General features: G+C 40.6%; 1 long non-coding RNA gene across 2 annotated transcripts; it reads right to left on the bottom strand.

Moving 5' to 3' along the window:
• Positions 1-48,847: 48,847 nt before the first annotated feature.
• LOC101723881 (uncharacterized) lies at positions 48,848-121,710 on the bottom strand. 2 transcript variants are annotated; one of them, XR_001183039.3, is made up of 3 exons: positions 121,120-121,710; positions 120,576-120,648; positions 48,848-52,751 (listed from the first exon to the last, which is right to left on the bottom strand). It is a non-coding gene; the product is annotated as an uncharacterized LOC101723881 (long non-coding RNA). The 2 variants fall into 2 exon arrangements; XR_204935.3 differs by lacking the exon at positions 48,848-52,751 and adding an exon at positions 118,756-120,223.
• Between the last annotated feature and the right edge of the window lie 22,469 nt (positions 121,711-144,179).

Genomic DNA, 144,179 nt, shown 5'->3' with positions numbered 1-144,179 from the left:
ATCATCAGGATGTTGGATGGGAAAATTGGCTATTTTCCCCACGTTCTCCTCCTTGGATGGGTCAGTAGACTGCCCCTGTGAGGGGAAACAGATGATCAGCCCAATTCTCATGGCTTCAGGGCCATGAGATTTAATAAATCCTGTCTACCCCAACCTAGGTGTCACATGATAGCTTTTGGGGGCCATGACATCTTTTGTTTAGAGGAATAATATGTCATTAAATATTTGTGCTCACCGATAGAACCAGGCCTCTCTATTTCAAATGTAATTGAGATTTTAAAGAAATATCTAAGAAAGCTGTTCCCTCATCTCGTTTCAGAAATACATTCGGGTAACACAGAAAGGCAAAACACAGTCCACAGACACAGGCATCCTTGATTTCTCATCCTCCTCAGCCTCAACCTGAAAGTAACCTCAACTTCATATTAGTGATTTGAGGGCCGGGGATTTCGCTCAGTGGTTTCGCCACCTGCTGCGCAAGCGCAAGGGCCCAAGTTCGATCCCTGGTACAAAAAAAAAAAAAAAAAAGTCTACATATTAGTGATATTAGTGATTTGACAATATCTGAGTCTTAACAATTTGTAGCCTACATGCCCCCAAGTTTTACAAGCATCTGAGAGCATTCTTTTTATTTATATTCAACTAAAATGATTCAACACTCCCCCATATTGCAGGCTCTTGGAAGTTAAGCATTCCTGTCCCAATGCTTCCATGCATCCACTCATTCACACATGCATTCATTCAACAAACATTTACTGAACATATTAGTACAACTACAGTGTACTAGATTTTCCTTCTCTATTCTCGCTCTCATAGAATTCCCACTTTGCTCCCTCTGCCTGCTAGCCTCTTTCTGTCTTGGCCTCACGTGTGATCCCTATATCTGCTCCTTTATTCTCCAAAGCACCACAAAGGAAAAGACAAACGATTGTATAAAACAGCTTAAAAGTGAGTCACAGTCAGCACTAGGAATGTCTCACACTGGCCTTGTTCCTGCTCAGGATCTGCTTGGCAGGATGCTGTGTTCCCAAAGTCAGTCTGTCTCTCTAACGGGCACTGTTCCCTCCCATCTCTTCCCATATCTCATTGCCTTTTCAATATGCCCTTACTTTCCAGCTGCTGGGGAACACCTTTTTCCTTTTTTTGTAATATGATTTGGGTCTTTTGTGTCAACCATTTTCTTCCAAACTTGTAACCACCAAAGAGATCCTGTAAAAATATTTTCCTATACAATTGGCCAATCCATCAACCTGCATAGGTAGAAGGAAGACAGCCCATAATTTATTCTTTCCTATACAGAACAAAGGCCCTGGGGTAGCATAAAAAAATAATTCCTATTACACCATTACCTGAGTGTACTTATTTCTTCCTCTGTCTCTGCCCCCAAATACAAACGAAGTACTAATTCTTATTAGTACCTATTATGAAAAGGAAATGAATGGAGTTACCTTAGGTTAAGTGGGTATTTCCTTTTGAGTAACATTAATATAATTTTTTGTGAAAGTGTTTATTGCAATGAATGGGTCAGAATGAGATTTGTTGGTTTATTTATTCTATTTCTGTCCAAGGACCATGGGAAAGTATGAATTTGCTCATACTTGGGAATGTACTTGTAGTTCTACCAGAAAAAAAAAAAAAAACTAACACTGCTGTATTAAACATTTGGGCTATCCTTCATAAAACTCAAACTCTGAAAAGAAAAGAACATATTTTCCTCTAAGATAATCTGAATTCTTTGTCAGGGTTTATAGTGAACAATTCAAGCTGCTTCCTCTTTGGGTGTAAGATGGAAAGATATCAGAGGAGGAGACTTTCTGCAATTTTAAGATTAATGTTAAGATGGGTTGGGTTGGAAGTAAAAAAGCTAATGGGAAATCCACTGTGGTGTGTGCATAAGCAAGAGTGGGCAGATCTATCTACAAAATGAATATGTGAATGAAACAAAGGAACAGTGAAAGAGCCCTCCAGCTGCCAACAATGTGCACTGCCTAATATAAATAAAGTCAACTATAGCATAAAGGATAAAGATAGATGACTTTTCCTATTTAGAAGTGAATATTGCTGAATCCACTCTGATACTAATTCTTATTTTCATAAATAGACAGCATTAATTAAGCACTTACTACATATCAGATACTTAGTGAGCCTGATTCTCAGCACTATTTTAATCATCAGAGCAACCCTATGGAGTGCTCGTACTAATCCCCATTTACTGATGAGGAAATTGGGGCTTAGGCAGAAGTAACTGATCCCCACTTTTATCATGGAGTGACAGAACAGATTCATTCCCCCAGTTTTGTCTGATTTCAAAGCTGCACTCTTAGGCTGAAGCATAGCTCGATGGTGGAGAGCTTGCCTAGTATTAGGTGAGGTCCTGGGTTCCATCCCCAGCACCACAAACAACAGTGCTTTTTGATGCTTTATATAACCTCCCACGATGTGAGTTCAATGATTTGTTTCTCATTTTGTTTGATTTTGATTTTCTTATCTCACTTTTAAAATCTTGTTATATTTATTTTTTACTATGTTAAATTATGCAAGCAGTCTTGAAGATTCTGATTTGATCCTTCAGCATTTTTTTTTTACTAAGTATGGAAAATAACTCTTGCCTTATCCCATTGTGGCAAAAACAGAAACAATGACTTCCATGGAAATTATGTGCTCCATGATATTGTTGAAGTTATTCTATCCTTAAATGGAACATCCAGATACATTTAGCATCCTCACTTATCTGGTCAAATACATCTTTGCCCTCAATACAATTTTAAACTTGGCACTTGAAACTCCCAGGCTAATTCCTTGCACATGCTAAGTGTTTTTAATGAAGTTTTGTTGAAATACATGAACATATTACAATTTTTTAAAAGAATAAATATGAACCAAGAGTCCTTAAGACCTATGAAGTTTGAGAATAATTTCAGTTCTAGAAATAGGCAAATTTTTATGATTTGGTAAAAAATAGAAAATCAAAATTGGTTTCTAAGTATTTTTTCAAGCCTGGCCCTAATGTTTTTCACACACTAACTTGTTTAGCACATGTCCACCCTCCCCGATAGCAATCTATGGATAATGATGATACTGTTGCCAATCAACAGTCTCTCTGCCAGCCGTTGTGTGTAGTACTCGATTCATATGTAACATTTGAATCTGTAGTGATCTATGTACTGTGTGATGAATATTTTTCTCCATTTTCAGATGGTGTGAATTACTTCTTTGGAGACCCATATCTGAAGCAGAAGAACTATAATTCAAACCTATGCTGGTTTATTTCTAGAGTCCCCACGAAGACAACACATTCTGCTACTCTGGACAATTTTTTTCTGCAAAATTTCTTCCCGTCATTCATAAACAACCACAGAATGGAATCCTTGGCCATTTTCTTTTATTGCTCACCGATGATGAAAGGATAGTAATGAATGAACTATCTCAGCCTTGCTCTGTCTCAAGTGCTTCCCTTTCGTAAGTTCTTCTGTCACCCACATAGACACAGTGCAGGAATACATTCTTTAAAATTAAATATACACAAGTATATTATTTCTCTTGGGATTATTCCATAACATGAAACTCGAGCTTCTGTACTGGATGCCTGAAGTCTGCCTCTGCTTCTGGCTCTGGCATTGCATAGCCTTTGATAAATTGCTAGACCTTCATGAGTTTGGGCTTCTCCATCTGCTTGCTCAGTGGTTCAACAGCTGTAGCATCAGAGGCCTTTAGCATAACATTGAGTATTCTATGATAGGACATCGAGAGATTTGCCTAGTGTAGTGGGCTGAATGGTGACCCCTCAAATCCCTGGAATTTGTAAATGTTGCTTTAGTGGTCAATGGAGTGAATATCTTCACAAATGGTAAAAAATTAATTAAAGATCTTGGAAGGAAAAATTCTAGATTATCTGGGTAGGCCCTAAATGCAACAAAGTTCATCCTTAGAAGAGAGAGACAAAAGGAGATTTTAGATAGAAGATGAAGAGGTACTGTGACCACAGAGGGAGAACTTGGAGTGATGTGACCACAAGCCAAGGAATGTCTGAAACCACCAGGAGGTGGAAGGCAATGAATACATTTTCCTCTAGAGCTTTCAGAGATGAGAGAGAGAGAGAGAGAGAGAGAGAGAGAGAGAGAGAGAGAATGGCTGAGTCAGCAAGCATCTGGATTTCAAACTTTTCACCTCCAAAACTGTAAGAGAATATATTTCTGTTGTCTTAGGCCACCCTTTTGTGATCAATAATTTGTAGCAGCCACAGAAAACTAATATACTCGGCCATGTCACAAAATGCTACTTCTGTTGCATTTTCCTATAAAACTTGTAGGGGAACATTTATAGAGGACTATGCTGACTTGATGTAACATATTTGACTACTAATTAATCATTCTCAACTCAACATCTATCCTGATGTAGCAATGGGAGATTGGAAGATGGGATATTTTTGAACTATCTTCTTAAAAGAGGTCTGGGGCTCTCTCTTGGCCTCCATGCTGAGAATAGGCTTAGGGGTGGTGTATTAGTCAGCCCAATAACCTACTTCTTCCAACTAGATGCACTTCCTGCAGCTTCCACCCCCTCCTAATAGCACCATTAGTGGGGACCAAACTTACAACACATGATCATTTTGGGGGGATGGCATTTAAGATCCAAAGTATAACAGGTGTGTGTGTGTGTGTGTGTGTGTGTGTGTATGGTGTGTGGTGTGTTTATGTGTGTGTGTTTAATTCTTGACTGGAAAGTACAGAGCAAAGAGGAGTGAAACAGTGTCCTGGCATCCCCTTGCATGATAAGCATCTACCCTCATGCCAAATCCAAATTGGAAGTGAAAACCATTTATGAAGTAAAAGCAGTGCAAGGTTGGTAGACTCAGGTCAGGCTCTGAATGGTCAGGAAAGCTCCCTTAGGTGCTAGCTCAGAATCCCCAGGGCTGAGGGCTGAGGGCTGAAAGTTAGAGTATATTCATGGCTTAGAAGGGTGCCAACTTCTATGGAAGAGATCTTAGAAACCTTATCATCCCACCACTGAGTTGCTGCTAGAATTTTCTCCCATCACAGCTATGTTATTATTCAACCTCTAAATTAGCATCATTCATTCAGTTCATTTATTTACTTGTGTACTCAGTAACTGTGTGCTTTTCATCTACCAGGTCATAATAATAGTCATTTGTAGGCATTCACAGTCTTTTGTAATCAATTGGAAGAAGAAGAGGTGGATATTACAATGGAAGAGTACACAAGGTGTTGAGGCAGCTAGGATGGAATGACAAACTCAGCTGGAGGACTCTGGACTGGCATTGTAAGGGGATATTTGAGCTGTGTGCTTACAATTGAAGAGCACTTGCCTTGGGGGAGCTCATTTCCTCTTTTAAAAGTCATTTCTTACACTGAAGTAAAATGTGTGCTTCATTAATTTTTACCTAAGCTCTGAATGGTCATTATAACCTAAGACAATGATGCTTGAGGACTTTGATCTATTGGGTGGAAACACATCAGGAAGGTATGAAGCTTGTATTTGGAGAGTCTCTGCCTTCTGGAGGAGAATTTGCTAAAAAAAAAAAAAACAATGTTCTCATTTCTTGGATAATAAATTCTTTAAAAAATTGTAGAGGTTGCCAGAGGAAACACTTTAGATAGTTAATACTATAGCAAGTGAATTCTTGGGCAAATGGCCCACCTTTTGCTCCATATATTTGGGTAACCTCCTCCCATGTGCAGTAGGAAGACAAAGATATAATGCAAAGCCTGAGCTCTGCAGAGTGTGATGGGTTGTTTGAGCCAGAAGCCTAGGAGACATCAGGGAGCATTCTCATTTGTGGTCTGTCCTCACTGGACCCTACCTGGCCTTGACTGTAGTCATTCTTCCCTGTCCCCTCTCCCCATGCATCTCTCCCATGAATGACTGCAACAGCTTCCTGCCTGACCTTTACAGCTCCATTTGTTCACAGCTTTCTCCAGTCCATTCTCTCTTCAGTAGTCAGGGATGCTCAGAAATGCAAATCTAATTGTGTTGGCCCCTCCTGAAGCTCTCTGGTACCTTCCCATTATCTGAGAACCAAATGCCAATTCTGTCAGGTGGTTTATAAGCAGTGTCGGTATTGACCTGCTCAGGCACTTCCCCACTGGAATTTCCTAAGTTCCTAACAGACTTTTTCCCTAGCCTGACACCTCCTCATCTTGCCTCCAAACTCCCAAACAATTGTCTCTTTTGTGGGTGCATACATGTATAGACACACACACACACACACACACACACACACACATTTAGTTAGCCTGCCTAACTCTAGATTCTTCTTATTTTGGTTCAAAGGCACTGCCTACAGGAAGCCAGTTCCATCCTAAATTTCTTGACCCCCTATGCACTGTCAGCTGCTCCAGAACCTTGAATTTCTCCTTCCGAACACTCTTCACTCTTGTTTTTAATTCCTTAGTTAATGCTTACATTCCCAGCTAGACAAAGAACTCTGCGGAAGCTGGTACTACATCATCACTTCTAAATTTTGTGTCCCTAGTATCAAGGATAGCACTGACACCTAGTAGTCCCTTAATATGTGCTTGTTGAGTGAATGTGTAACTCAAATGATTGATGCACACTTAGAAATTACTTGAGAAGAAAACTCTGAGGGTGATTATATTATTCCACAGGAGACATAGAAAAGTAAAAGAGTTTCTCACTCCTTCAAGAAATTGACTCTGTGATACCTACAAAGCCTGTTAACATCTGGAGATGGTGCCTGCCCAGGCTGTGAAATGCTTGGGAATGGGGAAAGGTCACCCATCCGAAGGAAATGTTATTATTTGCCCCGAGTAGATTTCTTGCTCTCTTCCCTTCGCGTAGAGGCAAAGAGCAGCCTTTGAGTGGGCAACAGCAGGGTGAAGCCAGGGCCTGGAAGGCAACTTATTATCCAAACCCAGAACTCAGAACTGCCTAGAACCACCCAGAACTGGTTCTCACTTTGCTCTCAAATACCCTTCACCTCAGCGAGTGAGTCAAAGACGGAAGCACACCGGACACCCAGGTGAACGAACAGCTCTAGGAGATGGGACGAATTACTTAGCCATGAGACAATGACCCCGGGACCTGACAGCTTGGGTTCAACAATGTGTTTTGTGTTTTTCTAGCCATGTAATTAGACAGCTGCCCTAACCTCTTACAACCTGGGTTCTGTAGGTATCCTCAGAAAGTTGTGAAGGTTACACGAGATACTACATGTGAGGTGCTCTGCCACGGCCCTGGCTGATATTAAGACCTCAGCAGGTATTGCCATCATCACCACCTGCATCGTGCACAATTCCTCCCCTCAGGGGGAGACCCATAGGCAGAGAAGAATAAGCAACACCACAAAGGATTATGTACTAAGCACCAATACCACGTGATTTCCTCTCCCCGCCTTCTCACTGTCCTCTCCAGTCTGTCCTTCTTGCTCTTGCCTTCCTAGCCAAGGAACACTTAGCCTGATCATCTTGCTTCTTTCCCAGGACTTTCCCAGCCATACACTGAGGCTGATCTTGCCCTCTCTCCTCTGAACACGTGGCCCGAGTCATTTATTTTTAATCATATATCTGTCACATTTTTTAATCTTCCTCCAACCATTTTCCCCTCCAAACATCAGCTCCTGGCAGGAAAGGCCACGTCTTGATTTCGTTTGCATCTTGCATAGATGGGAAGCCTGTGTTTCCTGAGCACTGGTGAGGCATGAGGACTGGTAGTGGAGGCCATGGGCTCACCAGTTCAGGGCACAGCTTACCAAGGTAGATGCTCAGCGAGTACTTGGTGAGAGATTGATCTACTATTGTTTTATATGAGAGAATAAAGCTCACACTTTTACAAGGAATTAAATTACTTAAGCGCCCAGACTGTATATAGCTTACAGCGAGTAGTCAATTAGGTTACTTAAATTAATTTTTGGCAGCAGCTAATGGGAGCCTGGAGTCTTTGTCTTTAATAAGCTAATCCAAAACAACAAAATAAAATGATTAAGTATTTCTTAAATAATATTACTCAGACTTAAAATATAGGATTTAATTAAATTTGTGCTGTTAATCTTTTCTTTTTTAAAAAGTAAAAGACGATTTATTAGAAGGTGGGGGAAGGGGGAAGAGAGAGACAGCAGACAGCTACTCTGGACAAGTAGGGAGTATTGGAAAGGGAAGTGCTCGGCTAATCTTTTCATACAGATTAATTTCAAGTTTATTCAGAAGAAAAGGGGCCACACGTACTGCAGGATTTTGACTTATGAACATATATCATTCTGGCCACCAATTTCTGCAGTATCTGGGGGTAAGAGTAAGGAGCATCCTTAGGTACTTCTAAATGGGGAAATTTGAGATTCAGTCTTCTAAAGTAGCCATGACTTTATTGTTCAGATATTTTAACTTTTCATGTATAAATAAAACCCAGCCTCTTTCTCAAGGTTGCTGAGTGGATCTAAAATTTGTAAATAATCAGTGATTTAAAGGAATAATGTTGACCTAATCATTTATTTTTAAAATAACATAAAATTTATAATTCTGAATTGAGTATGAACATAAAGGCTAAGTATAACTACAGATTTATACACAAACACACAAATACATACAAAAGACATACATACATACATCCACAATTCTCTCTAGGAGACCCTCCTTGTCTTCCAAGATGAACCAATCTCTGTAGTTGAAAGATTTCGGGCTTTTGAGACAGACAGACCTGCGAGAGAAGCTTTTTCTGGAATTGACCAGTTATGCCTAAATTACTTAACTCTGTGAGAGCTTTGTCTTCTTTTGCTGTTAAAATGGATTACAATCTTTGTTTCATAGGTTATATGATGATTAAATGTGATAACAAAACTTAAATGCCTACTTTAGTGTTTGGTACATCAGAAGTACACAAATGCCATTTTCTTCCCGTTCTCCGCTTTCTCCTCTCAAATTTTCCTTGATAACACCAGTCAAAATGATTCTGTCACTATTCTTTGGATGTACTTCCCCACAAAATTTGATATATTTAATTTGTGTGTGCGTGTGTGTGTGCATATACATTTTTCTCCAGCTATGTTTGGGCTTCATTCTTGTTATCCTCAATGTTTAAGCACAGTGTCTGGGCCTTATTGAATGAATAGATGGAAGAAAAGATGTGTGGGTAAAACTTCTTCTCTGATAACAAGCTGATTCAAGTTTCATAATCTTTTTTTTAACTTCTGTGTGGGACTAGGAATGGTTGAAAGATGGTAAATATATAGAAATTAAGATGAAGACAATGTCTAGGAAACATATTAACAGAATAATGAGCTTTGCTAGAATAACTACATTTAGTTTAAGTTTGTAGCAAACATATCAGATAATAGGATGTTTCCTAGACACTGCTATCAGAAGAGAGGTAATGTAGGCACAACTAATTGAGAGGTGTTCAGGGATTCCATAATCCAGGTTTTCGGTAATTGGCAATGCCTCCTTGTTTCCAGATACTTCTGATAACTGTGATCTTGGGTCTCTCTCTTGGAGTCCACTAACATTGCCCATCTTCATCTGGCATTGAATACTGCTGCAGCCAATTCTGAGACTGGATAGATTTCCCTGTGCCACCTTAGCTCTGTGGGAGAGTTCCCTTTTTTTTATTTTAGGACTGAAAATTCATGCAGGACAACAAGGACATTCAGTGAAGCTCAAAGGACTCCTGCCTTCAGAACGCTCTAGCTGCAAACAGTGCTCTGCCTCCCACAAAGAGCAGAGGTCAGCCGGGACAACTCTGGTTCTGCCTGCCTCGAGTCCAAAGCACACGAACCTCTAGTGACTCTAATGACGTTTTCCTCCCTCTGGGCCCTTCTGTCCTACACTTAGCAGAAAGTCCTTGGAAATTATAACGAATGGATTATACTTGTCCATATTCTCAGTGTGACCCACTAAAACAAGTTCATAAAAATATTGGTATGAATTACCTGGAATTAAGAGTAAATAACATTGTTAATATAGTCAGAAATAAAATGCAAATGTGATAAATAACTTGCAGAAGGTAACATATATACTGTAAACAATGGTCATCCAATAATAATAAATTTGGCTTTCAAATTCTATTATATTCTATCAAAAACATACAAGGGGTAATCAGAAAAGATGGTAAATGTTCAAATTAAAAACAACTTACTACAGTAAAAGACACATCGCTGTCAATCCCCCTCATGATATTCCCCTTTATTTCCAAAACATTTATACCCTTGTCACTTTCTGAAACAGTTCTGGAAGCCTTCTTTCATGGGTGTCTTTACAAGGCCTGATACAAAATATAATGAATGCTGCTGCCAAGTGCCATCTGGCAAAAAGATAGACTTGTAAAAGCACTGCTGTGTGTCCTCGTCTACTGCATTCACTGGCTCTGCACTGTGTCCGCTGGCTCTTCCCCAAAGTCAAAATGATCAGGAAAGGTAAATGTTTCAAATGGATTCGGGACATCAAGGCCATCACTGTGACAACACAACTAAAGACATGAAAGAGGACTTTCAGAACTGCTTCAAAAAGTGCCCCAGAGGATGTAATGTAGATGTAGGGAGTTAAGGGAGAAGAAAGAGGTAATGAAGGCCAATTCCCTCATAGTGCATAGAGGTGAGAAGCAGGGAGATCCACAGATAGTTTTTAACTTTTGAAATCCAGAGATAAAGGACTGGTCAAGATTTTAAATTTTAAAACAACTACTAATATCCTTTAAAATGTTATGTTTATATATATCTATCTCTATCCATAATCTATTCATATCTATTATTTTTCTATCTTCCTTTCAAATTGCTAGGAAAAAAAGAACAAAAGGAAAGAAACCATGGGTCATATAGACAATGACATCACAAATCAAATATCTCTGGGTTGGAGCTGTCCCTCTCTGCTGTCCCGCACCGCTGGGGTCATTTCAAGTTGGTCCCCTAGCCCCAAGACCCAAGTGCAGCTCCCTCTGCACACCCACACCTGACCCTGAGAAGCACTCAGAACGTCTGTACCTTGCCCAAATCTGGAGGTGCAATCTGTCCCCAAGTAGTGCTAACCCTTGGCTCGCCCTTCAGGGAGGGGTGGCCTCCGCCACTAGCTCTGAACTTCAGATTTTCCTGGGAGGAAGGATGTGAGCCCAATCATGTGACGACAGGGCAGCACTGAGGCAGGGACTGAAGGCAAACTGCCCCTCTCACACCCAGCAACTCTTGTCCAAAGTTTTAAAATTCCAAAGTCAGCGGACTAACATAAAAGGAAAGGCAAATAATAACTGAAGAGATATCCTCAATCTGTATGACAGCCAAATAGATGCCCGTCTAAAATGGAAACAAAATATTTACAATTGATGAGTTAAAAACAAAACAATAAAGGCCAGGGATTTAGCTCAGTGGTTCTGGCTCCTGTCTCAAAAACCCAAGGTCCTGAGTTCAATACCCAGTACCAAAAAAAAAAAAAAAAACCACACAAAAAAAACCACAAAACAAAACAACAGCGAACCAAAACAACTCCAGTAGATGAGACCAATTCTACTGACTGTCCCCTTAGAACAAGGAAAAATGGCTGGTGGCATATTTTAAAACTTTTTAACTTCACGAATAAGCCAAGAAATACAGTCAAAACACAGGAATTTCATTTTCTTTACTTTAATTGTAAAATTAAAAATTAATGTAAGGAACATCATTTAAAAAATGCTTGTGTAATTATCACCCCAAGATAACGTTTTATCATTTTGACTTTTTCTGATCATGTAGGTGTGTACTATGAAAATGACTAGAGATCCAGCTCAGTGCGAAGGCCCTGGGTTCAACTCTCTGTACCAAAAAGCAAAGGAAAGGAGAAGAGGAAGAAAAGAAAGGAGGAGGGAGGGATGGAGTTAGGAGAGAGAAAGGAAAGTAGGGAGGAAGGAAGGAAGAAAGAAAGGAAGAGAGAAAGCTCTAGGGTTGCTAGGACTTAGGAAATTAACTTCTTTGGTTTTTACCTGATACTAACAAACCTCTCTCAAGTAATTTTTAACAATTTACCTTTCCATTAATCTTTAAAGTTTTTACTAACCTGAATTGGTATCCAATTCTTATTTTAATTAGCATTTCCATAATTATGAGAAAGTTTATAGACATTTTACATGCTTATTAGCCATTTAAAATTCCTCTTTATGACTTCTTTTTCATATCATTAACCATTTTTTGTTAGGGTATTTCTTTTCTAGTTTGATCAGCAAGTATACATATTCAGAATATATATCTCCAGAACACTAAAATTTTTGTGAAAATATGGAAAAGATCTCACAGTCAAAAATTTGCCTCTTAACTTTATGATTTCTTTAATATTATAAATATTTTCCTTTTTTGATTTGGCCAAATTTATCATCTTTTCCTTGCTACATTTCACTTTTTGTAATCTTCAGTAAGATATCTTGAGATTATAAAGATATTTGGCTTATATATTAGTGGTTTATAGGGTTTTGTAATTTTATATTGATCTTTACTTTATGTGGAATTAACTTTTCTATATGGTATGAGATGAGGATCATTTGTTATAATAGACATGCAGTTATTCCTAACATTCCTAAGTGTATAGTCTGTCACCTTCCAACTAGTTTGTCATTGCTTTTATCATACACCAGTTCTTGTTTATGTTTTTAAAATTTAGTTAATTAACCAATTTGGGTGTGCTGGGGATCAAACTTAGGGCTTTGCTTATGCTAAGCAAGCACTTTATCATTGAGTCACATCCTGAAACCCTCTCATCGATGCTTTGCTTTCTGGGTTTTTTTTCAATATATTCTATCAATATTTTCAAGCCCTTCACCACCGCTGAACTCTTTTAATTATAACTTAAAATTAGACTTAATATTCAGTAGACCAAATCCTTTTCCTTGTTCTCATTCTCCTTCTTTGGCTTTTAGACGTTTCTTGGTTATTCTTAGATCTTTACTTTTTGTATGAATTTGAAGAGATTGCTCTAATGAGTTGAGATCTTATTGGAATTTTTATCAAAACTGCCTTAAATTTATACTTTTATTTTGTGAAATTGGTATCTTTATAATGTTGAATCTATTAACCCATTAACATGGATTTCATCTGATCACAACTTTTCTGATCTTCACTAACACTTTATATTTTCTCTATAATTCTTTGTACATCTTTGTTGCATTTACTCCAAATTCCCTTGTAGATCTTACTGATATTGTGAATGCCATGATTTTGATTTTTTATGTATTCTAGTTGCTTTTGCTGCTGATGTGTGTGTGTCTATATATATATATATATGTATGTATTGATTTTATAGCCAGCAACCTTACTAAATTCTTATTTATTTTAATTGTCTATTGAAGTCCTTGGATTTTCTCTGTAGACTCTAATACTACTTTAAAATACTTTGTATTCTTATAGAAATGGCTTATTCTGTCTTTCAAACTTGTTGATATAAAGTCCTTCATATTATTTTTATATTATTTTAAGTAATTTTTTAAAATACTATTTTAAAAATAATTTATTTGTGCTTTCTTTTTTCCTTGAATAATCTTGAGAGATTTATTTTATAAAACTTTGAAGCATTTGTTTTGTTAATAATTTTTTTCTTCTATGTTTTATTTCATTGATTCTATGCTTATTTGTTAGCTCTTTAAAAGGAACAGCTACATTTTTCCCATTAATTTCTTGCTCTTAATGAGTATACTTAAATTTTTATATTTCAATGTAAGTACTTTAAGCTGTGTCCCCCATGTTTTTATATGGAGAATTCTACTTATTTAAATCTAAATATGCCATAATTTTCATTGCAATTTTTTCTGTAATCTATGAATGACTTTGGATTGGGTGTTCTTTTTCATCTCCAATTTTTAAAACCACCTTTTTTATACTTGATTTATGACAATTGTTTTGTGATCAGGTGAATGGTTTATAATACTATCCATTTTCTGGATTTTAGTCTTATATCTAATAAGCAATTTATTCTCTAAATGGGGTGCTTTTCCAGGTGCAACCATTTTCCTACAAATGTCTCAAATTTGTCCTTCTTTATAGTGGAATAATATTCCATTATGTATAGATACCAAATTTTCCTTATCCAATCTTCTATTGATGGGTATACAGGTAACTTCCAGGATTTCACTATTATGAATTATGCTGCTATAAACATTGGCATGCATGTATCTCTATAGTATGATGTCTTAAGCCCTTTGGGGAAGATACCCAGAAGAGGGATAGCTGGGTCATATGGAATTTTAGTTCTTTGGGAAATCTCCATACTCATTTCCATAATAGCTGTAATACTAGTTTATGATCCCAACAGTATAGGAGGGTTTCTTTTTCACAACAGCCTTGCCAGTGTTTGGTTTGTTGGTTTGTTTTTGACTTCTTGATAATAGCTATTCTTTCTGATGTAAGATGGAATCTTAGAATTATTTTAATTTGCATTTCTCTAATGGCCAGAGATGTTGACCATTTCTTCATATATTTGTTGGCGATTTGTATTTCTTCCTCCACAAAGTGTCTGTTAATTTCACTTGGCCATTTCTTGAGTGGATCTTTTATTTTAGGTCATCTAATTTTTTTAGTTCTTTATATATTCTAGATATTAGTCCTCTATCTGAGGAATACCTAGCAAATTCTTTTCCTATTCTTTAGGTTGTCTCTTCACTCTACTAATTGATTCTTTCAGTGTACAGAAGCATTTTAATTTGATGTAACCCGATCTGTTGATTCGTGTTCTTATTTCTTGTGCAATTGCAGTTTTGTTTAGAAAATCCTTTCTAATACCTATGACTTCAAGTATTTTTGATTTTGGAATTTCTATTTCAGTTAACTTTCAAGCCATTTCTCTCTCTCTCTCAAATAGTTTTCAGCTCCTATTTAATGAGATTTTTTACTTAACACTTTGAATATTCAAAGGATTATTTCAAATTATCCTCTATTGTTCTGAGTACCTAACTTCCATTATTATGTGTCTCAAGTTTCTCTTTTGAGTTCATCTTTAGCAGTGTTTATTTTCCCAAAGTCCCATTCCTAGTTTGTAAAAACATCCCTTCTATTTCTATGGATTACTATGGATTATATTGGTCCAGGATCACTTTTTGAAGTTAAATTTTCAGTTTTATATTCATTTTCTAAATAGGTACTCAGAGTATGACCCCACAGTACTGTCAGGCTTCTTCGCTGTGTTCATGAGGGCCTGGTATGGTACATATTTTTCTCGTCTCTAAAGAAAGTAGCTGCTCTTTATTTCTTCTTGCTTTCTGCACATAGCATCATTGCATGCTGGATGTGGGGCCTCTACCCTGCACAGTACTTGCCTTCCCCTAGGAATGCTGAAGCCCTACCCCCTTCTCCTCACCCCATGCATATTTCCCATTCCATGAACTCCTCAGATTCTGCCTTCACTCACAGCTTTGATATCAAAAACATAACATCTATGTTCTTTCCTTTATTAGTTTCAGGCTCAGTATTTATGTTTTATTCATTCATTGTTTTATTATATTTTATCAACTTTTAAATAATGTCCTTGGTGGGAGTGAGGCTTTCTCTATATCAGCTGGGATATCTTAAAACTATTTTTCTGTTATTAAATTGGAATAAATTTTTTTAAAGAAAAGATAATTCTCATTACTGTCAGTTGGTCGAAGATAGAGTTTTCACATGTATCATTTGATAGGAATATAAATTGCAATGCAACTTGACTAATTTTAAAAGCCTTAGAAGAATGTTTATATTCTTAGGACAGTAGAATCTACCTTGTTAATTTATCACCAATTATTCAAGTAAGCAATTAAAGATATGGGCTAAGATGTAGCTACCATCATTGCAACAGTATTAAAAGGTGGTTATTGTATTAATATGAATTATTTTTAAATAAGTCATCTGTAGGGTTTGTGACAAGTGAAGTATTTAGGATACACTGTTTTCCCAACCAGAAGATATTTATCTAAGTCCTGCTTATTAAAATCCTCACTGGGAATATTGTTAATGGATTGATTTGTCTAAAAATGCAAGCAGATTCTTGGTCTTTATGCTATACATATTAGGCTTTTTCAGTGCACCTTATTTGAGAAGTGAAAAATCTATTTCTTATAAAAATGTATGGCACATAGTGAGCACATATCAAGTATTTATTTCTATTATTAAAGAGAAAACCAGCAAATGAAAAAGCAGATTCAAAGAAGATATGACTCAGACATGATGGCAAACACCTGTAATTCTAGCACTTGGAAGGCTGAGGCAGGATGGCTATGAGTTCAAGGCCAACCTGGGCTACATAGTGCTTTCAAAGCCAGGCTGAACTAGTGAGACCCTGTCTCAAAAAAACCCAAAAACATCCAAAAAAAAAAATATGAGAAAAGTATGTTGACATAGGCTGATAAAATGGATGCAAATAGGAATAGTGTACTACAGGTCATTACTTTTAGGTCTCTCTTTCCTTTTAAACAAAAAAAATATATATTTGCATCTCACCAAAAAAATTATTTTTTGGAACTTATAAAAATCTATGAGTTCATATACTTTTACTGACTCTGGGCTCTAGTCAATAATAAATAGTAGCCTGATGTGGTAGAGGATGCATATAATCCCAGCACTCAGGAGCGAGGCAGGAGGATTGCTGTGAGTTGGAGGCCAGCCTGAACTACACAAGGAGACCCTGTCTCATAAAACTATAAACAAATAAATTAGTAGTAAGTCAAATAAAACTACATTTTTTAGAGTCGGGTATTGTCAGACAACTCTCCCACCTATAGAACATTGAAAAGGCCTGAAGGCATTTTTAAAAAAACTGATTTCCAAGCTTCAGAAGCTCTTCCTTTGTAGCCTCAATTATTTCAATTATTACAATTGATGATAAAACCAACCATCTGGGTCCTAAGGTATGAAGGCTGAGGTCTTTGGCCATGCCCTCTCCAGTAGGTCTCTAAATTGTCTATCCATTTTCTTAAGGTCTCAACCATCCATCCTTCTATACCCTCTTAACTAAGGCTGCTTTTAAAGTTTCTTTGGGACCACTGCAATCTCCTCTTACCTGCTCTCCAGCACATTCTTCTTTGAAGTCTTCCACCACACTGCTGGCCACTCTGCACCCCAGAGTGCTCTTGGACTGCACTCTCAGTTTGCTTTGTAGGCATTTGAAGGCACTCAGCGATACTACTCTTATTAGATGAGTAATTGACATCTCCGTCTTCCTTAGCGGACCACGAGTTCCTTCTTGACTTATTAGCTGTGCCTTATTCCAGTCCGCACTGTCCCTAGATTACCTTGTACCCAGTGGCGGCTTGTGCGTGTTGGTTAAATGGTGCTGCTTCAGTAGATGGGCTTGAACCCACAGGGCCAAAGCAAACATTCAAAGAGGAGCTAAGGGAGGAAAGGGAATTTAGGGAAACCCAAACTGGTCTCCTTTTCTCCTCTTGTGAAAGAAGAGAGCAATTTTGTAGACAGAAAGAATGACCTCTCCTGGGAACAGGGTGCTGCTGCTCAGGGAATGATGTGGTGTGAGAGGACAGAGTTGTCAATTTGTATTTTTTAAAATGATTTATACATTCAATGTACTGGAACTTTAAAAATTTCTCAGACTCAAAAGATGGTCAAACTAAAATGATGCTGAGTTTCAAAAGGTTTAAACATTCTACAGAAGGTATTTTAACTAGTCAAATGAAAAGCAGATGCCCTAAATTAAAACACATAAATTATTTGAGCTTCAAAATTTCATGTATCTTTGCAATGAAAATCTGTCACTCAGGACTTAATAACATAGGTTTTGAGAACTTACATGTTTAGTTAATTGATGACATTCAATTGAATGTCTCTTTAAAAGACCTCTCAAAATTATATACAACAATAATTATGCTGTTATCACATTACTTCCACTTTGGAACTTTTGTTAAGATTCATTTAACTTTGGAAAATGTAGAAGTTATAGAACAGTGCACAGGATAAAATGAAAATCACCCATATTTCCAGTATTAAAATTAATTGTTATTAATATACAGGGATATTTGCTTTTCACGTGAGAAAAATTCTTTTTGTTAAAGTGACATGCATTTATCATAAATAAATTGCATAACTTAGAAAAGAACAAAGATGAAACCAAATTTTCCTCAATGTCAGTTCACAAATGCAAATATTGCCCTTAGCAAGGGCAAAGTGACTCTTCTAGGTTTAAGTTTCATGTCAGTTTTTACATTGCTCTATGGAGTATTTGTATCATCCTTCTGAGAAATGATAAATTTCTGTTTTAAGTTTAGTAATTAATATGAAGATTTTTCAAAAGCCTGTGGGATTGTTTCACTTCAAAAGAATGGATTCTTTTTTTATGGGTATAAATTGAACAAACAGAGTCTGTGATATAAACTGAGAAAGACCAACAGCTGCAAACTTCAACAATGAATAGTCCAACTTGGGTGACTGGTATTGGGGTAATGATAGCTGATTCAGAAATCCTTGAAAATGTTGAAACTGCATGTTTCCTTGCTATGTATGCCTAAACATATTGTCCCAACAGGATGACTTGTATGAATTATTTGCACTAACTTGGGCCCTTTTTTTTCCCCGGGTCCAACATCCACTGGGAGTGGTCAAGCCAGTGGGTCATTTCTAAGAAGATACCACTTCTCATGTGCATCTTTTCTAGATGAAGAGATTCCTTTAGGATATCTGAAGACTTTTGCACCTGATGAAAACCTTTGGTAATTAAGGCATTTTCTCTTAGGTGTCACCCAAGAAAGGACAACACAGCAATGTCAGGAAAAGATTTCCCACTTTCTCTTCAGTGTGCATGGAGGTGGATGGTAGCACCTTGCTCTGGTATTCCATGCTCTGACTTCAGGTGCCAGATTGGATGAATTATACAGTGGTCTTTATTAACAGTGTACTTCATATTCTGACACTGAATGTTCTTGTCTCCAAAGCAAGGAGCATACACTCACTGTTCCTGTGTGTCCCTTGTGGGGAATTGTGCTGGGAAGTGCATCATACTGCATTTACCTAAGTAGAGCACGCATAGGTCTCTAGCTGGCTCTAGGGCTGTGTTTCCCTTTGAGGATGTAATCACAGAAAGTACTATGAGAGTCATGTGCTCTACAAATCTCCAATGAGCACAGGAAATCATGCTCCATATACCTCTTTAAGACATGTCAAGAGTATTACTTTTAATTTACCTTAATAAAAAGTCCCTTGTATTTAACAGAATAACTCCCACTTTTCTATAAGATGCTGTAAAAATATAATTAATGCTTAAATTTTTAAAAAAGAATTTATTTCAATAAAAGACACATTGTATTAACTCCTTCAAAATATCCCCCCTAACTTCAAACACAATTATCGTATTGTTCTTGCCACTTGATGAAGCTGTTCTGGAAATCTTCTTTCATGAGTAGCTTTATTTGCCTCTGCAACCTGAATCAATTCAAAGTGTTTATGGCAATTTCTGCCAAGTAAAAACATTGTAGTGTATCCTCATCTACCTTATTCACTGGATCTGGCACCACAAGTCTTTTGGATCTTCTCCAAAGTCAAAATGCCCATGAAATGTAAACATTTGTGTGGGCACCACATGAGAAATATTAATTGCTCCTCAAATTTTATAACACCTCAACTTTGCTTGTAAGAAGGTCTCATTCTGTCTTTATCACTAGTTGAGGTCCGGTGGCTTGTCCCAGGTCATATGGCTAGGAAATGCCAAGGAAAAGACCTTAACTCTTTCTCTGCCTCAGCACTCCTTCTCTGACATCTCCAAGCTTGCCAGCTTCAAAAATACTAAGTTCTTCACCTGACAGAAAAAGACATGGCAGGGGGTCATGTTACAAAACCCAATTTCATGAAAAATCTGCCTTAGGAGTTGGGTTTAATAAATTCTACTTGGAGCTATTGATTTTATGAACCCTAGTGTTGGGGCTGTAGTCTTGAAAACATAGCAATCTTAGCCAATGTGGAAGTCTCCTTCTGTTATCATCCCCCAAGGAATTTAGGATAAAATTCAAGGAAAACAAACGATCAACTAACAAATAACAACCAAAAAAACCCATATACCTGAGCTTGAAAGAAAAGAAAATCTTTGCCTGTCAGAAATGAGAGCAAAGACACAGCAAGGACAGAGATCTGCCAGCTGTTGAGGGACATAGTGAGGTCCCAGACTCAGAGAAAAGCTCTGGCACTGGGGCCTTGGGTTTTAAGGCCTGAGCACAATCAGGATGCAGAAACTGAGATCTTAGAAGAGATAACAGAAGGGAACGATCTGGATCTTAAAGAGAAGCAACCAGGCAGTATCTTTCTGGTAGGGTCTGTATGGAGGTCAGGGGGAGGAAGCCTCACCCACTCATCCAGGAGAAATCCAAAGGAAGCCACATGTAGCTGTGGGGGGTTAAACTTACAGGACTCTTAGGTGTGCACTTTCTACTCCAAAAAATGAATTTAAAAATCTATCCCCAATCTATGAAGCTCAGAGGATACAAAACCAAGACAACTCTAGCAGAGCTTTTAAGACCTAGGGCACAGGGAGAAATGTCAGCCTTGCTGCTGAACATATTTGTTTTTCCTTTACTATGGTATAAGACTGGTGGCTACACTGAAAATTGTATTAAATAAATGGTTTCCTTGGGAAACCAACTCCAAGTCAAGTCATTATCTCTTTGGAGGGGGGACTCTTTCCCCCTACGGCAGATTGATCAATTTAATTCATATCTTTCTTATTAATTCTCTCTACTACTAGTTCATATTAAATATTTTAAAAGAATAAGACCAAATCAAAGAAATTTTATTAAATTTGCACAAAACTTTTATCAATATAATTTTTAGAAACCAATCTAGGAAAAGTTGTGTAGACATGATGAGGCCTCCCTGGTTTCCTCTGCAGGACAGAGAGCGTAGAGGTATCTACTTGCTTCCTTAAGCCCTTTTGCACTTACGTTAGAAAAGTATTCTGATTTGAGCAGCTTTTTCATTGTCCTTCTATGAAACTTTCAATATTGATTGATGAGAGGGATTTGTCAGTTTTGAGATTTCAAGAACTTAAAAATAGCTCACTGATCCTGAGAATCTGTGCGAGCCCAAAGCCATGAGGGGAGCTTGTTTACTTTCACTGCAGCCCCCACCCCAAGATCCCACTGAACCAGCCATGACCTCCTTTGACCAAGCCCCTTCAGCCAAAAGGCAGCCAGGGAGCATCTTGTGGCCAGATGTGCAGCCTCACATCCAGCGTTCCTCAGCTCAGATTCATAAATTCCCACTACCTGCAGATACTGCCTCCTCACTGCTAACAAATGCCTCTGTGGATCATTGCTCTAGGACCCAATTCCAAGGCAGGGAGGTGACTGGCCATTTTCTGAAATGACACAAGATTGACAAGGCATTGTGGTGTCCGAACCCAAGAAGTTAGGCCTCAGGCCCAAGTCCTCCTGGCAAGCACTAGCCCGATGAAGTCATCCTATGTCACCACCGGGTCCAAAATTCCTTGCTCCCAGAAGCACAAGATGTACTTCTATATCCTGTCCACACAGGCCAACACCATGGTGGATATCCAGGTCCTTTACTTTTCAGCCAGGATCTGTATTATTCTGTCTGCCTTCTCTGTCAGTTGGTGCCTTAAAAATGCTCAGTAGTGAAAATGCTTGACTATACAGTGCACTAGCTCTAGGGAAGCCACTGTTAGCCACTAATATTGCAGATGCATCTTTGCCACTTATGTCATTTATATCACTTTCATTTTTCAGTCCATATTTTCTCCTCCCTCATTCTTTACACCTCAATGCTGGGGCCATAATGAATTGATGTGGACATTGCCCTCACCAAAAGAGTTTTCCTTGAACCTCATATTTAATCTCAAAAACCCTGTGAGATCAGTATAACTGATGTATTTTACAGACTAGAAAATCGAGGCACAGAGATGTGGAAGGGGCCTGTGTAATATTACATAATCCATAAATGATAGGGTGGGTTGCTCTGCAAACCCAGAGCTTTCCCTGCCAAGTCCTGTGAAATTTCTACTGCATCATTATCAAGTCTCTGGAGGACATCTGGTCTGGCCTTTTCTTATTTTGATGAGATCAAAGCCATCAAGACATCCTGATATCTATCTGGAAACAGATAACAGTAGAGCTGGAAATATCAGATCCTCTTTGCTCCTGATTCATACCCTATTCCACCTGCCTGCTCTTCCTGGCTGCCCTCCCTTCCACTCCTCTATCCTACTCATGGCCAGTGTGCATGGTTACTTCTGTCTCCACGGGTCCTAGAGAAAGGAAAATTGAGCCTAGGATGTTCTCAAAACTCAGTGATAGTGTCAGCGAATGAACCTCCCTCATCTCTCATATCCTCCATTGCCGTTGGCTTCTCTCTCATTCCCAGATTCTTTCACAGGATAAACTAGTAAATTCCAAGTAAGGTGCTATTGGATATAACAGATGTGGACTCCATCCAATGGACAAACAAAAAACTCCTCAGGATAATAATCCTATTATTTTTTACATTTCACTTTTTCTCATGAGCTATGATCTCTACTTGCCCCCTATATAGTCCCAGAAAAATGGAGACAGAACTGTGAGCTTATTATCTCTCAGGCAGGCTTTATCCATCATTCATCCCTCACATCACCTTGGTAGCAAAAATACACCTAGCCTTCTTGATGCAAGGAGATCTCTCTTTCCATTTACCAAGATTCCTTCACCATAATTCATTCTTTGGAAACCTGGTGCAACATTGATAAAAGAATGATAGTAGCCACCCTTTGTTTCTACAGTTCTTTACTGTTTATAAAATCCTTGCAGACTAATTTTTTACAGCCTTCATTTATAAATAATAAAATGGAATCACAGAAACCTTACAGAAATTACCCAAGATAAACAGCCAACAAGTAGCTCAGCCTGCAAAAATCCCCAAGTTACCACTGACACCAACCATAATTTACATGCCACAAACAAGAAGGCCATGGTGAAAACCCCTACATATTCAAGGGAATTCCCCAGACCTTGTAGAAGAGCATAGCTGTTTATTGATCATGTGGGTTCTGTAAGAGTCATTAGAAGATATTTGAAGAAGTTAGTAGAAACAATATTCCAAGGAAATTTAAATTTTGTCAAAAGGAATACTGGCATTGTTACTTGGGGTTATAGCCATGGATAACTCCAAAAAATAATATCCAATTGATGCAAATGGATAGAATCATAGAGTTGGGTTTTTTGGGTACCAGGGATCGAACTCAGGACCTTGTGCTTTTGAGGCAGGTGTCAGAACCACTGAGCTAAATCCCTGGCCCGGAATCATTGTTTTACAACCTAAACAAATCCTTTCAGTCCTCTGTGATGTCAAAGGTGGAACTAGTTCAAGATATCGCCTCTGCTTACCTCCCCCAGTGTTCCCAGCTAGTGGTTTTCTAGCCTTTTCTGTACCAAAGCCCATTATGCAGAAACTCACTCAGGAAGCAGCTCATCAAATTTTTCCAGAAGTCTGTGTTGTTAGAAAGCTCTTATCTAAACACAACTCTACTTCTACCTATCAGCCTTTGTCCTTGGCCACATGGGGAAATAAGGGTCAGACACAGGAACCACCCTGCATGGGCCAGGCCTGGTAACTGGGCTGAAAACACCAGCCCTATATCACCTACGTGCCTGTCTAACTCCTGTCCCCGAAAGAAGTCTCAGTGCTCAGATGCTGTGGTCTGCCAGCCTGCCTGGTTCTCCGCTCTGTCTGGATTGGATCTGGACAGGACAGGAACAAGTGTGGGACGCTTGGGTATTTCTGAGTGCTCATACATTCTGAGCATTTGTCCCTCTTTACAGTAATCACTTGTCCAATTGGTTACAAGTTTTTAAAGGATGGATACTGTGTCTGGGATCATATCCTCAGCATATCCCCAGGACCTGACCCTGTTCCTGATATGATATGCAAAGATTTAAAAAAATAATAGTAAAACCATAAATAAACTACAATTCCCATCACCCCCAGAACCCCACTCCCTGGAATTTGCCCAGTCTACCACTGATGGTCACAAAAAACTGCCCCAATGTGACTGGTTTCTTCTCTTAGAAATCGAAGATTCCTGTGATCATTTTGGCCATCCGCATGCCAGAAGCAAAGGACTAATAATCGTGCTTGAACTTTCCTCTTCTCGTTCCTTAGAGATCATTGTCAAATTTTCCAAGAAGAAAAAGTCAGGAAGGGAGTATTAAATGTAAATGGGCTTTGGCAGGTTGAGTGATTGTCAGGCAGCTATAAGAACAGACTTCCGTGTCCATGCTGCAGAAGAGAAGGAGGCAAGGTTTCAGCTTTAAGTGGGAGATTTATTTTTTTAGGTCAGGTGTTTTTTGAAGTTTGCAGATGGCAATTTCATTTGCATTTAATGTCCTTCAGATTATTTCCTTTCTGTTGTGCTAAACACCTCTCTCAGTTGGGTCTAATTTGATGAGGTCATGCTGTGACCCTTGACCCTTTGGATCTTAAATGAAACCATCTGACCAGAAAAGAGAGAGCGTTCTTAATCTCATTCACAGACATTTGATATTTTCAGACGTGTAGCCAACTTTGCTAACTACCCATTTGCCAGTTTAGCTCTTGATTAGAAGTGGAACTAGTGAATTTCCCAAGAGTCCAACTTTTGAAGAATAAATGTGTCCAATTAATCCTTTGTCACATTCTTGTCAAAATAAAAGCTCTATGCTAAAGAAAGAAAAACAACTGCCTGTACCTACCAAGGTAATTTAAGATACTGGCAAACAATTAATTTTGGACAAGACCTAAACAGTGCGGTGCACAAAATATTTGCAGAATGCTCTGCCAGTGAATTGAGATTCACTATGTAAGAGTAGACAAAGATCTTCTCCTATGTTATAGGAAAAGCTGCCTACAGTTAGGTTCCTGTTGTCACATGTTGGGGGAAAGAGACCAATTCTAACTCTTTACTTAAAACTCAAAATAAAAATGGAGAAAACAGTAGAGGGTGAAATTTTTCCCCAAAGACTAACATTTTTATGCTGGGCTGGCCGTTGGAGCATCAGCCTTGCAAACATTTTTGCCAGCAGACTTATTTTTTTCATCTGTCTTTTTAGATGTATAGAACATGATCTTATTCTCTTTGCTCCTGGGTTATACATATATAACCTGTAAAGTGTCATTTAGGGGAAAAGATATTGGTGCCTCACCTTTCTGCTTAGATTAAAAAAAAATATCTGCTCCTTCAGTGTTGACCAAATTATTGCCTGGCTTGTGTCATCACTTTACTGATTAAGCTTTTGAATCAACTGTGGCCTGCGTTGGTGCCCTTCAAAGGCATGTCCCCAGTGACCTGCTTCCTCCAATCAGGCCCATTCAGCTAATGATCTCATCAACGGATTCCTCCACTGGACGAAATCAGAGTTCTCATCATCTAATCACTTCCTAAAATCCCATTAGCTGGCAATCAAAACTTCAACACAGTGAGTCTTTGGGAGACATTTTGGATCCCCACCATAATAGTAAGGAAAGTGTAGAGTAAAGAAAGGAATCATCCAGGTTAATATAGAGATATTATCCTGCATTTTCTTCCATTTTTAAATGTGATTGAGGCTATACTGTGTTATAATTGTGTACCTTGCTTTTCACTCAATGTTATTATAACAGAATTTTCCTATGCCTTGAGTATTCCATATTTGACCACTGTATGATATCACTTTGTGTGTAATGTATTTAATCATTGGTCTGTTAATGGGCATTTACATTGTTTTCTTTTTCTTCTGCTCCTCCTTCTCCTCCTCTTCCTCTTTCTCCTTCTGTGGTACCGAGGATTAAACCCAAGGGTACATCACCAGCCCCTAGACCTTTTTATTGTTTTATTTTGAGACAGGGCCTCACTAAGTTGCCCAGGCTGGGCTCTAGCTTGTGATCCTCCTGCTCAGCCTCCCAGACTGCCGGGGTTACAGACATGCTACACCACCGCGGCTGGCTTTTTGGTTTGTTGCTATAAATAACAGTGTGATGAACATCGTTTTGCATCAATCTTCATTTACATTGTTGCTGTTGCTGGAGCTAGAAGCTAGAACCTTGCACATGCTAGGCACATGCTGTGCCAGTGAACTACAGCCTAACCCCTGTTCATTTCCTTAGATAATTTTAATACACTGAATTACTGTGCCAAGGTTTTGAACAAGAATTTCAAGCTCAGGAATCACTTTGCCAAACTGTTATCCAGAAGAGTTATACCAGATCCCATTCCTTCTTACTTCACACCAACTGCAGAAGCTTGAATAATCTTATTCAAAAACAATAAAGAAAAAATTTGATACATGAAAATTATCTTATTTTGGTGTTTGGTATTTTGTAGGTGTCTCTTTAATTATTAGTGGCCTTAATTTTTTTTTCATACTCATTAACTATTTTTACTTCTAATATAAATTATTTAAATTGCTACTACATTATTTTTATCATTAAAATAAAAATAATGCCATTGGACTTGCCCGGAAGGATAGTTTGAGGAATTAACTGAGATTACTTGTGTAAAGCTCCACACACATAAGGGTACTTAATAAGATTGACTCTTCATTATTTCCCTACCAGCAAACATAAGAATAACCTACACATTTTATTTCTTTTTCTCTAGTTGATAAAACAATGTTGAATAAGAGCTCTTTGGGAACTCTATCTGCAAGGTGGATAGTGAGATATTAGTGGGCCTGAGAGGCAAAGGGGTTCCAAAATAGCATGTTTTGCCAGTTAAACTTCAATGAAGAAACAAAGACCTCAGTGTTTAATACATTTATATCATTTTTTAGGTCTCGGGCCCGAAGCAACCCCAGGGAGCACAGTGATATTTTAAGATTGCACACTGTGTATAATACCTGGCCACCTGGCCATCTATTTCCAAAACAAGGCATAGAGCACTCCTGAGTGCCATGACCTACACCCAATGATATCAGAAAGGGGAACATTCTTTAAAGAGCCTCCCACCTTGGGCTGGGCCCCAGGAACATATGATTAGAACTTATGATTAAGTCCCCTGAGAGACACTGACCATATGAAAAGAACAAGGAAGACATTTTTGAGATATCAACGTTCCAAAACAACCTCTAAAAAAAAGTGGGGAAGTACCATAATTGCCATAGTTCCCAAGACCGCAGGAATGACTCCACTGTACATAAGAAGATATACCAACTCAGTGCCCTGACTGTGTGTCACTGCCCACCTTCTCACTTGAAGGTGTAAATCCCTCTATATCTGCTTTACAATAGATTCTATCTGTACTTCTGCATAGTTGTCTATGAAATCTTTCATCAAAAGCACAAAGAACTGAGGAACAATGAGCAACATTTATTGCTGTAGCATTTTATTTTTATTAGGATTACTTTTGGGAAAATAATTTAAACCAAAATAACGACCTTTAAGTATTCTGAAATTGACTATTTTTAGTTTCAAAAAGTAATTCTATAAGTTTTAGTGCCTTTAAACTAATGTAACTATAGCCAGTGACTGCATTGAAAGATGACAAAAAAACAAATAAAATATGGATATGTGTAGTGTTCAGCACCTAAAATTTGTGAAAATAACACACAAGAGATGCTTTTGGAAAGAGACTTCATAGTAGTTTATTTTCCAAGCAGCATCTCTCAATCTCAGTTTTCAAACAAACAAACAACAACAACAAAAGAAGGCACCCTGCAGGGCCCAGTTTATTTTTATTACCACACTTTCTTCTTGAGTTTATCACTTCAGGATTCATGCCATTCTGAGTTGTGTTGATCGACCCAGTACTAGACGACAGACCTATATGTTTGAATAGAAATGTAAGCATTTAGCCTGAGGAGAAAGACCTGAAGGGGTGACAGCATCCCAGCTACCACTTTTGCCCACCACCCAGGGGTTTCTGCAATGTGGAGGCTTGGAGTGCTAGCGCTAGGAGGGTACTGGAAAAATGAAAATGTGTTGGTCAGTCTAGCAAGGATTTGACATCTTCTGTGAAGTCTTCAAGGATGGAAATTAGGCCAAGAGAGTCAACATAACCTAGAAGGAGTTTCTCCAGTTTAGCAAACTGGAGCTTCGTAACTAGAATGCAATGGGTGGGCCTCTGAATATAGTGAAAGAAAAGGTGGGTATCCAGGCACGGCAGTCTGTTGAACATGTAGAAGGGTCAGGGAGTCTCATGTTGCAGGGTAGGATCCCCAGGGGAGCATGTAAAACCCCCTTGCTCAGGGCAGATCCACAAGCTTGCACCAGAAATGCTGCAGTGGGCTCAGCCTTCAGCAGTTGCTAAACTCCTCAGGTGACTCAAATGGGTGATGAAGCTATAGCTGGACACTGCTTTAACTCTTAGGCATGTGTGAATTACCCAGGGATCTTATCAAAAGCAGATTCCCAATCAGTAAGTCTGGGCTGGGACATACGATTCCTTTTTTTTTTTTTTAAGCTCTGGAATGGTAATGATGCAGCCGTTTATCAACCCACTTGAGTAACAAGCAAGCATGGAGGAGAGACTTGGGCATCACAAAAGGTGGGCAGATGCATGAATCAGCAGATGCACTGTCCACTAGGTAAGCATTAGGGGCCCTCTTGACTCTAAAAATTCTTAGATTTTAAAAAACTACAACATAAGCATTCTTCAAAGATATTTTGAAATGTAAATATCACAATGTATATGCTGTGTTGGGGATCATTAGTCTGAATTGTCTCAAATACAAATTAAATAATTCAAAACCTAATCTCTTCAGTTAATTAATATATATTATCCTGTCTTTATATACAAAACTGTGAAGAGTTGCCCTCATAGGTTTGTGCTAGTGGTTTATACAGAGCATGAATCGCTGCCTACCATTTTGCAGTGGGAAATTTGGGGCTGAGAAGGATGCTGGCCCCCAAGACAGACCGAAGAGGTTGGGTGAGTCTGTCTGTGGATGAGCATCAGACTTGATTCACTTGGGAGATCTGTCCCAGCAAGAAGAAGACGCGGCTCCCGGTTGCAAGCAGTTCTCCTTTTCTGGAGCACCAGACTCTGACAGACAGGACTGAGTCTTCTGGTAGACACCGTCCAGCAAATGGAAGCTTCTTTCTGGTGAGTCTCAAGCTCACTCCACAGCCTCAAAGCCAAGATGGCTTAATGATTAAAACTGAGTCCAGTTTCTGTCACTATGACAAAATATCCAAGTCCAGGGAATTTATAAAGAAGACAGCCTCATTGAATTTATGGTTCTGGAGACTGGAAAGTCCAAGAGAATGGTGCTAGCATCTGGTGAGGGCTTTCTCGCTGCATTATAATTGGTGAGACTGAGTAAGTATGCCCACGGAGGCGTCTTTCTTTTCTTATAAAGGCACTGATGCCATCATGGGAGCCTCGCCCTCATGACCTTCTTTAATCCTAATTACTTCCCAAAGGCCCCACCTGGTAATACCATTAACACATGAATGTGGGGGTTGTTTCCAAGGCACGAACTTTCTGGGGACATATTCAAAGCATGAGCCAAGCCCTGGAATCTGGTGCCGTCACTTCTAAGTAGTAACTGTGGATAAATTACTCTTACTGTCTCGGCAGCCATCTTTCTTACCAGCCTGATGAAGTCAGTCAGTTCAGTATCTCTTCGCACCACGGAAGAGAGAGCTCAGGTTGCCAGGTGGAGAAACATCCACTACTCCATATTGACACAGAAGTGGTTCACTTTACTTTAGCTGTTATTATTATTTCTCTTCCTTGATGGAAGTAATTTTCAAAAGTATAGAATATGTCACAATTTGAAATGACAAAAATATGGATAGTCATTATTCTTTCTTTTTCTTTCTCATGATCCCCTGACTGGTTCTTGAACCCTTTGGCCATTTGTCTCAAGGAAAATAATTGAGGAGTGAGGAGGGAGGCATGACAAATGGTGGGGGGACCTCACTTGGTCCCCTGGAAGAGAGGTGTTGAGGCTCTGCCACTCTAAATGGGGAGAGCCTTTCTAGTTAGGATGTGGAAACTGCACACCCATTCCTATGGCAGCACACAGGGAGTGGCCACTCTCTCAGTGAGGGCCACTTTTAAAAGACTCTCACTTGCCAGTATCTCAGAGACCCAAGAAGAAACATCAAACCCCTTCTCCTCTCAGCCAACATGCTATTCTGTTCCTTAGGCCTGGCTGAGAGTATAGACATAAATCCCAGTGTCAAATATCCAAACACTGAATCAGACAGACAGCAATACAGTAAAAATGTCTAAAACTGGAGTAGATGTAACTTGGGAATCATGTCTGTACAATTTCCCCATATTTTGAATAGAGAGAAAGGAAATACTATTTGTTGAGCTCCAACTCCTCACCGAGCTGTGGTGGTTAAGCTTAAATGTCTTTATTTGACTAGGTTGGAAGCTGCCTAGAGGGTTGGTAAAGCACACTTCCGGGTTGTGTCTGGGTAGTTACAGAGGCACGACTTTTGGTATCGTGTATGTTCCCTGCCCAGCTCCTCTCTGGGGCTGTGCTTCCCACTCACCATGAACTAAGCAGCTATGCTCCACCACACCATGATGCTTCTGCCTTGGAGTCAGTTGACCATGGACTGAATCCCCTAAAAGGGTGAGAAGAATAAACCTCTCCTCCTTTAAATTGTGGGTGTTGGGTATCGTATCTCAGTGACAGTAAAGCTGACTAATTCACAAGCCTTTGTGTACTGAGAGTGACATTCTTAGCTGCCGACTGCACTGTTGAAGCTAAGAAGGCCTTTACAATTGGTGAAGAGTCGACTCTGACGCTCAAGATATTCAAAAGGTGCCACATGCTTGTTTGCCAGCTTCTCTTGAGCTTAGGGCAGAACATACGGCTTAATACCTGCCACAGGATCAAGGAGACCTCTTCTCTAGCCAGAAGCTGGTGTAGCAAACAAATCTGCAGCTTCTTCTCAGGAGCTGAGATTTGGCAGCAGCAGCAGCCACACCCAGGGTCCAGGGCAGGCCATGGCAGAGTTTCCAGGGCTTCATTTGTCGTCCAGCTCTGGTGGCTGCAGCTCTGGCATCGTGCTGCACACTCGTTTCTGTGCCCTGTGACAGTCACAATAGTATCTAACAGTCTGGTCCTGCAGTGTCACCTGGGTCTGGTCTAGAGCTGTGGGATCTCCAATCACACTCCCCGGGCCCCCCAGAGATAACTATGTTATTTGCCCAATACCCCCTGCAGTATAAATTACCCAGCATTTGTGTCTCTGTCTGGCACCTGAGGATCTGGCTGATGCTGGAATGATTTGTGGGTGTCACAGAGCAAGCCAGTGAGCATCTGGGCTTCCCATACCACAGAAATCATTACTACTAGCTGCTAACGCCAATGTGTGTCAATAGGAAGGGACCTAATGCTGACTGACCATAATGCTCACTTGTTCTGTAAAGTGATTTGACTCAAAACCCATTTTCCTAAATATTTGGTCCCTTGTTTTTATGTTTGTACATTACCTACTTGTGATCTTTCCTCTCTCATTTTAATTTTGCCTACAGAGCAGAGTGGCACACATTTAGTGGGCACCGAGTGAGAGTTGCCTCACTGGTGCAGTGGGGAAATGAGGAAAGTCTACAGTCTGGCCTTTAAGGTTTGGATAAGAAAGTTAGATATATGCACATGTTGAGCTTCCCAAATACCTGTCCTGTGAGGGATACAAGAAAAACAACCAATTAGAATATACAATCAGAGAGCTGAAATTTGCAAATGCTAAACATTCTAAAATAGTCTCCCTTGATGGTCCAACTCGGGAGTTAACAGTAGACATAAGATAGACATGATCTGAGAGTTTGCCTTGACAATTAAGTTATGTCATTGTCAACTCACTGTCTCTCACAAATAACAGTCACACAGCAAGATTTCTGTCTCATCCCTTACTGACAGGTGCTGCTCAGTAAGATATTCTCTGGCAATATCCACAAGTGTCAAAGCAGCCAGGGACTGAGGGAGAATGATCCAAAATTTCCATTTTGATGTAAAGTGTGTTAAAGTTCCCACTTTGGTACATAATATAATTTTTTCCCAGTACTAGGATTTGAACCCCAGGCCTGCACATCAAGCTACAACCCCAACATTTTTGTTTTTTTGAGACAAGTTCTCACTAAGTCACTAAATTGCCCAGGCTGGCCTCAAACTTTCCATCCTCCTGTCTCAGTCTCCCAGAGTACTGGGATTACAGGCATGTAATCCATCCATGCCTGATTGTTATTTGATCCACAGTCTAATTGTTATTTGATCAAATACATTGGTTCCCTGAAAGTCTCACTTTCATTGGTTCCCAGAAAAATTTAAGACCAAGAAGATGATGAGAAGTCAGACAGAATTAATGGAGTTCTTAAAGAGAAGTTGGTGTAAGTCTGTCCCTGGATGGTGTCATTAACACACTCTTTTTTTCTTCTTAGCACCAAATTTAAAATAAACATTTACAAAAATCACGAGTGGAAATAGACTGTGTAAGCCTTGCATGCGGAGGCGCCATCTGTTCTAGTTTTCACTCTCCTCGTCAGTGTTAACATCTCCCTGCAGAGATGTCCTTTGTCAGCATTTCCTTCCACGCGGAGTCACCAAACAGTTCATTTTTTATTCTTTGGCCCAAGTCAGCTGAAATTCTCTGCGTACAGATGTCTTGAGGTTTTTCTGAGTTTTCAGTCACCTCCTTGTTTGAGAGAATTGCCTTTCAGAAGTTTATCAGGAGAAGGGACAGAATTTGGAACTAAACTTGCACATGGTTATCCAAGAAATTAGTGGGGCAAGTGGAAAAGTGTAGAGGATTAGATTCTCTCGGCAGGATGGTCAGTATTTATCTTTATGATTAACTTCAGTGCGACTTAAATGAGTTTTAAAGGCCTTCATGAAAGATCGGGGAGAAGTCATTGGGGGAAGGAAGAATACAGTATTTCTATTTCAACTGCCAGGGATCTTCATAAACTCTAATTAAGCCCTGATGGGGTATAAAATATCCCAACTTTTATAAATGACTCTAAGAACTAGACAATATGCAATGCTTAAATTCCCACAAGATTCATATTCATTTTCAATAACATTTTAGTGAAGGAAAGAATATATATACTGAGTTTGAATAGTACTTTACTGAAAGGAGAAAATAATCTATGACTTATTTTTGTGCTAAGGAACATAGCTCTGGTTTCATGGAGTTTGTCTCATTCTCTTGGATTTGCAAAGAAAAATCAAATAGTAGTGCTGTTGATGTTGTAACTGTTGTTATTATTTTAAAACCAGCTGCTCTTTTCTCTACTTTTTCCCACCATCAAAAAGGTATATAGGTTTGAAAATTAACAAAGCATTATTTTTCCTTTGGCCAGTCCACTAGTTACTTTAAAGTATATTTTTATAAATACCATTGATTGGTATTTTAAAAGTAATAACACTGCCTATTTCTGAAGTAAAAAAAGAGAATATAAAACCACTTCTTGTAAAAGACAAAAAATATGTGGCCACCTCATTAGACAGCATACAGGGATAAAGTGACACAACAACTTGGGAGGGGGGTTAATCTATTTACTTAAAATAGATTAAAAATCAAAGTTTTTTCTGATCTCCTTTTGAAAATGACTGTATTAGTCAGATTTTCTGTTGCTGGGACAAAATACCTGACATACACAACTTAAAGGAGGAAAAGTTTATTTTGCCTCATGGATTCTGAGGTTTCAGTCCATGGTCAGCTGCCTCTAAGGCAGAAACATCATGGTGGAAGGGCATTGCAGAACAAAGCTGGACACCTCCTAGCAGCCAGGAAGCAAAGAGAAAAGGGAAGAGCCAGAGTAGAGACACATCTTTCAAAGGCACACCTGCAGGGACCTACTTCCTCCACCTGGCCCCATCTCCCAACAGCACCTTCAACTCTGAATGTATCAATAGATTAATGCTGTCATGATTCAGTCACTCCTTTAAGCCCCACCTCTGAACTTCGCTGCACACTGGGGATCAAGCCCTCAATACACAAATCTTTGGGGGCACACTTCATACTTAATAGCAATGACACTGTACTTAAGGAGATGAGGTAACAGCTTTGTCTGTGAACATAGTTAAGGAAGAATTGTGGACCAATATCTGTGAACTTTTGTCCCAATAAGAAGAGTCAGTCCGGTGGGATCCTAGAGATACACGTGACCCAGTTCAGTAGGTGCTGTGATGTCTATGGCTGTGCTTAAACTACAGCCAAGGAAAGACACCTAGTGAACACAGCAGATGGAATCCATTGGTTGCATTGCACGTCACAGGCCTCAGCCCTTCTGGTCTGGGGCCTGGGGGAGTACTGGGCCAGGTGAGCAGGGGATGGTTTGTGATGACATTGTACCTCCCTTGCTTTTGAGACCAGGCTTTCTCAAGGATTTTTTTTTACTTTTTTTTTTTTTTTTGTACCGGGGATCAAACTTGGGACCTTGCACTTGAGAGGCAGGCGCCAGAACCACTGAGCTAAATCCCCGCCCCTCAATGATTATTTTCTAATCCCGAGGTGGGACCTGTTTCTTGTGGGGGTATTTCTTTGAGATCTCATAGCTCCTCCTCCAGGCCTACTCAGCAGCTTGGATTCCAGTGCCTCAACACTGCCTGTGGACATGGCCCTGGGCTGCATACCCACACACATCCCCTTCCCACATCCTTACAGCTAGCTATCAGTCACCTCCACTTTACAAAAGAGGAAGGAAACAGGCAGGAAAAATGAATTAACTTCCCAATGTTTCACATCAAGGAAGTAGCAGAACTGGACTTTGAACCCAGACCCAAGTCCAAATGCTATGTTCTCAATCACTATTCTGTACTGACTGCCTTGGCTGCTTGCAGGTGTATGTCACAGAGTGAGTGTCAGTTATGATTTTAGCAATCAATGTTGGTCTCTTAGGAATTCGATTAACTTTGAACAAACTGTAAGAGAGAAGAACTTTAGTTTCTAGTTCTAGAAAATACCTGTTTGGCTATTTGAAGTGTATTTTGCTAAATAGACATTCAATACATGTTATCTTTTATTATCCTGATTATTAGCATTGTCTGTCTTTTATGAGTTTAGTGTGTTTGAGATACAACCATTAGATGGCTAATTGTGTCGGGCTGACTGTCCTAGACAGCATCGAGTTTCTGGAACACCCAGGTGGAAGTCCTTCCTTGAGCATGTAAATAACACCTCTTCATCTCAGTGTTTTTGAATCACAACAATTTATAATCATGGTAGCTAAAATAATATTGAACAAGATTAGAAATGACATAAAATGAGAAACAATTATACCAGAAATACTAATGCGATATATAAATATTTTACTTGGGCACTAAATCTAGTTCTGAGCTTTCTGATAGCCAAGGTGAAAAGAAAAATCCAGAAAGACACATATCTCTCATTGTCTGGAAAAAAGTGCTATTATCAATTCTTCAGTCAAACTTCCTGGCACTAAATCTTAAACAGAGTTTGTAGTACACATTTGATCAAATAGCACTCAACAGGGTGATAGATTTCATTAAAGAGAAGACTTATGCAAGATCTAGATATATGATTTATATTAAGGCTTCTCATTCTAAACTATGATTAGAAAGGTAGATACATTTTTTATTCAGAAGACTATTCAGCAAAGGCATGACTGCAGGACAGCCTGGTGCACCACCTTGTCATCAAGACCGAGCATAAAGAACTTTCTGAGACTTCCCTGGGGCATCCCCATCAAGCATCTGGAGTCCCGGGCACGCCTTTGACAGGAAATACACAGCAGTCCATTCAGAACTCGGCTGTTTGGTGAAAGTTTATTTTGAAAACTCCATAAGGATTGGGAAGAGATCTATGTCTATGGTTGCCAATGCAGGATTAGAGAGCATGATTGATTTTTGTTACATTTATTAAGAAGGCTGAGATGAATTTTTGTTCCAGCAGAGGACAATGGTTTCTATAATTTTAATGAATATCCGTGGGGAAAGGACACATCTCAGGTGGCTATCAACACACTGGTACAAATTCATTTATAATTTGTTTCTTTGCCTTTAATTGATTTTTTCTTATTCAACAAAGTAAAGAGATAAATATTCAAAATTCAAACTGTATCCAACTTCCTGTGTGTGGACCTGTGTGTGTTTTGATTCCATATAAGATTTTTTGAGTTGCTCCACTAACGAAGTTTGAAAATTGTCTCATAACTTATTTTTATGTCTCCTTAGAGGAGTCTCATTGTCAAAGTTCAAGAAGTTCAACCATACTTTAATTGTTGCCAATTTTAAAAGTATTTAGTTGTTATGCTAAAGTGTACATGACTGTGTTTCCCTCAGATAAATGCTGAGAAGTAGAATGGCTGATACAAAGGACAGAATTGGTTTTGAACTTTTGGGTACATATTTTTCCAGATGAGACCATACTGGTACTGCCCTCCAGTCCTGAGCATCCATGGCTTTGTGGTTTATTAACAGTGACTGTCACACTAACTTCCATTCCCAGGCACCTGCCCTGTGGCCTTAAAGTTTTTAGACATCTCTCACGTAGCCCTCCCAGCAGTCCTGCAGGATTGGTCACTTCTCCCCATACCATCAGGAACCTGAAGCTCAGAGAGAGTCAGCTGCCCAGTCACAAACCAAAGGGCAAGCAAGGTATGTTGGAATTTTAAGTCATTTCTCAGAGTTGCAACAGCTCACACTCTACTAAAACGCAGCTTGCGCTTTCCTCAGGAGAGGAAGTCACCTGCTCCCTTACGCTCCTCTAATACCCACTTGGGTACCATTTTCCAGAATCCTGCCTGAGCCCAGCAAGGAGTCCCTGTCCCACCCACTTATATTTAGAATGGGATTTTGAACTGGCCTATTACCAGAAGCTTCTGATTCTGATTGGCAGATGGCATCATTTTGAGAGAAAGGTATTGTACTTTGGGCTTCTTTTAGGCTGTGAATGTAGCATCAGAGCTCCTTCTCAGTCCAGGCTGGGCCACAAGCCAGTGTCTCCCTCTGAGTCCTCTCTCTACATCCAGATGTTGGAGAAGCAGCCAAAAAGAGAGCACAAGAGCATGTGTGAAGGGGCAGCCACTACATTACCTAAATACTAGCTTACCTCTGGTCTCATATTGAGCTATAATTCCTTAGTGGAATTAGTTCTTTCTTACTTAGAGCAATACTCTTAACTCATGAATGTTTCCTGGAGCCAGATTTCATGGTCCATGTCAGAAATCTCTCTAAGTCCTTGTAAGTTGTGTTTCATTCTGTACGATGCATTTTTGAATCCTCCCGGGGCTTATCCATAAAACTCCCCGAGATGCTCGCTTTTCTCTCTCTTCCCACCCCCACCGCAGTCTGGAGATCACAGAGCACTTTCAGTACTTGGCTAAATCCAGCCCTTCAGGTCCCGAGTACAGAACTCAGAGGAGCATGAGCTGTCTTCACAGGGGCTCGCCTTGGCCACTGACTCCACCTGCTGCGTGATTCACTTCCCAATCTGTATGACGGGCCTGTGTCCTGCCTGACTCCGGTCTCCAACACTTGGGCCTTTTCACCCTCTCAGCTCAGTTTAGGGAACTGCTCCTGCTCTGAAGCCTTCCCTGCTCAGTTCAGTGTTTCCTCCTTGCCTGATGTCTCTGCCACCTGCCTTTTCCCTCCTCACTGGAAAGGACATGTCTACTGCTTGTCTCTGCTAGTTGGTTCTCCCTGCCAGCCTTTCCAGATGCATCTCTCAAAGCTCTACCCGGCCATCGGGAATCTAGCCAGCCTGGATCCACACCTTCCTGCCCTGTGTGTCTGAGGCTCTCAGTCACCAAACAGGGGGCAGCCTTCTAGCAAGGTAGTTGCTTCTTGGGCACTTGGCTCTCTCATCAGTGTGGCCCCAGCATTCCCTGGGTTCATGAACTTGCATTTGATAGGTCGTATTTTCTAGCAGGTTCCTCAAAGCAGCCACAAACCAAGCAACTACCATCCTTAATATTAATTTAGAATTTTTTCCTTCACATCATACACTAAAATAAACTCAGAAGCCAGGTATGGTGGTACATGCCTATAATCCCAGCACTGAGGAGGCTGAGGCAGGAGGATCAAAGTGAGTTTGAGGCCAGTCTGGGCTCACACAGTGAATTCGAGTCCAGCCTGAACTATGTAGTAAGATCCTGTCTCAAAAAAATAAAAAAAGAACAAAATGAACAAAAATGAACACAAGATGTAACATGTTAAACCAAACATGAATTGGAGAAAAAAAAAACATAGGTGACTTTCACTCCATAACTTGCATATGACTACAACTCCACCTAGATGCAACAAAGGTGACACGAATCAAACAATTGTGACAATTGTAAAAAGAGGTCATAAGTGAAGTAAAAATACAATTGTTAAACTAGGATAAAAAGTTGTAATATACCATTAAGGATTAATATCCCTTATTTGTTAAAAATAATTAAAAACTGTAGGAGGAAAAGAAAAAAACTGACAGAAAAATGGGGCAAAGAGATAAGCAGAGGGTGTGCACACACAAAAATAGATGTTTATACACTCATGCAACATATATGGGTATTTATAAGTGACCCCATAAGTTAAAAGATGTTTAACTTCACTTGTGATAAGTATGATCAATGTAAAACTGCACAGAGATGTGATTTCTAATAAATCTGATAGACAAAATGTTAAAAATTTTATAATGTCCTCTTGATGATGCTTTGAGGAAATGGACATTCTTGTATGTTGTAGTAGGCAATGACTATCTACTTATTCATTTGCTTGTTGGTCTAGAAGCCCAATTTCTATGAATTTCCTCTGAAGATACAACTTTAGGAATAAAACATTTATTCAGAAATTCATTCCTTGAACTTACAATTTATATTAGCAAGTTATTGGAAGTAATCTGAATGCCAATGCATAAATGGTAAAATAAGTGATAATACAGCCACTCGGTATAATAGTGTGTAGTCAAAAAATAGAGAAAGAAGATTTATATTTCTGATAATAATTTTTAAGATATATTGCTAACTTTAAAAAGTGTGCAAGGGAAAAAAGAAAGCACACACACATACACACACACACACACACATTATGTCTTACTTGATGTAAGGCAGAAAAAGAAATAAGGTTTTCCCAAAAGGAAATGTAGAAAGTATGAGCAACAAAGAATCAAATTGAGTATTTGTGAGAGGTCAGTGGTAATATAGTAGAAGCGATAGAGAAGAAGTGAGATTTCTGTGCATATGTAGTTTTGATTTTTGAATACTGTTTATGTCTTATGTATTCAAACATGAAATTAAATAAGAGAGGATAGAAAAGACCCTGAATTTGAAAACAAATGGAAACAAATTGATATAATTGTATGAAATTGGTAATATAACCACACAGAAAGAGAAAGATTAAGCCAAGTTTTAAGCATATTCCTCTGACTATATACCCTGAGTGGGTTAAAGGGTAAGAACAGAGAATAATTGCTAGAAATTCAACTTGACAGTAGATGTATTGTTTGGTAATGGTATTCATGTAGTGATTTTAAAGAGTTGCAGTAAGAATATAAATAAATATATTGATGTTTGAGAAACCAGGGTCCTTACTATAGGTATATGGTGATGATGAATGTGGATTGAGGAGAAGGAATCATTTGATTTGGGTTAGACTTGGAGGTGGGATCCCTGCTAGGTATTGAAGAAACAGGATGAGAGAGCAGGTTATTCCCTCCCCTGAGTAAAGAGCAGTTTATAGTTTGTGAAAATGAAATGTGGAGAGACACAAAGTCACAGGAAATGAGACCCTGTTCCCAGCCCCTTGTAGGAAGCAGCCTGGCCAAGTAGAAAGAGCATAGGCTCTAGAGACACAGAAATGACTTCATGTTCCAGCACAGCTTGTTCCTTGCTGTGTGACTCTGGACGATTGGGCTTTTTGGAGCTTCGGGTCTCTTACTTGTATGGGAAAATATCTGCAACATCGCAAGGTTGCTGGGAAGACTATATTAATAGAAGTCTGTGAACAGTGGGGCACAGTGCAGGAGCCCTGGAAATGAAATTTAGCACAACAATTACTAAGTCATGATACCATGTAAGCCCACTGCCAGAGGAGGTCTTAGGATATGGCTTTCCTGGAAAATCTATAGTGTTTCTTTGAATTCGACATTTTACTTCTCGACATTTATGGAGGAAATGGAGATATATGGAGTTATGAATAATAATACTAATTTCAGCATAAAAATTGGCTACAATTAAAGTATACTGAAATTAAATTTATCAAGTCTAGAAAAAGAAATCTAGATGTATATATATAAGTAAGATATATAAAACTAAGTTACATAATGGTAATTTTCAAACTTATTTGGGCAGGGGACCTAAAAATGAAATTATTATATGAAATCAAAGTAAATGGAGATAAATAAATAAATACATAGAAAGAGTTATACCTATATTTTTTCTTTGATGATTAGGACAATTTTCTAAGTTAAAATTATGCAAAGAAGCTATAGATACCCCTTCTTATTCTATTATTCTTTTGATGTTTACTAGTTGGCATTCTTTGATAAAGAAAATCTCTCCCTTCTGTCCCATGCATTAGCATCACAGGATTTTTCTTTGTCCTTATATTTTTTGTAATGCTATGAACTCATGAATTCTTCGTGCAATGACTCATAACTGTCATTATTCTTTCTGCTGCTTAATCTGTCCCAAATTTGGCAACAGGGAATTTAACTGGCTCCTGCATGGTTTTGACCTGTTTACAACTCATCTCTGAGCACTTCCAGGTTCACTCTGCTCCTTCCCTCAACCAAGATATCTCTCTACAGCCCTGGTTGTTTCAGCAGAGTCTTGGTATTTAGAAACCAAGATCTGGGTGCTAAGCTAAATGTGCTCATTGCTCCCGAAGTGTCAGTGCTTCTAGACTTTTTCTCGGTAGACCCTCAATTGTGTTATTACATCTGACCTCTTGTTTAGAAGGAGAATCTTCTGTTTGTGCATTAGGGTCAAGAATAACAAATGTAAAGATGTATATCTTTATTCTGTTTTCTCATCTCACGGACTTTTTGTTGGGATTGGAGTAAGAGTTGGAGAGGTGAAAAGTAAACGTAGAGGGCTAAATGGATGGATGGAAGAGCATAGTGCTCTGCAGCAAGGAACACTGGGATGTGAGAGAAGCAAGCTGGAATTCCAGAGATAGAAAAACTACTAGGAAAACAGCTATAGAGCTAAGACGGGCAGCTTTCAGAAGGAAGATGCCTACAAAGGGCTTGGGGAAGTTTTACTGTTTCTTGTATAATGAAATTCTCATTTTCTGTTTCTATAATGGACATCATAAAGACGTTATTTTTCTACGTCTTTGGAGTCAGATTTGCGTTTTTGTGAACAGAGACACCAAGCAGAAATTATTATTAAGCTAAGTGCCTTATGAGTCTTTGGATTGTAATTATGAAGGGGACTCTCCAAGTAAAGAGCTATCACTAATTCCTATTTTCAGAGTGATACAAAGAAAAGAAAGATGCTCTGGGGTTAGAAATTGTTTTGAAATCCATCCCACCTCCTAACGGCTGTGTAGTATTGGCTAAGATGCTGAACTCTTCTGAATGTCCTTGTGCCTGAAAAACCTGTAGAAGACTTGGAAATGGGAATGGTTTACTGATGTCCTTTCACTGGAATCTTTGCATTGTTTAACCCAGTATCCCTGGAGATTTGGCACATTTGGTACTGTTTGGAGAGGTATTTGGTTGTCAGACTTGGAGACTGCTACTCAAATAGAGTGGGTTCTGTGAAATACTCTAATGCACAAGACAGCCTCCACTGCAAAACATTATCTCACCTAAAATGAGATTGAAAAGGCCTGGTCTAACCAGATCCTCTAGGGCAGTGGGAGTGAACCTTTTAGAGCTTTCAATGATACAAACAGCCCACTGCAGGACATGTGCCATAGGTTTGCCACCACTGCTCTAGGGGAATACCTGATTCTCCTATCTTTCATTACTTTTGAGCTCTTTTACAACTTTGTAAATTACAGAAAACCAATAGTGATGCCAATGATTGTTGTCCGTACAGAGAAATGAAGTATCTTAGCACAATTGGTTATTACTATATAGATATTGACCAGTTTTGACATCTATTAAAGATTCATTTTTGCATTCTTGATTGCCTTTAGATATGTCCATTCAAAGGATTGTCCCTATAGTTATTACATCTTGAGGATTCTTTCCTTAGTGAGTTAAATAAAACCTCCAAGTGTAGATTTGTAATGAGTCTAATTCTATCCACTTAAGAAAAATTATGTTTTAGGTCCTAAATTTATAAAAGCACAAAAAGAAAGACAGCTCCTAGTGATTGCAACTGGATTAAACAGAACTCTGAGTGCAGCAGCGCGGTTCCTGCTTTTGGTAGCGCTTAGGTAGTGCCATTTGCTTTACCTCTCTTTCTTCCTAAGCCTTCTCCGGAAAACTGACATAGGCTATTTGTCTTTGCTACCTAAGCCTCTCCTTTCTTGATTCTTAGTATTTTCCCAGAAATATTCTTTTTCTCCTTTTAAAAAATGTGAGATCTGCCAATCCCTCTAGTAAAAACTACTTTCGAAAAGAGATTTAGTAACAACCATTTACAATTTGGAGTGACGTTGATACGATGCGTCATTTTTTCGAGGGACCTCTAATAACAAAGAAGTGAGGTATTAACACACATTTTTAGAGGTAATTTTAGAAGAAGAGGTTTCCTGATAACCCAGTTAGTGCACCACAAAGGAACTACCTACCCTACCTTTGCACCAACATAGGGACTTAGTTTTCTGTGGTAACCACTGAAATCGGCAGGGGACGATGACAAGTAATGTATGTGAATATAAGGGATCCATGAAACCTAAATTAAAAAGGCTTAGCAGAGCAAAGTATGTGTATTATATTTTTAAAGATCACACGCAATGACAGGATAGTTAAAGATGAATAGGATGGGAAGAGATTTAGCTTTTAGGAATTCCATGGCCTTTTGAAAACATTTGAAAATGTAATATTTTCTAAAGGATTTCTTAGTCATTCCTGTCTTGTCCACCGTGAAGAAAATGTGATGTTTGCATTTTTCTGGATTTCTGAATCTTTGCCATTTGGACTTGTTTAGCAAACTCTCTCCTGAGATGTAATACAATGTGAATAAAACCCAGCCCAGTCCATAGCAAATACAAATCGTATTCATTTATCCTTTGGAGTACAAACTTCAACCGTAACTAAATACAATATGCTGGCTCTTTTTGTGCTTTTTATGAACTTTTGAAGCAGGTTTGTGATGAATAGATTTTATAGGATTATGCAGTTATAGTTTGCTTTTAAATATTTCAGAAAGAAATCATAAACATGACCTCATATGTTAATAAATCAATTATGGAATGCTGTTTTATACATATGTTCAAAATATGACCCTATCCAAAACTCTTTAAATGAGTACTAAGAAATAACTTTAAAATCTTATTTAGGAGGCTCTGGTTTTCAAAACACAGGATGGAATTCTGGTGTTCCACATAAAGGGAAAATACTTTCTTTAACCTAAATTTATATTGTTTCTAATATAGTAAATATTAAAGCCATGTTGAGGGTGTGACATTTGCTCTCTATTAGGTCTCTTTTCTCTTTATTTTCTCATCCAAGTTGAAACTAAGAAGTGAAGGACGAGGAAGACAAGAACCTGCCAATAGACTGAGTCACTGACATAGGCCTCAGAGGAGTCCACGTTCTCAATTCTATGCTATTTTTAAAAAACATTACTCTTGGATGGGAAGGATCAGGAACTATAGGTGGAAGTTCAATATTTGTGATTCAAATTTTGTTCACATTTTTGCGATTTTGTCTACAGGATTTTAAGGCCATTTTTTGCCTTCATCGCAGTTGAATTTTTAGAACTATAATTTATCCATTTCTCAATGTGATACTCAAAGTAGCTCCAGCACTTCTCTGTATGTAAGAAAATGAAGATTATTTCATTATCTAGAAATACATTTTAAAAATCTTTTTAGTTTTCTGCTTGCTTTTTCAATAAATATATTTAAGAATATGTAAGTTGATGTTTCCTTTTTATCATAGATATTTGGATCTCATTATTCAATACTTAATGCCATGACCAAATTCATCTCTGGAAGTGGAAATGTTACAATTTTCAAATAAGTGCAGAAAACATTGCCTACTTCCAAATGCTACTTTTGAGTCATTGCTCTGAGCATGAATTCGTGTTAGCAAATATCCACAAAAAAAAAAAAAAAGATTAAAAGTCCAAGATGTGGTAATAATTTTCAACTTACAATTCTGTGTTCAGACTTTATAATTCTAAGACTGAAGTTGGGTTTTAGCACCTCAAATTCAGGACTCTGAATTCTTAAACCAGCTGTTTCGAATGTGTCTGCTTTCAGAGCCAGCCAGGCAATATAAATGACTACAGCAGCCCTTCAGTGGAAACATAAGGCCATAAACAGTAGATGGGCCGTGCAAATGGGAAAAAGCATCCTCCACCTATGAGATGCAAGTGTGATTTTGTTTTCTAATGCTATCTTGCCAAATAGATAGAATGTCCCTGCTGCCTGATTGAAATGAACTGTGATTCCTACTTTGTATCACTTATAAAAATCAACTCAAAATGAATCATAGATGCAAATTGAAAACCTCAACTATAAAAATTCTAGAAGAAAATAAAAAAATAGAACAACTGTGTGCACTTTTGTTAGCCAGAGATCTTAGATAACACTGAAGCTTGATCCATGGGAAAATTTGACTTTATTAATATTAAAACTTCTGCTGTTTGAAAGACAACGCTAAGACAATAAAAACACAAATCATAGATTGGAAGAATATATTCTTTATCAGGATACATTTGATAAAGGATGTGTCTAGATACCAAACTCTTGAACTCTTGTAATGAGAAGACAAAGAACCCAATGAGAAAAGGCAAAAAAGGTAGAAATTGTATCACAGAAGGCATACAGATGCCAAATAAGTGAGTGCTCAGTATTCATAGTCATCATAAATTAAAATCATAATGAGATGCCAGTGAACACCTGTGAGAATGGCTAATGTAAAAGACAGAGTGGGGTGCTACTGGGAGCAATGCACAGTGCTACAACCAGTGTAGACCATTTTGCCGGGTTTGGGAAATACTACACATTTGCTTTATGATACAGCTATTCTACACCTAGATATTTACCCAAGAGAAACAAACACAGTACACATGAATGTTTATGGAAGCTCTGTTTATGACAGTCAAAACCTAGAAATGATTCAAAATTTTATGAACAGGTTAGTGGCTAAACAACTGTGGCATATCCATGTATAGAATGTCACTGCACGATCAAAAGGAGTGAGCTAGTGATAGACCCAATCACACTGATGAGTCTCCAAATACCATGATGAGGGAAAGACGCAGACAAACAGAGAGGACACATGGTCCATCCTGGTCTGCTTGGGCTACTGTAACTGTATACCATAGAGTAGGAGGCTTAAACAACACACATTCATTTCTTACAGTTTTGGGAGATGGAAAGTCCAACATCAAAGCACAGGATGAGTCAGTCTCTGTAAGTGCCGATTCATGACTTTGAGACAGCAGTCTTCAAGCTGTGTTATAGTTAGATCTAAAAATGTCTTCCAAAAGTCTCATGTTCAGTGGTGGGGCGTAAGTGGTGGGTCACCAGAGGCCTGACCTGGAAGGGTGAATTCTGGTCCCCAGATCTTCCCTTGTCTCTCTGCTTCCTGATTGCCATGTGTTAAGCAGCTTTTCTCCACCAACTGTTTCTACCATGCAGTTTCTGCCTTGGGGCTGGCCAGCCATGGACTGAATCCACTGAAAATACAAGCTGCATCCCTCATCCATGGAATCCAGGCAAGAGAACTCTCTGAGGTGTTGGTTTTAAGGGCATCAATCCCATCCAAGAGGATTCCACCCTTAAGACCTAATCACTTACCAAAGGCCTTACCTACTAATACCATCCCATGGGAAGTTAGGATTTTAACACATGAATTTGAAGGAAATACAAAATTCAATCCATTGTACTCTTTGCTTTAATTTATATAAAGTTTTAGAAATTGCAACTGATCTATTAGAGAACAGATCAGTGGGGACAGGAGAGATTAGAATAGTTGGAAGGGATTACAGAGGATATGAAGAAACTTTTATGGGTCTGTCTTTATCTTAATTGTGGTTGTTTCATGAATGCATACATATGTCAAGCTGTCACACTGTATGCTTTAAGCATGTGTAGTGTATTGTATGTCAATTATACCTCAATAAAACTGTTAATAAAAAAGAAAAATGTCACTTTATATAAAAAGGCTTTGGCGCACTTCTCCAAACCACTTTAATGTACTGTCACTGGCTGAAAACATTGTCTAAGTCCTCTCTAGGAGGGAGACTTGATGCTGCCATGTGTTCTACCGCCCTTACATCCTGAATGTTGCCCCAGCATGACTGTGGCTGCCACAGTGGGAACCTGCATCCCATGTCCACTTCCTCCACTGCTGGACAGAGAATTCCTTGTGTTCCCTGCTTGTCTGAACCACTGCTTCCAAAGTCTGGGATGGGTGAATCGGACTGATGGGGCTTAGGTCAGTGAGCTGTTTGTTAGGAAGGCTGTGAAAGCGTCTGACACTGTCTCCTTCTACAATGCACAGACTCGAGTGCTGTTATCTGTGTCATATATTCTACATGGATGTGCCTTATTGGTGTGCGTCCTCCCTTCTCTATTATGATCTATTAATTGATTGATTGATGAATGAATGAATGAATGAATGACTCTTCATCCTGATTTGCACCTTTGAATCTGGGCAGCATGCCTCCCCTACCACTCATTGTCACCGGAGAGGCAGCTACAGGCCAGAGCACTTCAGTGGAGACGTTTGAAAAGACATGCCAAGCTGTTTTCTGGGGTAAATGTGCTTTAATATTCCAATTCAAATCTATGCTTCTCCCTTTTTCTAAATCACACTGAGAATGTTAATTTCCCCCAGTTTAGTTCTGACTCCTTCTAGAGCAAATAAAACGATTCTAAGATGAAGAATTCTACTCCTTAACTGAAAAAAACCCTTATGTTATGTTTTTTTTTTATTATTTGTTGACCAGAATCATAGTCTTGTATATATGGTCTGAAAGAGCCCTCAAACCAGGTTGTAACTAAAACCACTGTTTGCTTTTGGCTGTACATAGAAAAATTTGATTTGTGATGACAGGGTTGTCAGTCTGATAACACAACTGCAATTTCTCTAGCTATTTACCTTTAAATCTCAGTATTACACTTGCTACAGATGATATATGAAAGTAAAATATTTGCACAGTGGTGTGATTCAGTCCAGGGAAGAGGTAGTTGTGCACCTGAGGGAGAGGAGGGGCTCAGGTGGACATCGCCAGAACCAACATTTTTGTAGGTGAGAAGTAAATTTCATTGTTGCGCGTGATCTGTGGATGTGCCCCAGGTTAGGTCACTGCCCTGGTGGCAGCTACTGACAAATGCTGCAGGGCTGAAATATAATCAAAATCTCAGCTTCAGTTTGTTGAGGGGTGGAAAGGCAGGTGACAGGCTGATTGAATGCATCAAAGTTCCTCTATGTGGTCATGTTATTAGAGGAACTAACTCGAGCAAGTTCTCCAAGGTAATTGGAATTTCTAGGTGCTTTTTTTTTTTTTACAACTTTGCAAATGTTCCCAAATCTGCCTTCCTTTGGAAACCTAGCTAGTACCTTTGGAGAGCTCCAGCCTTCCTCTAGTCCCTCTATCCCCACACTAGGGACACGTGGCTCCCAAGGAGGGGTCTGAAATACAGTGTGTGTCTGAGGGAAGACCTGGCCTATCAGATTGTGATGGTTTAAGACAGCTCGTTAAAGAAAACCAACTTTAATTTACTTCAAGAAAAGCTCATTTTGTTGCTAATTTAATTTTAGCAAAAGGCCTTATGTAGAAGGTGCCCCAGGAATTTCTATAAGATCTATTTATCCAACCCAGGAGGATTATCTGGCTCTTATAAGCTAATCCTCTTGAAAAGTATGTCTCAGTTTCATGAGGGAGCATGTGATATTCTTTACATTATGAGTACTGGAATTTGATCTGGAATAAATGAGGCAGATGGCACCCTCTGCCACCTATGTCTCTGTCATTGCAGACAAGTAAGCTGTTCTGGGGTGGGGAGGGAGTGGTATACGTATTGAAATTTCATTTTAGTGTGAGAAAATCAAACAATACATTTAATGCAATTGCCAAGTTGACGTATAGAAATCGGTTGCAATGAATTCAATCCGTATTTATTGAGTTGCTACTGTGTGTCAGACACAGTTACAAATACTGAGCTAAGGGAATTCAGTGACAGGACTCTGTCCTCAGAAGCTCATGTTCAAGTGGAGGAAGTCAGATGGGGAGCGAGTCAACACAGCAAAATGTGCTAGGATCAGATACTAAGTAAGGCCAGGAAGAAACGTCACGCAAGGAAGAAGAATAGGGAGATCAGAGGGAGGTTGAGATTTTAAGTCTCGAGCTCCAGGCTAGCCTCTTTGGGGAAGTGACATTTAATCAGAGAAGGGCAGCAGGAAGAGGAGATTCTCCAAGCTGAGAGAACAGCAAGGGTCCCGAGGCAGGGATCACAAGAAAGCCAGGGTGGCGGGAGGAAGTAGTAGGGAATGAGGTTGGGGAGTTTGTGTAAAACCAGCTCACAAAGATCCTTCTAAGTATGGGGGAGAAATTGGGGTTTGACTCTCAGAGTTGTGAAGAGCCAGGGAACAACTAAGCACAGGGGAATGGGGTCCAGCTCATGTTTCAGGTGGAGCATTTTTCTCCAAGCCAGTATACCCTTCTTCTGTTGTCAGTTTCGCGCCGTTAGTTCCTTGAGTCAGCATTCTCTCCACTTCTGGCAAGCACCCTTCACAGCCACTCACATCCCTGGGTCTTAAGACAAAGGAAAATAAATTCTATTCTCTAGAGATTCACGATGAAATTGAAACATGGTGCCAAAGACATAGTGTGCTCAAGCATCAGGTATGTTTGGAGATGTAATTTGACTGTTTTCTTCCTTTTCCTTTCTGATTCTTTGAAATAATGTCTTAGGGAACGGAGTTTTAGGAAGTAAGGACAGAGACAAATTTTGATTATTAAATAAATTTTATTTGGACCGTGATATGGGCTAGTCTCTTTTTTAAAAAATAGACTGTTTTAGATTAATAAATTGTATATTTTTGAGTAGTTTTAGGTTCACAGCAAAAGTGAGCAGAAAGTACAGAGTTCTTGTGTACCCTGTCCCACATAGGCACAACCTCCCCCACAGTAGATATCCTGCAGAGGGGCAGATTTGTTGCAACTGACGCACCTACAATGACCCATCAGTATCACCCGTAGTCCATAGTTTACAACAGAGTTCATTCATAGTGTTGTACATTGCCATAGGGGTTGGCAAACATAGAATGGATTACACACACCCATCATTGTGTATAACATAGGGTAGTGTCACAGCCCTCAACATCTGCACTGGGCCTATTTCATGCCTCCCTCTCCTAAACCCCTGGAAATCACTGTTATTTTACTGTCTTCAAAACTTGGCCTTTTGCAGAAGGTCATATAATTGGAATTCTACAGTATGTAGCTTTTCCTGACTGGCTTTTTTTTTACTCAGTCATACGCACTTAAGTCTCCTCCATGTCTTTTCATGGTTTGATAGATCAATTCTTTGTAGTGCTGAATAATATTCCATTGTCTAGTTGTATATAATTTCTTAATTCACCTCCCAAAGGACACAGAGTTGCTTCCATGTTATGAATACATCTGCCACCAACATCCATGGGCAGTTTTCTGTGCACATAAGTTGTCCTTTCCTTTGGGTGAATATCAAAGAGCATGATTGCTAGATCATATGGTAAGGGCATGGTGCTTAGTTTTGAAAGAAATTGTGAAGATGCCTTCTTAAATGGCTGTACCATTTTGCATTTCCACTAGCAGCAAACAAAAATTCTTCTTGCTTCACATCCTTGCCAGCATTTGATGTTGTTAATGCTTTTGATATTGGCCATCTTAATAGGTGTGTAGTGGTAGCTCTTCATTTAAATTTGCAATTCCCAGTGACATGTAATGTTGAACATCTTTCCACATGCTTACTCGCCCTCTGTATGTTTAGTGAGGCATCAGATAGCCTCTTTTACACCTCTACTCTTGCTGTCCTAGCTTCCTTATCATTCAAGTTATCATCATCTACAAGAAAGGGTAAAGGTCCTTTTCCCATTGCTCAAACTGAGGGCTTAGCATAAAGGCTGATGGGTAAACTGGTGTGGCTTGACTTGTTGTTTTATTTGAGTGCCTATTGTTCTGGCTGGATGCTACAAGGTAGGCATGATCACTGTTTTTGTAGAAAAGAAGTTTAGGGAGCAAGGGCAGATATTCCAGAGCACACAGATACAATGATTTAGTTACATATTACTATAAATACTAGGAAGTAAAAAGATAGGATGCTCTAAGACAGAGGTCCCCAACCCTTTTGGCATGAGGGACTGCCTTTGTGAGAGAGAATTTTTTCACAGACAGGAGGGCAGAAGTAGGGGGTTATGGAGCTCAGACACCAAAGGAAGCGATGGGGAGTGGCTATAGATACAGATAAAGCTTATCTCCCTTTGCTGCTGCTCACCTCCTCATTTGTAGCCCAGAGCCTAACAGGAGTTAGGGATCCCTGCTCTAAGGCACGGATTGGCAAATTATGGTTCATGGACTATGTCCCACTACCTGTTTGTTTGATTTTAACAAAATATGTTATTTGAACACATTTTGTGCCCATTCATTTTCCTATCATCTATGAACGATGTCTGCTACAACTGCAGAGTTGAGTAGTTGCTACAGAGACCAGATGGCCAGCAAGGATGAAGCTATTTACTTTCTGACCCTTTATAGAAACAGTTTGCTGCCCCTACACTAAGCACATCTAACAGAAGAGATCTAATCTCAGGGATCAGGGAGGCTTTCTGAGGAAGTACATTTACAGTGAGAGAGGTTTGAAAATACGGTGGCCGGCAGTTTGTGGAGGGGTGGGCTGTTGAGCTTAAGTTGGGGGATGTGTGTAGTTCCAGGCGAAAAGGACAGCATGAATGAAGAGCCTGAATCAGCAGGGTCTTGGCGCTTTGGAGGAACACAGTGAAAGTTGGTGTAGCCGAGGTTGATTGTAAGGCTCAAAGTTCAAAATCTGGAGGGCACTGGATCAGGAAGGGCAGGGCTGCCTATGACAGCCCCAGCTAAGATGCGATGTGCTGTCAGGAGAGGGAAAGGATGCCAGGATTTCCAGAACACCAAAGGTCACAGTCCCAAAATAGTTAAGTCCTGCCTGCCTAAGGAACATGGACTTCCCTCATCAGAAGTTGAGGGGCTCCCTTTTCTCTTCCCCTCACAGCTGAGGCCATGAGTTAGGGTACATTCTCATTCAAACCAGGAAGGCTGAAAGCCAGCAGGTGAAAAGACTAGGGTGAGAGGGAGCGCTGCAGGAAGCTCCATGAAGGGAAGGAGTACCAGAGGCTGGGGGCAGGAAGGGGAGAGGCTGTGGGCTGGCTAGCTCATGGGCAGACCTGTCAGGGCCCGTCAGGCACATGGGACCTCAAGGACACTGTGGAACAAGCCAGCCTAGGAGCTGGTAAAATAGATGAGGATGGCTGGGCCTGAGTGACAGGGAAGAATGATGGACAGAGTGGGGAGAGCCCACAAGGAAGACGCTAGAGCCTGCCTGTCTCTCCTGGAATCCGACTTGGCCTCTCCTGTCTCTTAATTAGAAATAGGCCTCTGGGGCTAAAGCTGTTGCTGGGCGGTAGAGCACTTACCTAGCATACACAAGGCCCTGGGTCCGTGTATACATTAGTCTCTGCTGGCTGATTGTCATAATAAACATGTGTCAGTGTTTGCCATATGAATCGTGCCTCCATACACGTACCCCTCTAGCAATTCACAATCTGCATAACTGTTCACAGTCTCTCTCTCTCTCTCTCTCTCTCTCTCTCTCTCTCTCACTGCGGGCCTGGGGCTAATTCTTGAAGCTCTTCAAAAAGCCACCCTGCTGTCTCAGCACCATAGAAACTGAGTTCAGTGCAGTGAACTCAGCAGTGTCTCCAGGCCATAGTTTCTGGACAATCACCTCCAAGAACGATCTAGGTGCCTATACCCCTACCGTGTTTCAAAAAGTCTGCCTCCTTTGTTCTCTGCCTAGGAGCCTAAAATACCAGCGCTGTCACACCCTTCCGCTGGAAGCACAACAGCTCCTGATGGACACAGCAGCTTCCAGGGAGAAGGTAACAGCTATTTGTAAGCTGTGCCCAAGATGACCTGAGATATGGTGCCCAGGATACATGCAAGGGTAGCGGAGAAAGAATTATTCATGGTATCTTGCTCACCACAAGCTCCTGAGGACACTTGCCACCGGGGAGGGGAAGAGATGCTGAAGACAATCCTACTACACACATATTTGGTCAGAGCAGGCTTTTGGCCAGAGTGTGCCCTTTGAATAAATTGGTCACTTCAGAGATTCTGACACTCCTGGCTGGAATGGAAATTGTAGCAAGGAATATAAAACAATGTTTAAAGTCCAACTGAGTCAGTTCACAGTGAAATAGGAGCATCTCTAATACCAGTGCGCAGAAGGGGCGGGAGACACGAGAAAAGATGGCGCCGAGAGAGAGGCCTGGGGAATGCGTGAGACTCCCGAGGGGCAGTGTGGGGAAGAAAACCCTCTCACTTTGCACCTCTTGCACACACCAGGCAGCCGCCCTGGCCGAGCATACACACTCGCAATGGACTTGGCATTACTGGCAGGAGTGGAAGATGCTCCCACGTGACAGCTCTGTCCTGAGCAAAGAGAAGGGACCACAGCTGCCATCTGCATCCTCGAAAGTAGTGACCCATCCATCCTCTGAGGTGCCTCATCTCATCTCCAGAGTCAGGGCGGAGTGGGGACAGCTGGACACGAAGTCCCTGCCGCCCTCACGCGTGCAAGCGAGGGCATCGGTACAGGGCGTGTTTCCATTCTCTTGTTTGCTTCTCTTGGCAAAGCCCCTTCCACAGCTGCAGAGGGAAACAGTCAAGATGAAAGCATTTCGGAAGCACTTACATAATAATCCTGTCACTGGCGGACTTAGAAAATAGATCAGCTTTTCCTGAGAAGGTGACAAGCCGGAGTGTGACCCATTAACTGTTATCAAGCCTTTCCCCAGAGCCTGGAGGGCCCTCCAACTCGAGCCAGGCCCCTTAAAACTGCCCCTCAAAACCCTTGTCTGCAAGACGCCGCTAGGAGTGCTGCCGACGTGACAACGTCTCATTCATGATGTTCTTTTCAGAAGACACTGCCAACCAGTACCCTGTAATAGATCTTACTTGTGAGCCGATGAACACAATTCCAATCAGTTTCTGCAGATGAAAATGTTAATAACTTTGCACTTTCTCCCTACATGGAAACACACATATACACACGCTCACCTCCCCCAAACCTAGTGCACATTAGATAATGAAAACAAACAGAGAATTCCTAGCAATATATTTTTTGATACATTCTACATCTTCGCAGAAACTGTCGTCACAAGTTGCTACTTGCCTACATACATCTAATCATTTTCTTTTTGAATTGCACAAGGAACCATCAGCAAATGATCACTGTTTAGTTACAGAAGAAAGTCAAAATAGATTCTCTTTTTCAGGCTTATATCTGAAGCATGATGCTGATCCAGGTTAAAGGTGCCTGGCCCATTTTCCCATGAGTATCTGAAGCAGTGAACTCCTTGGGAGTCATCAGCACTAAAAGGCCAGGATGGAAAAGACAGGCAGGGTGGTTAGAAGTTGGGAGGATGCATTCTGAGGTCAAAGTGTTTACTTGAATGATGTAATCTTCCCCTGAAACTAAAACTTGGGATACGTTCAGTGCTGTCTTCCCAAGTAGTAACTTGGAAACCCCCAGTCTTTGGGGCCAAGTCACCTGGCTCATAAACACTGTAAGTTGGTGGCATCTAGGAGGGACCCTTCCATGCACACACGGAGATCAGCAGCATCTTGCCTGTTTCCCCTCCGATCCTATGCCCACTGCTGCTGTCTCTGTCTCCGAGGAAAGTCCCCTGCTCTTGCTTCTCTCTGATCCAATGGTGGATGTATTATAGGTGCCTGAAAACAGGCTAGGTTTTAATTGTGTCTGATTTTTTAAATATTTTTTTTCCTGTGAACTTATCTGTCCTCTTAGCTTGGAGACAGACAGGCTCCTGGATATAAGTGAATTTCCATAGGTGCATTTCCAGCTGCTATGTGGGTTGTTCTCACTCTTTTCAGCCACAGAGACCTCTGTATGCTTTTATTCCACTCTGCTGTCTGCTCCATCTTCATGAAAAATCACCAGCACTCAGAAGCCTCTCTTCCATGAGTGTCTGTGATGCTTAACCTTGCCTGTCAGCTTGATTGGCTTGAGAGACACCAGGACAATGGGCAAGGCCAACTGGGGTCTGTGGGATGCTTCCAGAGACCGTCAGCCTGTAAGTCAGTGAACTGAGGGGTAAGACCCAGCTGGCATATGAGTGGAACCGTCCAATAGGCTGGGGCCTGAATGGCATGAGAGAGGGACAGCCACCAACAGCCGTGCACACAAGCTCTATCCTTCTGCAGGGCTGCACTTTTGCTGCTGTCGCCAATCAGGAACGTCAGACTCCAGCTTCTTCCACCTTTGAAGGCAGACTCACAGCAGCCACTCTCCAGGAGCTTCCAGGCCATCAGCCCCAGACTAGGGCTGCACCATCGCCTCCTCTTATTCTCACTTTCAGCTTCTTCGGCTGAGCAGCTGCTACTGATTTCCCCTGCTCTCCAGCCTGCAGAGACCACTGTGGCACTATCCAGCCTCTGAGCCTCTCAGCCAATCGAGTAAACTCCCTCTTAATTATATGTGCATGCTGTTGGCTCTGGGCCTCTGGAGAAGCTGGACGATACCGTTCCCTACAGGCCAGCCGGGACTCTGAGGAGCGGGAGCGTTTGCAGCTCTCAGGCCCACCCCTGGGACCTTGCCCAGCGCTGATGCTCTGGAGATCTGCGATGCAGGGATGAGTAAAATGGGTTCAATCCTCTCATTGAGAAGATGAAGAAACTGAGATTTAAACAGAAAGCCTTGGCCCAAGGAGAGTTAGTTGATGACAAAGACAGAAATTGAGCTTTTCAGATATCACTTTGTAAGTCAGAGCAGACTAGATTTAGTGCCTCCAAATAACGGGGCTGGGCATGGGGGGAAGGACACAATCCTTTATTCTCCAAGTGTAAAATCTGTGAATAGCCAGCCAGACTTCCTGGTCCTATATTTTTAAAAGATGTTTTCCTCTTAATATAAAAATATTATAAATCACCTAAGGATTAGAAATACTTTCAGGGTGTGGTGCCCACATCTGCAATCGCAGCATTGGGAGGCTGAGACAGGAGGATCCCTGGGAGTTCCAGGCCACAGTAGCCTATCTCAAAAACAAACAAAAAAACTGGAAATACTCAAAGATCAGGAAGAAGGAAAAAAAATCAATTCTACATTTAGAATGGCAAAGAAAACCACGGTAAACATCTTGATGCATTCAAATCCCATCTTCACTGTGTTTTCATGTGAAAATACTTTTTAAAAGCACTGCTGTAATTTTTATCCTGTGATTTTCTGTACTTTGCTTTTTATTTTAATATTATAGCATTATCTTTCCCCCCAGTTATTATAAAATCATTGTAAATAAAATTTATATGGCTCTATAATTTTTCAGGAAATTGATGTAACAACAAAAAAATTACTAATGGTTCAATTTTAGATTATTCCCAAGCCTTCCTTATTATAAATACTATTGCTATGAATATCTGTGTAGGAAAGTGGGATGTTTCCATTTGTGGAATATTCTTCCTTAGAATAGAATCCCAGTAGTAGAATTACTGGATCAATATCAAAAAATTCTCAAGTAATTTCCCAAGTCAAGTTTTACATTATTTGTAACTTATATTGTCAAAATTGTTGTCCAAAGAATAATATAAATTTATATGATATCTAGGAATATACCTTGATAAACCCTGATGGGGTTTCTTTGTCATTTAAAAATACTTCCTAATTTGCAAAATAAAATTGATATCTTTGAGTTGTTTCGGAGAAGAGGAACATTTTCTCATTTAAAACACTTGGCTATATTTTTATTATTTTAAAAAATATGTTTGGGCCAGGGTTTTAGCTCAGTGGTGCCATGCCTGCCTTGCTAGTGCAAGGTTCTGAGTTTGATCCCTGGTAAAAAACAAAACCTAACAAAAAAACAGGACATTAAAAAAATGTGTTTGTGTGTGATCGTGCCTATTTGTCTATTAGATTACTAGTATTTTATGTCAATTTATATGAGCTTTGCAACTATTATAGATACGATTACCATATTGGCCTCAAACATACAGGTTTTGCTTGGATTGTTATAAAGCTTTTATTGATGTCAAGTAAATTGTACAAAGTGCACTGTTAGATAAATTTTGATCAATATAATCAAGATAATAAATTTATCCATCACCCAAAAATTTTCTTCTCTTTGTCCATCCTCATCTGTTATTGGGCACTGATCTGCTTCCTGACACTATAGGTCCACGCTTTCTAGAATTTATTTTCGTGGAATCACACAATTTGTACTCTTGCTTTGTTGGTCCTCTTTTGCTCAGCATTAGTAGTTTGGAATTAACCTATGTTGTTTTACCTATCAATGGTTCATTCCTCTTTTTCCTACTGTGTGGGGAGTAGTCCATGGTGTGCATATGCCACAATGTATTTACTCATTCGCCTATTGATGGACATTTGGTTGTTTCCAAATTTTGGCTATTTTATAAATAAATCTACTATAAACACTCACATATGCATCTTCCTGTGCCATATGTTTTCACTTCTCTTGAGTAAATTCCTAGAAGTGGAATGGCCAGATTATATGGTAGGTTAATATTTAACATTTTTCAAAACTGACACACTGTTTCCAAAGTTCTCTACCACTTTACATTTCTGGGGATATATGGGAGCTCCAATTCCTCTGCATCCTCGCCAACACTTGGCTTAGTCAGACTTTAGTTTTGGTCATTCTAACAGGTATGTGGTAGTATTTTGTGATAGCATTAATTTCCACTTCCCTATTCTCTAATCAGCATTTTTTCCTGTGCTTATTATTTATTCTTTTATGAAAAGTCTTTTCAAATCTTCCACCCATTTTTGCTTTCTTATTATTGTTTTAATTACCAGATGAACATCATGCAAATGTTTTCTTTCAATCTGTCACTTTTCTGTTTACTTTCATGGTAATGTCCCTTATACAGCATAAATCTTAAATTTTTATAAAATCCAGTATACCAACTGATTCCTTTATGGACTATGTTTCTGGTGCTAGGGCAAAGCATTTTCTGCCTGATCCAAAGTCACAAAGGCTTTCTTCTCAGAGATTTATAGCTTTACATTTATTTGCAAAAGAACACCCCATTGTTCTAGCCCATTTGAAGAAAGGACTGTCTTTTTGCCATGGAACTGCTCTGCACTTTTGCTGAAAATCAGTTGTCTGTACATGTTTAAGTCTATGTCTGGACTCTATTCTTTTTTTTTGTACAGGGGATTGAACTCGGGACCTTGCACTTGTGAGGCAGGCAGTGGAACCACTGAGCTAAATCCCCAGCCCCCTGGACTCTATTCTATTCCACTGACCACTCGGTCTATCTTTATGTCAATAACACAGTGTCTTGACTACTATAATTTTATATGCCTTAAAGTCAGGAATTTTAGTCTTCTAGAGTTGTTTACTTTTTTGATTGTTGTCGCGGCTCTTCCAGACTCTTGTGTTATCATCGAGATTTCTAGAACACCTTAGTAAATTTCTACAAAAACATCAGCTGGGATTTTGATTATGATTGCTTGGATTTATAGGTGGACTAAGGAAATAATATTTAAAGTACTTTAAGTTATTGATGAGAACTTATTGAGGGTATCAATATATAAAGTTTTCTTTAATATCATTTAGGCATGATTTTACAGTTTTCACTGTCTTCATATCTATATTAATCCTGATTTCTTTAGGAATCGATCTTTATTCAGATCTAGTTTAGGGATAATGACTTATTCAGGTCTAATCCTAAGTACTGTACTTCATATAATGCTATTAGAAATGGTATTGCTTTAATAATTTTAGTCCTGACTATTGCTGGGATACAGACATAGATGCAAGTACATTTTATTTTGCATATTGATCATGGGCTTCTAAACTCTCATTCTAATAATATTTTGGGAGATTTTATTGTATTTTTCTTAGGTCATCATGTCATCTGCAGATACAAACAGTTTTACTACTTTTCAATCTGAATGACTTTTATTTGTTATTTTAACTTATATTTGCTAGAAATTCCAGTAAATGTTAAATAGAATTGGTAAGAGTAGACTTTCTGTCTTATTCCAGTTCTTGGAAGAAAAATATTCAGCCTTTTACCACTAAGTGTAACATTATCTGTAGATTTTCAGGCACCATTTATCAGCTCGAGAAAGGCCCTGTTTATTCCTAGTTTACCAAGTTTTCCATAGGAATAGTTGATGGATTTTTTCGTGGTCACGTAGTAGGTTTTCTTTTATGCTTACTTACATGTTAAATTATGATTGTTTTCTAATATTAAATTCACTTTATATAATAGTCATGATAATTACTGTTTTATATATTATTGGGTTCAATTTACTGAAGTTTTCTTTAGAATGTTCACTTCTATGTTCACTGGTCTACAGGTGTTTTTATTATATGTTTGGTTTATCTAACACAGTGATTCTGACCCCTCAGAACAAGTTGGGAAGTGTCCTCTCATTTTCAGTTCTCTAGAGGAGTTTGTGTTGGATTGCTATTATTAAGTTTTCCAATGAAGAATTCACCAGTAAAATCACTTGGGTCTAAAGTTTTCTTTGTAGGAAGGTTTTTAACTATAAATGCAACTTCTTCAGTAGACAAGGAGCTGTTCAGATTATGTTTCTTCCTGAGTGTACTTTGATAGTTTGAGTCTTTTAAGCAATTTGTACATGCTAAGCTTTTGAATTGGTTGACATAAAAGTGCTCATAAAGCCCCCTTATTCTTTTAACATCTGTAGATTCTGTGGTGATTGTCACTTACTACTCTCATTCCTAATATTGGTAACTTGTGATTTCTACTTTTTTCCTGGTCAGTATGATACAGATATTTCAATCTAATTGATCCTCCCAAATAACTAATTTCTGGTTCATTATTTCTATTGTTTTTCTGGTTTTTTTATTCCTTTGACTTCTGCTCTGATCTATAGCATTCCTTTCTTTTTACTGTGGACTTTATTTGCCCTTCTTTTGCTAGCTTTCTAAAGTGAAAAATGAAGTCATTGATTTTGATTTTTTTCTTTCCTAACATAAGCATTTAGTGCTATAAATTTAACCATAAGTACTGTTATTAGGCATTGCACAATATTTGATATGTTGCATTCACATTTTAATTCAGAAGAAATGATTTTCTAATTTCCTTTTTGATTTATTTGCGGCCAATTTAGAATTGAAGTAAGTTATTTCTTTTTCTTTTAAATTCTTTTATTGGTACCTTTTAGGTATACAATGCATTTACATTTACCATTGGGTGCTTGTACCTGTACATGATGTATCTTGGTTCTTATTTTTTCCCCCATTACCTGTGCGCCCTTCACCCCCTCCGCCCTTCCCTATTTACATAGATTTTGTTTCCATCTTTTTTCTTTTCTCATAATTTTTCCTTTCCCTTCTTCCCTTTCCCCTTCCCCTCCCATCACCCCTACACTTTTGGACCTTTTCCTATTTCAAATTATCAATTATTCATTTATAATCATTTTAACCCTTATTTACACTTTCAGTTTCTCACACCAGAGAAACTATTCGGTATTTACACATCTGTGTCCCATTTATTTCACTTAAGAGTATGGCCTCAATATGCATCCATTTAGCTATAAATGTCTCTAGTTTCTCATTCTTTATGGCTGAGTAGTACTCCATTTCACTAAAAAAAACCCTACATCTTCTTTATCCAGTTTCCAGTTGATGGGGGCTTGGGCTGTTTCCAAGTTTTAGCTATTACAAACTGTGCCGCTGTAAACATGGGTGCACATATATCGCTGTGGTAAGATTCTTTTAATTCTTTGGGGAAGATACCCAGTAGGGGAATAGCTGGGTCAAATCAGACCTCTAGCCCTAGTTCTTTGAGGTATCTCCATACTGATTTCCACAGTGGTTGCACCAGTCTGCACCCCCACCAGCAATGGAGAAGGGTTCCTTTCTCTCCACACCCCCACCAGCATTTGTTATTGGTTGATTTCTTGATAGCAGCCACTCTTTCTGGGGTGAGGTGGAATCTCAGTGTTGTTTTCATCTGCATCTCTTGAATAACCAGTGATGTTGAACGTTTTTTCATGTATTTATTTTACTGCTTTTACTTCTTTGTCTGAGAAATGTCTGTTCATTTCAGATGCCCATTTTTGAATTGGGTCTTTAAATTTGGGGGATCTGATTTTTTTCAATTCTTTATATATTCTAGATAGTAGTCCTTTGTCTGAAGTACAGCTGCTAACATTTTTTTCCCACACTGTAGGTTGTCTCTTAGCTCTGTTGGTGGTTTCTCTTGCAGTGCACAAGCTTTTTAATATGACGAGATCTCAGTTGTTGATTCTTTCTGCTAGTTCCTGTGCTACTGAGGTTTTGTTCATAAAGTCCTTTCCTATGCCAATGTCTTCAAGAGTTCTACCTAACTTATCTTCCAGCAAGTTTAGTGTTTCTGCCTTAATATTTAGATCTTTAATCCACTTCAATCTTAGTTTAGTGCATGGTGATAGGTATGGGTCTAGTTTTAATCTTTGGCAGGTTGAAATCCAGTTTTTCCAACACCATTTATTAAATAGGCTATCTTTCCTCCAGTGAGGGTGGTTGGCTCCTTTGTCAAAGATGAGGTGGCTGAGTATGTCTGGAGTTGTTTCTGCATCTTCTAATCTATTCCACTGATCCTCGGGTCTGTTTCTTTACCAGTACCATGCTGTTTTTATCACAGTAGCTTTGTAGTATAGTTTTAAGTTGTTGATTGTAATACCCCCTGCCATGTCTCTGTGCCTAGAATTGCTTTTGCTATTGTAGGTCTCTGCTGGTTTCAAATGAATTTTTGGATTGTTTTCTCTAGTTCTGTGAAGTATGTTGTTGGAATTTCAATCGGCATTGCGTTAAATCTATATAGTAGTTTTGGGAGTATGGCCATTTTCACTACATTGGTTCTTCCTACCCAGGAATAAAGGATGTCTTTCCATTTTCTTATATCCTCCTTGATCTCCTTTTTTAGAGTGTTGTAGTTTTCAGTGTAGAGGTTTTTTGCTTCCTTTGTTAGGTTGATTTCTAGATATTTCATTTTGGGGGGGATGCTATTGTAAAAGGAATTGTTTCCCAAATTTCTCTCCCAATGAGTCTGCTATTTGTGTATAAGAAGGGTATTGTTTTTTGAGTATTGACCTTATATCCAGCTACTCTACTGAATCTGTCAATTACGTCTAGAAGACTTTTGACTGAGTTTTTTGGATTGAAGTAAGTTATTTCTAAATATTTGCTGCTTTGCCAGATATCTTTCTGTCACTGTTTTCTATTTAATTTCATTTTAGTCAGGAAAATGTATCCTATCCTGACTTGAATTCTTTTTAAATTTTTTGAGCATGTGTTTTTATGGACCAGAATATAGTCTTTGGTGAAAGCATTATATGTCTTTAAAATCATGTATATTCTGTTGTTGGGTGGAGTTTTCCATAAATGTCAATTAGATCAAATTTGGTTGAAAGTGCTGTTTACATATTCTATGTTGTTAGTGAATGTCTGCTTCTCTAACAGAGGGGTGTTCAAATCTGTAACTCATAATTGTGGCTTTTTAAGTTCTTTATTGTCCCTTTATGTAATTTGAAGCTCATAGGCACTTAGCATCATTATCTCCCTTGATGAAGCAGTCACCTTTTCATTATGAAATGACCATGATTTCTGGTAATTTTCTTTATTCTGAAATCTACTTTACCATTAATATTGCCTCTCCAATTTTCTTTTGATTGGTGTGGGCATAGTATATGTTTTTCATTTGTTTACTTTAACCTCTTTGTGTCTGTATACAGTGGATTTCCTGTAGACAATGTATTCAACCTTACCATTTCTGCTTTTAATTGGGATGTTTAGATCATTGGCAGTTATTATATTTAAGAATAAAAATAGGCTGAAGTCTGTCATCATGCTATTTGTTTTCTATTCATTCCTTCGGTTCTTTCTTCTCATTTCCCTCCTTTTTTATCTGCCTTCATTTGGATTCACTGGATATTTTTGTTACTCTATTTTATCTCTTTTCTTGGTTGACTAGTCATGTCTTTGTGGTTATTTAGTTGTTTATTAGGGTTTACACTATACATCTGTGATGTTTAATTGATTGTGTCAACTTGAGTAAGAGAAGCTCAACTAAATCGCCTCAGCAATTCCACACCCTAGCGTGCAGAAGACTCACCCTTGGGTGGCTCATCACCTGAAAGGTATAAAGAGGAAATGAAGAAGGATGGATCTCCTTCTGTTTCTTCTGAGGAGCTCCAGTCTTGGCCTTCACCTTGGACATCACCTCCTGGCTTCCAGAGCAAACCATTCAGCTTACAGTGCAGATCTTTCAGCCTTCTGATGTAGACTCTTCAGCTTCCATCGCAGACCCATCAGCCTCCTGATACGGACTTTCACGGGACACTGCAGTGAGCTCCAGACTTTGGACTGAATCTCTCAGTCACCGATGTGCAGACAGACCCTCTGCACTCTTCCTCGTCCAATTTGGTGGGTGGCCACTGTAAGCCAATCTTGTAAATTCTTGTGTTATATCTGTTCCTCTAGTAAACACTGATACATCTTCGTTGTGATTTTCCTTCAAATGACATTGTATGTTCCAAACACCTCTCCATTATTATTTTGTTTAATAATGAAATATTATTTAGAAATATTTTTAAACCAAAAAAGAAGAAAAAAACCTTATTTAACTTATAACCACCACCTTTTTCTGTGTTCTCCATTCCTTTGTGAAAATCTATATTTCTGCCTGACATCCGTTTCCTCTTCCCTTCTTTCTGTATGATGCTGATGAATTTTTTCCACTTGTGTATATCTGGAACAGTCTTTATTTCACCTTGTTTGTGAATTATATTTTTTATGGTATAGAGTGATAATTGACAGATTTTTTTCTTTCAGTTTTATAAAGATGTTATAATACTATCTTCTTACATTGTTTTAAACCAGAAACCTGCTAGAATTCATGTTCTTTATTCTGTGTATAATATGACCCTTCCCTTAACTCTTTAAGATTTTTTTTAAAACCTATTTTTACTTTTGAACAATTTGATTACAATTAATATTCATGTGTTTTTTGTCATGCATCACATGGTTGATGTTTGTTTTGTGATACTGGAGATTCCCACAGCCCCATAAATATATGTATTTTATATAAAATATATATTTTATACATATATATATATTTTTTTTTTTTAATTTCAAGACACATTCTCATTAAGCCACTAAGTTTCCCGGGCTGGACTTGATCTTGTGACCCTCTTGCCCCAGCCTCCCAAAATGCTAGGATTTACAGGTGTACACTACCATGCCAACTTGGGCTTGGATTTTTACTTCTTGGGGGGATCTCTGGATTTATACATCTCTCATGAAATTAAAAATTTTTATTTTAAAAAACGTTTTTCCTCCTTTCCATTCCTCTTCTCCTTTGAAGATTCTAGTTCAGGACATATTTGGCCTCTACAGTCTCACAACTCTTTCTTTACAAAAAAACACTTTTTTCCTTTTGCATTATATTTTAATTTTTTTTTTAATGATGTCTTCAGATCCATAGATTCTTTCTTCCTCAAAGTCTAAACTGCGGTTAATTCTTTCCAATGTATTTTCTGTCTCATTTATTGCAGATTTCCTCCTTAGGGTTCAATTTGAGTCTTCAAAAATATTTTATACCTATGATTTGCTCAATGTTTTAAAATATGGCGTACATATATACTTCATAAGATATTCATATCTGCTATTTTTCTTATCTATGTCAGTCTGGGTTGGTTTGGATTGATTTTTTGTTATAGCTCTTACAGAGTGCTTGATATTTTAGTTTTATTGTACATGTTCTTGAGCTTTACTGTGTAACATAGTTATTAGAAAACACTTTGGCACCTTGGAGATTTGCTTTTAAGTTTCCTTAGAGGAACCAGAGCCATGCGTGACATAAAGATATTTTTTCCCACTGCTGAAGTAAGGCCCCAAAGGTGAACTCTCCAGTGCTCTGTGAATCAGAGACTTCCCACTCTGGGTGATGGGAACATCCGCTTTCCCTGATCGTGAACATCGAGACCTCCTGTCCTCTCAGCTGGCACTCCACCTGGGCTTGGATGGTTTCTTCCTATCCGCTGCCTACTCAATGGGCATGCTCTGCAGACTTCTGGAATTCTCCTATGTGCTGCTTTTTCCCTGGCATTCTGCTCATGAACTCTAGTTCCTTCCCTCTCCCCAGATTCTCTGCTCCATCCCTTCAAGTCTGTGAGTCTGCAAGGCCTCACCAGCTCAACTCCCTGTCACCACAGCCCAGAAACTCTCCAGGCAGTAAGTGGAGGGAGCACAGGCTCAGCTCATCATCCATGAACCTCTCAAGGATCTTCATGGTCTGATATTCAGCATCTCAGAAATCACTGTTCATTATATTCTCTTGGCTTTTTGGTTGCTTCAGGAGAGTACATCCTTTCCCTCTAAGTCCATCTTAACTGCAAGACAAAGGCCTTTCCCAGTACCCTTTTGAACAAATCCCTTCTGTGCTTCGATCCTCCCGAGTTAAGCTCTATTGCTTGCAAGTAAGAACCTGTCTAATACATCCTGTGAATCCAGCGGTCCCTCAATGGGTGGCATCAAACTCCCCATCCTTTCCTGTCTCACTTGCCCCTTTTGAGGTGCCCATTAAGATCATGTTACCAGTGGCAGATGTCTCCGCCTCTCATGTGATTTACAGAGCATGAATAAGTGACTTTTCCCCTCACTCTTCCCACTCCACACCCTCTCTGCTCACTGACCAGGCCCTATTTATTCAGAGCTCTTCTCAGACCCTTAGGTTGGATTGGGTCTCCCGACCTAAATATCCCCACAACTTCTGTAGGTCGCCATTCTTTTCTTTCTATGTAATTATAATTATTTTTAAAAATCCATGTCCTTCATTCAGTTGTGCATTCCAGGAGGGCAGGGAGTACTCTCTCCTGTTCTTTTCTTTATTCTCTTCATAGCATCAGGCCCACCACATGTACTTAGTAAATCTGTGTTGAATGAAAAAGTCAATGAATAAATGCACTTTATTCATAGGGTGATAAAATGAGATCTTCCGGATTGACTGGTCCCTCAGATACTCAGATTTTATTTTTATCTTGGTTTCCAAATGCAAGCATGCTACCAACTTACATTCAGAGAAAATTGTGGTTCCTAAAGGAAGGAAAAGAGGCAATTTACCAATGAAAAATGATTTTCTGAGACTGCCACCCTGGCAGAATAAGCCTTGTTTCCCTCAAGGGGCAAAGGACACAATATCCACACCAGTCAGGCCTAGGAGGGAACTTTAGGAATCAACAATTGCACATCTTCTGCAAACCAAGAGGAGGCAAAGATGATACCTGCTGCGGTCACTTGGCTATTTATTTGGCTCTAGACTCTGACCTCCACACTAAAGCTCCTGATTCTCTATCCTGTGTGCTGTCTCCACACAGGGACTCCCATACAGCGCCCTCCATCCCCACATAGCCTGTGAAAGTAAAGCCCCACAAATAAATTCTGAATACAATCGTGTCACTGACCTGCTGAACTTGTTTTTCTGCAAAGAAACAAAAACTCTGAAAAGTCACATTTTTTCATGCAGGAAAGAATTTCCTAATATATTCATGTAACTGGAACTCTGAAAGATCCCAATGTTTGTCATTAATAATCACGAAGCCCATGAGCAAGTATTTATATACACAACCACCTGCAGGTACAAGCCAAAGCCAAAAATAAAGGTACTGGTGCACTTCATGATATATGCAGATAGACATATCCTGAACTCTTTTCAACTGAGTATCCAAATTGTCACCCATATCGAAAGGAAAAGTGTTTTAACACAGCATGGTACCCCCAACCAGCATAATTTCTAGCTGTGAACTCATCCTGGGATTGCTTTCACTAGCCAACTACCCTTCAGCTAAAGTGTTATATTTGCCTTCCTATAATAGCCTACTAAATGATTCTTTTTAAATATGAAGTCCTGGAATTTAGTAAGCAGATTAAATGATAAAGAGACTCACCTTTTTCTTCTTTCTGTTCCTTTACCTTCTTCTAGGACTCCTTATTCCTCCAATTTCAAATGAGTGTGCTATGTAGAATACCAGTCCAACAAAGGCCATCACAAAACCAGAAAAAGAAAAGCTTATCTCTTCCTCATACAGTTAGTCTATGAACACAGTAAGATTATGAAGATCCTTATTGCTGGGGAGGGGTCATGTGATACAGTCACCACATTGACGGTGAACTTCTTGTTCTCAACAAATAGATCATGGTGTTGGGGAAACTCATCTATCCCAAGAGATGTCTTTCCACCTACTGTCTCATCACCAGGAAAGCTCTGAACCTAAGAATGACACATGGTCAGGAGCTGTCACACTGAGGACCATGTACAACCTACATCAGCACAGGTTGAAATGAGCATGTTCTCCAATCTTTTCCTGGAATTCTTGGGTTGGTTAAACCTGTCTCATGGTGCTTTTGCCTATTGTTGTATTAACATACTAAAGAATGGCTTTTGGGTTTATTTCAGCATGTTCAGATTTTGAAGGGAAATGCAGACAAGAGTGAAGGAAGACAGACCCAGCCCTCTTCCCAGGCTTCTGTGGAATCAGCCCTGAGAATTGCCGAGATGACAGATGTTGGAGACAGATGCCCAAATATCCACTCGATAGCCAGGCTTAATGAACGAACACAGGAGGAGCAATTAGAGAATTCATTCATTATACTCTAGGTTTACATCCATTGTTAACTCTAATCCTTTATTTGCCTAATGACTTCAGCTTTTCTTATAATAATTTGTGCTTAGCAGTGAATGATACCATCTTCAAATTTCCATAATGGTGTAAAACTCACACTACGTGTGTGACTCTTTCTAGTTCTAAAAAGGACCAAAAGTAACTTCTAAGGGTGCATGAAATACCTCAAGAAAACACAAATTAGGGGGAAAAACAAATAATAAAAAGTAAGAATAGAGCAAAGAATGAGGCTAATATAAAACTATAAACTATAAAATCTATATGATAAGCAGGATAGTTTACAGAGCTCAGCCAAGATTGTCATCCGTGAAAAATGCAGACATTTGTTAAATCTTACAGTTAAACATTCAACACCAGGGATCCACTCTAATTCAATAGTTTGTTCTTTGTCTTTCTTTTTCTTGCATAATAATAATATATTTCACGGTGTCCTATATTCTTTAATAGTTTATTACAGAAACAAAAAAGGAAATTCCTTCGGGAAATAAAATGATGAAAAGTGCAGTTGGGGCCACTTTGTGTACTCAGGCCAACTTCTGAGAGCAAGGTAATGAGATTCTGCTCCAGTAGCCTTTCAGATAGTTGGTCTTGCTCTTGAACTCATTCATGTGTGCTCCTTTGCACACTCTCTTGCCCTCCCCCTTGAGCAATCCCCATTCTGACACAAGAGCCTCCTTGCTAGGCACGAAAACTGTTTCAAGATGTTTCCAGCTGAGAAATGGCCACCTGCACGCATTCTAGTTGGGGCTCTAAGTTATCCTACTGCTCAAGTCTTGCTGAGGAAAGTTCAAAAGGTGTTCCTCTGAATCATTCATGCATTTGCTATCCTTGACCTAGAGCAATCTGGTGGATTTGGAGATACAGGGGTGTCAAAGTTTTACCTGAAAAACATTTTAAATTTATTGCTCCAATATTTTAATAATGTATGGATTTTTATTGTATTCTAAAGCTGTACTTTATATGGCATACATGTTAACTTCTAACCTGAAGTATTATAAAACAATTTGCAATCTACTGTTTTGTTATTTTGATCAAAAAAGAAACCCAAATGTTAAAATATTATTTCACGTAAATGTGTGTATCATCTTGTGCATGAACTCATACTTCTTTACCTATATAAGCTAAAGTAGCAAATAATACAGCTTAATTTGCTTCTCACTTGGTTTAAAATGCCTATGCTAAAAAAAAACATTACAGTAGCAGTATTTTATTTGCATTTATTAATATGGAAACCATATTTGTGATTTCAAGACTAGAAAATTCACGACACACAGAAGCTGCATTTACATCTGTAGGGTAAGAAATATGCAAATCAACATCAAACCAAACTAAAAAAAAAGAAAGAAGAAAGAAAAAAAACATATATAGTGTGGGTTATTTCACCTTTGCAAGCTGGGAACTATTAAGTAATGGCTCCCTCCCCTACCTTCCCACCCCCTTCTGTAAAACATTCTGAACACAGCCCATGTTTTTGAGAAGAATGTGCTCCACTGCCCCTTGAAAACCCCGTTTCATTTAGTTAGTTAATGATGGACCATTTTGACTTGAACATCCAATTCCCTTTCATTAATCATGTCTTTCTGAACTGTCGGTTTTAGAGCAATGGTTATAAAACCTTCTCCCACATATACCCATGAAAAAGGACCCAGACCACTGCTCCACTTAGGATTTCCTAGGGACCTGCATCTTCTACTTCTTTTCACATGAACAGAATGAGTTATGGAAAAAGGAGAAACCCCACTAGAAAGAGGAAGTTGGTGACTCAAGCGTTCATCAAGAAAGTCTTGTTATTTGGTGCTGGAAAAGGACATTGTAAGAAGATGGCTCTTTATATAATGCAAACCTGAGGAATACAAAACACTGTCAACCATGAAAATAAGATTTAATTTGGAATCACAGCACAGAGGGTTTTTTCCCACTTTAAATTCTTCTTATTCAATCATACTTGCTATAAATATTCAATAGAAATGCAGTTTTCCAGGGCTGCAGTGGTCTTTAATAAAGCAAGCCATGTGTGGCTTTCCAGCCAAGCATTTTCATGCTTGGTTAACTGTCAGGATGTTCATGTTCCTTCCCCCAAAATTATTATTTGTGATTCTGTTTAGGTCTCTGAAAAGCAACTTATTCTCTGGAGACTTGAGGAATCATCTACACATCACAATTCCATCAACATCAAATGCACGAGGTATTTCAGATGTGATCTAAGGCAGAGGCAGACCTTCCATTTGGACATGGCCAAACATCCACACATCATCACAATTAATTCAGCTGGGCGTGCACGCTTGCCTGGAAGTCGGAAGGGCCGAGTTCAGCAGCAGCTCTATTTGCTATTGAACATGATCTTTAGCACTGGGCAAGTTATTTTCCCACAAGAGACCTAAGGGGTCTGATTTTTAAAGTACAGAATTTGGATTCCATGAAGAATCATTCAAATATTGGCAGTGGGCCAAATCTACTCTGTTTTTATAAATAAAGCTTTGTTGAAACATAACCATGTCCATTAGCTTACTATTGGCTGACTTTAAATGCATAATAGAAAAGTTGTGACAAATGACTTGGCCTAAAAAACCTAAAATATGTACTACCTGCCCATTAATAGAATAAACATATGTCTTTACTTGATGATTTCTTGAGTCCCTTATAATTCTTTAAATATTTTATAAGATACCTACTTTTTCATGTATTAGTAATTTCAATCCCCATCTTTACTAGCTCCTTAGGAAGCAAACTTCAAGAGATAATGTGGAATATGTTAACCAAGCTTCATTGATAGTTTCATTTTCTTTATTGATTGGATTTAAATGATATTATCAGCTCATGGAAATATTCAAGGTAAAATCTGGGGGCAAATGTCCTATGATTTGATTAGCACTGGTAAATAAAGCATATCTTTTTTTCCTACTAAGAATGTTTAAGAAGAAAAAAAAGGATGGCATTGGAGACTTATTGCATTAAGACATCATCTTAACAGATTGTTTAGTTTTGGTAATATAATTTGACATCTAAACATAAGCTGAGAGGGATCTCCCTCAAAACCTTTGATAATATGATTCATTGTCAAATGTTTGTTTTGCCTATCTGGCACTCATTAATTAATTCTTTTTAATATAGCTTGGATTTACTGATTTTGAAAAAGAGAATTATTCTTATTGATGTTGCTAAAATATCCAGGTGGCTTGAATTTCACCAACTAGATAGTTTAATCTAGCACATTTGTGTAGCCCTAATCAAATCTTTACTAACAGATGTGAGAAGACCAGTACTGAAGCTAATGTTTGTGTCTTTATGATAATTAAATTACTTCAATAAGAAAAATGAAGGAGCAATAATGATCAAAAATTTTCCCTGAACTTATTTTCCCATAGAATCGCTTGGTAATAAAATATAAATTGAAAACTTTTAATTTAAAAATATGTGTTTATTTTTCTCAAGAGCTGGCCATGTACTGAATTACTTATAATCAAGCAATCAATTTGGACTTCTTTTACCAAAAGAGAAAAACCTATAACTAAGCCAAAATTCAAATTTAAGTTTCCTCAACACATTCATTATAAAGATTGGAATTATCTTTTAATTTGGCCAATAGTATAGAAAATATTTTACTAGAAAAAGAAAGTAGTAATATTTTCTAATGGGTAGGAACTGCCTTTCTCAGTTTGAATATTTTCACTTATAATTAGCTCTTACTTATGCTGGCCCTGAACTAATGGCACGGCTCAATGGATTGGCTTTATAATTGTTAATCATAGTTCTCATTGAGCTTTTGGTTCTAGGTGGCAATGCCCACAACAGGCCAAAATAACTTCTCATCTAAAGGCAATTTGTACAAATAGGGAATGCTCACATTCATCAAAGGATTGGAGCAGTTTTTGAAAAGCCAAGATAAGTCATCTCACAGCTGACAGGTTCATGGAAGCAAGGCGGCCCGCAGGTGAAGGCAGATGCTGTCCAGGGAGGCCCTCGTGCTGCTGCCACCGGGAGGCCAAGGTGCAGCTGCACAGCAGAGCCTGCTGGACAGGGTCTCCACACGATCGTGGACACAATGCTCCTCTGTTCCCGTGGCACTGCGCTCTGACCTTGCTGGAGGCGAAGCGGCCTTCAGCTGCACTTGGAGGATGGTCAGCCCTGGTGCAAGGGCCAGCGCCGGCCAAGCCCCTCCCCGGCTGTCCTGTGTGCCTGCAGGTGCGGCCACCTATATTTGTGTATTCTGCCCTGTTTATTTATTTGTCTGGCTAATCAGCTCCGGGTCACATTCCGAACTAGACATTCTTTTGTGAAAGGAAGAGAAGAAAAGTCAAAAGAAAGAAAGAGGGGGAAAGGAAGAGAAAAAGAAAGAAGGCAGGGAGCGAAAAAAACAAAGAAGGAGGAAGAAGCCCTTTAGTTTTCCGTAGTTTTGCCATTAAATTTTCTTGTTTTAAAACCTCCTAGAGAAGGATTAGAAATACGACTTGGCAAATCCCTTAGAAATTATATGGCTGTATTGTTTTATTGTGATGTAAATAAAATATCCAATGCAATAACAAATAAAATAACCCCGTGCCCCTGTTCAGTTTTTAGTTTAATATATTCTCTTAACTTAAAATGTGATTATTTTTTTCCTTCATGAAGAGGCCTACTATTTAGCTTAATTAGAAAAGCTGTGGAAAATTGAATTGAAATTAACTTTTATCCTGTTTCATGCAAAACAAAGTGCATTTGCTTGTTCATTCATTCCAATAAAAAAGATCCATGACATCTCTAAGTGTTTAGGCACCTAATGAGCCAGGCTCTACCCTAATGCTTTATTTATCCTATGTAATTCACATAATAAAGATGCGGGAAGGTCTTGAGCATCCCCTTGACCAGAGAAGGAATTGAGGCTGCTACCAAACACACTGCTGGTAGGATTTCTCTAGGCTGCTTAACTTTCCATCTCTGCAAAAAGCACAAGCACTCAGGCAAGTCTTCAGTTTTAGCCCAAAATACATTTTAGATGTGATCATGTGACTCACATGGAGTTGCTAAGTGTGGTAACAAGTCTGGTATGCAAATTTAAATATGCTTCCACTCTGAACAATTTGTAAGAGCTAATTATTTAAGATACCTAAACTAATTCTTTACATGAGAATAGGAGTCTCTGGTTCACAGAAGTGTCAATGTACAGGGTGAAGCAAGACATTAAGAAGGTGACAGGAAGTAGCAAAGTACTGCAAATCCAGTTAGTGGGACAATTGGAGAAAACTAATGTCGGCAAGTTAGATAACAGAACTATATTAATGCTAAGTCCTGATTCTGATGATTGTACTGTGGTTATATAAAACAATGTCCTTCTATGGGGGAATAAACATTAAAGTATTTAGGGGTCAAGGAGCATTATGCCTACTACTTATTATTGGCTCAGGTGAAAAAAAATCTCTCTCTCTCTCTCTCTCTCTCTCTCTCTCTCTCTCTCTCTCTCTCTCTCTCTGAATGATACAGCAACCAGGGTGAAATGTGAACATTTTGGCAATATGGATGGAGGATATTTGGAAACTGTTTGTCCTGTTTTTGCAACTTTTCCATACGTCTGAAGTTATTTCAAAATTAAAAGTATAATTTAAAAAAAAAAGAACTTTAAGGCAAGTGAGCTTCCAGCCTGGACTTTTGATTCCAGAGAGCACAGTGCCAGAGGTGTTAATAAAATGCTGTAGTATTCTGAGCATGGGAAGATTGTCTCCATGTGCTTGGAGCTTGGTTTCTTAAAGCCAAAATGATCACAGGATACTGATAGCTAAAATATGAATTATTTTTCAGCAGTGTATTTGCCTGCTCATTGGAAAAATGTCTGCTTCATGCAATAATGGTTAACAACATAAAAAAATCACACTGCATTCAGGTTAGATGTTCCAAGTGCAATAATAGGAGTCTATTTTTACATTGTTTTCCTTACAGATAATGTCTTTGTGTGCTGAATTTTCAATTATCAATACCAAATAGTAGAATGTTCCAATAAATATAGAAGGTCAACATTTCATTTCATTCATGAAGATTAATATTTTATATCCAAAGGGAGGAAACATAAACATGGAAAGTAACTTCAGAAGTAAGCTAAGAATATAGAAGAACCACCAGGTGCTTGTATTAGCTCATTTAATTCATACAACAACCCCCAATTGTGCAGGTGAGAAAAACTGAGATCTCAAGAAGTTAAATGATCTGCTATAATTAGAGTTAATTAGTGATTAACTGGACCTCTGTTTCAAATCTTACTCCACATCCCATGCTGTCCTTACAGCACCAAGCAAGTTATAGATTCTAACGTTCATGTTCTATTTCCCTTCCTGAAAATTTTTCCTATTGGGGCTGTATTCTCTATTCCCAGTGCCGGGAAAGAGGAGAATGTACAAATTCAGAATCCAGTATCCAGGGTTACATATTGCATGCTCGTACTATAATGTAAGCTATACTTTATGCAAAATAGTGTGCATTATATATGGAATCATATAATAAGCATTTGATTTTTTTTCAGTGTTGGAGATACAACTTAGGGCTTCATGCATGCCACACAAGCATGCTACCACCAAGCCTCAACCCTATATGTGATTTTATTTAAAGATAGGAAGGTCTGATGTCTTGGCTTGATTTTTGCTTTCAAACACTCATGAGCAAAAGAATTGCTCTTTAACTCTTACAAATCGAGCTTATTTCCTTGTTAAGTCAAGCAATCATGAAATCCTCTCCTTCTAGTTAAAGAAATCAGATAAGTTGCTGATTGGGGGGAGATATTCTCATTTTCATTTATTTATTTTTAGTATTAATCATTTCAGTTGGTGAGTGCATCTTGAAGAAGAGGTAAAAATACAGTCAAAGAGACTTTCTTTCTTCCTTTCTTCCTGTGGATCATGACCTTTGCTTTTTTCAACTTCCTCAATTTAGATTCAGTAAATTGTCATAGAGTGCCACAACACCTGCTTCAGTACTTGAGAAATTGACTTTTCCTGCAAATTACCCTGATCAGTGACCTTGTCTTGCCTACGAAAGGGTTTTGAGAGGGATAGAGGCTGTATGTGTGGCCGAGCCCCAGCCCACAATTGGTATTTAGCTCTTTGAAGTTCACAGTTATCTATGTAGCGTACAGACATTCTGGAACAAATACCACATTATAATCATCAACTCAGCTATCACCTCTTAGAGAGATAACATTTGATCTTGCAAGGGATGGGCTATGCTATAATTTAAGGGCTTCCAATTATAATTTTCCTAAGCAGGGACATTTGGCAGATGTGCCTTTTTGTAGGGAGTGACTATTTTAGTTAGGTCACAGTGTGAGTAACTATGCAAGGGTGACAAGACCCAGGGTGACGTTAAGTCAGCTCTCAGGATCTGTCTTTTAAGGGTGTGTCTTTTGGAAGAAAATTTAAGATCTGCTGTGCCTCCTGCCACACAGGCACTGGAAGAGATCAAAGGCCAGCCCTGGGAGCTCAAGAGGTAAAATTATATTTTTATCCTTTAGCTTTGATTTTGGGCAGCTCACTGCATTTTTAAAAAAATTAATTGCTCTGTCCAGCCAACAGGTGTTAGCCCTCAAGTGTGGGCCGAGGGCTGGCTGCCGGACAGGCAGCTTAAAGGGCCCATAACTCACGGCAGCCTGGTGCCCCCTCAAATTGGTGCAGGAGAAAGTTCTGAAAGTACTTCAAGGCCAGATGACATGGAAACCTGTGTCCCTGTCAAATATCAAAGAAAAACAGTTAGACTGTAAAAATGTAAACTTATAAAGTGGGCACTTAATTTTGACAAGCTTTTAGTATCAAGTTGCAGATTTTAGGCAATAAGGAGGTTTATGCTAAAATCAGCCATAGGAAGCGGAACCTGAAGTCTCATTTAGAATTAAATGGGGAAACCTGGCTCATTTCTTCCACATCTGTTCAGTTTAATTCAGTCAAGGAGTTTGGTACAAATCAGGATCCAAATTCACTTTTTACCTGTGATTCTCGTAACTTCCAAGAACTAAAAACTATTTTTCTTATTTTTTATGAAGCTTCATGAAGATTAGATGGTAATCAACTAAGGCACTTGTAAAATATTATTTCAAAGATTGTCATGCTGTAAATGAAAACACAAGGGTTTTTTTTTTCCTTAAACAACTGAAAGAACAGGGCTTAATAAAATATTTGATCTCATACTGAGTCGACTTAGGGTGTTTCTAGAAAGTCTCGTTTCATCAAGGCCATCTGTACCATGGACATAGACAGGAGATTACTAACGCTACAACACAAAGCACATACATCCAGCTGTCATTTTCTTGATGAACGGAGATGGTCCTGGGAGGATGGTTGCAACTTCCTCTCTTGGGTGCATGGGTGCACTGCGACACACATCATCCTGCTGGTTCCAGTAGAGTGCTGGTCAGGCTCAAACTGTGAACATGCCATGGAGTTACCACATATCTAGAAGTATTTCACCAATAAGCACCATTCCCTTTTTGGCCAGGCACTGAGAATATTACAACCTTCAGGCTCACATCTCACTAGTTATACAGAAGGAGGGTTAGTGTGGGCTATGAAGTGGCAACATGAGACTAGAGACTGGCAGGACATAAAGGCCCCACGTTTGCACTCGGGGCTGCTGAAGTTGTCTTCTGTACAGAAGCCCTGAGAGCTGATTGAAGTCCTCAGCGGAGCTCAGTCCAATCCCTGTGACTGGGGAAGAAACTATTTTTAAGATTCTCTAGCCTTTTAAGAATATTTGGACTAGAGGGTTGGTTCTATTTTCTACTTCCTCTTGCTCCCCACCCCCACCACTGCAAAAACATTGGCTCAGGGACCAGTCTGCTGAAATCACAATATGCTTTCTCACATGGAAAGGAGGCGAAACTTCAGCATGTGAATTGTATTCTCCACAACATATGGTGGAGAAAACAGACAGTGGGAAGGGGAATGATTTGTGACTGTTCATCCCAATGTGCGTTCTATTGTGTTGCCAAAAATGATAGACTTAAATAAATTGCTCTTTTTGGAATTTATACTCGTGCCTTATTCTCATTTTTGAGAAATGAAAAAGAAAATCCTCATGTCCATTTAGAAATTCCCATTTATTTATGTGGTTCCCTGGTCTGCCTCCACCTCCCCCTGACTTCCTTACCCCAGCAGAGCAGAAAGCGTTTGGATATGGAAACTGCATGTCCCTTTCCAGTCAAGATACACAAGAAGAGGAGATGAGGTAAAAGGGGAAGGCAAGCAATTAGTGTGGAATCCTAAATTCCAGATTCTTCTCAGAAATTTTTATGGCTTTTCTTAGGCAGCTGAGGAGTGACTGGATTTACTTAGAGAAACTATTAAGCCTGGTGTAAATTAATGTTTGTTGCTCTACATTTTCTGTTTTAATTTTGTCAATTGCAGCGCCTATTGTTAAGAAAAAATTAGTACCTTAATGCTGTCTAAACATAAATCTCATCTTCAATCTGTTAACATTCAGCTGTGGTAAGAATAATTAGATGAAGTGTTTTTTTAAGTATTATTTACAAATATGCTTGCCAAAGAATGATTTAAACAGGCATTTTCTTTAATGGATTTAAAGGCAGGCGAATGAAATTAATCAAGAGAGTCTTGCCATTCTCAATTTTATGGTCTGTGGCTGGGGGGAGAGGAGCCTGCCACATCCCTGATACAGAGCAGCACTATGTGAGCCCATCACAGTACCCTACAGAGAAAGAAGATGCAAATGAGGCCAGTGTAAGATTTAGAATGCTTGTGGATCCCAGGGCCAGGCTGGAAATGATCCAGGGTCACAGTGGACCAGACACACTCTCATATATATAACCCTGTTTATAGATAAAGAAGTGAGGGGGTGGAGAGATGTATGATTCAAGATTGTAAAACTTGGAGTTTGGAATAAAACATCTGAGGTAAGTGTAAAACCTGAACAGTTGGCAGTTCTGGTTCTGCCGATGAGGAATGACGAAGAAATGTCTGAGACACATCAAAGCCGAGCTGTAGAACTTGCAACAGGGCTGAAAACCAACAGACACAAGTAGGAAGACCGAAGAGGCCATGACAGGCTGGCTTGAGCTCCTATAGAAATGAAAAGTGCCCTCCCTCTTGGCTCTCTCTGGGCTCCCAGACCTGTCTGGATGTTGGATCTTGGGCAGATGACATGGTGCCACTGGTGACAGGGGTTAACCTCTTCACCTTGATGTCTACAGCCTTCTTTCCAATCCATCCCCCACACATTGCTTTTTGTTTTCTATGTTTCAGACAAACTACACTGGTCCTGTTTGCCCAAGGCCAGATCAGCTGGATAAGCATCTGCCCACCCATCTCCAAATGTACCAGTCATTCTACCAGGCTCCTCTTCTATGAAAACTCTCCTAAGCCCCCAGTCAGACTTGTTCATTCCTTTGGAATTTCCTCCCACACCACAACTTGGTAGCTCCCTTTGCTTTTTGCCTTGTATGGTAGGTCTTTTGTAGCTAACACTTCCATGACTAGCTTTCACTGAGAACTTAACTTGCACAAAGTGCTTTCATGTATTATTTAATTTTATTCCCCTTGCAGCCATTATTCCCATCCAACAGGAAAAAATTGAGGCACACAGAGGCTACACAGTTTGCTCCAAATCATATTGATGTCACCAGCCAGGTTTCAAACCATGGTGATCAGATCCTAGACCTCAAGCTTTTAACCATAGCAACTTTATTACATAAGGAACTGTAATGGCAAATTTGCAGTCTGCCTTCTAACAAAGTGTGGAACACACTTTGTCTTAGCCTGTTTCAGCTGCCATAACAAAACACTTGGCTGGATAATTTATAAACAATAGAAATGTATTTCTTAAAATTCTGGGGGCTGGGAAATCCAAAATTTGTACTTGCAAATTTGGTATCTGTTGAGAACTCCTAGCAAGACAGCTCCCTGAGGCCTCTTTTGTAATGGCACTAACCTCATTCACAAGGTCAAAAACCTCATGACCTATTTAACTCCCAAATGCCTCACCTTCTAATACCATCATCCTTGTGATTAGACTCCAATAAACATTCAGGTGACTGCACCCTTTGTTTTATTTGATAAATCTTTTGCCCTGACCCATTCCTGATTTTCTCACTGCAGTGAGCTGAATAGCGTTCCTCTAAAATGCATGTTTACCTGGAACTCCAAAATGTGATCTTATTTAGAAATAGGGACTTTGCAAATATACTTACTTAAAATGGGGTCATACTAGATTAGGGTATGCCCTAAATCCATTGACTTTTGCCCTTGTAAAAAGAGAAAAGGACACACAGAGAGACACAGAGAGGTCACGAAATGATGGAAGCAAGGAGAAAGAAACTTATTCTGTCCTGAAAAGAAACTCAATGTTTTTGCAATGGAAGATATTTAAAATATCATGCTCTTCTCTCTATAAGCCATTTTTTTCAGTTTAAGGACTAATACTTAGTCAAGGGCCTTATAGAGAAGGACTACATTCTAGTGTTTTACAGCACAGTAAGGTGACTGTGGTTCACAATAACATATTATATATTTTATGAAGAACTATAAGCCAAGAGCTTAAAGAATGAAAACATAAAGAAATGATAGGAAAACTGAAATGCTGATTATCTGGACTTGATCAATACATGTGTATACATGTGTCAAAATAGTACACCATAAAATTGTACACATACATGTTAAAATTACATGTTAAAAAAATTATATGTTAAAAATTGTAAAGAAGTAATGGAAAAATCAGATGTTAACATAGTATCTCCCATGTGCTGCAGGGACATTGCTTAAAATAGAAGAAAATAATGACTTGCTTGCAAAAATTTGAAATTTAAAGGGCTGTGTCATGAGAAAAGTTTGCTATGTATTAACCATATTCATTGCAAAGAAAACAATAAAAGAATTTCTCATTTAAAAAAGACTAGCCATTGCCTGGCTTCTATATCAAACCAATCAATAGCTGATAGGAGAATAAATTAGTTACTATGGAATTATTCATATCATGAGTTATTTTCAAAGAAAGGGCACACACACAATCTCCCTGATCTTGAACAGAACTCTGTAGAGTGGATGTAGATGTTTGCTCATTTATGAAAGAAACAACTGAGAGCCGCAGAAGTTCAACAAACTTGTGTAGAGATCAGCAATAGGCGCACCCTAGGATTTCATTCTAGAGGAACCTAGAAACTGTTCACTTGGACCCAGACCAGAGACTTGGTGTTCACACCTATGGCCCAACCAGTTCTGTGGGGAGGAGGCAGCCATAGACTTGAGCATGCATCCCAAGGGGTATGAGAAGATGGGGCTTTGGGGGAAGACCTAGCTCAGTTCTGTCTCTTCACTAGCCAGACAGAGTGGCAAGATAACCCCCTCTAGTCTTCCACAGCCTGTCCTATACTGTAAAATGGGCTCACAAAGGGTACTATGAGTTCTGTGTGCAAAACCCAATTTTTTCTAATTTTATGGTAACTTTCCCATTGGACTTCCCTTCCCAATTTGAATTCTGTAATTTTCCCCCTAGGAAAAGAAGCTGATACACCAAAGGTTTTGATCATGTTTACACAAACATGAAACAAACTTTTATAATTTTGAACAAATGCACATTATAAAATTGTGAGGTTTTCTTTTTTCTGAACAAAAGAAAAGCAGTAGTTTCAATTCTTCACCATCCACTGGATGCTGGAGTACCGTCCAGTCGAGGGACTCAGATGCTCCAGGGTGTTGAATCACATCAGGGAGGTCCTGACGGTCGGCATACCTCAAACTTGGCTGAATGTGAATTTTGGATATTTATTTTACTATATTAATTGTAAACAGAAAAAAAGGATACAAATTAATTATTCCCTCGTGGAGGTTATGGTTTAAACAAAGAAGGAACATTTCTTTCTGAATAAATGGCCTGTCACCACTTGACACAGGTCCCTCCTCTGAGATGCATCTTACTCTCTACTGTTGTATTCCTCTTCCTAATGTGCTTCCTTCTGAGTGTCTCTCCTTTTCCTACTGACCCTTAGGAGCTCTCCCTTCCTGGCAAATATAGTTCCAATATCACCTGTCCTTCCTCCGGGGCCCCCTTTCTACTATCCCCTCTCTAGGCCCTCTTTTTATGGGCGATATTAAAGACATCTCCATCTATTGCTCCCTGAATAAGATCAAGACCCACAGGGTGCCTGTTCTCCTTTTCCCTCTTGGCTGAAATTTTTTTATCCTTCCAGATCTCAGAATCACTTCAGGGCCAGGCTTTTCCATACATCACAGAAGCAGTGACTGTGCCACTCACTCGGCACCACCTCATCTTCTCTTCTCTAGGACTGGCCTCCTCATTGGACTGGAAGCTCCCTAAGAGTAAATACTGAGTCTTTTTGCCCCCAGCAATTCCCATAGAGGTGATGAGCAACAGATGACTCCCTAGAACCAGCAAGGAAGCTGGACCTAGATTAGTTGGGGAAATGGTTTTTCTACACCAGAATGTCTTGGATCTCTTGGCAAGCCATTATTGAGTACCACAGTTAACTCAGTGTTATATTTTCAAACACTTCCTTCCTTATCATGATTTCATAAAAGATGTCATTTATTTATTTAGCAGTACTAGGGATTGACTCCAAGGCCTTCATATTGAGTTACATCCTCAATTCCTTTCTATTTTATTTATTTTGAGACAATGTCTCACTAAGTCACTAAGTTGCCTTGCTTGGGCTGGAATTTACAGTTCTCCTGCCTCAACAACCCAGAGTGCTGGGATTACAGACATATGCCACCATGCCCAACAAGATGTCTTATATTTTAGTGTATTGTTTTGCTTTAATCTCCTCTTCACTGAAGTCTGTATTTGAATCTCTTAAATCTACACACAACAATAAAACTAAGCCAACATTCTGCTTACTGTATCTCTGAGAAAAGCTCCAGGATGAGCCAGTTTCTTTGTTCTTTGTCTCTTGCAGAACTATAAAGGCAGATTGAGGGAGACTCAGGCCCTAAGAATTTTTTCCATCATGTGAGATTCTTTTGCACCGAAGAAAAATTTAGCTGCAGTGCACTTTGTCTGTAATTCAGGGTCAGAATATGCACCATCTCATTTCATCTTGACATGTTCCTCAAAGTGGTTCCCATGTTTCAGCATGTCACACGTGCAAAGGCTGGCAGAGGAGGTACTGTGGGGCTTGGCCTCCCCTGCGCGGAAGGAATCTGAAATTCAAAGAAGATGCCATTTCTCCAGCTTGGGTCCAGATGAGGATTCAGAATATAACTCAAGACTTTCAAAAAATGATTCATGAGTTGGAGGAGTTATGGTGCAGTGTATCTGAAGAAGATAGAGAAGTAGTAAATTCCCATCCGCTCATTGATTCCAAACAAGTATTCTCATGGTTGGAACCTGGAAACATTATAACAGGTGATGTTTTAGATGATAGAGGAGAAAACTTCTGGAAATAGTTTTTTAAATTTTCTCTTTAGAGCATTTATTTCAAGTAGGAAAACAAATATCACAAAACATAGAAATGTTTGGTAGAGTATGTTTTGTCTGGATTTTTATAGTACCATTTCCATTTTTGTAAACCTAAGATAATAATATTTGTTTTACCTCCTTTCCAGGATCCCTGACAGGATCAAATGGGATAAAGGATGAAAAAATACTTAAGAAAGAACAAAGATCTTTAAATACAAAGAAGCATTGTTTTTGCTTAGTGAAGAATTTAAAGTCTTCATAATTGAGGAGTTCTTTAAAAAAAAACTTAATGAACACTTATCTCCACATTTCACATCTGTTTACTTGATTTTTGCTGTATGTGTTTTCCTTCTGGGTAACCTATGCCTTCATTTTTTAAAAATCTTTGCTTTCATTAAAAATGAAGACAAGTGAGAACTTCAGTTTGGGGGAAATGAAGTAGAGGTAGTTTTCCTATTCCTCCCTCTAAATATGACTAAAGTCCCTGAACTTTAAAGGAGAACTAAATGGAGGAAAGAAGGCAGATAGGTCAGGGACTGTGGGACCAAAGAACAGCACAGTTATGAGTTTGCTGGATTTTCTTGTTGCCTCAGCACTGAAACTGGTGGTGGAGAAGTCAGCAACCTGGTAACACCAAGGAGTACAGACAAAAACAAAGCAAAACAAACAACAATGACAACAAAAAACCTTATTCTTTCTGGCCAGATGACAAATAAAGGGGCAGCTTACTGAGAACAGAAATCTTTGGAAAGCAAAGTTGTAGCTCAATATCACAGAAAACACTGTGGCCCCACCCCATTCAAGAACCTAGACTTCCACCAGTACCAGGCTGTAAGAAGTCAACCCAAACCCCATGCCTACCTCTGCTGGGGTGCTATCAGAGGTGGCTATGGAGCTGGGACTGTCACGCCTGGCAGGTGGTAATAAGCTCCCTCCCCCATCCCATCCCCATAGAGGGATGCCTGAACTTCATACTCCACCAAACAGCACCCAGAGGGCCCACTCACCACTACACTGGGATTTCTGTAGAGGATAGCTGAAGAGTCAGGAGTTTTGCAGCCTTAAGGACATGGCCCCACCCTGGGGTGTCATTGGAGGTCTAGTGGCAGTGAGAATTCCCATGCCCACCCTGCATGAACAAGAAACCCCACTTGCCACCAAAATGAGTATCAATAGAGGCCAAGAGGAAACTGGGCTTCCACCTACCTATGTTATAATAAGGCAGTGCCACTCATCCTCCTGCCAGAGCAACATCAAGAAAAGAGGGAAAAAGCCCATTAAAACAAAAGACTGAAATAAGATTCAGAGTTTCATTATATTCAGAATGTTCAGATTTCAATCAAAATCACTTATGATATTAAGAATCAAGATGTATCAAAGTGAATGAAAAAGACAATTAGTAAATGTCTACACTGAGATAACAAAGATATTTGAATTAGCTAAGATTTTAAGAAGCCATCATAAAAATGTTTTGACATTTTGATGAGCAATTATGAACAACTTCAAACAAACAAATAGGGTCTCAGCCAAGCAATAGGAGATATAAAGAAGAACCAAATGGAAAGTTTATAACTGAAAAATATAACAAATTAAAATATCAGTAGATGAATTCAACAGCCAAATGAAGGGGAAAGAAAGAATCATTGAATTTGAAGAATAGACCATTACCTGAATTGAACACCTGAATTGAATTTAAAGAATAGAAACTACCTAACCTGATTAATGCAAAAAAAAAAAAAAAAGAAAAAAAGGCTGACAATAAATGAGCAGAGCTGCAGGGGTTTATAGGGGACTTTAATGAAAGACTTAATAGTTGTGCCATTGAAATCCTAGAAGAATAAGGAAAAGGAAGGGGTTAAAAATGTATTAGAGAAGATAATGGCTAAAAACATTCCAAATTTGGCAAAACACATATTCAGACTCAAGAAGATGATTGAATAAGATAAGCCCAAAGAATTGTACACAAAGAGACAACATAGTCAAACTTCTTACAACTAATGACAAAAGAAAAGGTCTTGAAATAATGAGAAAGAAGAACTACCTCACATGTACAATAAATACAACTCTAATAGCAGTGGTTTCTCGCCAACAATGGGGTCCAGAAGGCAGCAGCATAACATTTGTTCAAGTGCAGAAAGAAAAGAGCAGTTGAAGAGCTCAGTGGTTCTGCTGCCTGCCTCACAAGCGCAAGGTCCTGAGTTCAATCCCTGGTACCAAAAAAAAAAAGAAAAGAAAAGATCCCATATCCACCAAAAATATTCTTCAAGAATAAAGGGAAAATTAAGACATCTTCAGATGAAGAAAAACTAAGAGAATTTGCTGTCAGCAGAGTTACCCTAAAGGAATGGATAATGGAAAAATGTTTAACCGACAATAAATGATAGAAGAAGGAATCTTTGAACATCAGGAAGAAAGAATATGACAAAAGCAAAAATATGAATAAATACAATGCTTTCTCCTCTTAAGTTTTCTGAATTATGTTTGATGACTGAAGTAAAAATTATTATACTCTCTGACATGGTTCAGAATGTATTAAAGGAAATATTTAACAAAATCTTGTTACTTAAAGATGGATACATGGATATAAAGAGAAATATTTCTATACTTCACTCAAACTGATAAAAGGATGAGAATAGTAGACTAAATTATGTAGCTATAATGTAATACCTGAAGCAACCAATAAAAAGCTATAGAAGGTGATAGATGCATTCAAAACAGTATAGATAAATCAAAATGGGATTCTAAGAAATGTACAAGCAAACCACAGGAAGTCAGAAAACCAAAAAAAGAGAATTAAAAAGCAGAGAGCAATCAAAATATAAAACAACATATATCAACAACAATTTTAAATATAAATAATCAAAATATATCAATTGAAAGACAGAGACCAGCAAAATGAATTAAAATAATATGACATTTTGTGTGTAAGAAACTCACTTCAATTATAATGAGATAGGCAAGTTCAAAGTAAAAGGATGGAGAAGAACTATCATGCAGATATCAATCAAAGAAAAGCAAGATTTTAGAGGGAAGATAATTACCTGTGACAGAGAGGCCCATTCTATAATTGAAAAGTTCAATCTATCAAAAAGACATAACAGTACTAAATGTCCATGCTCCAAACAAGGGAGCTAAAAATATGTGAAGCAAAAACTAACAGAACTGAAAGGAAAAATTGGCAAATCTAAAATTATAGTTGGACACAAACACCTCTTTCAATTGTTAACAAAACAACTAAATAGAAAACCAGCAGTGATATTGAAGAACTCAATACCTTCAACCATTAGGATCTAATTAGTACCTAGAAAATATTGCTACTCCACAAGAGCAAAATATCCCTTCTTCTCAAGTGCCTGTGGAAGATATAGCAACATAGACCACATCTAGTGTCATAAAGCAAACCCCAACCATTTTAAATAATTAAAATTAAACAAAAAGTATTCTCTAAACATAATGTATTCAAACTAGAAATCAAAGAGAAAAATAGAAAATCATCTTCCATACACTTAGAAACCAAACAACATACCTCTTAATAATCTGTAAATCAAAGAGGAACCACAACTACACTGAACTAAATTAAAATGAAAGATAAATTGTATCAAAATTTTGAGACACATGGAAAGTACTGCGGACATGGAAATTTATTGTACAAAATACCTCCATTAGAAATGATGAAAGAGAGAGAAGCTGAGCCAGTCCCAGCACCCAGAAGGAAGCTCCCCCACCGCCATCCCAAGCTCCTAGGGCAGAGAAACTGAGCTGGTCCCAGCACACGGAAGGAAGCCCCCCGCCACCATCCCAAGCTCCTAGGGCAGAGAAGGTGAGCCACACGCCCCCCCCCCGTGGAAATGAGAAGACATGTAAACAAACCTCAAAAACAGACTTCTGGATCACCTATAGCAACCCCAAAGGGGAACGAGATGGAACAATCTCATACTCAATAACCTGGACTCTCTGAACTGGCAACAAAAGAGGATCTGGGAAAAATGAAATCAGAAATAATTACTCAGATAACAGCAAAGATTTTGCTCATGGTGCAAGACATGATTAATAAATCTAGAGAGGACACAGATAAAAAAAATAGAGGAGCTGAGGAACATGATGAAATTCCAACATAGGAAACAAATGGAATCCATAAAACAGATACAAACAGATTTCCAGGAGATTAAAAACTCCATCAAAAGTCTGCGCAGCAGAATGAACCAATGTGAGGATAGAATTTCAGATATAGAAGAAAAGATTGCAATTAGTGACCAGGAAAAGAAAAATTGCTTTAAAATTGTAAAGGAATACGAGAAATCAATCCAGCAGCTGCTAGACAATGCAAAGAAGAATAACATAAGACTGACTGAAGTCAATGAAGAAAGAGGAGAGAGTGCAGATGACATAAAAAAACTCTTCACAGAAGTGATGGCAGAAAACTTCCCAAGGAGGGGAAAAGAACTTGACATACACATAAGTGAGGCATATAGGACTCCAGCTAGCCTTGATCAAAAAAATCTACACATAGGCATATAATAGTTAGAATTCCAGAAAGCCAACAGAAGAACAAAATTCTACAAGCAGTAAGAGAAAAGAAACAAATCACATACAAAGGAAAGCCCATCAGAAAAACAGCAGACTTCTCAATGCAAACCCTCAAGGCAAGAAGAGCTTGGAGTGATGTATTTCAAGCCCTAAAGGAAAACAGCCTCCAACCCAGATTGATGTACCCTGCAGAACTATCTTTCAAAATTGATGGAGAAATAAGATACTTTCATGAAAAGAGCACCTTAGGAACTTCATGAATACCAAACCAACACTCCAAAAAATTTTAGACAATGTCCTAGGAAAAGACAATGAGGATCACAACCCCAGGAAGCCCAGTAGAATCAATCTGTTGGGAGTGACAAATTAAATGCAAAGGGAGAGAAACTAACAAAAAGAAAAAGTCATAACAAGGCTTTTAAAACTTTTAACTTCATCTCCCTAATGAGTGTATAATTCAGTCTTGTTATTGTACTGATTAGTATTTTTCTGATTCTAGAATTGCACACCATTCCTTGTGCTGTACTGGCTATTTATCATCTTCTTATGTCTACTTTTTAATTGGGTTGTCTATTTATGAGCTCTAAGAATTCTTTATATTCTGCTCATAGGTTATATGCATTATAAATATGGTCTGTTTAAGGACTACTTTTCATTTTAATGATGTCATTTAAAGTTCTAAATTTTGATGGAATCTCATTTATCAATTTTTTTCTTTTACACGTCATGGTTTTTGTATCTTAGGAAGTTCTTGCCTCCCCTAAATTCATAAACATTTTCCCTTATAATTTCTTCTTAAAGTTTTATACTTTTAGGCTTTCTTATTTAGGTTCATAGATCCTTTCAAGTTATTTTTATGTATGGAAATAAAGGGTTGAGGTTAATTTTTTATATACGGATACCAGGTGTTCTAGTGCCGTTTGCTGAAAACACTATCTTTTCCTTGGCTCTTGAATTGAGTTTATATTCTATAAAATGTTAATGTTAAATAATCTTTCATAACTCAATGGACCATATATGAGTGGCTCTATTTCTAGATTCTCTGTTTTATTCAAATGATCTATATGTCTTTCCTTACACCAACACTGCCTTGATTACTGTAGCTTTAGAAGAAGTCTTAAAATTAGGTACTAAACATCTTCCAACACTGTTTTTTGTTAACTTTTCTAGGTCCTTTGTACTTCTACATAACTTTTAAATTTCAATATCCAATTCTTCATTTATAGCAAGTATACATAGACCTGAATTTTTATATATACCTTGTGTTTTCTAATGCTGCTAAATTCAAATTCAAGTTCTAGGGGTTCCTAGAGATTTCTTAGTATTTTCTCTGTAGATGATCATTTCATCTACCTATAAAGATTTTGCTTCTACCTTTCCAATCCTATCCTAATTGTGTCATTTTATTGCCAGACTATTTTGGTTTGGGCCTATGTTTCAAAGTTTAATGGACAGATGAAGAGTAAGCATATCTGCCCTTGTTCCCCACCTTAAGGAGAAAGCATTGTATCTTCTCCATTCACATAAGGTGTTCTTGCTGGAAGTATGGAGTACATGTCTTTAATCTGTTGAGAAGTTTCTGTTCTACTTCTAGTCTCCTGATAGCTTTTACCATGAACAGCTGTAGAATTTAGTCCAATACTTTTTCTCCAACTAGTGACAGGATCATATGGCTTTTTCCTTTCCTCTGTTAAAATGATGACTTTTGGGGGTGGATCTTCCAAAGCTGAACCAACACTGCCATCCCTATAATAAAACCACTTTCTACATACGGCCAGATCTGACTTCTAATAGTTTGTTTTGTTAAACAAATTTCTATCTATGTTCATACTTTTTTCTTCTATTATCTTTATCCTGTTTTAGGATTAGCACAATGTTGAGTTTCTAAAATGAGGGGAGAAGCTGCTTTAAATGTTTGATATAATTTATCAGTTAAAATGTATACGAGCCTGTTGTTGTCATATAGGTAGGTTTTCAAGCTAGGAATATACTTTCTTTAATAGGTGCTATTCAAATTTTATATTTCCTCCAGAGACAGTTTCATTAATTTGTCTTCCAAGGTACTTCTTAGAAGTTGTCAAATTAATTTCAAAACAGATTTTTGAAATATGCTTTCTATATCCTTTTAAATTCTGTAAAATCTGTGGTAATGTCTCCTAGGTCTTGATATTTTAATTTTAAAAATGTATAATTGATATTGTGTAATAGGAAGTAAAGGTCTAAAGGAGCAGGGGAAGTGGGAGGGGTAGGGGAAAGGAAAGAAGGGAAAAGAATATGAGAAAAGGAATAAAATGGAAACAAAATCTTTGCAAATAGGGAAGGGTGGAGGGGGTGAAGAGAGGGCAGGGGAAGGGGAAAAAAAATAAGAACCAAGATACTCATGTAATGGTACAAGATCCCAATGATGTATGTAAATGTATTTTATACCTAAAATGTACCAATAAACATAATGGGGGGGAAAGAAATATGAAAAAAGGATTCTATGTCGTGATCAAATGGAACTAATTTCAAAGGTACAACACTGTATCAATCTTTGAAAATCCACCAATATAATCCACCATAAAGACAGAAATATCACATGATCAATTGATGAAGAGAAGAAGTTTGATAAAACTCAATACCCATCCATGGTATTTTAACTCAAAAAAGTAGAAACCAAAGGAACTTCTGCAGCTTGATAGGCAGCATCTATATAAAAAATCTATTGCTAATAATATATTTCATCATGAACAACTGATGTTTTTCCCCCTAAGACCAGAATCAAGCCTAGGATATGCGTTCTTGAAGCTCATATTTGACAAAATGCTAGAATTTCTAGCTAGTGTGATAAGGCAAGGAAAGGAAATGAAAGGCATACAGATTGGAAAGGAAGAAATAAAACCATCCCTTTTGCAAATGACATAATTGTCATTCCAATGACTTCAAAAAGTGCCTCCTAGGACCAGTAAGTTTAGTAGAGTTACAGGATACAGGATAAATAGCCAACTAATCACTATTATTCTATTTACTAGCAATGAACACAACATTAAAATTCAAAATGAATTTTTCTATTTATTTATATCCATTTCAAAAATACAATATGTAATTGCAAATCTAATAAAACATGTGTGATTTTTATGCTAAAAACTACATACTACTGATTAAAGAAATCAAAGGTCTAAATAAACATATTCTTTGCATGGATTGGAAGACTCACCATAGCAAAAATGTCATTTCTACCTAAATTGATCTACGGGTTTATATTCACATAAAAATTTCAGCAATATTTTTTGTAGACATAGGCAAGATTATTCCAGAAATTCATATGGAAAGGCAAAAGGACATAATAGTTAAAACAAGCTTGAAAAAGAAAAAGTAAGTTGGAAGAATTAGTCTACCCAATTCAAGGCATATTATACAGCTATAGTAATCAAGACTGTGTATGTGGTATTGGCAGAGGACAAACTCATAAGTCAATGGAACAGAGTAGAGAAGCCAAAAATATAGCCATAGAAATATACCCAACTGATTTTTGACACAGGTGTAAAAACAACCCGGTGAATGAAAGACTGCCTTTTCAACAAATGGTGCCAGAACAAGTGGACATCAGTGGTGGTAGGCAATTAATTGTGACTAAGCTTCACTCCCTATCCAAAAGTCAACTCAAAATTGATCTCTAACTTCAATGGAAAAGATGAAACAAACATTTCTAGGAAAAAAATAGGTAAAATCTTCAGAATTTAGGGCTAGGCAGAGACATATTAAACTTGACAACAAATTCACATGCCACAAAAACTATGATAAATTATACTTCATCAAAATTAAAAATTCTTATTTTCCCTTCCCTTGAGTCTAAGATGGCTGCTATGAACTGCTTTGACCAATAAAGAAGACATATGTGTGCTATTTTCTAGCCTAGATCTTAAGAAGCTGCCAGCTGCTGTTCTTATCACTTACAATACTCACGCATCCTGAAAGAAGCCCACTGCCACCCAAAGAGACAGGCTCTTGGCAGAACGCCACTCTGAGGAAGCCCCTGCTTGCTGTGGGGAGAGGCTGCATGGAGAAAGATACCTGGCTGCCCTCAGCATTTCGGGCCATCCCTGTCCCATGCCAGACATGTGAGGTAAAAGACCATTTTGGATATTTTGGGCCAAAAATTGTGATGTGGACAGGAACCAAGGGACACAGCCAAGAGCCAGAACCAAGGTCCCTGGAGTGTGAGCCCATTGAGCCAGGCCAGTTGTCTTTGGCCAGCAGAGTCACCACAAGCAGAGAATAGCCATCGCTACCGGGCACTACTAAATCCGCAAAATCATGGCATAATCAAATGGATGGCATTTTACATTGCTAATTTTGGAGTACTTTTTTGTGTAGCAATAGCTAGCCTGAACAAATCCTGTATTTAAATAATACTCATTACTTGAAGTTCCTTCAATTTGCAATTACATGTTCATTAGTGATTAAGATGCTAAACTTTGGGGTCAGGCTGATCGGGGTTTTAGGCCAGTCTCTGTCTCTTACTAATTCTGTCATCTTAAGCAAACTAAACTTCCCAACCTTAGGTCCTTCCTCTACAGAAGAGGAATGATACTCATATCCAACTGGTGATATTTTCTTTCCAGCATAGCTAGTCTTCTCACTTAGATTCAGGCAGAAAATTGGACTTGAGTTTTGTTTCTTATCAAAGATTTCACTTTTGTAACTATGACTTCTCTCACTGTTGTACACTAGATAGTAAATGAAACACATACTTACCTTCCTCCCATCTGAAAATATATTTTTAACAACAACAGAAAAGATAACAGAAGTTTCTTCTTTGTTTTACATTAGAAAAATATTAACTTCTATCATGGATTTTCCTTTTCAGGCTATAGCTATTTAATCTGTGTTTTTGGTTTGTTTGTTTGTTTGTTTGTTTGTTTGTTTGTTTTGAGGCAGGGTCTCACTATGTAGTCCAGGCTTGCCTTGAACTCTTATGGAGCCCAGGTTGGCCTCAAACTCATGGCACTCCTCCTGCCTCAGCCTCCTGATAATTCATAATTTTTGTCTCTCAACAGTATCTTTCAACTTTGGGAGGCTTTTTTCATTTGAATACTCAGAAAATTTTATATGGTACAAACAGATTGAGAGAGCAATATCTTGAGAGCTGCAAGCTCCAGTCTGAATTCAAGAGTTTCTCATTCAATACATGTGCATTTATAGTGAGGAGAAGCCAGGCCACAAGATTTCAAGGGTGCAGCAGGGAGAATATCGTCCCTGACACCTGAAACATGAAACTTACGGGGAGACTAAAATCAGCCAGTCAAGCCCACAAGTAAATACAAAATCACAAGTATGGAAAGGCAGCTCGTGCTGTGCTGAAGAGCCCTTACCATGACTGTGGCAGCAGAGGGTCCCTAAGAAATGGCATAACACCCATAGGCAACTTCAGCAAATTTTTGGGACCAGACACCAGATTACAATAAGTGGAGAAATAGAAAAGAGAGAAATGGAGACTGAGAGTTCAGACAGTTCTTCAAGAGTATTGGTGATTGAGTAATAGCTAATGGGAAGTTGGGAATTAAGGAAGAATTCCTTCGATTCTGTTGAGATTGCATCATAATTAAAAGCCATGAAAAACGATCTGTTTGAGAAAATGATGACTGTATGAGAGGAAATGGATAACCAGGTGGAACAGGTTTGGGATCCAAATCACAAGAATGGGATCCAAAGCACACATGCAGGGTTTGGTCTTCGGCAGGAGAGATGACTTTGTTATAGTACTGTACAACAGGAGAGGAAGTAAGAGTAGAAAACAGATGTGGATACATTTGTAAAAGGGGTGATGGAGATATACAGTGAATGTTTAAATTTTTTTTAATTTATTACAGTAAAAGACACATTGCTGTTAATCACCCTCATCACACTCCCCTCACTTTGAACACATTTATCCCATCATTTTTGCCACTTTCCCGAAGCAGTTCTGGAAGTCCACTTTCATGAGTGTCTTTACAAGGTATGATTTTTTTAAAATACAGTGAATGCTGCCATCCAAAGGAAAGTCAGGCTTGTAAAAACATTGTACTGTGTCCTCCTCTGCCTCATTCACAGGATCTGGCACTATGCAATGTCAGGCTTTTCCCCTAAAGTCAAAATGATCAGGAAAGGAAAACATTTTGAATTAATTTGGTACATCGAAATAACCACAACAGTGCAAGTAAAGATATTCATGAAAGAGGACTTTCAGAACTGTTTCAGGAAGTGGCAAGAACAAGGGAAAGTATTCTGATGGGGATTAATAGCAATATGTCTTTTAATATAAGAAATTTTAACATTCCCCTTATATTTGATCAAACTGTATGTTTAGAGTTTGATAAATGGGGAACTGAGTGTATTTCTACGTGTGTGAAGCTAGAAGAAATACAAGGGCACAGGAACATTTGCTGTGAGACATTTGCAAATCTCATCCAAAAATGAAAGAAGTTACTACTGCCACTTGGACAGATGTAATATCAACAGTTAATAAAAGTTTCTTAATAAAACAACTGACTATTCAAGACATCACAAAGCTAGATACTGCTAAAGGCCACAACCACCCTTAGGGCTGGAGAAACAAAAGCAAATGCTGGGTTATAAAACTTAGAAAGTGGGAGGACCAAGACAGGGCAGTGGGTGGGTTGGCGCCCGACCTCGAAGGAGGAATCAATCCTCAGAGGCCAGACCCCATGTCTCTAAGGAGTCACCACGAGCTAGTTGTAAGTGATGGGAAAATTGCAAACTGGATTCATGCACTGCCTAGGAAAGGACTTGTGGCTGTCACAGTGGACCACTAGACTGGGGATGCTGGGGGACAGGAATCCAAGAGGAAGGAGGGCTCTCCCTGTTGGCAGAGCCTCTGAGGAGCTGAGTGGCAATGGGCCATGGGTTCTGCCATTGGAAAAATTTCTAAATGAGCCTTGATGAAGGGACACTTTCTGTATTGTTCAGTGAGACAAGGCTGAGCTTATGATAGTGGTCAGTAATTCTCTTGAAATCGGCAGAGGTGGATCCCATTTCTCAACTCAAATCTTCTGGGATGGCCTTTAGACTCAGCCGTGCTGGCTTCAGAGGGAGCATTCAATGCCCCAGTGCCCAGCGCTACTGAACTTGGTCATGGGGCACCAGCTGAGCAGGGCTGCACTTTCATGAGCCTAAGAGGCAGATGTTCTCTTTTTTCTTCTTTAACAGTTACTCTCATTTTGTGAAATTTCACATATTCAGTAGAAAGAATACATTTTTTTAAAAAAAACCCAGTTCTACTCCCTAAACACAAATATTAGTAACACTTTATGTCCTTTCAGAGTTTTTTAAAATATCAGTCCCGTTTTAATCATTTAAATTTAAATTTTTGTATTGCTATTTTCACTTAATCTTTTATGATAAACATTTTCCATATTAACAAAAAAACCACTGCATATATATATATATATATACACACACACACATATATATATATTTTGTACAGTACTAGGGATTGAACCCAGGGAATGCAAAGCTACATCATTCTCCATCCTTTTTTCAGAGACAGGGTCCTGCCAAGTTTCCTCAAACTATGATAGCTTCCACCACACTCCACTCTATAAACATATTTCTTAATGGCTACTCATTATTCCTTTGAGTTGATAATCTATAATTTACCCAATCATTTATAAATGGTTGAACATTTTGGTGATTTCTGATTTCTCAGTTCTCTAAACGATGCATCAATAAACATCTCTGTGTATGTACTTCGAGTTTTCCCACCCTGGAAAAAAATGACTAAGATGGAATTGTTGGGTCAACAGGTACAACTTAAGAAAAACCAGGATGGTCTTTGGAGTTGGAAAATGGCAACTAGAACCACAGCAAAACTCATTCCTGACTATCTCTGGTTGCCTGGAAGGTCAGGCTACTGCAGGTGGAAACGGTGCCCTTGCTCCCCAGCCAGGGGCAGGGTTTTTATCTGTCCCGGATGTTGGTACCTTGGTCAAGTCCCACGACTGGTGTCTCAGTCTCACAGAGACAGGGATGCTGAGGGTCTAAGGTTGTGGCAGGGTTGAATCTTGTGTTTTCAGCATATGGAGGAGCCTGGGGAACACAGGGTGGCTGTGGCCTTTGGAGTTGCCACTTTGCAACCATGTGTAACTAGCACTGTTGCAAGGGAATCATTTTGCCACTGTGGACTCCAGGAGCAGAAATAGTGGTGAATTCCCCTTCCAAAAGTCTCCTTGGAGAGGGGAGACAGGGTGGACTCTGACTGTGAAAGCTCATTCAAGAGCCCTCTAAGGACACTGAAGGAGCGTGCTCGGAGGGACAGCTCAGTTCATCTTCTGTTGATAATAACACAATACCATAGACTGTGTACGTTGTTTTTTGAAAAGCAGGAGGAGCTCTGACTCAGCTCTGGAGGTCAAAGTCAGGGGCATCTGGCAAGAGCCTTCTTGCTGGGAGAGCCCCAAGGCAGCCCCATTATCACAGGGGATAAGACAGGGAAGGTGCATGTGTTTCCTCTGGTCTGTCTTCCTGTAAAGCCACCAGGATTCAATCATGGGGCTGTACTCTGAGGACTCCATCTAATCCTTACCACCTCCCAAAGGCTCACCTCTAAATGCCATAGTTAGATGTTCCTAACCTCTTAGTACCTCATGAACAGGATGAAACTCCAATCTGAGCTTTTGGGGTGACAAACCATACCACCAGGGCCCTGAGTACGGAGGAGGTGGCAAGAGCCAGGGATGTGTTGGCTATTCTTTAATATGGGACCCCTTCAACTAATAAAGCCTTAGAAAGTTAAGGCTTAGAAACATAATTCATTGTATTAAATTATTGTTATAAGGTATTTATTGTATAAGAATAGGAAACGTTGAAACCAGTTTTCTTAAAGTTCTTTTAAAATGGAACCTGAGGCCGGAAGATGAAGGTGGAAATGGTGTTAAAATTGGTGGGGAGTCTTTGCTGACTTATTTTGGGGGTAGGACATGGTCATGTGAAGACACTGTGATGAGAAAACAGGGCAAAAACACAGGGTAGGAGGCCAGCATAACTTCGTATCTATGTGACTGACAACAGGACCGAGGCTGGCTCTGCTCCACAGTCCTTGGGGGAAAACTCCATCTACCAGCTAGAGAGACCGATAAACGAGACTTTCCAGCAAGAGGAAACATGAGGGTATTTGCTACTTCCCTTTCCCCTGGGAGCTACAGAATTCTTCAGCTGACCCCGGGGACCTCTCCACAGCCTGCACAGTGCCATTGGGAATTCCATTTGGCCAGAAAGACGGGGCCCTCACAATGACCCTGGGCCAGCCCTTAACAGGTTGCCGCTGTGAGGACCTCCCCTTTGGAGTTTCTGCTGAACGAAATGACTTGAACATGATCCGGTCAATGACAAAGCACTGCTGGCAACAGAGCCTCTGGAAGTTGGTTGAAAATGGACTCCTCATCCTCTGAGACAAACCCATGGCCACCTGGGTCAATAATTATGAAGTTGTTTGGACTGGAAGGAACTTGGCCTGGGTCATTTAGTCCATTCCCAGGCATCACGGTGGGATCGAGTTCTTTACTCTAAACAACCTGTAATAAAGAGGTCTCTCGCTCTCTGAATAGCTCCAGGGATGGAAATTCCACTTTCTTTGGCAGTTCATTCCCTTGTTTGCTTGTTCTCTCATTCTGCACAATCCCTGTGGTTTGTTGTTTTTTTTTTTTTTTCTTCAATCTCTGAACATGTTTTCCCTCCTGTAACTTAAGCCATTGAAAGCGACTCCAGCGATAACATCTTCTCACCTATTGTGAAACTGCTAGGGGCTCTGTCTTCTGTTGTCTTCCTAAGACAGAACACGGTTCAGGCTCTTAACTGTTCTGTCCTCCAAATCCCAAGTGGCTTGCTTTTGTTTGTTTAGGGTTTTCTCCACCCCTCAGACAAACTCTAAAAAATCACTGATCTCAAGAAAAGAAACAACTCACAAAAGCATCTGCTGGGAGGGAGTGACACGGATGCCCCTGGCTTTTTACCTCCTGGCTCTCAGGGAGTGTCCGTGGCTGTCCCGAAAGGGCCAGTGCAGGAAAGGATCTCAGATGGAAGGCGGTGGAACAGTGTCTCTGAACGGATGGATAGTCAAGGGATGGATCACCAGGATGATTTTACTACAGTGGTGATCAAAACACAGAAGTGGAAGGCAGCCTAAGTGTGTCCACCTCTCCTGTGTAAATGAAGCCCACACCAGGCTTTGTGCTCCCCCTTTCTCCTGTCTCTCTCCTTCTCCCTCTTTGTTTTCCAACATTTTCCCTAGCTCCCCTCAGCACCCACTCACTCAGCCACAGCTGCCCTTGGGTAAACCCAGAGCTTCTTTTGAAGTTCAGCTGTTTCCATCCCAGCAGCTGGACCCAAAGCTGAGCGAGGCACCCTGAACCTCCACCTGGCTAAGCAGGGCCCTGGGCTACACTCTGGGGGCCACAGAGCTCATCAGAGCCTCCAGCATCTTCACTGGCATCCACTCCTGAGGCAGGATTCGGGGCTTGGTCTTGTCCTGAAGAAAGTGGGGGCCCTGGGTGGGATAAACGGTCCCTGCTGCGATGAAGATCAGGCCCGACTCCATGACCTCTTCCTCCGGGAAACTCCGTTACCACCCTGGTCCACTCTGAACTCTGTCTCCTTTAGGCCTTTGCTTCTCAGTAGGAGGTCCGCGGACCCAAGCAGCAAGACTGCCTGGGACACTGCAGATGCAGTGAAGAGCACCTCTGGGGATGGAGATGGGGGACTGTAACCCTAACCTCCTCCCTACAGTGCTCCCTGGGCCAGCGAAGGTGGAAAGACCCAGCTTAGAGCTGAGCATGTTGAGGAGCATGGGACTTAGGCACACCCTGCATGCTGCTCTTCCTATGCTATGGTGCTCAAGAGCCGCTTCTCAAAGGTGAGGGGTGGCCCATCTATTCACAGGGCTGAATAGTAGAGCACAGGCGAAGTGCTTAGAATAGCGCCCTGTGCATGACAAGCCCTCAGTACCTTAGCTTCTACTACCACGATGAAGATGATGATGGTGACGATGACATAAACAACCATGAAGATGATGACAACCATGCAACTGAATCTTTAGAGGACACAATTCCAGGTCTTCGTGGAGATATGCCCTGACTAAGCAGAGTCAGAAACTCCAGTCAGGATTTTGGGTCTTCTCACTCTGGCCACAGAGCCAAAGGCATCCCTTTCTTCCCATAGGAGCTGAGATGGGCTGTGTCCATACAGACGGAGGACATGACTCACGTGTGCCTTCAGCTCTTCCCATCAGGACTTTCCCCACACTCTCCCCACATTGGTCCATTCTGTCTCATTGAGTCACCATGCCCTATAAGCTTTGCTTTTGATTGGCTGCCAACTCATCCCCTGCCCCTTCCCAGCCTGGGGCCACCTTCCACACTGGCCAGTGGCTGGTAAAGGTGTAATGTGTTAACCTCCTCAAGAACATCCTTTCCTCATGGAGCACTTCAAACCCTGACCAGTCTCCAAAGACTGCATCTCCAAAGGTTGACCATCGTAGGTATGATTTTAGACATAAATGTTACATTTATACATTTTGGTCCATCTTTCTAGGGACTGATAAGAGGCTTACTATAGGACACATTCAGCAACTTTAAAAAATACAAGAAAAGATCCAGATCTCATAGTGGCTGGAGGAGAAGGTGGGAGGAGATGACCCTCTTCCCTACCCAGCTGGTAGTTTGGTGTAGCTAAGCCTTCCTCTGAACCCTCTTAGTAAACATGGGGTTTGGGTAGGAGACCCGGGTGCTCTGTTCCTGAACACACAGTCTCTGAGGCAGATTTGTCTCTGAGTGGGAGTGAGGCGATGCAGTATTGATGCCCTTCACCTCCCCTCAGAGGGACATGCTGGGGAAATGAGATTCTGCACTAATTGGGCAGTTTCCAGAGAAGTGCCGGCTGCCATGAGGCCAGACACAGCAGTGCTGACGTGAAAGCCAACAGACACAGGGGCAGCTTAGGTGGATGAGGGGAAAGAGGAGCTTACCTGCCAGACAGCACTTGGGGACTGATCCCGTCCTGGGGACACTGCCTGTGTGTGTGCACCGACTCGTGTCTGGGTGTTCTCTCTGCTATTAAAGAAGAACGATGCTGATTCTGAGGGTGACCCTCACCCTCACTTGGAGCCTAGCTGCCCTGGGACCAAGCTACAGTCGAGACATTGGTACTGTGCTCTCCCTTGCAGAGATCCAAGACAAAGACAACACACAATGGAGGAAGGCGAGATGCCTTTTAAAAATTAGACAACATCTTAGAGGGTTTATTTCCTTTATCCCTAGACCTACATCCATTAACCCACACTCAGAGACAATTGGTGCCACTGTTCAGGAGGGCAGCTCAGACGGGTGGGAGCTGCCATTGTATATCCAGGAAAGACACACATTAAAAAAAAAAAAGTTGGTTTCCAAGGAACCAATTCCTCTGAATACAGTGTGATAGAAATTCAAGATAAAACCCTCATGGACTCTGCCAAGCCATAGAGGGCCACTAACAGATAATTCACAGTCTGAGAACCACTCCCATTTGCGAAACTCCTTTTTTAGCTGTTGTAAACTCTATCTTATGAAATTCTTATCTTTTAACTATACAGAACAGCATTTAAAATGATAAATTTCAGGTAAGAAGGTGAGAAGGTGTTTCGTGAAAAACTGGGACCATAAAACAGCTAGGGAAATGTCTGCTTTCTTATGAAGCTGAAGCTGAAGCTGAAGATCTGAATCAGAAGCCAGGACTTACTGAGCCTGTCTGATTTCCCGACTCCTCTCCCTGCTATGATACCTCCACAGAGTGACTCCTGGCTCCTTTTTCAGGGGGCATTGTGAGTATCCATTTTCATTTGATAAAGGCCATCTTTTAGAACTGTTAGCATACACATGGATTTTCCTTTTGAGCTCTTTCTGTATTGCTATCTATCCAGAAAGAGAAATGTGCCTTCCAGGGGTGGATTTCTTATCCTCTCTTGCTGTATTGCCAGGGAAAAACCCCAAACTGTCAGCATCCCTGGTCTCAGGTCTCTCGCAAATTCACCTCCCCCTACCCTGCTCCACCCCCATCTGCTTATAATTTAATGCTCTGTATGTTTTAATCATTTGATTAGGCATGTCCTTATTTTGAAATGCAACTAATTCTTCAGTTCAAACAAACAGCCAGTAATTCTAAAAATGAGATCATTCCTTTATTTCGGGTAGAGGTTGGTTTAGAAGAAATATCACACCTATTTTGAGAAGGGTGAAAGAATTCAAATGCTCCTGATTTTTAAAAACCATTGATTTTTTAAAGTGATAAGGACCCTAGGGATTTCTAAAATCTCTCCACAAGTGTGGAACTGATTTGGAAGACTTTTTCTCATGTTTTCCTGAACAGTATGGCATAAAGCTATTATTATTAAGATTTATCAGCAAATAGGCTTTAAAAAATTATGTCATGAGATACCTCATTTCTATACTTGGTGACAACAGGTACAGAAGAGAAAACTGGCTCCACTATAGAATCTGTCCATTTTATTAACCTATGTTTTTATAGGAGTTTATATTTATTAAGACAAAGGTATACATCAGTGCTTAACACTTGTTAGGTCTTAATTCAGTTTAAGCGCTGGTGTTTATTTTTTACGGGAATCAGTTCATACAGCAGTGTGCATCCGATCGAGTGAAACGTCCCCGTACTTTCCAAACGTAAGTCAGGACCACCTAGTTTCCACGTAAAGACTGAAATGATAATAATAACGTAACGGCGAGTTGTCTTGGAGGAACTGTAGAGCACGTGGGTACCTCAGGAGCAGCCTGGGAAGCCGCCGGTACAGTGGCTGACACAAATGGTTGTCACGCGCCATCTAGTGGTTATCTGAGAAACTGCGCCCACACTGTGCGAAAGGCTTTTGAATAAGCTTCGCAGCTCCGAATTTCAGCGCCTGTCCGGCAGCCACTAAACACTTGTCCATCTGTAAGGCTTTACACGGAGAGGAAGCACAGAGGAAAGCATGCCACCGTATTTTCCCAAAATCCTTGTGTCCTAAGGAACAACTAAGAAGTAACTGGTCAGGGAAAAGATTTCTTCCTGGGTCCAGATGAATAGAACTGAGAAGCAATCAAAGCTCGTGCTGGCAACACTTGTGGTGTAAAGCAAGGTAAGTAGTATGACATCGGAGCGGAGCCTTTTCCCACAGAACCGCCACTGTGTACAGAAGTCTCTGACCTGGCCTTGACTTGTGTAACCCGGAGGTCTCGCTGGGCGTTGCCAAAATGCACTTTCTCCAGTGTCCAGGGCTGATTCATAGGGCACCTCAATTCGTACACATATGCTTTGCAATGGCTTGTGAAATCATATTTCATAATTATCAGCAACCTGATTTTCTGCTCTCTAATTTGGGCTGTTGTAGTTAGAGAATGAATGCATCCAAAATTAGTACTGGAAAATAAATATCTCTAAATTTAATAGCATTTAGTGCAAAATAGAATGAGGACTTAAAGAGTTCTTGCTTGACATATCAGTGTTAAGTATTTTCAACAATTCAAACTGAGACAGTAACTAATTTAGCTATGAATTTCACAAAAATCATTATATAAGCGATGTGTGAGGATAGAAATGTTGGGGTAAATATTTTCTATTTTAGAGTAAATAACTAAAACTAAGGTAAGTCATTTTGGAATCTCACAGAAGAAAAACTTTATCACTAGCTTTCAACAATGTTTACTGTCGTTGAAAAATGCTGCTTTCAAAGTCATGTTAACTGCTTTTTAAGACCATAAAATACAAAATGATTTAGTATATTAGTTCCAAAATAGAAAATCCTACAAGATCATTTCTCCTTCCAGTTAAAGTTAATTTCCATTAGAAATATAAGCTTCCAGTAGATAATGCTGAGCCTCCAAAGATATTTGCATTTGCCTTGTGAACTATAATCCTGATCCATAAATTGTGATAGAGCTTCAACTGGATCTTAGATATTTATTTTATACTCTCTTTATCAAAGGCTTATTTATTTTAAGGGAAAGATTGATCAATTTAAGATATCTGTAGCATTCATTTTTAGAAAAGTCTATAAACAAATAGCCACGTGAAGAATGTGATTATTATACAGGTAAACTCATGTATCAAAAATTCCTTAGATTTTTCATCACGTTACTGCACTAGTCTCAATTTCAAAAATCCATTGTCTGAAAGCTAGAAGTGTAAAGGAAAAAAGCCAGTATGTAAAAATAAGTCAGATTTGTGGGCTTAGGTCTCTGTTGCAACCTAACTATTTAGATGTCTGCAAAAAAAAAATTAAACCTTTATGTTTTCCTTAATCTTAAATGTTTGAAGAGACCACAGTTTCTGGAATATTTATCTATTAACTGATGTTACAGTTGATAAGGAAATCAGACTAATTTTTGGCAGTCTTGTGCCTCACTACAAGTGCAGTTTGTACCATAAGAGGAAAGAAAAATAAAATTTGCAAAATTCAAATTTCTGGCCCTTGGTCTTTTCCTGGCTTCCTTGTGTTCTGCACATCAAGTCATGCATGTATATGCCACAGCCTAGTTAAGGGCAAATATAAACTCTTTTCCCCACACACTGACACGACACCTGAAAGGTATATCTAAAAGTAAAATTAAATAACACTGAAATACTATTCCCTCCTTGGCCATGGAGGACTGTACAGTTCTGATAAAGCCATCTGTGGCTACTATGATACTCAGCCCAGGCTAGCAGAAATCATGCTATTCTTTCAAATATCTAAATTTTCTCCTCTGCCCACTTTATAGAGATGTTGCTGGGATAACCCGGGACAATTTTGGGAAAGTTCAGGGCTCAGGAGAACATAAATGCAGAGCATTGTTTTGCACAGTCTGGCTGGAAGGGTATATCGCAAAGTAAAATTAAGACCTCCTCTTTCATTGTGCAGCACAGTTGGGCTGTTTGATCTCTAAGTCCTCGGGTAATTGGAGTCTACACAGCATGTGGAATGTGGACTCAGGCCTGAGCTGTGGTCCGCATGCCCAAAGCCTGCTGCTGGCCTGCCTGGGGCACCATTCACCCCTGGCTGGATTCTGCCTGCATCCGGAGTTCTGCTTTGACACAGACCTTGTTTCCAAGCTGAGAAAATGAAGATGTGGAGATTGGAAGTGGAAAACATACTGTTTGTTACAGGCTACACAGAGGTAAACAGACGGTACCCTGGGTCTTACCAGCCCTTCTCTATTTGGGGGTTCATTTCATCCCATTCCACAGCCCCTTCCCCAGTAATGGCAATTTTCAAATCCAAATTCTCCATCGCAGGTTTATTTTTCTCCCTGGGTATCATGAAATCCACCTGTTCACCTCAGATCACAGTGCACTTTCCTTCTTCCAAGCTCCTAAGCTACTGACAGTCAGTTTGCACTCCAGCCATTCAGCAGATGTTCACCAGGCACCTACTCTCTGCTGGGCACTCAGCTAGCTAGGAGTCCGTGGAGAGTCCCAGTGGTGGGCTTTTGTCCCCAGCAAGTAGGGTGACAAATAGACCCAGTTTGGGCAGGATTGAGGGGGTCTCCAAGATGTGGTGCTTTCAGCTTTTTAGCAGGCACGGCCCTGAGCGAAGTGAGACAAATTGATCACTGTGTAGTGCGTCCATCCCAGCAGATGCTGCCTCCTGTGGCTTCTTGTCCTCTTTGAAAGAAGTTTGTGTCCTTGTCCACAAAGAAGAGCCCTTCACAAGCGCCTTCATGTTGAGTAGCACTTAGAAGCTTCGCTGTCGAGCTAGGCAGGGCTGCAGCAGCCAGCCCAGCCCAGCCCAGAGCTCCCTTTTCTAAGTATTGAGGGGCCTGAAGTTTCTATGAAATAGAAGACCAAATTATTCATATGGAATCCAGGGCCATGGAGGAAGGCCTGTGAGACAAGGGCCTGAAGATAAAGCTGCATCGTCTTCTCAGACAAGTTGCCTTTGTATAAAATACACGTCATTAGCAGCAAACAGTTATTAATTCCTTTAATATTATGTCCATTTCACAGACAAAAATTTGAGGCACAAAGGAGGTTGTGTAACTTGTCCTCAGTCATCCACCAAGGTCCCATGCTCAGCTCCCCTAGGCCAGAAATAATGCCCAGGGTGTGGGGAGGATGTAAAGGACTCTGCCTGGCCTGGAGAGAGACCCTTGGAAAGCACAGTCACCTGGCCTTCCTGGAATCTGAAAGTCCAGTTCTTAAGTGACCTGTGAGTTCGGTCAGTTTGGCCCCGAGAGGTCCCGAGTGGGCGGAAGCCTGTCTGTGGCTCCCAGCCGGTGGGGTCATACCGCTCACCTCACACATTTCTCTCTCCCTCAGTAGTAACCAGAGCCCCAAGCCATCCCTACCTCTCCATGCCTGAGGGCTGTGCCTGGTGCTCTGCCGTTCCCTCAGCCACAGTAGTTGACCAGACTGTGAGAAACCGCGTCCTTGCCTTGGTTTTTAGCTCAGTCCCGGGTGTCCTGGACACACTGTCACACCCCTTGGTCCACAGCCCTGTGCAGCTCCCACAGACAGGGGCAGCAACAGATTAAGACTCTGTACCTGGCACCAAACTGCCTGGGTTGGAAACCTGGCTCTGCGACTTGGACAACATTCTGTGCCTTAGTTTCCCAATCTGTAGAATGGGGGTGAGAACAGTATCTTCTGGTGTGGTAGTGAGGCATAAATATATATGCCATGCTTTCACCAGGGCCTGGCATGCAGGACTACTATAAACACGAGCTATGAGCCTCATCATGAAATTACCCCTGGCAATTCATGTGTCTGTGCAGAAATCCCAGCTATCAGCTGGACTGAGCGTTGGAATAGCCATTTCCGTTTAGAATCAACAGTGAGCTGTCTTACTTCCATTGTCTCCCATCTGAGTGGGCTACAGTTTGGGTTCGTCTGGGGGACACAGGTCTCACCTAGAAATGGCACAGTAAATCGCGCTCTTAGGCGCCACATCAATTGCTAATTAAAGTGGCATTAACCCTAATGGGCTGGGAAGCAGGACTCTCCTCTCCCCAGTGTGGTTTCTGCAGGCTGAGTTCTGTCACACACTTCCCCTATCCTGGCCACTCAGGCAAGGACCCAGGCACTGACCCACCTAGGGCGACAGAAGCCCTCGGGAGAAGGAAGGGGGAGAAGTTATGCAACTTCAAAATCTGTGTATTGTTCCAGATAAATAACAACAGGAGCAAGCCAGACACGTGCTTGTGCCGATCAGTCACAGGTGCTGATGATCGTTCACCTAATTACTTCATTATTTTTTGCCACTCCACGGAGCAGTTTGTATTTACGATCCTGTATATGGTTCTATTACTACCACTTATTGTGACGATTCCAGCAATTCCGAGGAGTCTCCGAGGGCCTGGACAAGTAGAATCTTGTTTTTCTTGATTTCCCCTGGGGGGGGTGGGGGGAGTAGAAGGTGGTGGGAGGGGGAAAGAGGAGGAGCCTGGAGGAAAAGCTTCCGGCTGGCATCCACCCACAATTGCTCATCTAAAATGAGTGATAAATGATGGGCGATTTTTGAAACGCTAGAATTTTAAAACAAAACAAACACATTGTTGATGACTTACTTACGAGGCCAGTGAGTAAGGCAGAGAGGGAGGCAAGAAGATGCACCTGAGCTGCCCGGGGCCTGCCCCGCTTTGGGAAAGTCCTCGGACCCCAGGCATGATGTTGGAACCGGAACTGGTCCTCAGGGACACATCGCCCTAATGAACACCAGGCCGCAAATTAACCAAGTGGCTTTGGAAAAACATTGTGAATTTGAGTCACTCGGGCCTCGGGAAATCTGCTAAAGTCAGGGCTGGTTGTTTATAGCTTGTTAAGATGTTGACTGTTTACAAATTACATTTTCCCTTTGAAAAAGTGGGCACCTCTCTGCGGCTTCTGTCACTCATCACTTGCTGGGGCGCCTCCTGCCGGGGATAAAGGCTCCCCGTCGGTAGCTGACCTAATTGGTGCAGCCTGCACTTTGGGGCCTCCAGTGCTTCACTCAGCCCCTTCTCTCCCTCCTGCGTTTTAAATTCATCCTTAAACACAATGCCCTAGAAGCAGTGTCACCTGACAGACTGGATTCTGCGTCACCTTGGGTTTTCTTGTGACCTGCAGACACCTGGAGAAGTGAATGCTGAGCACCATCTGTCTCCTCCTTTACATCCCCCCTGAGGGTTTCAAAGCCTCATTTTCATAGCTCAGCTCATTGGCAAGGTCAAGAGCCAAAAGCCGGCAAGAGGAAAGGGGACAAGAAGGAACAGTGACCATATCACAGCATGGTGGAGGAGGTCATGAATCCTAAATTCCTGCCTCTGCCTGAGACCCTGTCACCGCTACTTAAGGTGCCTGAGTGCTGAATTACCAATAAAGGAAATCATAGAAAATTTTAATCACACATTCCAGACCCCTCCCCGGTAGACAAAGAAACCAGCAAACAAGGTCACCAGGACTAGCACCCAAGGTCACCCGTGCAGAGAACCAGGGCTAGGGACTGCCTTGGCCACAGGCTTCTTCCAAAGTTTTAATTTCTTTGCTGCAAATTAACATATTTAATGAGTTGGGCCCATCCCGCTGATCTGCCTTTTAATGAAGTCTGCAGACCTTTATTGACCTGGTGTTTTCCGACCAGGCAGGTACTCTATTTCATCCACACTTGAAAATGTACTGCCACCTCCTTCTTATTTTGATATGTAATCTAATTGGCTTCACACAGAGCCAAGTCCTGTCCCCAGCAGCACACACACCAAGTCCCCGCCAGCCTCTGCTGCGGGCTGTCCCTGGTCACCAGGAGGCCAGGTCGGAACATGGGCGGGGCGTTCAGCAAGTCCCCCACTCCTCTACCACCTGTGAGAAGCCCACCTTCCCCTCAGAACCTCCAGGAACAATCTATGAATTAAGGCCCAGCTTGCTCACGGTTACAGGCCCAGCTGCTCAATTTTCCCCCCCAGCCTTTCCCACTTCTCTCCTTTACGGAACACATAGTTGGTGTTTGCATTCATAAACATCATAACCTGTTGCTTCACATCCTTTGTATTAGCTTCATCTTGAAAACTGGAAAAATGGGAAGAATAATTAAATAGGTTGATGTTCAGTTTCCTGAGGATAAATCAGAGGTCAGCACTGTTGAAATTTGGAAGTAAAAGAGCTCTTGTGTCCTTAAAAATATCAGCTCAAAGGATGTCTTAATAATATTACAAAGCAATTTAATTTCACAAAGTATATTTTTCTTGTAGCTTTTCTCTTTCTCTCTTTCCCCTTTCATACTGTCTTGATCCTTTTAAACTAGGTCTTCCTCTCTCTGTCTCTCCCCATCTTTTTCTTCTGACCCCCTTCCTCCCCTCTGTCTGCCAGGAAGCATGTGAACCCTTGGCAATGCCCTGAGGGACCTGACTCTTACAAGGTACATTTTCCTGTGAATGAATTCACACAATTGATTATCATGCCTTGAAAGGTAAGAAAAATGATGCTGTGGCTTCAGTGGCCCATAGAGTTCCACACAGAACCTTTGGTTGCCAATCACTCACTTAAAATAAGGAAAGCATAGCCTAAGTGTTTGCCCACTGGGGGTGCAACCTTTACTTTAGGGACACCCGGAGCACTGGGGCCTGCCTGCTGGACTGGAAGGAATTAATTAAATTACCATATATTTAATGCAGATTTTGTCTCAGGCTTGTCAGGTAATAGACAACAAGCCTGGACTTGACTAGGAGCACCAGCCTGGGCATGAAGGTATCCCTTGGGTATTTCTATCATCAGATTAATTGAGTCGACATCTTGGTTTTGATTAGTTACCAATGTGGTTCCAATATTATTTCAACAGGTGTCTATTTGGGGGCTGTGGTCAGAATCACACAACCTTTTAGCTGAGAATGGCAACCGTCTCAGCTCTGAGACTGTGTCAAGCAGGAAGGAAGGAAGGAAGGAAGGAAGGAAGGAAGGAAGGAAGGAAGGAAGGAAGGAAGGATGTTTCCAAAGAAGCATCACTTGTAAGAGAATTGAAGATCTTAAGTAGGCAAGGCTGGGGGTGTAGCTCAGAGTAGAGCACTTGCCTAGTGTGCCCAAGGCCCTGGATTCAATCCCCAGCACTGCAAAACATAAAAATGAAAAGATTTAAATATGCTCAGATGCCAGTTTGGCACTCACTCTTACTGGGCCAGTTGCAACAAGGAAGCCTTTTGTTGATTGAAGAGAGTATCGGGGATTCTTCCTATACTAGGAGTGAACACTTTTGATCATTGATTAAAATTTGCATCACACACGGAAACCTGAACCTTTCAGGAAGTAGGCATGAGAAGTCAGAATTAGCGTGAAATTATATTTCCCAGTGATGTTTTGGCCCCAGTGGATGACAGATCCACAGGACTGTCATCCATAGGTTTTGGGGGTAGAGTTATTTTCCACCCTCACTCCCAAGCCCTGAGAAGCGCTTCCCTGCAGTCACTCAAAGGAGAAAGGCTTTCAGGGTCTGCTCCTCTGTCTTCTGGAGAGCCAAATACAAACCGCAGCCTACTGAAAACATTTTATTGAGAGCCATAGGCCTGCCATTCAACCAGTAAGTGCGCGCAGATCCCCGGGAGCAGCTGTGAGGCCCGGATACACGTGGCTGCAGACAAGAGGCTCTTACACATCCGCCTAAACCAAAGTCCTGCTCAGAAAAGAACTGCACAGGCACACAAACTTCAGCCAGAGGCCGCCATACCATTGGCCACAGCCAAGGACCCGGATGGAAAAGAGCTACACAGAGACACAAGCAGAACCCAGAGGCTCGCCCGATACCATTGATAAGTGCGTGGAGACCCTAGCCAAAGCCTGTGCAGACAACAGGAACTGGGGTGCACAGTCTCCAACCAAAGGCCCTCCCAGACAACAGCTACACAGGGGCCCCAGCGAGAGGCACACCTAGATACCATCCCAAGTGTGCTCAGGCCCCAGCCAGAAATCTGTCCAGACAAGTCAGCTCAGGGATCCAGAAGGCCAACATGTTATCAATTTGGCTCTTGTGAACCTGCCACTCTGTCCACACACCTTTGCCTACTAGTGGGGAGCTTTAGATGATCACTGGTGCTTGCCAGGCAACAGTGACTGGAAAGGCCACCTAATTCTCTGGAAGAACATCTGCCTTTTAAAGATCATTGAGCCAAACAACACAGCTTCTCCATCTTTGAAAAAAGAAATGCAGCGTGAACTCATTATTTCTTGCACTTTCTGGTGTAGTTTTCACTTGTTAATTGTCCAACAACTTCCTGAGCAAGGATTCCTTCTCCTTCCTGAGCTTCCACAGCGGGTTCCAGGTCTCAGAATAAAAGCAAACAAAAACATGTTATTATCTGCTAAAACTAGAACAGAATTAACATAAAATATCATGAGGTCGCTTAACTCTCCCTATCCCACTGACCAAACAAAGCCACAAGGGTGACAGGGCCATCACAGAGTGCTGTGGTGAAGAAAAAGCTTGCACAACCAACCAGAGATGCACGAGGCACCGTGTGTTTGAGACCCTGGGGTCACACATGCAATCTCACAGCCACGTGGCCTTCTCCAGCTTCCCAGGTGAAATCCTGAGCCACGCAGCTGGCCAGCCACCTCCCTGTGGAGCTAGTGTTCCAGTTGAGGCCCTGAGTAAGATCTAGGAAGCCCCAGTCCCCTAACCACAAGAGCCACCCTCCAGGCCTGGGTCTCAGCACCGCCTGATGCAGCGACCACCGGCCACAGCAGCTGGCAGCAGACAGCAGCCGGCAGCAGACAGCAGCCAGGGGAGGCCATGGTGAGAACCTTACTGTCTGGCCCCCACCCTCCCACTGACGCCTCAGCAATCAAGCCTGCCAATGAGCAAACAATGATGGTGGAACACCTGGTTTTGCTACAGCTTTACATACCTGCCACACTCTGGACACCCAGAATCATGTTTTGGGTGGAGAAATGGAAAACGTATCTATTCATCACAGCATGACAGGTGGGAATCAGGACATGGTCCCTAACATTTGGAAGAGCTAAACGCAGGCCCAGGTTTTCAGAAATAAAATGCCATTATATACAAAGACTGAAGGGTGCTAGGGGGCCTCATTAGAAAAGACTTCACAAAGCTTCATCTCTGATCATTGGTGACTGAAGTATAATGCTCCCATTTATTCCATCAGCAAGAGTTGTCACTGCCTTGTTACAAGAAGAATGAGCCTCCACCCTTTGGAAATTTAATGTGAATTTATCTTTTGCACATACTGTTTGCTAATTTCCACACATTAATTGTCCAGTAAGTAACTTCCTGAATAAAGGACCTTTCCCTCCTGAGCATCAGAGCCAGGGCCGGCCGGGTCTCTGAATATTGCATGTGCAAAATCAAAGTTTCTGGTCTATTACCTGACAAGCCTAGGAAAAAATTAACATAAATGAAGTAAATCTATAATGAAAAAGAAATACAGCCATCACTGGTAGAGAAAAGTCTTGAAGTAATAATGTATGTTTTCTGGCTAACAAGTGGTATTCATGGCTAATTCCCTTGGCATATATAACATGCATATTATTTATATATAATTCACACATTTACACCATAAAGATTATATGTATACATATTCACTGCATACAGAAGTAAAAAGTTAGCATTCTATTCTTTTTTTTAAACTGTATATCCTTTTATTGGTACATTTTAGGTGTACAATATAATGACATTCATCATTGGAAATTTGCACCTTTACATAATCTCTCTTGGTTCTTATTTTTTCCCCATTCCCCTGCCCTCCCTTCAACCCCTCCATCCCTCCCCATTTACAAAGACTTTGTTTCCATTTTTTCATTTTCTCATATTAATTCCATTCCCTTCTTTCCTTTCCCCTACCCCTTCCTCTTTGCCCCTTTTCTTCCTATTTTACATTATCTATTATACCTTTTAGTCCTTATTTACACTTTCAGTTTCTCATACTAGAGAAACTAGTCGGTATTTACACATGTGCGTGCTATTTATTTCACTTAAGAGTATCGCTTCAATGTGCATCCATTTAGCAATAAATGTCTCTAATTTCTCATTTTTATGGCTGAGTAGTACTCCATTTTATTAAAAAAAACACATTTTCTTTATCCAGTCTCTAGTTGATGGGCATTTGGGCTGTTTCCAAGTTTTAGCCATTATAAACTGTGCCGCTATAAACATGGGTGCACAAATATCTCTGTGGTATGATTCTTTTAATTCTTTGGAGAAGATACCCAGCCAGGGGAATAGCAGGGTCAAATGGGACTTCCAGTCCTAGTTCTTTGAGGTATCTCCATACTGATTTCCACAGTGGTTGCACCAGTCCACACTCCCACCAGCAGTGGAGCAGGATTCCTTTCTCCCCACAGCCCCACCAGCATTTGTTATTGGTTGATTTCTTGATAGCAGCCATTCTTTCTGGGGTGAGGTGGAATCTCAGCAGCATTGTTTTCATTTGCATCTCTCAAATGACCAGTGATGTTGAACCTTTTTTCATATGTTTATTTGCCATTTCTACTTCTTTGTGTGAGAAATGTCTGTTCATTTCAGATGCTCATTTTTGGATTGGGTCTTTAAATTTGGGAGGTCTGATTTTTTTTTCCAGTTCTTTATAGATTCAGGATAGCAGACCTTTGTCTGAGGGACCATTGGTGAAAATATTTTCCCACATTGTGGGTTGTCTCTTCACACTAGCATTCTATTCTTAAATATCCTGGGTTGGGTCTTAATAGCTCATTTTTTCTGACTTATTTACAAAATACCTTTGCTCAGTGAGATTTTAATTTCTTTTTTTCATTTTCTCATAGTAAATGAAAAAATGGAAACAAAGTCTTTGTAAAGATGGAGGGGTTGGAGGGAGGGCAGGGGAATGGGGAAAAAAATAAGAACCAAGAGAGATTATGTAAAGGTGCAAATTCCCAATGATGAATGTCATTGTATTGTATACCTAAAATGTACCAATAAAATTAATTTTTTTAAAAAAGATTTTAATTTCTGTTATTTAACATTCCATTTTACACCATTGGCTCCCTAGCCCCGTTTGGAATTAGGAAACGAATATGTGAGTGCTTCGCTCTATTGACCTCTGCCACCAGAGTGGCAGTCTCGGTTTCGAAGAGCCTTTTGTGGAAAGTGAGTCACATCCCACACAGACCTCCTTCCGCCCATTTTCTAACTGTATGTGTCGCTATTTTCCAGTGGCAGAATAAGGCTTAAAGGAAGTACTGTTTGAAAAGTATTTAATGATATTCCCTGAAGTTACTTGACCAAATATGACTGAATCTTTATAACACAGAGAGAAAACAAAATTATTTACTCATTCAGTATTTATTAGTTTGGAAACGGGCACACAGTACCTAGCACACAATGAGCTGATGTTTGCTTTCTCCTGCCACCTGCCTTGTGCTCTTCTGCGAGACTTGAAGAAGAGACTTAATGGTCCCGAGCTGGTGTTGACTCTTTGTAGCACAATTCTTTACATTTTAAGGAGCAATTAATTCTGATAATTGATGTTGGTACAACATGGACCTTAAATGATTTATGAAAGAGTTTTCTGCCTTCAGACACATTCTGAAAGCTTCTGGATCCACTGTGGCCATGCCCTGAGAATGCCAGGAACAAAGGGGCCAGAAGGTGGGCTCTGATGGGGCATGGATAGCTCCACTCACACTATACCCAGGTCACCCTGGCCTCCGTGATAATCCAGACATGTCAGTGCAGGCAGAAGGAGTGAGCCCACAGGGCCCAAAGAGGGGCTTCGGCCTGGGCGTCTACAGTTAGCCATGCTGTAACTGCCCATGGCATGGGAGTGTCCACTTGTCCCAAATACGGTCCTACTGGCCCTCACTCCACCCTCTGGGTTTTTGAGTGCCTCAGGATTCTGCTTTCAAAAGGAAAAGAGCAGGAGTAGAGGTAGACTCTGAGCTGCTACACTGCTTACGAAGGAAGACTTTCCATAGCTAAGTGAACATTATAGACGATTATGAACGGGGCATGGGGCAGGGAAAGGGAGGACAATAAGAAAAAAGAGGCACTGAAGGAACTAGACAATACTGAGCACCTACTATGTGCTCTGGACTGGCCCTCTATATACCTGGTGTTTCTGAAGCCCTTCGGAGGATTGAAAGAAGAGTATAACTCTCCCTGTTAGCAGAAGAGGAAACAGGCTTAGTGAGGTTAAGTCACTTGTTGATACATTGCTAGGAAAGAGCAGTGCTGGCCTTTTCACCTAGCTCTGCCCGGAGCAGTGCCTGCCTGAAGGGCTGTCCCCCAAGGAGACTCCAGACACACCCACTCCCACTCTGGTCCACGCTGGATCCCCCTTCTGTCTCCCCAGCTCCACTGGGGGCTCCAGGACTAGGGTCAAGGGGACTATTGAAGAGCTCCAAGGAGGGTGTCCATGTCCCTCCCTTGGTTCTTTGCACCACTCCAAAGCAACTTCGTATTGGTACAAGGTAAGGAAAAGTAGTGTGAGACTGCTGAGCCTGAGCCTGCACAAGTGCAGAGCAAGCCCTCTGGACTCGCCTTTCTGACCAGCCTGCTGCTCTCAGCCTGCCTTGCTCTCTGGAAAATGTAGAGCCTCCTTCAATTTACAAAATTATTTATTAACACTTTCCATGTGGAATGGCCCCTGTGCATAGTAATTGTCTCTCCTCAACTTTGGGCTGCATCTGATGGGCCCTGCACAGTACCTAACCCATAATAATCTCTCCAAAAACATTGGGGAGATAAATGAACTGATCTATGCCTTCCTCGGCTGTCAGCAGAAAAGGTCTGAATCACTCAGTGGGAACTTCTAGCCTCCTGTCCCTGAAGAACCAAAGGTCCTTGCCTCTCTCCCATAGCTCCCAGAGCTTTCTGGGGTCACCTGAGCCAAGCAGGGCCCGTTCTGTCCCTAGGACACCAGGGAGCTGCCAGTCCATGCCAGTTTTAATGCTGAAAAGGGGATCTATGTGCAGGCTCCCAAGAGGGTTGTCAAATGTCCACAAGAAAACAGAATGGCTATTTCTTGGAGCATGATTACAAGGATTTTTCCACTTTTTAGGAAAGGTCTGGATGTGGGAACTCAGAGAAGCCTCAAAGGCCGGGGACTGAGCTGGACGGTCCATAATTTATCACCTATCTGACTAGGAACTGTCCTGGGCAGATTGAAGTCATTACCCAGGCGGGGGAGGTGGGCGGGGCCTCCGAGGTACCTGGTACTGGGAGGCCAAAAGGAGCAGGCATCCGCGCGGACCCGTCCTAAATCTCCAAAATAAAATTACCAGGGCAGGAAAAGTCAGCACGGTCAGTACCATCCCTCCCTCCCACATCCTCACAGCAACATGTGCCCTTTAAAAAAAAAATGGCACTGATAAAAATTACATTCATTTACTGCAGTGTCTTTCCCATAGTCACACAAGAAAGGCCTTTATCATGCCTGAATTAGATCTGCGATTTTTTTGAATGACATGTATAATAATTAGACTGTAAAGATGTACAGTTAATCCATTTAAAGGTGTAAAGAAGTTCATTTAATGAACATTATAGTCACATTAGACTTGGAAACATCCAACTCTTTTGTTGAATAAAAAGAAGTTCAATGAGATTAACTTCTCTTAGTTGGTTTTAAAGAATAATCAAACATGTCTTCTCCTGATAGTGTACTGTGCCTTCTCACATGGGTTCTGCATACAAATGTCTTCCAGCCCAGAAGGGTAAGAATAAGGCCGCTGGACCTCACATTGCCGTTAAATAATTACAAATTAAAAAGGATCACTCCTACTTTCTATACTCACTATAAAGTGATAAGAACCTGAACTCCGTGAACTTGTAATTATATAACAGAAATGTTAATCTTCTGGTTGGGTATTCTCTCCTGCTGCATTAAATGTATTCTTGCGATTATCAAGTTTACCATTTGACATGTAGATATTTCTACTGGAAGACCTATTGCTGGATCCTATCAGATTTGGGCCACAAAGAGGGTGACGGTTCTGTTTTCAAGCCCATGTTATTTGCTGTCCCTGGGTGAGGCTCCCTTCGCTCATGCAAGCATCCAGCTCGGATGCTCCCTGCTCCGCCTTAGAGTGGTCGGAAGCCAGAAGTCCGAGCTAGCTCGTGATGCTATTTAAAAGAACCTTACTGCAATGCAAAAATGACGGAGTTTGATATAGTACCACAGTAGATGAAGAAGAAGATGCTAAATCCAAGTTGTTAGACTGGATTTACCTTTTGCTGAGAATTCTCACCCTGTCATGGAGTTTATCGAGTCAAAACCAAGGTGGGAGTGGTCAGATTCAGGGCTCTCATTTAGCCTCTTTTCCCTCAGTTATCTAACTTACACTCTTATTTTAGCTCAAGAATGTGTGTTTTACCATATGTGTGTGTGTGTGTGTGTGTGTGTTCACTCTCTTGTCTGTAGCTATGAAGAATTTAAAAATAAGCTACTGAGATGTATAATATATACATATTATACATTAATATAACATTATATACTTTATACATTAATATAACATATACTGCATATGCTCTTAAAAGGACAAGAGTAAGATTTCTTTTTACCAAACCAAACAAAAATATAGTAACAAAAACACAAGAGAAAGAAAGCTTCAATAGTAAGGAAGAACAGGACTCAGAAAGAGCTGGTTTAGATGTGAAATAAGCCAGTTAGCCTGGCCAGAGAGTGGTAGGCCAGCATCCCCTCTCCTAGCTTGGTACCTAATGCCTCCAGCTAGCTGGTGGCAGTGATGGATAACGATAGAGACTGTCTAAGCCATACTGCTAACCAGCACCATGTCAGATCTTTTTGCAGTTTAGGAAACAAGTCTGATAAGAGCAAAAGGAAGCATACTTCTGGCTAATGCAGTGTGATTTGTCATGTATAGCATAGTTGGGCGTTATGCTCATGGTATACCTTAAACCAGCCAGTATATTTGTAGTATGGCAAAGAAAAACACCAATTCAAAGAAAATTTGTTCATAAATAAATAACTAAATCTGTCTTCCTGAAGGAAGAGATGGCCATGGCAGGGTCTACTCCTGGCTAAATGAGCCTAACTCTGCAACTGAGCCTGAAAACCCAGCATGCAGCTACAGGCTCATGGTTCACTTCTGCATTGCTCTGACCCACCTATAATCCCCAGAGAGAACATCCATGAGGGGCACCACTGGGAGAGCTTGCTCCAAAGGCTCACAAATAGATCACTGCCTTTGAAGCTCCTTGACCTTCAGAAAGGACCAAGAGAATGATGCTCAGACCTTCCCACGACCTTGGACAGGAGGTGGAAGAACCTTACGTTTTGTTATTTATTGCTATCACTTTTCTTTTTACTGAGATGGAGGTTATTTTCATTGTGTGTTTATGGCATGGGAGCCATGTACTATGTAAGACAAAAGGGAAAAATGTTCAGTACTCATGTGACCTAGAAGGGCAAAAGCAGAAGAAACCTTGGGTGCAGTTCTGGAACAGACTGAGTGCAAAAACCACATGTTCTGTTTGACACCTCTCTGAGGATTTTGTGTAGAAACTGAGTAAGTGTCTGTGTAGCCCTGGGATGCTCATCATGAGCAAAGGATGGATGCTGAGACCATCAAAGTGTGAAGCTATTCAAGTATTTGAGAACTGGTTTTGTTTTGTTTTGTTTTGTTTTGTTTTGTTTTGTTTTTGGTACTGGGGATCGAACTCGGAACCTTGCACTTGCAAAGCAGGAGGCGGAACCACTGAGCTAAATCCCTGGCCCGAGAACTGTTTTTAATCAACCTGAAATTTAAAATTACACCTCCATAAAGAATATCTACAAGATCCTTTAAAAAATACACAGTAGAATCTATTCATATGCATAAAATGAGCCAGAATGGCTTTATCTCAACTCCTAAGCAACAAGTTCTCTTCCCCTTTCACTGAAAGGATCATTTAAATGTGAATACATTTTTTGGTTAGGTTATTAGATTTCGTTCAGATTGCACAAATAATTATCATTCTTGATTCAGATGAGAAAGTCTAGATGTTCCTCGATGGGATGGAAATCTTACAAAAATTAAGCAAACGCAAAGGAGAATAAAAATCGTCTGTCAATACGCTCCCCCAAACTTGCCCAAAGATAATTATCATTGCCTATAAATAGATGTTTGAGGTTTGCTTGAATACGTTTTTGTAAAAAAAGAGAAAAGTTATTATCTTGAAAAGAACTAAGTAGTGCCTAGAAATCACTATCATGGTCTGGAGTGAACTAATCACTTTATCCTCATCCGTGAGCACATTTATCCACCTCCTAATTCTTCACCTAATTAGAGGGAAATGCAGCGTTGTCCTAGTCAGGGAGGTAGGGATTAGGGTTAAGAAAACACTTGTATTTGGAACCCCCTACCTCCCCTGGTCAGTGTGAAAGATTCTCAAAGAATCTCCCAGCCTAGCTAATCCATGACCCTCAGCAGGGAGGAAGTGTTAACAATTTAGTTTAAAACTCACACTCTCAGACAAAATGCATCAAAAACGGCTTTTCTCCTTTGATTTGTAGGTATTAGTTGTTTTTCCAGGCCCCATTAAGGACTCTTCATCCTGTACAGCAAGGGGCATTAAGCTTTCGCAAGTTAAAGTTGTTCCCAGCCCTGTGTTATTCAAAGGCAATTTACACTAATTATTCGAGTCCACCGCGTTACCCATATTAGCAGAATGAACCATCTCAGCAGGTAAAAGTACTTTTGAAATGTTAATTTATTACTAAGGTAGAAAAATGTCCTTGAGTTAAAATAGAGTTTAAAAATTAGCAATTTTAAAGGATGAGACCCAGACATACAGTGCCTCTCTTATTTGCATCAACTCCTTCATAGTAATTTGAAAAGGGCAGTGGACGCCTGTTCTCCAGCACTGGGCTTCACACAAAGGCCTCACCTAGTAGAGTGCGTTTTTCTCTCCAGTTTGCAAAGGGAAACCCAATGACTAGCCAGCCCACCTGCATTCAGAAGCAGAGCCGTGGTTTTGTGCCTCGAAAACTCTGCTCTCGGGTGCTGGGTGCTATTTCTCAGACACGGACATTTCCAAAAGCCTCTTTTATGAGCCATTGTTTGCTACCAAATGGGCTGTCTGGGCTGAAGCAGCAGCGGGGTGCCACCAACAACGTGCCCAGGAGCATCTGGGGCCCATCCGCTGAGGTCTGCACACCGGGCCGCCCGGGCTTGCTTCCCGAGGAACCCCTGGCACAGTTCCCACGATAAAACCAGAGGCTCTGGTTTCTAGAGTGGGCCCGGGAACAGGGAAACGAGAGGGGAAGGAGCAGCTGAAATTAGACTGCCACCTTGGGAAAGATCCCACTGCCCAGAAGAGAGACAAGGGAGGTCCTCACCGTTACAGGAAGTGCCAACAGCGACCCCTCCTGGCAACCTGAGCGGGTTTCAGGATACAAACCCCGCAGCTAGCTGTCAGCAAAGACTACTTTCACTTTATTCTTTCATTTCTCCGTTCTACAGGCACACAAATGTATAAGGACCAAGCTCTGTCCTTTAGCTGCTCAGAAGATAAAGGTGATGTGGTGGGGCAAAGAGACAGACCCACGCTGCCCAATAAGTGAAGGAAACGGTATACAGAAATAAAATAAAAATTCACTGAGCACAGGAAGAGAACCCAAGGTCGAAAAGTAGCAGGTGCAAAGGGCCGGAGGCACACACAACAGCATAGCATATTCTGAACCCTGAAAGTTTTGTGGGATATCCAGACTGTCTAGAACTGTGGGAAAATAAAAGAGAAGAAACTAGAGACGAACACTGGGGAGATAGGCAAGGACTCTATTCAGGTGTTCTGGAAAACGCTGTGCATCTTCCATAGACTGAGGCCTCCGACCCTTTTTGATCACATGTCCCCACCGCTGGTTCGGTCGTCCCTGGTGTATGTAGTTATGATGGGATTTATCATTGTGATTGATGACTACCATCAATGCTTATCTTATTTCTTACCTTCTTGATAAAAGCATATTAATAAAAGTGCTAGTATTTTCTTTCCTCGCCCCAGTGGATTGTTGGCAGTGTTATATTGCCCAAAGCCGATGGACCCATGGAAGCCCAAGGTCATCCTGGAGAGTGCATCTGTCCATCACAGTAAGGTGTATGTGCTTCCACTTCCTCATTCAAGCAGGCACTCTGTCCCTTTCCAAGCCTTCTGACCTCATTAGGTCAGAGGCAGGTGAAGTGCAATTCCAGTAGAAGCTGAAGCAGTCCCCACTGAGCACTCAGCAGGTGTGTCTGCCACCTCGCACAAGACCTCTGCCACAGGGGATACAGGGTTCTGCACCCCATAACACCTGTTCCCTCCTGTCTTGGAAGGGGTACACTCCTGGCCCATGAGCCAACACACCCAAGAGTACACAGGATAGATTCTGTAGACTAGAACATAGCCAGAAATACAGCAAGATCACCCCCAGGTCAAGTTAAAGTGGAGAGTAATTAATATACAATAATAACAAGAGCTCTAACATAAACAAAAAATACGTAAGTCACAATTAAGCCAGAAGCTATTTGCACTTTTGAATTGTCTACTGCATGCAGTTTTCCATACATTCTTTATTACTCCTCCCAATACACACACACGCACACGTGCACACATGCACACACACACGTACACACACACACACCTGAACAATTCCAAAGGGATCAAAAACCCATGCCAGATGCTCACACTATACCTAATAGATCAACTACTACTAGAAATCATGAATGAAAGGGACCCCTCTCTTTGCAAAACTTTGTCCTAGACTAAAATGTGTATGGAAGTCTTTGGAAATGTTCAATCCTTTTGCATCTAGAAATAACTAATAGAGTCAGGATGCTTCATGCTACCACAATCCATCCATCCAACAAATATTCATTGTTATTGATTGAATATGTCCCATGTGTGGCTTCCACACACAGTGTTTATAGTTACAATGGGAAGGGACACATTTTCACCTAGTATTAAAATATTACTTGTCAAACAGTAGCAGATGGATATCTAAAATGATTGCTCAAGCTAACTCTACTCCAGATAGAGACCTGATTCCTGATCAGTGCTGTTCATACCACTTTTCCAAAATATCTTTTTGAATCAAACTGAACTATCATGTCCATTTCTATATGGAGAATACAGTAAAAATGTTACTTATTTGGAAACGACAATAACTCAGATGCTCTCTGAACTAGTCCTTCCTTTTTCAGAAATGCTTTTATATTGCAGATAGTATAAATGAATGGTGTATTAATTAGGAGACAGGCTATAAGGAGATATGGAAAGTATAGAACAAATTGCTTCCACTACTCTTATCATACATCCTTCCTGGCAAATAATGGATATGAAATCACAAACCAATTGATTAATCATGTATCCTAAAGACCTTTAAAGTTCCAGCCCAGTGTTAATTACAGAGCATCCATAGAAATAAGAATAGTACATTCCCATAAAACATTTCAATGGTTCAAAGTATTCCCCAGTTAATCTGGCTGCCCCTTCACCACTACCACCATTTAATTTGAATTAATGAGGATAGATTTGCTAATGAAAGCCAAGAACTGTCTTCATTCTGATGCGACAATATAGTCATCAGGAGAAGCTGTGTAAAATAATTTCCATGGTATATGTTGAGAACTTCAGATGCTAAAAGGTGATGGTGCCTGGCTAAGGTTTATGATCAGAAGGTGATGGAATTAAGTTACAACTGAAAAGTTTCTTTTAATTTTAAAAAGCATAAAGAAGCAACACTTTTTCATATGGAATGGAGCATTGAAAATGCACAATGAAATTAAAGCCCTGAAAATCTTTACAAAGTCTCTCATTATTTTTGGACCAATGCAAAAATAAAAACTTTACAGAGTCAAGAATCAAAACACATTACACAAAATATAAAAGATTTGGTGCTAAAGATTGTATAGATAATATGCATATCATATATGATAGGCAACCTTTAAAATGGTGGCTTCCACTGGAAACCACATAGGCTATTTTAGGAAATTGTATAAAATGGGTTTACTGGCTGCTATAAATGTCTCTAAACTTAATTCATAGACCAAGGTAACACAGTTCAATAGAAAAGCACTCGGTTTAGAGACTGGAAGCTCACACCCCAGGCCCAGCTCCACCAGGAGCCACTAAGGCAACAGCTGGCAAATTGCTTAACCTAGTCAGCCCTCCCTGTACCCCACGAGAAAACAAAGGTTTGACTCTCTTTGCCCTCCAGGATCATACCTGCTCTAAAACCGTTCAACTCTGTACAAGAAGCATTTGATGTAATCATCAGAGGAAATTTGTGTGTAAAAGCAAGTTATCCAAAAATAGAGATATGCGGGATTTTTTCTTTTTGGTACCAGGGGTCGAACTCAGGACCTTGAGCTTTCGAAGCAGGCAGCAGAACCACTGAGCTAAATCCCTGGCCCCTATATGTGGGATTTTTAAAAATGTTTGAATTGACCATAGTTTTGTTCAAAGCACTTACATGCACGCATACACATGGGCCTGTACAGTGTACATTTTGTAAGATGTATCAATGGTATCTTTTCCCCAGCTGAGTAAAACGTGGCTCTGCAGGCATGCAGATTGTGCTGCATTTGTTCATTCTGCACAGGGCTGTTGGCTCCAGCCAGCCTTTGATTCTAATTAGTATAAGTCCAGCTGAATCAGAGGGTGAAGAAAGACCAGGAATGAAGAAAGAAAATGAGAGGTTAGTACAAATGCCTATCACACTGTGAATATCTATTCATCTGCATAATATGAATGATCCCAAATATGCAAACAGATGTTTCTCTCATTAAATTGTATATGCAAATACTACTGGTAGGAGTGGTAATGTTGTCTCAGGACTGAGAGATGGTTGAGGTAATTAAAGGCTAATCCAGTTTTCAGTTTACAGGCTACACAACAATAGCGGTTGCAAGGAAACATTGTCACTTAACCTTCAATTCATTACCAATGGCACATGGATTTCCTACTAAAATAACACAAACATCTATATGCTTCTCATTACCTGTCCCTTCTGTGTTCAGCACCAGTGACCGGCACCACAAACTCATCCACTGAGCAAAGTTATGTGTTGTCATCTGCAAGAAAATTTTATTTCCTCAAAAAAGTGTTCAGAAATCATCTAGAGTCATCATCTCCAAAGTCATCATAGAAAAAACATCTGAAATAATTAGAAAAATTCACTCTCAAATATTGCATATGAGATACTAGAGACTACAATATCTTGACCAAGATTATACTGTTTTTCTTACTGGGAGAGTCGGAAATGTAAATGATGTGGAATTTTTTTTTTTTTTTTTTTTTTATGAAAAAGTTTAACTCACCACCTGGATTTTTCCACTCCCCATTTTAAGGAGGGAGAATTGGGAGGAGAGCAGCAATTAAGAAGAGTTCAGAAGTGACAGTTCTGGGAGAAGAAACGCAAGGTCAATACAAACTCTGTGCTTGCAGGAAGAGTTGGAGAATAGCAGCAGGAGAAAAGGTTTTATTGCATCTTTGGAAAAATAAAGGAGGGTTTATTTCTTGATCAATAGTTATAAAGAGCTTACCTTAGGTTTAGAGGGAATCGGGGTTCTGAAAGGGTAATCTCTTCTCTCCCCTTTACTTCTTTAGCCCTTGAATCTACAACAAATGCACAGCCATTCACTCAGTGTAAAGACCTATGCAAAGCCAGCAAGCAGGATACCTGAAGTCTCCATGCTCCTGTAGATGAAAAGCCTGCCTTCCTCTGAGTCCTTGAGATGCCCATCGAAATGAAACTGAACGTTTTGGGGCAATGAGATCCCTAACTTTTAATCCTCATTATATGTTGAGGGTTTTGAAGCTCAACCCAAATTTAGCTTTAGTTCTCATGCCACCAGAAAATCAAAGCTTCTTTCAAGTTTGCAATTCTACATTAAATTTAAGTCAAATCTTGGAAATAAAACTGGAAAGTTTTTGTTGTTTTGTTTTTTGCTTTTTTGTTGTTTTTGTTCTTGCTTTCCCACAGGAAACAGCGCTGACTTCAAAGCCTGAAAAGTTGCCTTGAGATTTCTAAAAACAATGGGCCTCGGTTAACTTTCCTAAAGCATCTCTTTCATAAAATTCGCACACTACTCACTGACCAATGAGAGAAGAAGGTAAACCCTGCATTTCCAAAGGGGAGTGGGAAATGTCTTAAAATCCTGGTGTGGCTTTTTGTTTGTTTGCACAATACCAAACCACTTACTTCTTTTTCATCATTACTTCATTTACTGATTTGTATTTCCTTCTCACATCCTCTCCATCTTTGTTAAACTGTTATTTCAATTCTGACCAAATCGGGCCTGTTGAGTTTGAGAGGAAAGTAATCTGTCCATCCCACTGCTCGCAACAGCAGGGTCCTCACTGAATGCTCTTCGTATTTGTCCAACTGCCTCTTAGCAGGGAAAGAAGCGGGTAAGGGTTTCCAGTGCTGAGCTTAAATTGACAGGGCCAGGAACAGTTACAGCACTGTCTGAGTTATTAGAACATAATACATCCACTTCCCCTGGGTACGTATTAAAAGATCTGATCGCCTGCCCTCTCCTGGCTAATTCTGGGTAACATTTGGAGATCTCCAGCCCTACTCTCAAGAGGCTCTTTGGAAATAACATGGCCCTGTGCTTCTCTATTTGTTAAGTAATTGAGAGGTAATGGTGATTATTACATATTAAAAAGAAGCCAAATTCCCCTAGCACTAAGAAGTCCCGATTAGCAGTGTACTGCTCAGAACAGCACAGAGGTGGTGTTGAGGTAGATTTGGGCGGCTAGCCTTTGGTTAGAAAACTTCAGACAGGGCCAATTTATTTTGCTAAATACAACGTAAACATTCTCCCTCACTCTACAGAGTGGAAACCTTCGATTTGGGTGATGGCTGACCCCCTTCTCCATTGCCCTAAAATACCTGGATTATTTTTAATTGATTTACACACACACACACACACAAACACACACACACACACACACACACCATGCTAAACCTCCTTCTGGCTCATTCTTGTTGACTGTCTTGGGTTGGCTCTGGTCCTGGAATGTAGGAGGGTGAGGAACAGGAGCAGGGAGACTGGCAGTAAAGCTAGAACATGGGACGTGGAAGGCCAAGTGCCATAGGAGACAGGGTGAGCAGTGGTCACTTTGGCCTCAGCAGAGTTAGCTGGCTGTTTCGAGCTTCAACATCTTCAAGACAGGAAAATAATCACAAATACACATGAAGTCCTAAGCCTTCAATACCAAGTAGGCTAACATGACAGTGATAATTGAAATTAATGACATCAGCCTGAAACACTGGTATTCCAGGCCCCTGGGAAGAGGTTCAGCTAAGGGATGTCTGTGGAAGTTTTTAATGTGGCTGCAGCTTTGACTCTGCAGAATAGCAGTGGGTTTCCAAGCACTCAGAGAAAGCAGCTGAGCAGCTCAGCAGATTTTAGGGGCAGCCCAAAATAATCTCTTTTAACCACCTCCTGTGGTGCTTATAATGGCTTTGGAGTCACTGGATTGCAGGAGGGGATTGTCCCTTGAAGCAAAGTCAGAACTTTAAGTGAAGTCAGAACTTTAAGCAGCATCACAGGAGATGGCCTTCAAGCCATCATGGAGCTGGATCCTGGGCAGATCGTAGTAGAAATTCAGTAAGTGTGCATACCCCAAACCAAAACAAGCATGCAACACCATCCACAAAGTGGGTGTTCCCCGGTGTCTCTGTCCCTCACATATGTGCCCCTTGCTGGGCAGTGAACATGCCACTCCATCCCTCCAAGCCTTGATGTCCTCATCTGTAGAATGGCAGTGCCCCATGTCAGAGGATTGACACAGACACTGTGGGACAATGCAGAGGGAATGCTTTGTCCTGTGTCAGGCAGCATTAGGAAGGGGGGTTTGCAGTGCTCCTTGGGAACACTGGTCTCCTCCTGGTGTCCAGCATCAGTAAGGGGGACACTTACTGTCCACATGGACACCACCATTCTTAACCCTAATGGCTTGTTAATTTAATTCATTAGGGACTCTTAGCACTTGAAGGGGTGTTTAAAAACACAAGTAAATGATTAGTCTTTGGGGACCAAAGAATAAACGCAAGCATAATGTATCACTTTTCCTGGCTCAACAAACACCATTTTGATGTGCTAATGGCCTCTAGTGAAGGCAGTGATTTCCAGTGAAATAACGCAAGTCAACAGTCCAAATGCAAAATCTCTAACAGCCACAGTCTGCCCACCCTTTGAGTCAGCCAGGAATAAACATCAATCCAATTGTATTTGCATACAAATAATATAAAAATGAAGTAATTTGTGCAATATGAAATGTGTTATCAAGAAATCTGTCGTGTGAAATGAAGAAGTTAAAAGCATTGATCCAGGAGCCAGAGGCAAGGCTTTGAATTCAACCCCCAACATCCACTGGCTCTGTGACCTCAGAAAATGATGTCAACACTATAAAATGGCACATGTCACAAGCACAACAGACCGTACCTTGATCTCAAGTTTCTCACCTGTGAAATGGCACAATGTAACTTTTCTCTCTCCCACAGGATGGTTTAATGTGGGCAAGTTGTAAAACCCTATTTAAACTTGGAAAGGTTTTGATTTTGATGAGTTAATCTTTCAGGTAAGTGACTATGGAAAATGATCCTGCCTGCACGAATGTCAGGGGATATACGTGACCTCAAAGGAGAAGAGAGAACGGGAGGAACATATGTATGAAGAGAGTTTTCTTTACAAAAGTGGCTTCCATTGTGGCAAAATATGTATAACGTGCGATTTACCATTTTAACCACGTGAAGTATTTGATTCAGCAGCACTCAGTGAACTTGCAATGTTGTGCAACCATCACATCGAGAAATTTTCATCACCCCAAAAGCAAACCCTTTCCTCATGAAGCGAACACTCCCCATCCCCTCTCCCCCTGTCCCTGGAAACCTCCAACTCAGTGGTGGTGAACCTATAGCACCTGTGCCACAGCAGGCATGCAGAGCCCTCTCTGGTGGCATTTGACCCAAGTGTCTGATTTGTTTTTTCTAAACTAAAACCTCTGTATTCAGGTTTAATTACAGTATTGGCACTTTGCAAAAAATAAGTGGGTTTCGGGTTGTAGTTCGGGCACTCGGTCTCCAACAGTTTCGCCATCACTGTGAACCTGTTCTCTGTCTCTATGTTCTCTGTCTCTATGCCGAGTCTGGATTTTTCCTGTTAATGGAATCATGTGTACCCTTTCGTGTCTGAATTTGATCAGTAGCATTTTTCTCAAGTTTCGTCCCGTGGTAGTGTGTGTCAGTATATTTTACACAACTTTAAGCCTAACATTCTTTAAGCTGCATATTCAAACTACATAACTAATAGAAATGATAATCTACTAATTACTGGATATTTTGTGTGTGCTGACATGAGTACTTGATATCCATGATCTCACATGATCTTCATCAGGTAAGAGCAGTTAGTAATTCCATGTTACAGGCGAGGAAACTAAAACTCAGGAAAGTTAGGTCATACAGCAACTAAGTGGCTAGGAATCATCAAATCCTGGCTTGTCAGATTCCAGAGCTCTTGTTTTCCATCATCCTATCTGGAGTTTTCACAGCCCCCAGGAGCTGTAGTGTGGCCAGTTAGCCCAGCAGAGAAGGTTCACAATGGCCCATCAAACAGAAACTGGCTCACCTCACATTCGCCCAAGCTCTGGCCTGGCTGGTACACAAGACCAGGTAGAGCTGAACTGGGGTACAAATACCCCAGGCATGGCCCTTGGGACTGCCATCCACCGGCCTTCTCATTGAATAAGGCAGAGTGGAAAGTAACCATTCCAATGTAAATGCTGTGGTTCTATTTCCATGACCCTCTGAGGTCTAGGTTTGTCTGTGCTTATAATATGCTGGTCCTGGAAAAATCTTCTGTTTTTAGCTAATATAAACACTCAAAACCAGATCTAGGCATGAGACATACCTGTAATCCCAGTGCTCTGGGAGGCTGAGGCCAGAGGGTCACAAGCTTGAGCCCAGCTCAGGCAATTTAGCAACTTAGCAAGACATTATCTTGAAATAAAAAATAACGAAAGGGCTGCAATGCAGCTTAGTGGTAAAATCTTGGGTTCTATCGAGAGAGAGAGAGAGAGAGAGAGAGAGAGAGAGAGAGAGAGAATGAACTAGGCCTAACTGTGATGTGAAGAAATATGCAAAGCCTTGACAGTCATGGGGATCTTAGGGACTGAAAGTGAGGACTCAGCTAGTATTTACCAGGACTCTTGGGTACAGAAGGAGGAGGAATTGATGTTTTGATCAGTGAGAAACTAACCCTAAAAAAGAAAAAAAAAAAAAGCTAAACAAAGGGCCTGGGATTTAGCTCAGTGGTTTCGCCACCTGCCTCACAAGTACAAGGACCTGAGTTCCATCCCTGGTACCAAAAAAAAAGCCAAAAGAAACTAATCCTAAATGTTCAGCATTAAACGGAAATCTGCAAACACCTTCCTTTTCCTATAATGGTGCTGGATTCATAGGAGAGATATCCCCTCATCTTTGACCACTGTTTTGTTATTCTTTAATCCATCCAGTTGGAATGAATACAAATGATATTGACATAAATATCGTATTGAGTTCAACAAAGATAGACTCAAAGTAAAAAGAAATCATGACTTGAATCCTGACTCTACTCCTCCTCCTACTACTACTGTAAACAAAGAGCAACTTTGGGTGAATCATTTACCTTCTTACAGATTTCCCACCTCCAACATGGGCTTGAGGAAGGAGTTACGTGACTGCACTAGTTCTGCCTTCCATGATTGCGGTAGCCAAGCTTCTAATGAAAATATTTCATTTGTGTGTTTTCTTGTTCTTATTTCTTTGCTCGCTGGGGACGCAGCATGAAAGGCTGGAGTGGACACCTGCCCCCAAGTTGTTTTCTCTGTACAGTCAGCACACAGACTTCCCAGCTGCCCTGGAGACCAAATGTGCTCATCCATGAAGGAGTAATCGAGATTCTCCCCAGCCGGCACCACTGCCAAGCCTGGGTACCATGACTTAGCCCAGGGACCTGACAGAGTCAGAGCTCAGGCAGTTCAGCTCCTCTTCCTTCCTCTTGAAGATTCAAAAAGGAAAAGCGCATCTTGATTGTATTGTATGCACTTGGGCCAAAGTACAATGATTTAAAGAATGGGTGCAAAAAATCCCCAGCAAAGCAAATATGGGCATTACTTCCTGAGCTGGGAAGGATGAGAAGGAGGGATTGGTCCCAGTGTAGTTGGAAGAAAAGGGGAAGAAAGACTTTCAGTTGTAGAGACATTTCACTAAGCAAGCTGCCTTCTTTAAGTGTGCGTGTATGGGAAAGGGACTTTGGTGAGTGGCACGTTTAGCCTGCCTTATTATGGCTCATGCACAGGGTTTATTCCTAAAATCACCACTGATTGAAGCACATTGATTTAGGAGAGGCTAATCTCCTAATTCTGTAGGAAGTCAGCAAAAATTTAAATATTTAACTTGAAAGTATGACCTGGAATCATCTTTCATTTCATATATTGATCTTTGAGTTACGAGGTCCAACTTTCATTCTCATTTCCATGAAGTCTTCAGGAAGTCAGGAAAACTTGGCAGAAAGAGGTTGGCATTTGGATTAAAGCCATGTGGGTTTGAATCTTTGCTCCACCATTTACTTATGCTCTGTGTGACTTGTAAATCATGTAACTGCTCTTATCCTTAACACCTACATCTGTAAAATGGGGGCAAGGAAAATATTTCCAGGGGTTATTTTAGGGTTTAAATGAGGGAGAGGGTGTTCAAATTCTGTCTGTAAAGCACTATGTACCCTAGGGCATCCCTGAGCCCATGCCCTACTTTGGAGCCAGGCAGCTCCAGGCTGCTGGGAGGTGGGACAGAGTAGGAGGAAGGAAGCAAAACGTAAAACGTGGCTCAAGAGTTTGTCAATTTCCAAAAACATATTCTTTTTACAATTGTAGCCTGGAAATGACTCTGCGTGTGTGTGTGTGTGTGTGTGTGTGTGTTGTGTGTGTGTGTGTTTACTGAGGTGGATGAAATTTGTCAACAAAAATCTTTACTAAAAATGGAACTTTTGCACCTCTAACATCGGAATTTTGCACAACAAAACAGAAGATCTCTTGCCTGCCTCTAGGCATATCCAAGAGGATTAATTTGTCTTCAAAAACAACTCTTTGGAGGGACACCCTCTTTGATTCTGTATTCTCACATTAATTAGTAGTAGAAGGAACAACTCACATACTTGGTATAGGAGAAATTAGGGAAAATAGATCTGCCACCCTCTCTGGGGGACAGAAACAACATGGAGACAGAGGACCAGGACACAGTATAGCTGCCACCCAGCAGGAAGGGGGCACTGTACTGCCCTGGTCACTGGCTCCCTTCTCACCCTTCTCTAGCATCATTATTTTCTAGAGAAGCCCAGTACACTGTGTTTAGTAAAAATATTTCTTTTAAGCCTCAGCCCCAGGAACAAATACTTTTGAGAATAAAATGGAGATATAGTTGATTTATTCTTTTTTAATAAGTACAGAGGAAGTTGCCTACATTGGAACCAAATTCGAAATCAGGGGCCAGAATTTGTTGAGGTCGGATATTGAAAACTATTTGTACTTTTGATAATTGTCTGGTTGATTTTTCTTAATCAAAATCTCTATCTGAAGGGTTATGTTTATTAGGTCCTTGTTTACTTTAAGCAGTGAATTTTCTCATGGAATATTTTTTTTCAAGCAAAATTTATGTTTAGCTCTGACATTTTGTGTTGGTTAAATACAAATGGCTTTCCTTTAAAACAGACAAGTTCATATACCCTTTTAAAATCCAAGTAATGATAAATAGAATGTGTTTCCTGGGCTAGAGGGAGCATTTCTGTGGCCGAGTTGGCATAGGGCACCTTTGCAGGTTGGGTGGGACCTTCCTTTACTGACCACAGGAGCAGATACAGAGAGCGGGGTGTAGACCAGATAGCCCAGGCCCCCACCTTTCCATTGTGAGGCTCCAAATCCGCCTCCATAGCTTAATAATTACAATATAGGCTTCTTCCAGCTGCCTCCGAAGAGGCGGAAAATACTTCATCATTTACTTCAGTCATGAGAATAAAGCAAAAAAAAAAATCTGGAACATGAACACCATTTTTTCTTTGCATTCAAAGGCCTGGGCTCAGGGTGAGTTTGAGAATAATAAACCCAAGTTGGCAATCAAGCTAATAAGCAGGAAGTGCCAGGGAGAGAAGTCCTCCAGTGAGCTGGGAGCTGAGGGGGTCCCGAGTTTTTTGTTCCCTTGTTGGTAAATAGCGGTTCTTTATTTACATACAGTTGTTTCGGTTTCAAAAGATATTCAAAGCCCGGGTAGTTTCTGCAGTTGCTTTACATGGAAGGGAATATATATGTGAATTTTTAAAGAGCTTTAGCCCTAATTAAATCTATGCGGCCCCCAGAGAGTCGCAGGCAAGCAGGCCTGGGGATCCGGGGGGGAAGGAGGGCATGTGATTAGCAGGCAAGCCTGGGTTGTAAACATAGGCGCTTTCTTTCTGAAATCAGAATTACCCCAAGCAAGCATTCATCCCCTGCCTCGGCCCCGGAGAAATCCCAGAGCCAGGCGCCTTTCGGTTTAAGAAGACAACTTTGAACTCTCCATTTCAAAAAACAGCATTTATTTCTCCTCCTCCTGGTTGGGGCAAGCGTCAGCTGCCCAGCGTCGCCATTCAAACCCTCCAGACTTTCTCTGCATTTTCCATTTTAAGCTTGTAGCAATGAAAATCTCTGGTAATGAGTTCCCTGCCCCCGACAGAAGTTCTGCAACCAATTTGTACGCTGGCCCGGCCCGGTGAAATGGTTTACAAGTCTGAGAGTCTGAGAGGGAAAACTCTAAAGGAATTTTCCAGGGAAGGAATGAAGTTCTATCATTGAAATCTTTATTTATGTGAAGAGAAAGAGCTAAAACATTACCTCAGAATGCAGAATGACAACATCAGTCAGATATAAAGTAAATCTAGTCTAGTGGTGACACCAGAAACCCATAATCCTTTCTCAAAGCCCTTTTGTTATTTTAATGTCCAACAAATTATACTTTTTTTTCAAGAAGAAAAACACTTAGATTTGAGAGGCTTCTTTTGCTGCAGTAAAGGTAATTTCACTGGTTAAGAAAGTTTTCATTTTCCGTAACCCATCTTTACGGTGCCGGCTGACAAACACTCAAGGCTAAGGTAATTTCTAGCTTCAACAACAGAACTGGATGCAAAGGGACCACCAAGATTGGCCTCGAGTTCCTATGGCAACAGCAGTCCTAAATGTACTTAAGTGAAGCAAGCATTTTGGGCTACTAATTTGAAACTTGTGCCATTATAGTTTTTTTAAGAGGATCTGATTGGATGAGTAATATTTAATATTGTAATAGTTACTATAATTTCTCCCTTTTTACATCAGTCATAGTATAGGGATCATGACTATTTTCCTATAAATGACTTTATGAAAAATCCTCTAAGAAATACAGAAATGGTCAAAGACAGTTTTAAATTATAATTATATAATAGTTATATAGTTATATGTAACTATTATATAATATAACTAATATAATATAACTATTATATAATAGTTATAATATAACTATTATATTATAACTATTATATTATATCTATCTATCTATCTATCTATCTATCTATCTATCTATCTATCCCCTGTTGTTTTGTAGAAGCTCCTCTGGGGGGAAGATGTCTTGGGAAGCCCACAGAAAGAGATGGGGCTAGGAAAGGACCTGGCTTCCATGTGCCTGACTGGCTCGGTACCAAAATGTAAAGCTGAGTGAGTTCAGTTCCGGGGATGGACGTGTATACCCAGGGACATGTCACAGTCTAACACAGGATGAGGGTGAAAGAGTTCACCAAGCACTCTATTTTCAAAGTATAGTGACTATAATTTTGCCTTTCTTTGATAACTCAGTTAGAGGTCAATGAATAGATATTTATTGAGCACCAACTAGATGTTCAAGCCATGGGCTCTAACGGGCTAATAATAACAATCAATCATCATCATCATCATCATCATCATCATCAACACCCTTGCACTCAGAGGGGAGTTGAAGAAAAGCCATAGTAAATAAGATAGATAGATAGATAGATAGATAGATAGATAGATAGATCCACAGAAGGCCATATACTATAGATAAAAATACAGGAAAAGTTCCAGGAGCTAGAATAAGGCATGATTTAGAATAGGGTAGAGGTTAGGTGTGTAGCTCAGGGAGAGAGGACTTGACTAGCATGTGTGAAGTCCTGGGTTCGATCCTCAGCACAGAAAAATAAAATAAAATAATTCCTACCCCTCGCCCCCAGAAGAGGGTGGTCAGGACCAGCGTCACTGAGTCTGGGGTTATCTGAACAGAGACTGAAGCAGGTGAAAAGTGAGGCCAGCAGAGGGAACACCCGGTGGCAAGCCTCCAGTTCAGGAGGTCACTGTGAATATTGGCTATCCTTTACCAGAATCTGAATCGGCAGACCTCCGAGTGTAGGATGCTCCTTCATCAGGCTGGTTTTGCCCTATCCCAGAAATAGCTGCTCCTTTGTTTTTACCCTCTAGCACAGCTGTGTCCTGCACACCCAACTGGCACCCAGCACCCAGCACAGGGGACAAATGGGCATCCCACGAATGCAGGAGACCACTTGGATGTATCTGTGTTGCCTAGTCATGTGGCTTGCCCCTCCCCCCACCACAGTTCTCAATCACCGTGGATACCAGAGATGTGTTACAGTGAAGACAGGTTCGTGTTTTTACAGCAGCGTTCTCCACCAGAGCAGTTGTAAGCTCATTCCCTCACTTGAAGTCTGACAGCACCCCTCTGAGATATGCAGAGAAAGCACTGGTAGCCTCCGTTTGCAGATGGGAAGAAGCTACATACTTTGGTCACAGGGAGAGGCAGATCCCCTGCTCCACAGGTCCTGATTTCAATTCCAGCACCCATCACCATCATGTGGCCAGGCAGGGGCTTGTTCCACAGTGGGCAATGACAGCTGGGACAGGAGAGGCTTGAAATTACCATGGAAACAGGTGAACCATGGGACAAGGTGGCATAGTCGAGATGTAGGTTATAAGAATTAGCCCTGTAAGTGAGGTGTGTGTGCAAGTGTGTCATTAGCACACACTTGGGCACAGCGGTATCCCTCCCTGAGTCTCTGTTTCCTTGGAGATGAGAAGAGAACACTGACCTAACCCAGCTTTCTCAGAGTAGAAAGCAGGCAAGACAGTTTTGCAAGTCCCAGGGGAACATGGACACCACAGCAGAAGTAGTGAGAGGGAATCCCTTGTATGTTCTCTCTCCTGCCCCATCCCAGGAACTGAGGGCTCTAGGACTTGCTGGGCAGCCAATGTTTAGTAACACAGTTTTCTCTGAATGCATTTTTATATTTCCTTTCTATTTATGAAAAAGGCTGATTTTTAAAATCTCTAGTAGGAATGCCAAGATTCCTTTTTAACTCAACAGATTTAAGTAAACACAATGAATTGTTGAAAGGAAAGTGTTCAGTAAATAACTTTACAGGTAGGACTACAGATATCACAGAATTATGAAGGTAGTTTAGGAATGAGTGCTACTTGGGAATTGCTGGATCAGAGGACCTACTTGTCTGAAAATCAGTAGGGAGAGGTGGTTATGGGCAGGGGCTGCTTACACAGCTGATGGACTTGGTTAGGTTACTTAATCGCTCAGTGCCTCAATCTCCTTATTTGTAAAGTAGGAATAGAAGTACACCTACCTCAGAAGATTGTCCTGTGTCACCCTTAGAGGAGTGCCTGGCTTGGTTAAGTCCTATGTAACATCACCTATTACACGACCTTCAAAGAGCCCTTGATCACACCATAACCTGACAGCTTTGGAAGGAAAAGGCCCCAGTGCCTGTGTCCATACTCTCCAGCTTACCAAATCCTACTTGCTCTTACGCACTGCTTCCTGTCCCTGAGCCCATAATCTCAGTGTCCCTCCCTCTCTCCTCTCTCTCTCTCTTCCTTTTGGAAAGTGAGGGAAGCTTCCATAAATAAAGGAGGTGGAGGAGAGAGGCCATCCAGTCCCATTCCCCATTCCACAGAGAATGGCAAAAAGTTGCCCAGGAGTCACCTGTCTCATTTATCTGAGACCCTGCAGGAGTCAGCTGTGAGCCACCTGTGCAAACATCTCCTCAGCTGACATGAGAAAGAAGAGGGAAAAAGGGCCATGAAGCCAGAGCAGCAAAACTGGCAGCTCACCCACTCCCCATCCTCTCTGGGCTCCTCGAATCTGCATCCTGCCCTGAGTCACACTCTATAGTTCTTTGTGACAAAGCCTGCTGGTTTTCCCCTCAAATGCAGGCAGAGCTACATCTCTTGAGTCGCCAAAACCTGGGCAAGGCCCCTGGGGGGAGGTGGCCTCACCTTGCAGGTTGACTTCTGTGAAACTAATGTGGCCATCTATGATTGCTCTGCCCCAGCCTAGCTCCACTGGGATGTCCACCGAGGCAAACACAGGGTGGGATATCCAGTTGCTTTCTTCTGGTGCAAGTTGATTTTCTCTCAGGATCAAATGTGTAGGCAGAGTCCTTCTGGGCAGGCTGGATCTTCCTTTGTAATTTACTTCCCAACACTCAGCAAACTGCCCACTGCCCTCCCTGGTGGGTGACAGCAGATCTCTGTTAATAGACAGTCTTGGAGAATTTATTTAAAGGAAAAGTTAATTGTATTCTTTTCCAGGAAGGTGTAAAAAATGCTTAAGGATCTTGGTTGTGGTATATTCACAACACTGAAGGTACCCTGACGATGTTCCTGAGCAGCATAGGAAGTAGGGAGCCCACTGGGACAATGCGCTAGAGGGTGGTTGTGATGGTCGCAGTCTCTCTAGTGAGCAGGAGCTTCTGGATTCTCAAACATCCTATTCTTACCAAACTATCTCCACTGCCCTTGGCTCCCTTCTATCCTTGATATTTCCTTTCTCACCCCTACAAACAATTGCAAACTAAGCCATGGTAGCAAAATTTAATGTGACCCAGAGGCAGGATAATGCAATGCCATCAAGTGTGGCTTCTGAAGCTAGACTATTTGAATTTCAATGTTGAATTTTCAACTACAAAGCAAATAACATTGGGCAGATTACTTAAACTCTTAGAGTCTCAGTTTCCTCATGTATAAAATGAGAATCATAGTACCCACCTCCTAGGTGGTTGGAAATATTGAGTGAATTCATGTAGGTACACATTTTCAATAATGCCTATAATATAGCAAATACAGAATAAACAACAGCAATGACTGTTTACAGGAAAAATTCTCCCACTAGACATCTACCTTATACCCTGAGTATGGTTGCTAGCCTCTGAGGTGGCCCCAGGGATTCTTATGTCCTGTTATTCAGGATCCTGGGGAGGTCCTTCCACAATGAATGGGGCTGGCTGCAAATCAACAGGATGCTAGGGAAATGACAGCGTGTGGCTTCTGAAAGTAGGTCATGAGGTTCTTGCAGCTTTCACCCTGTGCTCTCTGGGATCCTGTCATTTGGTTCACCTCCAGCTTGTGAGGACATTCAGGCAGCCCTGTCCAGAGGGCTGTGGAGGGAGAAAGAGATCACCCTTAATTTGTCAGCCACGTGACTGAGCCACCTTAAGCCACTTCCAGTGCCGGTCGAGCCTTCAGATGATAGCAGCCCCAGCTGATATTTTGATTGAAACCTCATGAGAGACCTGGGCCCGAACCATCGCACCAAGAGTAATGAATACATTGGGCTTTATACAAAGAGGGACAGGGCCAGAGTCAGCAGGCACTGTGGGTTCTGTGCTACCCAAAGTTGTGCAGAGAAGTCCCCAAGTGGGCCCCCTGGGGGTTCTGGGGTACACCAGGGGCCATGGGAGACAGGCAGGAATTCAAAGGAAATCCAAGCTGAAGGTCTCCGTGGGTTTGGTCCCTGCCCTTCCCATCTCTCATTCCCTCATGTCTCAGGCATCACTGTGAACAGACAGCTGGAGGGTGGAGCAGGGAAGGTAAAGTCATCACCCGAGGCTAGCGGTGTCCTGATGGACAGGGCCTTTCCCAGACTTAGATGAATGCTGGGAACAGCAAGAAATGAGAGCCCTCCTAAGATTGGAAGGGTGATGCAATAGGGATGAGGGTGGCGGGAAGGGATACAGGAAGGGAAAGGTTTCCCGGCCTGATCATTGTCTTTAAAAGAGGCACATTTCCAACAATTGTTCAAAGGCCAAATATTGACATAATGATGGTTAGGACCATGCCAAAAGATGTTGAAGGAAGTGGTTTATTAATCTGCAGCTGAAAGCTTAGAGGCCAGATCTGGAGGCAAATCCTGGCTACTTTTTTCATGTCTGCCCGGCTCCTTCCTTTGTCCCTAATACTGACCACAGCTCTTTCTGCAGCAGGGACCCCCAGCCCATCTTCCCGATGAGCCCTCCTGCCATTTTTCAGGTTCTTTGAAAGCTTTATGGAAGCACCCATGTGAGAAACCAACCACAGTGAGGATTCTCCAAGGCCACCATGGGAAACTGCAGACAGGACGGGAGAAACTCCAGGTGTCATGCTGTGACAGTGAATCCCTCAAGGTCAAAGAAGCACTCTCCCTTCCACAGGCTCAGGGACGTCAGAGCTTTCCTCACCCCAGCCCTCCAAGGAGGGTGAGTGTGACAGAGTGTGGCACAGGTGGTGTGGGCACCAAGAGAGGAACCCACTGTACTGTACCTGTGCTTTTGTCACCAGCTCATAACTCATGACATCATGGCCAGAACAGAGCAATGACCCAAGCTTTGCTGCACCTCCACCTCCATTACATCTCTCTGGAGGGAATGAACTGCTTCTGGTGTGTTTTTAATACTAAAAGGGAGCTTTGGGTGTGTTTCTGCTGTACCCAGACCCTGTCCAAAGACCTCATCATGGTCGAAAGAGGAGGATTTCACCAGTGCAGGCTTTCCTCAAAGCTTGCGGCATCGCAGGGGCTCGCCACCTGCAGCACCGGCAGGTGCAACACAACTGGCTTGAGCATAGGGAACAAGATGCTTTGGGGACAGAGGGTCAGGAGTGGCCAGTTTTGTTCAGAGATAAGAGAGGAAGGGAGATGCTTTCAAAACATATTCTGGATCATATTATGAAAATTTGTTTAAAATCTAAATTCAATTCCTTAATCTTGCAGCTCCACGTTTACTTGAATTTTCTTACAAGTATCAAACAGAACCTATCTAAACTGGTGTGTTTTGTTTTTTAGGTGAATCTTTTTCAAATAATGATTTTTTTCCTGCATCTTCAGGCTGCATTCATTGTCCTTTCTTAAGACTATAGATTCATCAATTTTTTAATCAAAATAACCTCCCTCTATCCCTCCCTCCCTTCCTTCCTTCCTCCCTTCCTTCCTTCCTCCCTACCTTCGAGTTGGCCTTCAAGGCATCAAAAGAGGGGATGCTCTGAGAAGAAGGATACAGAGTGTAGATGAAACAAAGCCCCATCTGGCAAGGCTGATTGTCTACCTGCTCCAGGCTTTATCTGATCCTCCAAGGGACTCTGCAGAGCCTGCTATCATTGCAACCTCTCAGGAACAAGCCCAGTTCCCAGCCATTAATCCTTGCTTTCTCCTGGAGTTTTGCCAAAAATACCCACCCAGGGCCCAAGACTTCCCAGCTAGCCCAAATCACTGGGTAGGCCCCTCAGTCTGCACAGGACCAACTCTGGCGTGCCCGAGTGCAGGTATGGACTGTAGCTCCCTGGAAGTGTCACTGTTTTTAATTGCTAGTGCATACTCACCAACTGGTACACACGAGCACCTCCCTGATGGGCTTCATTACAGCAATAAGCAGAAGTTTTTGTACAGTGTAAAAATAGTTTCCCCAAAGGACAGAGCCTGCCTACTTTCTGTATTCCGAGGGCTTGCTCTCTAGTCCCAGTTGTCTCAGAGAATGACACTCGCGGTCTCCTTGGGACACAAAGACATTGTGCCAAGTTTTTTTTTTAATCCACTTAATGCTTAGGGAGTCATAGAGATTTTATGATGGGAGGAAAATTAGAAGGTATCTTAGTCTGGGGATTGGCAAGCTTTTCTGTAAAGGGCTGGGTAGTGAAGATGAGGATTTTCAGACTCAGTTCTTCCACTGTAACATGAAAACAGCTATAAACAATGTGTAAACAAAGAAGCATGGCTATGTTTCAAGAAAACTTTGTTTACAAAAATACCTGGCAGGCCAATTTGATCCACAGGCTGGGATCTAGCTGGCTGACCTCCACTTTACTCTAACATCTTGTTTTTCAGATGTGGAAACTGACCCTTCAGGACTCCCTCTCCTGCCACCATGGATCCTCCGACATGTGCACTGTGGAAGTGGTCTTCAGAGGCCCTGCTTTCTTCGAGGGGGCTACTCATACTCACACGCTCCAGTGTGCGTGTGCTGAGGGGTTGGTGCCCAGGCCTTGCAACGTATGTGAAGCATCAGCCTGTTTGTTCATGTTCGAGGTTTCCCAGAAGACCGAGATCCTTGAAGTTGGGGATCTTGAGTCATCCAATTTATAATACCAGTGACTTCCCAGCTGGGCCCGTGAGACACTGAAAAGGCACAACCAAGCTGAGCGAGTGAGGCCCAGGAAGGGGAAGTGACCCAACCAAGGTCACTAATCTAAGGGACTAGAATGCAGGTCAGAACACAGCAACCTCTCTGTTCTAATACAGGGTAATCTGGCACTGGTTAAATAGAAAGCTGGGTAAGGGGCTGGGAGCTGCAAGAATGCTAGTTAATTCATCGATAAATACCTACCCAAAGCACCTAAGTCAGAAGGCCCTAGGCTGCAGGAGGGCTGTGGTGCATGGGGAGATCTGCGTGCAAACAGCTCCAAGCCCCGTGCTCATTCCTTGCTACTGAATAGATTCTGGAAGAATATATTTAACTTTTACTGTTTACTTCTGCCTGCCTTAGGTCTTTACTGCATCCATAACCATACAAGTGCACACGCGCGCGCGCGCACACACACACACACACACACACACACAGAGCAGATTCTTACTGAAGGGTTTAGTGTCCAGTCCAGGGTTCTTGACTTGGAGTTCTGGGAATAACCTCTATCCAAACTCCAAGGTTTTCTGGATCTTCCTTAAGTTGTATATAAATTGGCATGAGTTTTTTCAGATTATTAAGGGAATCCATGTTTTCCCAAAGCTTAACCATACCTAGTAGGTGACCTAAGATGCCTAGCCTTGCTCTGTGGTATAAGTGTAGCTGGGGTCTATATTAACCCAAATGTAACAGGCAATGAAGTGGTATATAAATCATCGAAGAAAAGAAATAGCCTCTTCTTTGCAGTACTTCCCGACCACCAATCGAGCTTTCTTATTTTACATTTACGCTCAGATGTTCAAACTGTAATTTGCAGACTCTAGACTGCTTTGGTCCTTGGGATGGAGAGTTTCTCCCCTGCCATGGAGAATGTACAAACTAGGAACCGAGTCTGCTGACTGATGCTAGCCCCTTTCTTAATAGCCATGTATTGTTCTGGGACTTAACCTCTCCGGGATCCCTTATCCGTACACTGAAAGGTCTCAGTTTAGCTGTTTGCAAAATGGGGATAAAAACATCTGCTAAATTATATATTGTAGCTGGGTGTAATGGCTCATGCCTATAATCCACCACTTGGGAGGCTGAGGCAGGAAGATTGCTGTTTTCAAGGCTAGCCTGGGGTATATAATGAGTTTGAGGCCAGCCCAAACTACATAGTGAGACCCTATCAGAAGAAAAGAAAGAAAGAAAGAAAGAAAGAAAGAAAGAAAGAAAGAAAGAAGGAAGAAGAAAAGAAAAGAGAGAACCCAAGCCACCCTTGCTCCACCACTGCCTACCTGCTGAGCCCCAGGGTATCCAGCTGGGCTCTCTCCACCTGTTCCTACCAGCATCCCCCCCGAGGCGTATCTGAGAGCCTTGTAGCAGCTGGACAGGGCCGTTCTAAGAGGCTCACACAGACAATCAGAGACTGTAGCCTTGTCTACCCCAGAGGCCCCAGAGCCCAGAAGCCCAGGGAGTGTGGAAACCTCCAGGCCACCTGCTAACACCTGCATTGTCAACTCTGCCCCACACTGCAACACTGCACTCCAAGACGTCAGGATCTGGGCACCAGGCTGTCTCCTGGTCACACACAAGCACATACAGGGATGTTGGAGATACACAGAGCTCCAAAGGCCTGAGTGAGAGAAGTTCCTTCCCTGGCTCTAACAGGCACGGGGGCCAAGCCAGGTCGCACAGGTTCCAGAAGCCCTCACACTTCTAGGATCTTTTTCCTGCTCCTGATCAGAAACTTCTCTGAGTAAGGTTTGGTCTTAGAACAGGGAGAGGAAGCGGAACAGGGGAGGTAGAGGGCTCAGCGCTCCCAGGTCGGAGTGAAGTCCTAGCCCCAGGAAAGGCAGCCCGCATGCCAACCACCACAGCCTCTGACAGCGCCTTCCTTGGGTGAATCCAGCTTCATGAGCCACAGAACTAAAATGAGAGCAGATAGTACCCATGGGCCTGGCATGGGAAGAGAAGGAAATGCTTTGCTCAACCATTTCTAGACAGTATGCCATAAACCTACTAAATATATATTAAAAAAATTACTCCATGATCAAAATAGAAGAACTCTTCATGTAATTTATTTTTTAGTGAGAAGAGTTGGAGTTCCACCATTAGATGTACTTTGGGAATTCTCTTTTGAAAGAGAATTAGCCCATGTTGGCACTGTATTCTCATTGAGGAGACTGAATCATTTCACATCAACACCTTGTCTAGGAAATCCCTAACTCCCAGGCTCAGTCCTTGATGGAGAATCAGTTTCTATTTTGCTTTTTGCTCTGGCTTGGTTCCCAGAGCAAAGGTCAGCTTTCACTGTGCAGAGTCTGGACATCCTTGCCCACAGGGACAACTTCTCAGCCGCCTGGCTCAGTCTACTTCTACAAAATGAGGAATCAACAAGTCCCCGTGACCACATGGCCTAGCAAGTGCATTCACACAAGCATGGAAATCCTCCCTTGGGAACCAGCTCATGGCTCTCACAGTCCATCCAAAGACTATGAGACTGATAGACTCTGGGCCACTGAAGAAACGTTGCGAAAAATGTAGATGAAGATACCACCAAAAGCACCCAGGAGAGAAAAGCAGTGTGGGGCTATCTCCCTGTGCTATACACCCTGAGTAACAATTTCTAGAGTTCCCAAGGGAATCAGAAAACCCAGCCAACACTGTCTTAAACACAAGGGTTGACTTGCCTCACGCAGTGAAAGGTGTCAAAGGACACCTGATGAAATGTTAGAAGAATGCATCAAGAACCCACTTCCTCTGTCTTCCTGCCCTTCGGATTCAGCATGACACAAAACAGCCACCACTGTCACAAGCCGGCCACAGCAATTTCCACAGTTGGTCCAGACATCCAGTAAGAGAAAGATGAAGGGCAAAGGCCAGAAGCCTTCTCAACAGGAACTTTGTTTCCCAAAATTTTATTTTGACAACATTTTAAACACAAAGTTGAAAGTATTTTACATGAAATATTTGCATACCTAACAGCTAGGTTCTGCCATTACCATTTTTACCCTTCTTGTTTTATTAGATATCTATCCGGCTATTCATCCCTCTATCCAGCCATCAGTTCATATTACTGACTTTGGAGCATTTCAAAGTAAACAGCAGGAATGGGTACACCTCTCCCTAAATACTTTGGCATCCTCTTTAGTTTCATTCTATCCATGGGGTTTACACCTCACTGGTCAGAAATATATCCAGTGGCCATCTTGCTGAATGGAAGGCTGGGAGCTTATGTACTTTGAATTTGTCTCAGCATTCTGAACAAAATCAGGGTTATATAAGTGAGAAACAGCAATGGAATTCGATAGGCATTCATCAAGGAGAAGCCCGTTTAAAGTTTGCCCTTACTGGCATTTTTATTTCACTTCACCTGAATGTGGGCCCAGAACTGAGAACTGATGTAAGAGGAAAACTAATGTGCAGGGAGTTGAGTCCATAGTGTACAATGGATTTACTTCTACCACTTGTCTGAGCTGCCCCTTCAGGACACAAGTACAGCAGGAGCTGGCCCCTTCCCCTTGCCAACTACTGGTACAGTTGTCACACTCTGTCCCAAAAAGTTCATCAGAAAATTGGGAGAGCCACATTAATGAATACCTAGATAGTAAACATATTTATCTGATGGTTCTGCCTGCAGAAGCTCAGCCATGCAAAAGATAAACATAACCCTGAGTAAACTGTACTTTTTACTTCCTTAAGATAAACTGTATCAGGGGGAGGGTATAAGTCCTGGGGTCAGAGTTGGGGAACTTAGTTCAGGTCTCAGTTCTGCTCCTAACCAGCCCTGATTCACTTCTTTCTGGGCCTTCTTGTCTGAGTTTGGGACATAAGCCGTATAAACAACATATCTGTTCCCTTGATGAACAAATATGCATGTTGTGTCTGGGATAATTTCATTAAAACTGCCATGATCTCTTTCTTTAAGATCCTGATAAGTCTACTCAGTTGAACAAAACATATTCGTCTCAGTCCGCAAGTCTTTGCATTGGTGATTATGAATAACGTAAAGCAGCAGCTGGCCCCGTGCAGTACGAGCTGACAGCCTAACAGAGAAAGGAAATAAAAATACAAAAGTAGAGCTGCATGGGGCCATTTAGCAATGGGGTAAAAGCTCTATATCCACAGCTGCCCCTTGGACATCCGTGGTCTACCATACAAACCTATTAATGGTGATTATAGTGATTACCCTGACCTATTAAAAGGTCCAAATTATGTACAGTTAAATCTGGTCAAGAAAGCAGAGACATTTTTAACTCGTTTTAGAAAAATTTCCATAAAATGGCTTAATATTTTAAACGCTACTCCATTTAAGTTACCTGGATAACTCATGTGTTTGATTGCATATCCCAATGGTCCAGGATACACTGCATTCTGCTGAAAGCTCCCTACACAGAGTAGTTTTTTTTTTTTTCTGGCTTACTGGAAGTTATCCTTTTTATATCCCCACTCGTTTTATTAGTCCATGTTTACAAGACGTAATGTATGCCTTCATTGTGGGGAGCTGATACATCGACACATGGCGTCCTGATCCTATTTCTTCCCTCTTCCTCTTCTCTTCCTCTCATATCCTCATCCTCATTTCCCCTTTAAATCTCCACAGAGTCTGTCTCCGTTTCCCACCATCTCTCTTTTCATTTTGCTCTTTAAATTATTTATACTTCACGTCTTTCATTTAAGAGAAACCATGAGATATGTACCCTCTGTGTCTGATTTATTTCACTTAGAATTATGGTCTCGAGGTACATCCATTTTCTGACAAATGACTCAAATTTAGCCTTCTTTATGACTTAGTAGTACTCCATTGTACACACAGAATCATTAACGTCCTCTCTTGTTTACTTAAAAGGTAGTGGACCTGCTTTATGAAAAGTGCTAACCCTGTACCTTAGTAAAGTGTACTTAAAAAAACAACTAAGAGATATGTCTGGGTAAAAGACGGCTGATGAAACTTGCTAGGTTTCTATTATTATTACTCAGTAATACCAAAAGTGCTTTAAAAGGCAGTATCTGTAACGGTAGTAAGATGGAAAAGGAGAGACTGGAAAGGATAGAGCGACCTAGATGATTAAATCCTAAGGGAAGTGGGGAAAGCCAAGACCATCTGCTGCTCAAAGGGTAAGGATCTGGTAGCTCAGCCACTAGTGAAAGTGAAGGAGGGCAATTGAATAAAATAAGGAAGACTAATTGAAAATATTCTTAATAATTCAGCTTTTAAAATTTATGCATTATTTGACTGACTGACTTTTCATTGGTATATGTTTGCATTATGTGATGATTCCATCCACTGTGGAGAATCAGTGAGGCACAAAGCACACACATACAGCATGGAGCTTTGCAACTGAGGTCCTTGGGCTGGGGCTGGGGCTCAGTGATGCCACACTTGCCTGGGACTCGTAAGGCCGGAGCTCCACCTCTAGTACCCGAATAAATAAAATACATTCAATAACGTGTTTTCACAGCTTTTTCATTCCAAATTCTAAAAACACTGTTCACAGCAGAGTTTTTCATAATTGTTCTGATCCCTGCATGGTTTTCCTGAGGTTCCTATCATCTACTTTGTATCTTATTTGCCTAATTTCCAATATTTGTCATCTTTCCTCTCAAATTCATTGGATACCTTTTTATAAATCTTATGATTAAAATTTTTCTCCTTTTTACTATTTCTCAAGATATTATCTGTCATTTATTTCTTTTCTGTTCCTTCTAGTTTACTCATTTCTAAAATTATTTCAAATTCTTTCTTGTATTGTCACCTCAGTCCTGAGTTTTTCTGACATGTGTTTTCACATCTTATGTCATTGTCATGTCTTTTAGCCTATTTTGAAGTTGCATATTACAATATTAGTGAGCTTTCATTCTTTTGAGTGAAAGCTTTTATTCTTCATTGTCTTTGGAAATGTCATTCTATTCCTCATTCTCTTTTTTTTATAACTTATATATGATCTTAGTATTTCTTTTGCTTATTTATAAATGACTTTAGTTTTCCTAAACTTTTAGAGGAAAGATAGATTCAAAGAACTTTTATAACTTCACAGCACTCCTGATTTATTCTCTCTCTCTCAAAATATGGTGGCTTGAGCTATGAGTATATACCTCAGAGGTAGAGATGTTACCTGTCATGAATGACATCCTTGGATTCAATCCCTAGCAGCATCAAAAATATAGAGAGGCTGGGGATTTAGCTCAGTGGTTCCACAGCCTGCCCCTAAGTGCAAGGACCCGAGTTTGATCCCCGGTACCAAAAAAAAAAAAAAGAAAAGAAAGAGAGAGAGGTAGATAATGGCTTGCTTTCTGTGATTTCCTGGCTGCTCCCCTTTGCAGCTTTAATGTTGATGTTCTCTTTCCTTCTTCATCTCTATCCTGCCCATTCTGATTTCATTCCCAGCATTTCTGTTCTGTTAGGCCTGTCTTGAAAGGGAGCCCTATGCATTCAGTTTAGAGCGTTCCCAGAAGCCAGACTGCTCCGGCCCCTTTGAGTTTTACTGCAAGCTATTTGCATTCACTCTCCCAGGTTTAGTTGCCCTGTTCTCAAATTGTCTTGCTGCGCTGGCTGTCCTGTGCACACCTGGTGGCTGTTTGGAAGTCTTCTCTGATCCCTCAGATGCTCTAATTCTTTCCACTGCTTTTGGTTGCAATGATGCAGATGCCTTGCAGGTCTTGAAGTGGTGAGTTTGCTTCCTTCCCCAAGCACTCATATGTTGGAGTTCGTTGTTTGGATATCTAGTTGCTGGGTCTTTTTTTTTCTTTTAACGTGGAGATTTGGAAAATCTGAGAACTATTTTGCCATCATCACAGCCATCTTACAGATTTCACTAGTTTAACAGGTTAAAATTAGAGCAAATAGCTTAGGGAAATAATGATAGAAGCGTCAGGATAGGAACAGTGAACAAACTTGATGATTTTTTATATATGTCCACAAATGGAAATTATTAGTCCTCTCAAAATATTTGTCTATATAATCCTCAACCTAGTGGCTGAATCTGGCAAAATTTAAAAGCCGAGAACTCTTTCATAGAGATCTGGATCTTTAGCTTCTTCTTAAAACAGAACACCTGGTAACAATAGTCACCCACGTTTACTCTACCAACCCCTGTTCCAACTTCAGCTTT

The sequence above is a fragment of the Heterocephalus glaber genome, unplaced genomic scaffold (genome assembly GCF_053883595.1).
Source record: "Heterocephalus glaber isolate CG9 unplaced genomic scaffold, H.glaber_assembly_v1.0 deba00001497, whole genome shotgun sequence".
In the NCBI taxonomy this organism is placed as follows: Eukaryota; Metazoa; Chordata; class Mammalia; order Rodentia; family Bathyergidae; genus Heterocephalus; species Heterocephalus glaber.
The sequence above is the reverse complement of the archived record's forward strand: the minus strand, read 5'-3'. Positions and strand labels throughout refer to the sequence as shown.